Source organism: Accipiter gentilis, chromosome 16 (genome assembly GCF_929443795.1).
Source record: "Accipiter gentilis chromosome 16, bAccGen1.1, whole genome shotgun sequence".
Lineage (NCBI taxonomy): Eukaryota > Metazoa > Chordata > Aves > Accipitriformes > Accipitridae > Astur > Astur gentilis.
Genome location: NC_064895.1, coordinates 20438920 through 20564733, shown reverse-complemented (window position 1 = coordinate 20564733; position 125814 = coordinate 20438920). Strand labels below are relative to the sequence as shown.

The window sequence follows — 125814 nt, the reverse complement described above, 5'->3', positions numbered from 1 at the left end:
GCAATTCAGAAAGAAGGGGATACAGCCCAGTAGTCCGAATATTAGCCTAAGACACATGTATCTGGGGTTGTTTCTCTATTTCACTGCAAGCTACGGTCTGCATGATCAAACAGAAGAGACTGCGCACATCTGCACTGCAAAGTGGCTGGAAGGAAGCAGTCCCCCCATAGCAGCATGGAGCTCGACGGGTGCTAGTCCATCCTTCCCGTTTAAGATTGTGTCTTCAAGGAGCCTCTGCAGCCCGCAGGGCACATACACCCTCTAGCTGATGTTAGGCTTTCCATCCCCGGCCGGCCGGGATGGTGGTTGTACTCATGCACATAAAGAGCGCAGATATTAGCCGTGGGAGAGCTAGAAAGTCTGTATGAGACTGCTGCTGGGAAAGTGATACATGCCCGTATCTTAAACCTGGAACAAAAATCAATAGTGATGAATCCACATAGAAGCAAACTGCCAGCAGTCAATATCCAGGCTAGACTTGAGCCAGAAGTACCATCCTCTAATGCAAGTCTTTCTTCCAGTGTTAGAGGGGAGAGGACGGGAGGGGAGGGGAGAAGAAGGAGAGGGAGAGGAAAAGAAAATCACAAACTGTTTTATTAACCTTTTTTTTTTTTTAACTTTTGTGAATTTAAATATTGAATATGACTTTTTATTAAGGAAAATAAAAAGCAAAGGAAAGAAGTACTGTGGAAAAGAAGATGGAAATTAATTGAACATTCATGTATCATTCAACAGGACCATTTCTAAGATGAAATACGCTGTTTACTCCCTACCGCAACAGTTTAAGACAGATGTCCAATTGAAACAGCAGGGGAATTTATACTATATTAGGTGAATATGATGATATGCATTGCAATTAAATAAGAGCTTCTTTGCAAATGAAGTAAATAAATGATGTTGATGTCTTTCAGTAGAAATAAAGAGAAAGAAAGAAAGAAAATCAGTACATAACAATAATAAGGCAATATGTGAGAGCAATTTTTCCACTTTCAGTGCAAAGATAGTTTATGTATTTCATGTAGTAGCGTTGTAGTAGCCTGCCTGCCTAAGAACGTCATCAAGACAAGGTTTTTAGACAAGCTGACTTTGCTGGGAAAAAACCAGACAAGCTGCTGGACACTCATGTCTTCAAACACCTCTTCCAGATCTCATCTGATAAAGGACCCGACTTCTTCCTATAAAGTTCTACATATTGTGATAAGCCATGAAAGCCATGACAATCTAGAATGGGTGTTGTACAGACATTTAGACAGAACCTATAAGCTTCAGTAACATCTACAAAGTGACATATCAGTAGTGCTTTAGCAAAAACATACCCACCCAGCACACAGTACAGGGGTTTGGAAAGAAGAGAAGTTTGAAACTAAAAAAAAGCCCTATGTGTCATTTCCTTTTCATTGCCTGTTTTGTGGATGGAGTGGAGAGAGGGTAATATGTCTTGCTTAGCAAGACCATTCTCCATTTTATATTAGTTTCCTGTGTAAATATGTCTTCCTAGTGGACAATCTATCAGTCTACCTACTAATTCGTCTGTTTTCTCAAAATTATCATCAGACAGGAAGCATGCTGTATTTTATGAAAATAGATTCTCTTAGGCTTTTGTCTCAGTTTTCTTCATAATATCTTGTCACTTAATCAAATTCATTTTCTGAAATGTACTGCATCTGTTTTAAATAATTCATCAGCTTAGAGTGTAACTCTGCAATCACTTGGAGAATGACAAACTGATACAAGAGCCTCTAATTTGTTATTATGTTTTGATGGAAGTACGGGGCTGGATCATGGTATTCCTCCACAGCAGCTCAGAGTAGCATGTGAAAAGGCAGGAAGACTGCAACTTTATTTGTCAAAACTAAATTTTAGGTGTCCCTAAGGCCTTGAAAGCCTCATTGTTCAGCTTCATCTCTGCTAGTGGACTTGTCTATCATTGAAAGTACCTCCACCCTGTTGATGTGTTCACATATCAGTCTGCTCAGTTCCCTGTGCTTTTTGCCAGCTACCTCCTGTGTCAGGGCTAGACAGCTTTGGGGGGGACTTGTCTCAGCACATCCCTTGGGCTGTGCCTGTTGAAAAGACAGACTGATGGAGGAACATCTGGTTCATGAATCACACCAGTGACTGGTTTCCAAGTGGTTTGATGCCGTTGTGAGCAACTTTGTCAGCTCAGGTGTGTCTGAACCAGGCAGTGTTGCAAGGTGGATGTGCCTAGGTGCTGGGAGTGGGGGATTTAGCTGCCTGTCGTCACCCAATGTTGTTTGAGAGGGAGTTTGCAAGCTTGAAGACATTAAAAAGAGCAATCTTCTCCCTTTCAATCCTTCTTCTCAGGCAGTAGGATGGTCTTTGCAGAGGCTATCCTTGGCTCAAACCCAACGGCTAGCCCAAGTGAACAGGTCACTGTCACAAGCCGCTGAATCCAGTGGCCCAGTAGAGGCAAGGCTGCCGCAGCTCCCTGCCTCCAGGTCCAGCTGGCAGTGGGGCTAAGCATGTATTTCCCGTAGGCACATGAGCACAAACACACATATTCAACACTTATCTACGTATATCAACACAGAAACGCTCAACAGACACAAACAGCACCAAGGGCCTCATCCTGTTCTGCTCTCTGTTTGATCAGGATGAAAGCCCATTAAGAGAATATATATATATATATATATATATATATATATAAAAGTGTGGATCCCTCTAGCCACTGGCCTGAGACAGTCAGTCTATACAGTAGCTGGCCCCTGGATCCTCTCACTTCCAGTTGGCTCTTGCACAAACACACACTAACAGGTCTCTCAATTGACTTCCAGACCCCACAATCTCCCCAGTAGCTGGCCAGGACCTCCTGGTCCTTCCAATAGCCAATGCACAGACCTCTGGTACCTTCAGTATCCAGCCCACACTTATGGTTGCTTTGATACCTTCCTCCCAAAGCCTCTTATCCTACTCACAGCTAGTCCAGCTTGACATTCACCAGTGATTCACCTAGACCCCCAAACACACATGTGCACACAGAGTAGAGAGTCCCTCACCCAGGAAAAACATCTGAAATGGAGTTCAATGAGAAGACAGGCCCTGCTGACCAGGTGCAGGGCATGGCCAGGCAGACATACTGACCAGCCAACTCTTTACATGCAGCTGGCCCCTTTTATCCCCTCATTGCTCTGTTTTCCCACACTTGTTCCTTCCCAAACCACCCAGATCCCTTTCCCCACCCTTGGTTCCTCCCCTAAACAACCCATAGTAAGTCCTGTGCAATCCCAAAAAGCTCCTCTGCTGCATCCCATAACGTGTCCCGTACCCCTGAGGGTATGGGACTTGATTTACCCCCTTGGTCCGTAAGAGCCTTTCCCCTTAGCTCAGGGTGCTGGGTGTCCCCCTGAACCCTGGGCTGAGGCTCCCCTGGGACAACCCTGGGGGGCTGCATCGGGGGCTCATGTTCCTGACCAGGTTATTGGGATTGCTGACCCCTGCCCTGCCTTTGACCTCCTCCATGTCCATGTGTCGAGGCTTTCATCACACTCCCCAGCCACCATGGGAAGACACTTTGGGGTTTGCCCACTGCTGCCTGGCCCACAGGCTCTGCCCATCGTTGACCGCTGTTTGCCACCACTTACTCCTGGAAGGAAGAGAAATGTGGCTGTGTTTAAAGCCTTTGGCAGGGTAAGTGTAAATAAATATTTATCAGCAGCCAAATGTAGAGGAGAGAGCTAATAAAAATGCATCTTTCGGAAGGCTCGCTGTCCACCAGTTTTCTGCAGGAAGGTAAATTTAAATTAATGTTGCACTAAAGTACTGCTTTGCTATTAAAAACGATGAATGGGACCAGGTATATTTCCAGTGACCTGCTGTAAATATGGTATATGCTGCATTAGTAGTAAATTGCCAACAGATGACGGTGCTCTGAAATACAATGGAGGCAGCTCAGACTTTTGCTTCTCTTCATCCCAGTCTCGTTGGAAAGGACACACTTGCTTCTTCCCCAGGAACTGGACCTCAAAGCCCACAGGACTCGGTCAGCCCCTGCCGTGGTTGTCGGAGCATCACCATGGTCCCCTTCACTAAGCCAATGCTTCAGCCTCGAGCAGGGGCCACAGAGGGAAAGCTGAGGGCTCGGGAACAAGCAGCATCCAACACCTTGAAACCAAATTTGTTATTTTTCTCTGCTATTACCCAGACAGCTGGACTGCCATTAGAAAACAAACTTGGCTTTATTATTATATGGATATGGAAGAGTCTCATGGTAACACCCATCAGGCTCTTTTGAGACACTTCTGTGACGTTAGCCGTACGGATCAAGAGATGAGATGACTGCAAACTCAGCACCATCTTTTTGTTCCCTGTTTGTACAGTGCCTAACACAAGGGGCTGAACCACCCCAGAGGAGAGGACGGAGTTCCCGCAGTGGCAGGGTCTCATGAGGCCCTTTGCTGCTGCCTGGCCACAACCCAAATGCTTTAAGACAGGAGCAAACAATCATGTCTGGTAAACTCTGTTAACGGGAGATCTTCCCAGATTCTCAATCTGTCAAGAAAAGAGGTTAATACGGTGACAGCACCACAGTCGCTTCTCTGCGCGGTCATACACCCAATCCCAAAGACCCCTGGGGAGAGGAAGAGCCCAGGGTCAATCCTTACTCACCATGACTCAGTGGGAAGCTGTCCACCCAGCGCAGGACCAGATCCTGGCAGTCAGCCTGCCACCCTAACTCAGCTACGAATTAGTGTTAAACATGAGTGTTATTTATCTCTAATTAATTATTAAGGCAGTATTTAACAGCACTCAGGAAAGATCATATTGGTATGCGTCTGGACGCAACACAGCCCTCCCTAAATCACACTGAAAGCTGATTTCCCTCCTGCTATATACCAGATTACTTCAGGCTTGGTGCTGCTACATAAGGAGAAAATTTGTTACCCTTCTGGAAAATCAATAGGCTCTTGGCAAACCGGGTTCAGTGCTGTTAATCATCTTGATGGCACCATCTGCCTATGTACCAAAGTACAGCAGGAGAACCACCCCACCGCCCATCCGAGGGTCCTGCCGCTGGCAGCGCCACAAGGACCCCCTCAGCGGCTGCAGAGCCCCGGCACAGCCGGGTTTGTGCCGCTCACTGCAGCTGAAATGCTTCCAAGCCCAGCTGAAGTTGCGAGGAGGATCAGGGGACTGCGAGTTCAGAGCTCGCCAGTGACTCTGCCACGTCCCTACCGGGACTTCTGCTCCACGGGCAGGGGCAGTGCCTCTGCCTGGTGCCCAGAAAGCAGCTGAGGAAAAGTGGAGGAGTCAAAAATGCTGAAAAAACCAATCCAGCTGCCTGAGGCATCGCCGCCGGTGCGTGCAGCTCCTCCACGCCTCACCAGCGTGCAGAGGACGTGAGAAATCCCGCAGCGGAGCTCGCTGGCTATGGACCATCACTTGTTGCCAGATGAGGCTCTGGTCTGAGGCGTCCCCAGCTGTCCTGCGAGGCAGCGTCTCCTCTCTCCTGATGGAGCTCACTATTTCTCCAGCGGACAAAAGCAAAAAGCTGTGGGAGGACCTTCCCCGAAGGGCCAGGGTGGGCTGGAGGGGCTGGAGCTGAACCCCAGGGAGGGATGAAGCTGGTGACACCCTGTAGCATGAGCAAAGGAGCACTGGCCGGGCTTACAGGGGACGTCGCTGCAGCAGAAGTCCTGGCTGCTGCCTCTGGAGATGTGTTCGGGAGCAGCTGCTGCCGGCTGCTGGGATGGGGAAAGGACCCTCACGCCAACGCACGAGCCTTCCCCGTCCCGTCTGCCGGGTCTCTGCCTTCCCCCAGCGCCGGCCGGCATCGCACGGACCTGCAGAAAGCCAGGCTGACTCCAGCGGGCTGGGGGGAAACGGGCAGGAGCAAACGGCAGTGCCTGGCTTCCTCCTGCTCGGTATTAATCAGCGGTTTTCTGAATCACAGACGTGGCTTTGTCTGTGGGACATCAACTATGAGAGTCAGAAATTAATTCAGCTTGGGAGCTTTGGATGACTCAGACTGCTATGAAAACACCCTAGGGCAGAAATGAGATGTAGGGCAAATTCACCCTAGGGGTATCTCTCAATGGACTTTAACTGAGGATAAATTTAATTTGCAGAACTGAAGCATATTTTATTTACTCTTTCTAAGTATCATTTTAAATTGTAATATTCAAATAGACAATCAAGAGGCTCTTAATGGGTTGCATTTATTGAAAGAGAGTTTGATTTAAATTCCTCAACCTTGGAGTCCCAGGCATATTTTTTTTTTCCCCAAGTGAATTCTCTGCTGAATTTCTCTATTGCACTAACGTATGAACATCTGAAATCACCAAATAAACAGGCAAGATGACACAGCGCTGATAGTAGGTTGCCCGCAACCCACCCAGTGATTCTGCTGGAAGACGTCTGGAAGTCTCAATGGAAAAGCAGGATGCAGCAGTCATTTGTGCTTTTAGGAATTTGTTAAAACAGAGCTCTTTCTCATGCATCACTGGGCTCCCAAAGATGAGTCTGAGTTATAACAGCCTTTAGGGTTCATTTAAGTCTGCTGCCAAATGTCTGCCTGGGAGAAAAAAAAATACATTTTGGTAGTTGGAAAAATATTGAAGCAGAGGATTTGAAATGCTGAGCCACGTGGACTCCTGCCTTAGCTCTCTCAGTGCAGCAATACTTCATTGCAATCAATAAATGTTTCATCATCATTTCTGGCACAGGGCAGGGAAGCTGCAAGGAGCCCAGGCTCAATTCTTGGCTCCACTCTCCACTCTCTGTGTGCTTGGAAGCATCATTTCAGGGCAATACAGCAGGACTTCAGTGCCCTGTTTGTTCACGACAGGCAGGCTGTGTGCTGGGGACTCCCAAGGAAGAATCATAGAATAGTTTGGGTTGGAAGGGACCTTTAAAGATCATCTGGTCCAACCCCCCTGCAGCGAACAGGGACATCTTCAACTGCTCAGAGCCCTGTCCAACCTGACCTTGAATGTTTGAGGGATGGGGCATCTGCCACCTCTCTGGGCAACCTGTTCCAGAATTTCACCACCCTCATCGTAGAACATTTCTTCCTTATACCTAGTCTCAATCTACCCGCTTTTAGTTTAAAACCATTACCCCTTGTCCTATTGCAACAGGCCCTAGTAAAAAGTTTGTCCCCACCTTTTTTATAAGCCCCCTTTAAGTACTGAAAGGCCGCAGCAAAGTGTCCCCAGAGCCTTCTCTCCCCGGGCTGAACAACCCCAACTGTTTCAGCCTTTCTCTGTAGGAGAGGTGCTCCATCCCTCTGATCATTTTTGTGGCCCTCCTCTGGACCCACTCCAACAGGTCCCTGTCCTTCCTGTGCTGAGGACCCCAAAGCTAAACACAGGACTCCAGGTGGGGTCTCACCAGAGCAGAGTAGAGGGGGAGAATCCCCTCCCTCGACCTGCTGGTCACGCTGCTTTTGATGCAGCCCAGGATACGGTTGGCTTTCTGAAGTGGGGTGAGGGTCTCCCAGGGGGTCCGGGGACCCTCAGGGTGCCTGAGAGGATCAGCCTTCCTCTCCCTGGACATGGGGGATGGACCGGCAGCAGGCTGTGCTGACAGAGGGGAGCAGGCAGTATTTCGGTCATACCTTCTCTGCCTGGGAAGCTGATGCTGATATCCAGGATCTGGAGGGAAGCCAGGCGGCTCTACATCATAAGAGAAACCCGACAGCAAAATCTGGGGAAGGATCTGGGAAAATTCCTTCTGAAAGAAAAGCCTCGTGCTGGAGGACACATCTGGATCCCATTTGCTCTCCATCGTCTCTGGCAATGCATCGGACTGTTCAAAAGGTCCCCCCAACCCACCCAGCCTGTGAGAGACGGGGAGCTGGATCTAGCTGTGTTTTCATAAAGTCTGGGATAGGACCAGGGGCTGAAACTCGCTTGGGGGAAGAAGTTCAGACAGACTTGTGTCTCCCTCAGAGGGAGCTGCACTGGCCTTCAGGAGAAGCTCAGCAGAAAGTGAGGGGCAGTTTGGCCACATCTGCCCCCCAAATGGCACTGCTGCAACAGAGGGGGTGTTTTAAGGCTTTGTGATTACAATGATGCAGGGTTTACATCCGTTTGATTTTCTTGCATTACTGGTGTTTGTGCCAGTTCCTCCCCTACACCCCCCCAGCCCGGGATAACGCAGCGCGTGGCTGTGCCGGGGGAACCAGACCGGGTGGCAGAGAGGACAACGCAAACCTTCAGGTCAGGCTTGTGCGGGAAACCAAGGGACGTGCGGCGTTCCCGCTGCTCGGCGGAGAAGCACTTGCTGAGCGTGTGCCGGGTCCGTGGCAGTGCCCAGAGGGCTGTGTGGCTCGGCAGGGGCACAGGGAGCACTCGAGGGACAGTGACATCCTCCCGCTGGGAAGCGACAGAGCGGCTCAGGTCACCTAAGCACAGCACCCATCCCTGGGAGACTCCATCACCCACCTGGGGAGCTCAGTAGCAAACAACAGGGCTATAGGGTTGGGGGAAGAGGAAGGGCCAGGAGGTCCACGTGGACCTCCCCAGGGGACCTCTTCAGCGTCACGGTGGAGAGAAGAAGTGAAATTTCCACCCCTGAAGCAGCAGATCACTCCAGCGCTGGTCCAGGACGGTCTGCTCCCTGTCTCATCGCTTTGGAGACTGCAGGCACTTCGGGACACAACTCCCACCACGGTGCCTGACTTCACACAGGGGCTCCAGCCTCACGTACCATCTCTAGCTTCTTCTCACCAAGCACATAAGAAATCATACTAAATACTCAATGCCAAGTGGGAAAATGTCTGTTTTCTTCGGTTCATAATATGAACATGCAAAAAACTACATCTCATTTGTATACTGAGTTAATCTTCTCCCTTTCCTCCACTCCTTTACCTTGGTTTCCACCAAATACTTTTTCTCCTCCTATCTGGTAGCTCCAAAACTGAGCCCTCCCCAGCTAATGGCATTGTAGGCTGTGGAGTTGTCCCTCCAAAGTCTGACAAACTTCTGGCTCTTCCATCTCTTGTTCTGTCTCTCCCAGTGACTCCAAAAAGCCATCCAGGTTTACCCCTCTGCTCTGTTCTCATTTCTTCCTTCTTCTCCTGACTGTTTCTTTGGGCCATGCATTCACCACCAGGCAAAATCTCCACGGTTTTTTCAATAAACCTCAAGACAGAATCCAAGCCTAAGCCAAAGCCGCCCACAAAAAATGCTGGGATAGTGTCCTGGACAGCTCAGATCCTCCCATGGAAAGGATGCTTCAACATCCCAGGGGCAACATGGGTCCCAGGGCAGTGGCTTGAGAAAAGCCAGATAATGCATTATAACCCTGGGGAATTCACTGCCTGGAGTAGTAACAAAGAAACAGTGTCATTCCCAGGTCGAAGTAACCTGCTAATACTCAAAGTGCTTTTGGCAAATTAATTAGCTATAGCTAACACCTTTCATGGCTGGCTCATTACATCTGCCCAGGACATTTTCAGAGCAGCCAGCCAAAGTTTTTGCTCTTTCTGCACTTTCTTTTCTATGTCCTCTTACAAAAGAAAGCAGGTATATTGTTTTTACATGTATTCTTTGCTTTGCAAGCTTTATGATACAGGCTACATATCTCCATTTCTGCTTGCAGCTGTACCAATACAAGACATCTCTGTGGCTGCTGACATGTCATGATCCAGGTATTCCCTACAGGAGAGGCAGAGGAGGGAGATACATCCTTGCAAACAAGCTGAGCTAGTGGACTGATAACTCGGGTTTTCTTCTGCCCCAGGATTGCATTCCCCCACTGTCCTACCTGAGGGAATGCTGTAAAGGGAAAAATGAGCATGTTTGCCAGTCTCACCTCTGCTAAGAAAATACTTCTGGAGGAAATACTGTCCCACAAAGCATTTCCCTGGGTCACATTTTGCATATGTGATCCAAAGCGCATTGAATTGCACAGTAATTGGGGCTCCAGGACATAAACTGTATCCACTGAAAAAATAAGTGTGTTTCTTCTGCACAGTTCAGGCATTGTATGGTGCAGCTATGCTGAGACGGCGTCTGGCAAAAGGTTTCATTCTTGAGGGGGCTTCTGCACATGTACAGCACCTAGCAAAATGCAGGTCCTAATTCACAGCTACAGCTTCTCAGTGTTATGGACCAACCCATCATACATAAATGCTAACTGTCTTCACCAAAGCACCGAGCTATGGAAAAACTACATCTAATTGACCCTTTACCACTGTCCCATGTGTTTATCTGTTTGCGCTCACCTTGGATAGTGAAATGAAAAAGTCAGATTCACTTTGTGCTCAGTTACACAACTTGAGTCTTGAGCTTTACCCTGTGGGTTTCAAGCAAGCCCTGAGCTCGGCTGGGCAAGGTCCTGCACGCTCCGGGAGGCGGCTCCTGCTTCCCAAACAGCTTTGATCTCAAGACAAGACAAAGAGCCGAGCTTTTAAAGCGAGCTATGAAAGTACCTCTGGGGGTATCCAGCTCCAGCACAAAAGCATTTCATCTGGATTTCCAACATGGCAGGGGAACGGTTATGTTTCAAATACAGCTATGAATAATTCAGTTTTTATGAATTTGCCTGCCTTCATAAGGGCTCATGCTGATTTAAGCCTGATAAGTTGTCTTCTGTTCTAACCAGCACTGCTTTAAGCAAAAAAAGCCATGGCCCTTAGGAGAATTCCCTGTCCCGGGGCAGGGAGAGGTTGCTGCAGGGCAATGGTTGCAGCCCAGGAGAAGTCTCCGATGCTGTTCCCTGGGCGGCTCAGGTGGGTGCTCAGTCACGGCTGCCTTGGGGGGGCAGAGGGGGTGCAGGGACCAGGAGGCCACTGCTGAGGCGGGCAGGTCTTGTTCCCTCTCCCCATCTCCCCTCCAGCCACAGGATCGCCCCTCTCCCTGCCACCAGAGCTGGCACTCATCTGACCACCAGCAAAGCTGATCCAACTCGTTCAACTGACCCCCCCTAACGAGCTGTTCTGCTCTTTCAGGGAATTGAACCGTACCGCGGTACCACAGGGTGGGCTCTGGGTAAGCGGGGGGCTCCTACGGCTGCACCGTGAGACGCCTCCCTTGGCATGAGAGCGAAACCCTTCCTCAGCCTCTTCTGCACCCCCGAGTGCAGCTTTGCCCTTGGTCCCACCTCGCTGCCTGAGGCCGATGCTGCCCAGCATCTTCATCAGGCGGCTGCCACTGCCGTCTGCCGGCACCTCCGACCTCCGCAAACCCACCTCCGGCGCCCGGAGCTGCCGGATGGACGCCCTCGGCTCCGGCGGCTGCCACCGGGGCAGAGAAGGGGTCTTTGCCCACCTGCTGGGGACCGCGGGGCCGGGGACATGCCCACCCACGCGGCTGAGCGCACGAAGCCGAGGTCCGAGCCGAGGCCGCAGCCCGAGGCGGTGCGATGCCCACCCTGCCCGCCTCACCCGTACCGAGGGTATTCCCGACCGCCTGAGCCCTGCCCTTAGCCCACCTTCACGTCTCCCGAGAGAAAGCATTTTGGTGTCGGCCAGGGCGCCTTTTGCCTTGCAAATCCGAGGAATGGTGGGGTTTGCACAAAGTAAACTTAATGAGGGTGGAAAAATAGGCAGGGGGGTGCTGGGCAGGTTGGCAGTGCAGCCCTTGGGGTGTGAGGAGCAGGTGCTGGGGGAGACTGGGGTGAGACAACCCATTGGGAAGTTGGTGAAGGCTGGGGGGGGACTTTTTAGGGACCATGTCTGACCCCACAGTGGCTTGGAGTCCAGGCAGCACCGAGGGGATGAAAAGTCACCGTATGCTTCTTCATCCCCACTCATGCTTGTGCCTGGTACGTGGGGAGCCTGATACAAACCCCCAGCAGGATCGGGTGCAAATTTTCAGCTCACTCCAAGGGGCACAGGTCTCTACTTCTCCACGGGCATCAGGGATCCCAGGGACCCCGATCCTTGGGGTATTTTGCAGCATCACTTGGGCATGTTCAAATGCATGCTTCACATCCAACCTCCTCCGCACCTTCTTGCTGTGCATGAGGCATGGCTTCTGCCTGCAAGGTGCCCACGTGGCCCTGGTGGACTGGCAGCTATCCAAGGACACCAGAGCGGTGGCTCAGCTGGTATGACTTACAGAGTGGCCCTTCAGCCAGAATGAAGCCCTGCATATTTTCTGCAGGCTCTACACGCTTAATATAGATTCTAGGTAAAAGGGGCTGCTTGGTCTTGGGAGAAAGAAGACTACTGGCATCGTTCAACCCTTCTGCTTCCTCTTCAGTAACACGATTTCCTTTTATTTACAAACATGAATGAACTAAGCTTCACAACAGCTCAGCAAAGCTTAAGTCTCATTAGCCTTCTTTTAAACAGGGTGGGATGTGCGTGGAAAGCTGAGCTTGCAGAGCCCTGGAGTAAGGCCGCAGCAAAGGGAGAAGGACAGCAAGACCTATACGCTGAGAGATCCCCGGGGCAGCTCGGAATCTCTAATTTAGGAACTGGGAGCAATGGGGCTGTGGTGATGCCCCTTGTGCCAGGGCTCATACCTTCTGCTGAAAATCTGTGTTCATTCTGGAGCCGTCCCTTCGGAGGAATCGTGACCTGTTGATGAAGTATGGCAACCACAGACTGAGCAATGGGAAAAGGCAAAATACTGAACTGTTGCTTTACTTTGCCCGTTAATGACACAGATGTGCTGTGGAAAAAATGGATTATGCACTAAAAGATAGGCCCAGAACATAAAAACAGAAAGAAAAGGAATCCTGGGGAACAAACAACTTTTATTCTGGCATTTCTGAACTTCTGGGCATGTGTCTTTGCTGCTTAAGTGTTATACATGTCTGGATTTTACATAGGTAAAGCAGACATACAACCCAAGACGTGCACATATAGGAATTCTCTTTCAATTTACTTCTCATTTTCCCTTTTATTGGCTCCCCCATTGCCTGTCATCTCACTGCATGAAAACCAGGGCATAGTCCATGAAATTAAACAATAAGAATTAATGACCAACCTTTAGAAGAAAAAGATGATCATTTATCTGCCAGACACTCAAGCCATAGGGTTCACCGCCTCCGAGGACAAACCTGACATGGTAGCTCGATTCTAAAAACAAATGGGCTATTTCATTACGCGTTAGTCTCACCACTAGTTCACAAACCTAGGACCACCCATTTATTGTATGACCCTGGGTCTGCATTCTTTTTTAGCAAAAATCATTTCTTCATGAGGAATGAGTCACGTACACGAAGACCCTGATGATATTCAACTAACTAGTCAATAAATGATAAAGTGCAAGATACAGATCCCTCTAAACTGCTAGACTGAGTCATCCTGATGGGTAGATTTATCAGAGCCTATCCAAAGTTCCTAATACTAGTACCAACTGTATAAAATAAGGGCTTGCAATTGCCTTCCACTGAGTCAGCTGTAGCTCTTAGAATTGCGTGCCTTACATAGCAAGCTAATGCTACATCAGTGACTTGACATCTGGTCAGCAGCTGGTAACAAGTACCACAAGAGTTGAACCTGGGGCCAATGTTGTTCAGTATCTTCATGGGCAACCTGGATGATGTGACAAAATGTGCTCTCAGCAAATTTGCAGGTGGTACTAGATTAGGGGGAGTGGCTGACCTGCCAAGTGGTGGAGCTTCGATCCAGAGGCACACAGAGGAACCTGAGGATTAGGCCAGCAGATGAATCCTGCAGTTCAGCAATGAGAAGCGCAAGTCCTGCATCTGGGGTGGAATTACCCCACGTGTCAGCACAGCCTGGGAACTGACTGGCTGAAAGGGGCCGGGGTTACTCATAGTGGCCTACATTAGGAGAAGTAGGGTCAGCAGATCAAGGGACATCAGTGTCCCTGTAGACTCAACACCTGTGAGGGCACACTTGGAATGTTGCATCCAATTTTCCGACCCCTCCCAAGTTCAAAAGGGAAGCGGAGGAACTGAGGAGGGTCCAGCAGAGAGCTTCCAAGGTGGTTAGAGGCCTAGAGAACATCACTTGCATGAAGAAGCTGAGGGAGTTGGGTTTGTTGAGTCTAGCAAAAGGAAGGATAAGAGGTAATCTAATAGCAGCCTACAACTCCATGAAGAAGAGTTACAAAAATGATGGAGCCAACCTCTTTGGTGGTAGCAGATGATACAGTGAAGGGCAACAGCCACAGGCTGTGGCTTGAGAGGTTCAGACTAGACTTCGGGAAAATTTCTTTATCAGGAGGGCAGTGCAGAGAGACGGTGGGCTCTCCATCCTTGGTGTTTTCCAAGACATGGCGAGGCAGAGTCACAGGTGACCTAATCTAGTTTGGGGAATAGTCCTGTTCCAAGCAGGGACTTGGGCTACAGGCCTCCAGAGGTCAGTTCCAACCCACACTTAAATGGTCTTTGATTCCCAGAGTTGGCTGTATTTATTTCTGAAAACAGAAGCTCTACCACCCCCTCAGTGTGATGACCTGGAGAGCAAGTTAGCACTGCTGAGAGGCTCCAGTGAGGCCTTGATTACCCGCTATGTCCCAGGAAAGAGCAGGAGAGACTGAACACCAAAGCCTCTGCAGTGGCAGTGAACTGATATGATAAACCCAGCCGGTCCAAGCAGGTGAACTATGTTTCTGCAACAGAGGAAAACTGAAATCAGTATAGACTCTGTTCTGTCTCACTCAAGGGGAAATTTCTCCTCAACCACAAATTACGACAATCACTTCAACTTGGGCATACGAGCAAGGCTTATCAGAAAATCACCAAAGGAGGACTTTCTGCACCCTCTCACACACTGGACCACCCTGGGCTGTCCCCAGGTGTAGCCCATCTCTGATGCCTCCGAGGAAGTCAGGAAAAGACCCAGAACACATTCAGCTTTGTGCACCAAGGTAAAACTCCCAACTGGTGGTTGCAGGTTTCCAGCTTTGAAGCATGGGATTCAATTATACGCTGGGTCCTGAGGTGAATTATAGATCTTACGATTACCTTGAGGGCAATGCTAACAGTCCAGTTTTTCTCAGAGCCCATGAAGGAAAGGGCTAAGCACAGGTCACAGGGCTCTGGATCTTCAGTGACAGACAGGACCAACATGTTCTTACAGTGTGACCTGTACACACAACGGCAGCTATAGACCTCTGCCCGCCATCACGTTTGTCACTGTGCTGTAGTAATGAACAGTAAGAACACACTGCCTCTTCCTGGCACTTCTATTGCAAATGTCTGATAAAGGAAAGAAAGATTCTGATTTGCATATGCTGCGGTTGAAATAGATAAGCAATCATTTTGAAAAATGAGTGTACACACATATAAGCACCCACGCATGTAGTTAAACCTTCCATCCAAGGAGAGATGAGCTTGATGCTGATTGTTTATGTTCATGCAGTAAAATTCCTATGGAATTGTTTTTCTTGGATGAAAAACAGAAACAACCACGTCAACTCACTTCATTTTAATGTCCATTTTATTGTAATTATCTTGGCATTCTCTGAGCTTTCAGCATCTTGTTTTGGCATTATAAACACCTGTGCTTGCAAACCCAAAAAAAACATCTTGTTACAATAATTTCTATAGAAAATGGGATTGGTGCGAAATACGGTACTTGCAGCTTTTCAGCTTCCCTACATCTGTACACAAATGAGCAACACAGAAAGGCTATTTATCCAAAGTGTTAAGTCTTTTTGTGTTCATTATTACTGTTCATATGTCACAGGTGCACAGAGGGAAAGGATCGGCTACATGATAAGATGCTTGACTGGACCTTGGGACAAACAGTCACATTTTCCATACATTTCCTGTGTGACTTCCAGCAAGCCACTTAAGCCTTTCATCTTTTCATCTTCTATAGTATAGTACACCTGTGATATAAAACAGTGGCAATACCTCCTGTTCCACAAGAATTATGTGCAGACAATACCAACCCTGATTGTACTTAGGTACGCAAGGATAGGTGGCTAAAGCCACAAATATTGTGCATGTCTAACCTTTAAATAAGCCTTTAAATTCCCATTTTTTTTTTTTTTTTATATGGGCTGTAGATCTTCAAAAAAGCACAGTACCATGTGGAAAGCTCCATAAATATGTGTAGGAAACAGAGATTGTTTCAAAAAAATTATAATCAGAGAAATAATATTATCCTTATTTTTAGACACGTAGCTGAGATGCAGCTCCTTTAAGAAGCTTGCCTGACATCAGATGAAGAGCCCAGGGCAGTGGTGGGAAGTTAACCTAGACCTCCTGAGCTCATCAGTCCTTTGAGTACACACCCTTCATCAGGGTATACAGGGAGGGAAGACAAAGTGGCATCCCAATAATTTTGCACTGTCATAAGATTCAGGAGGGAAAACTACTCCTTCCTTAGCCTTTGTTGACAACTCCAGTAAAAAGCAGTGGAAGGAAATCCTCCTAAACACTGCTTAAGCTAAGGATTTAGAAGGTGAGCAGCAACTGGCTGATCCCATTATCATACCTAACACTTGGAAAACCAGACTGTTGTTACATCTCTGTAGCTGCTGGTATCACCACTCAGAGGAACAGAAGGGCTGGCATTGCAGAATGAGATTGTAATCAGATACACAGCTCTGAGATGGGCTGGAAAAGGCCTGGAGGATCAAGTGACCCTGTTCCAGGAACAAAGTGTTAGGTACAGATCTGCAGAAGAAATGCTGACAGAAAGTTGACCTGAGTAACATTCATTACTTTGAGACGCAACAAGACATTATAGGGACTAACTCCTAGACCTTTTTAGCCTATGACAGGACAGTTCCCATCCAGGAACAATCTGGACAAATAGAAAGAAAACAGCATATAATGTCTTTCCCCTAGAACAAGAGAAAAAGGGTTGAGCCTCAGGGTAATGGAAAACAACAGCGACTGCAGTGTGCTAGCTGTGAGTGAGAGCACAGCCCGTGACTTTTTTGTGCTCTGTCTTTAGAATCATGGAAATTGGTGGAAATAACTGTGGTGGAAAATGTACAAGAACTGAGATCTCACCACCGTCCTGCACACTGCTCCAAGGTTGCACTGCCCTCATGGTGAAGAAATTTTCCTGAAGTCCAGCCTGAACATCTCAAACCACAACTTGTGGATGTTGCTTCTAGTTGCCACTACCAAGAAGAGCCTGGCTCTGTTGTCTTCACAACTCTCCCTTGAACAGCAAGGCCCAATATTGGATGCAGTATTTCAGGTGTGTCCTCACCAGTGTTGTGTCCAAAGGGACAGAGTATTTCCTTGATCTGCTGGCCACACTTCTCCTAATGTAGCCCAGTATGTGGCTTCTTTAATTCACTGTGAGAGTATCTATCTTGCTGGCACATATGATGTAGGGGGTTTTTTTCTCACTTTGTCACAAAAGAAATTATTTGTCTTTGGGGGAATTATGGTGTGGTGAGTTGCCCACCAAAGCTGTTCTATCACTCCCCTCCTCAGCTGGACAGGGGAGAGAAAATATAACAAAGGGCTTGTGGGTAGAGATAAGGACAGGAGAGATCACTTGCTAATTACCGTCACGGGCAAAACAGACTCAGCTTGGGGAAAATTAACTCACTTTATTACAAATCAACCAGAGTAGGGTAATGAGAAATAAAACCAAATCTCAGAACACCTTCCCTCCACCCCTCCCTTCTTCCCGGGCACAACTTCACTCCCGGATTCTCTACTTACCCGCCCCAGCGGCACAGGGGGACGGGGAATGGGGTTTACGGTCAGTTCATCACACGCTATTTTCTGCCACTTCATCCTCCTCAGGGGCAGGACTCATCACACTCTTCCCCTGCTCCAGCGTGGGGTCCCTCCCACAGGAGACAGTCCTCCACAAACTCCTCCAACATGGGTCCTTCCCATGGGCTGCAGTTCTTCATGAACTGCTCCAGTGAGGGTCCCTCACATGGGCTGCAGTCCTTCAGGCACAGACTGCTCCAGCGTGGGTCCCCCGTGGGGTCACCAGTCCTGCCAGAAAACCTGCTCCGTGGGCTCCTCTCTCCACAGGGCCACAGGTCCTGCCAGGAGCCTGCTCCAGCGCGGGCTTCCCATGGGGTCACAGCCTCTGTCGGGCATCCCCCTGCTCTGGCGTGGGGTCCTCCCTGGGCTGCAGGTGGAGATCTGCTCCACCGTGGACCTCCCTGGGCTGCAGGGGGACAGCCTGCCTCACCAGGGTCTTCATCCCCACGGGCTGCAGGGGAATCTCTGCTCCGGCGCCTGGAGCATCTCCTCCCCTCCTTCTGAACTGACCTGGGGTCTGCAGGGCTGGGGCTCTCACATGTTCTCACTCCTCTCTCCGGCTGCCATTTTCCATCCGTCCCAACTTTTTTTCCCTTCTTAAAAATGTTATCACAGAGGCATTACCACTATCACTGATTGGCTCGGCCTTGGCCGGCAGCGGGTCCGTCTCAGAGCCGGCTGGTATGGGCTCTCTCGAACACAGGGGAAGCTTCCAGCAGCTTCTTACAGAAGCCACCCCCTGTAACCTCCCCGCTACCAAAGCCTTGCCCACACAAAGCCAATACATACGGGAAAGATATTGGGTGACTGTCACTACTTAAGTGATGTTGCCTGTGTCCTCACCACGAATGGATGGATCCCAGATGACAAGTGCATTCTCAACTGAGTAAACTAACAGAGCTTTAAAGCACTTATGTTCATGTCAGAGGTTCTTCTGTGGGAGATGTAGGACCATTTGGGCTGAAAAGTGGTGGAACCATGTACTGAGACAGAGAAAGGACTGTTGTGACTGACCACCTGGGACTGGAAGGAGCAAGACAAAAGCATGTTCCCAGAGTGAATACCTGAGTGGAAAAGGGTTTTTGTTGTTAACATGGTGTGCCCATGCTTTATTTATTTGAGAAGCTCTGTGGTCACCGTGGGCAGAACTAGGTGGAAATAATTAAAGGCATTGCCAGGAATGGCTTAGGGTCACAGCCTTCTATAGGAATAATATTTCATTGTCAGTCTTTTATTGCCTATTGCCTCGAAATATAAGTGCTAAGATTTTGATGAACAGGTCTTCTTGGGATGGAAAATTCAAAAGCACACATTCCTTTGGAATCTGTATGTAATCTGCCAAGGCAAAGCTGAAAATGAGAAAAAAATGTCCCCAAAATTTTAACGAAATGTGAGGACTAATGGCTTTAGTCCATCTCAGCTAGACATTTTAGTGACTCTATCATTCTATTCATTCTCCCTTACAGAAAAATATTTTCTGAGCCTTGAAAACCAAGGTGTTGGGATAAACCATGAAGGGCAGGCAGCCATATGCCAGGAGGATGTCATCTTAGTTTGCATCCTTGGTGGTCGGAGCAACTTCCAGGAGCAACTGGAGATGTAAAGTGACTGTCTGTAAAAAGCGAGGGTGGCGCTTGAAGTGAACCAGTGGGAAATACAGAATGATGCCACTGAAAATGAACAGGACGATGTAGAGGATCTCAGTTTGGGGTTGATCAATGATGGGAGCTACCACCAGGTACACAGCTGCCATCAGCACAATTATGGGGATGATAATTGGGACCTGTGAAAGCAAAACATCAGCATAAAGACTCATGCCATCCTGGGCCGCTGTGGGCCTGAACAACCCTGAAGCTTCTGAAGAAGGCTTTTTAGATTAAACCCTGCTGCAGCCTGAGGCATTACCTAGAAATCTCAATTAATCCAGACATCCTGTTTCCCAGCCCAGTCCTACTCCAAGGTTGAACATCTCTGCAAGAGCTACACCACTGCCACACACCCTAAACCCTGGTCTTCCCTGCCCTCCTAGACCTGAAGATGCAAACTACCGGTTTTAGTGCCAGGTCTGTTCTTGATCTCCCTATTACCTTGCATCCAAAAGCTGAGCCGTAGACAAAATACACAGCAATGTGTCCAAGTCACATAACTGAACTTTAGCACCTTTGGGCAAAAAGGTTTATTCATGTGTTGACAGATAGGTGGACAGGCAATCTCAGAGGCTATTTCTGCGAGTCTGGTCAGAAAGCATTTAAATTTAAATACGAAGCCATCCTCCCACAATGGCTAGTGAACGCACAAGAAAAAATGATTTCACAACAAGGTGAAAACCTGAACATTCAAGCTGGAATTTTCCATTTTTTTACTTTTGTGCCTTTTATCCAACACAAGGGCACTGGTATAGACCAAAGGAAAAGTTGATCATGGTTACCTGTGAGAGCATGGAGAAGACCTGCTCTTGGCTTCATCTATGTTAGTGGGATGCTCTACTCTGCTCCCTGTCCACTGTGTTCTAACACTTTTGGCAAAATGCTAATAAAAATGATTATTTTCAAACTAAAGGAAATCTTTCCCTTAAATATAAACCTGCAACTCACACACAGATTCTGCAGAACATCAGCCATACATTGTGAGTTGACCTGGAACCTTCAGACATGGGCTGCTTCTAGTTAAGGAGTTAGGCCATCAAGCCAAAGGCTGCAGCAGGCTGACATCTCACAGGACTGGCCTGGAGGACTGTGGGAGTTCTGTACAGTGTATGAAACACTATTGCAGAAACAGAACTTCTTTTCCTTAAAGCCCATTCAGCCAACAAATTGGACGAACGTCCTCATCCAGCATCCTAATTTCAGGACAGAGCCACAGAAGCCAGTGACTGGAAGACTTAATAGAGCACCGCCCTTCTTCATGCTAAGCCCCACAGGACACTCGACATTGCTCCGCACAGCCTGGCAGTGTCCGCCTGTCGTCTATCTCCTGGAGGAACCCCATAAAACCCAGGATGTTCATTCAGTTTGTCTCAAGGAAAAGCCACTGTCCTGCATTCACAGTCTCACAGGTCCCCTGTTCCTGGGATCTTTTCTGTAAAAATATTTCCCTCAGTCACTGAGGAAGCGCTGCAGCTCAACTCATTCATGGCACCAGGGGGAAGAACAGGTAACTCCTGATTTCCTCCCACTTAGCTGTTTTGTGGGGAACAAACCTGTCCCCTGGCCATCTCAAAGGACATGGGGCATTCTGGCTGAGTTTTTTGTCCTCTGTAAGGGTCTTACACCTGGGCTACCTTCTGAGGAGTGCGACTAAGCTCTGAGAACATAAACAGGTGATTGCATTGTTGATCAGAATCATCCTTCGTTTTCCTCTTAAATCTCTTAGAAAAAAAGAGGATATGGTAGATATATTTTCCACAGTGAGGGGAGAGTGCATTATTAGCTTATCAAGACAGAGAATTCAACCTTGACTTATGCTGTATATTCACACTATCTTGCCTCTTGTTGACTCTACTGAGATAAAACATTAAATTCAAAAAGGAAGGGCAACCATACTAAACCTGTAAGCAACCAGCCTTAGTGCTCTTTCTTTCCTCATAATGCTCTCTTAGTCATTTGGGCAATATAGGAAAAGGGTTTGAAGGTTTTATGTTATTACTTCACCTTGTAAGATCTTGGTAGTTCTGGCTTCTTGATTTTTAAATACAGGAGACCAGAAATAGTCATGCCATAGAAAAGCCATGCTATAAAACTGCAAGAAAAAAAAAAAGGCAGCATTACATTTGGGGTGAGATCATCCAGGAATGTCAGGCCTGCCTTGCAGATCCCAGATGTTCATATCTCCAATTAAAAAGTAGAATATTGATATAAATTCAGTAGTTCTTCCATTCATTTCCTTTCCAGCACAAACAATGAGAACTTTAGAATGATCTGAATATTATAGATGCATTGCAATATGGGGATGAATCACATTCAGTTAAGTATATAGTGACAGAAGTGTTCATGCATTGCAAAGATGCTTGTTCCTAATAGGTTCCATCCTATTTTCTTTCTCCCCCTCTCCCCTCCACAATATTGGTTAGAAAGCAATAGCCCAGGGTCAGAAAAATATTGGAAGAAAATACTTCTAAAACAATGCCAAAAACCAGGAGCACAGGGGATGCAAACAGAAACACTACACATACATACCTGAAAAAGTTCACGATACTGGTGAAGCTTCCTGACATTATCATTATTAAAGACATAGCAGATGTAAACAGCAGAGCAGGGGAGGGCGTGAGGCATCGCACATGAGCCATAGACAGAATGTCTGGCTGAAAGCCAAAGCAAAACAATATACCATCATATCATGTACTCGGAGATAGTTACTCATCCCCCTCAGCTGCTGGTGGGAGCTCTGCCTGCAGCAAAGCCACTCTTAATCATCAAATAAGCATAATACAAAAGCAGTTCAGCTCCAAGGAGTGTAAACATGGAAACCTCCCTCAAGGATATTTTTATTGTGTCTCACTGATTTTGTACCAAATATGCTCAGTTTAGACAGGCAAGATGAGGTTTTCCAACTACTAGTGTGACAGACCAAGGCTGAGTAAAATCAGAGCTTTCCTGATCATCATCAGGATTTTGTGCATGGTCCCACTCCTCTACCCTCTGTCACGTCTCTCTGGGACTTGAATTCTCTTGGGCTGGCTGGAAAATGAAACAAGGACTACTCCTGAAATATTTATGCAATTAACCACAAAGCAAACCAGGATTTGATCCAGAACACGGAGAGAATCATTAGCCTCTTTATTGCTTGGTTCATTGGGAAAGTTTAATGAGAAAGGCTTCTTTTTTTTTTTGTTTCCAGCTTCTGCTAGAGCTGAGTGTCTGAGAAATGGCACAAGCGTTCAGCTCTTAGTCTGATGTGGTCAAATTCAGACCATCTGTGAGCTGCTTAGCACAGAACTTGCCATGATACAGCAGACACTGTCATCAGTAAGAGAAGCTGTGGAACCAGTAACCACCAAAACCAATAACCACCAACCCAGTCATCTCCACCAACCTGGTCATTTATATACATAAAAGATTCCCTCCTATTTACAAGGAGCAGAGCTTGTGCAGAGTGGTATCCTTCACACCTGAGAGCAGAAATGCCAGATGGCACGGGGAGGAAGGACCAGAGAAGCAGAAAGGTCCAGGAGGAACACAACAAGCCTGCTCAAAAGAGAGGAGGACAAATGGAGCTCAGCCCAAGCACTGAGAGGGAGAAGAAGTGTGGGTAGGTGTGGGGGGCTGTGCCTGTGAGCGAGGGGGTCCGCACCAGCAGCTGGAGCGGAGCAGCGGCCTCGGGGGGTTGTATGCACAGGTACCAGCAACTGGGGACACTGGGATCCAGGGGCAGCTACTGGGCAGACTGAATGTCTGAGCCCAGCTCCTGGAGGGACCCACATTGTACATATGTTTATATTTCACACTAACAGACCCCAATCAGCCAGAGAGGGGAACAAGATGAGGCCCCTGGTGCTGTTTGTGCTAGTGTTTGTGTGAGCGCTGAGTGTGTCTCAATATGTAGATCTGTGTGGCCTGCTGACTGTATATGTATATATGCATATATATGTATGTGCATATATATGTGTTGTATACTTGTGTTTGTGTGTGTGTGTGCCTATTGGGAATACATGCTGAACTTACCGGTTGGACCAGGGAGCGCGGAGCTGAGCAGCCTGACCTCTGCTGGGCTATCAGATTTGGCCCCACCTAACAAAACCAATTAAAAACCCTAGCTAGGGGACATGTAAGGATCAGTGTCACCTTGTAATTGTTATGAAGCTTGAAGAGCAGAGATATCCTATGCTGTTTCTGAACTGGACTACCCCATGGGACGGCCGGAACACCCCTGAGACCAGCTTGGGTAGTCAGTATTGCATACAAAGGCAGCTTGCCAGTGCTGGGCTACCTTCCCAGTGCAAGCAAGGGTGCCTTACAACACGCAAGCATGGCCAGGTTTCCCCTTCCTGGCAGGTATATTGGCTAGGTCCCCCCGAACCTGTGCCAGGTGCTCCAATACAGCAGTATTTCAGTTGTTCATTTCAAAGCTGTTCTTAAAATTCAGGGTAGATGTAATTATGTGTATTTCTGAAATTACATGGCTGAAGAAGAAAGTCAGGAGACAACATATACATTACATTTGAAAAAGATGGGGAAGAAAGTCTTTGAGCAAGACACAAACCACTGAAGAACTATCACTCTACCAGTTTACCATACACAGTGTTTTCCTCTCTGCTTTAGTATCACAAGAAGGTAAAGTTGCTCAAAGAAAGCCAGACCCCCTTTTTTTTGTCCTTACCATATGGCCTTCCCTTGCGGCAATGTAGCACACGCGGCCTCCGCTAAAGAACGTGCCATTCGATGAACCAAACGTAGAGAGTGCCACCGACAGGGAGATGAGCCATGCCCAACTGCCCAGGACTTTGTCCCTGAGGTGGGAAAGAGTTCACAGCATAACATCCAGCTCGTAGATGTATCAAATACTCATTGCAGAACCAGACAGGATTCTTCCCTCCATTATTCTCACTGAAATTTTTTCCAAAGCCTTTCTTATGATTTAAAGCCTTCTTCCAGTGCCCATAATATTTAGTCACTAGTACCTTTTGTCTTTTCCAGAAAAGGCAACTTTTCTTCCTGCCTGTGTATATATATCTACATCCGTCTACATTGCAATGGTGTACAAAGCTGTCACAACAGGCAAAATCCCCTTTTTTGTGTACAGATGCTATGGTGCGAATCCTGGAGATATTGCTATTGCAGCCAACAGCATTAGCTTGGAAATTGCAGAAAAACTGTTCCAACCAGACCTGAAGAAATATCCTGCAATATAACCTCTTTCCCAATATGCCTAAGAATTTAACCCTTCAATCCCATATGCACGTATTTCTGCTACTCTGTGAGTCAGGCCTAAGCCAAAGCAATTGTTTGAATTCCAGAAGTCCAATCCTGCAACATGTTCAGACATTTATGGTTTGCTTTCTCCATAATAGAAGAAGTAGCAGGGTTACAAATAGAGTTCAAGATAAATATTTGGAAGATATGATAATCTTCTCACCTAAAAGTGAAGCTTGTTTTCTGGAATGAAGCAGCATGAGGAATATTGATTGAGTAACAAATGCTGGTGTTTGGGGTAATTATCACATACATGTACACACACACACACAAACAAACACACTGTTCATCTAATTGGCAAAAACCCCAAATTCAAAAGTTTTTTACAACACTTTATATTTCCATCTGAATTGTATGCCTTTAAGCTATGTGTACTCTTTTTTAGTATCACCTATCCCAAACATTCAAAAATCAAGAGTTGGGCTTTCCAAAATCATAGCAGGAGTTTATCTACAACAATAATTCCAGAAATGCAGTTTAGAAGCTCAATAACTGGGTTATGGTCCTTCAGGCTTCAAGTTATTAAGCTACTTGCAATAACCAGAACTAAAATTTTTCCCTTTTTCAGAATAATGGAATCTGGGCATCTCCTATGATCTTGCAACTCCAAAACCACAAGATCTCAAGGGAAAACAACATATATCACAAAATTAATAATAAAATCTTTAGCAATGGTGTCTTTTGCATTTATGAGATTGGTGCTTTGCTGTTTGGACCCTGAAAGTGAACTACAGGGGCTACTGTGAGTAACTTCTTACAAGCAAACTGAGATCTGCTGTTGCTGTTAAATAACTGGCATCAAAGAAACACTGGGGAGAGTTTCACAAGCTCCTTTTGTGGCTGAACGTCTCACCACTGAACAATGTTTCTCTCTGGCAGTTTTCTTCTTATATGGAGAACAAATGTATTTAAATGTGATATGTCCTCCTCTGGCTTCTTTATCATCCTCCCATCCTTTCTTAATGACCTGAATAGCTGCATCACTTGCTCATGAACCACAGCCATTACACTCTCCTCAGCTTGTGGCTATCTACCGGTCCTCAAGGCTTTTGAGTGCCCAGCTTTCTGGTTGCTAGTTCAACGTTTCTTCCTGAATTGCACTCTCAGGGTGAAAAGGTTAATTAGGCAGGAAAAGGAGATGTGTTAAAAAGGAGGAAGCTCACAAATAACTTGTTAATCACGAATGATGGGAAAGGAAGTGCAGAGAAAGTTCATGACACTGCAGCTTAGTGAGGCTTTGTAACCTGTTCAAACAAAGCACTAGACCTTTAAATGCTCCTACTTATAGTGACATGAAAGGCTATTAGAGAACACATCTAGCAAGAGCTCAGTCAGATCTTCAAACTGGAGATCTTGTGAAATGCACACAGAAGCAAAGCCACTGCTGACTTTTTAGGAAGAGGATGAGCAGCAACATAATCTCTGGGTATACTGTGTCATCGTTTCTGCCAGACAACTCATTTAGGGCTATCACAGAGTCTGTGCCTTTGGAAATATTTAGACTAAGGCTGGATGTTCTGGTGGAAGTTCATCTGGTTAGAAGTCAATGGTGCCTACATCTCTCATGACAGTCCCTTCCTTCTCTTCCTAAAATCCTTGTCTTGCACGGAGCCTGTTTAATATCACCAAACACTTCAGGTTGATGGAAGGTACAAAGAATTTCTGTGCAACTCTGGAAAAGCACAAGCCAACTTAAAGATACGATTACCAAAGGCTACCCAACCTGCATATAAAACTTCTGCTTCTCAAAGGTGTTGCAGACATCAGTGTCATTTTCCATTTCCCCACAGATGGAGAAAATGAACCAAAAGACTCTGGTCCGGTCTAACTTCCAGGTGCCAAGTGGACAGGATTCACCCAGTTGGCTGCTGTCTCTCTCCCAAACCACTGCCTCTGCATTAGTGGGGCAGCACATTGTCCTCTCCATTTTTCTGGAAATATCTGAAATGTGGGGCATCTCCCAGTCCCCAGGTCTGGATATGCACCCTCGCTGCCTCCTCACCATCTGTGGGGAGATGCTCCTGGTGTGCACTTCACCTCCTCTTTAAGGCTATTTTCCACTGGTAAAAACATGAGCTGGAGGGGAGCCACAGGTTCCCAGTGGGAATGAATGGGAATGGGGAGTAAGGGGTGTGCTGCAGAGCACCCCATCTTGGCAGCCTAGGTGCACCTTGGAGACCATGAGCCAGATGAGGCTGGTCAGCCTTGGCCTTTGGTGGGGGAAGGCTATACACTGCCCTGAGGTGACAGAGCAGGGACTGGCAGAATGCTTCCCTGTAACGTGGTCTGACAGGTCTTCCTGGCCTGACCAACGCAGTGCTGTCATTCCCACTGGGAATAGCACCTACATCTCCTGAAACTCGGGAGGGAACCCATGTGTCACTGGACTGCATTGGCTGTGCTGCCACATGCAGAGCTCACCCCCAAGTGACGGCCACAGCTCTTGAAGACAGCAGTTCAGATGGAGTCATGGCTGCTAAGTAGCTCACGTTTACCAGCAAATACAGGCATGTAACCAAAGGAATGGCAATCATCACAGCTCTGGGAAGGGACACCTGGAAAAGGGATGACAAGGGTGTTAGGTGCAGCATGTTCATGCCTGCATTGGGCTTTTTTTGTTTGTTTTGTCTTTGCCACTACCCATGTCCCTTATTCAAACTCCTTCGCTCACTAAGCTTTTCCGCAGAACAAGACTTAGATCCAGATTGACACGGCAGTTTTTACACCAGTCTCCCAATGATGTCAGGCAAACAGTAAGGTTGCACATTTCAAAAGTTAGTCTTTAAAAAAACAAACAAACAACAAAAAAAGCCCCAAATCTTATTCAAAAATATTTTGGTTCATAGCTGCCCAAGATGTCTGTTGCATACTTCTTGATTACTCTAATATTGATTTATTTGTTACTAGTGTGTTACTGGTGTGATGCACCTTCCCATGAACATCCCACTGATATGGATGAAGTGCCAGTGTGTGTTGCATCACGTGTAATTCCTCTACAGGCTAAATCAAAGCAGGGCAGCACAAAGGAGATTTGCTCTAGGAAGGAATTTTTATTTTTTTTTTTTCCAGTGACAGGATGCTATCTTGGAAGACCACAGGTCATTTTAAGGCTCAATAAAATCAACAAACACCACCCTATGCAGCTGAAAGCACTGGAAAAAAGCAACTAGTAGGGTGATCATAGAGCAACTGTACACATCTAAAAACCTGAAATAGCAATTTTTGCATTCCCAGTGTAGGACAAGATATAGCAATTCCTTATGTTGTTGCCTTCACTCTGCAAGGGTCTGAATATCAGTGCTTACAGTCCTGTGGGAGAGACTGCCACATGACCCTAGGACCTCTGCTGCCATTTAGGTTAATATTTAACTGTGCTTTCTCATTTAATCTGTAAAATCTTGTGTGCTGTACTGATAGAAAGCAAACTCTATACACTCTGCACTCACACAGCTCTTTCTAGTTCACTGGTCTAGTGTCTGATCTGTGAAAAGAGGTAATATGGCACAGAGAGGGCTGATGTAACATGCAAGTGAGCTACTTCAGTGCCCATACCATGGACAGAACAGTGCCTAAAAAGTAGATGTTTAAAGACAAGGGTCATTCAGAGAGTTACATTCCCTCTCCACTGAGGCTTGGCTTGCTCAGAAGTTCCCCCTCCATGCAATGAGGAGAGATAAGTGGGTTTGTGATGCATACATTATGGATCAAGTCTTTCAGGGAATATGTGGTGTTAAGGAACCTTTATGGATTATAGCAGTGAGTGCTTTTCTGCTTAAATCTAGGTGTCTACACTGAGATCCCCTAACCACTAAGACAAAACTTCATCTCCAAAGCACGCAAGTGCTGCCTAACAGCTTTCTTCAAGTCAATGGAGTATTTTAGTGCTTTCTTGTAGGTAGGCTGTTATTTTGCTTAGAGACTCATTATTATCCTTTCTGGACACAACCATAGGTGTCTTGCCCCAGAAGACAGAACAAACCAGGTGGAAAGCTCGGTAGTCTTTCCTCAATGCTCTAATCCCTTGATTACCCCTCTTAACACAATCATAGATAGAATCACACATATTAGCAGCAGGATTAAGTAAGTAAAACCCAGCTCCCTCACTCACCTCAGGCTTCTTCAGTTCCTCAGTTACATAGTTCAGGTTGTTCCACCCATCGTAGGACCAGAGTCCCTGGTAAAATGCCACTCCAACTGCCCCGATACCTGAAGTTGTGTTTTGAAAAGCATTTTGAAAACTCTGAGTTTGTCCGTTGGCAAGCAGCACCAATCCACCCACCACAATCACCAACAAAGCCAAGAGTTTGGCAGCTGTAAAAATGTTCATAATAGACGTCGCCAGCCTCACATTGAGACAGTTGACGATAGCTAAAAGCAGGATGCAGGCAGCAGCTGTACATTTGATGACAACCTGCGGAGATGAGCATCCTGGGTAGAACGGCGCAACAGCATATTCAGCAAAGCTCAGACAGACAGCTGCCAAACCAGCTGGTCTCACCAGGATAACAGAAGTGTAGGCGAAAAGAAAAGCAGGAAAAGAACCAAAAATCCTCAAGATGTAAATATATTCTCCTCCAGACTCTTTAATTATGGTTCCAAGCTCAGCGTATGACAAGGCTCCAAACGTGGCCAGGAGACCACACGCTGCCCAGATAAGCAGGCTGCTGGCAGGGCTCCCCATACGATGTAGTACCCACTCAGGGGACATAAAGATCCCCGAGCCTATCATGGTGCCTGCAATTAATGACACTCCGCTAATCAGGCCAACCTCTTGCTTCAGTCTTAATTTCTCCTTCCCTTCACTCAGATCTGTGGATGAATGAGGTGAATCTGTTGTCTTCCTTTTCCTCATTGTGGAAATGTTAGGAGACGTTGTTAGAAGGTAATATGGAATAAGACTGAGTCATTTGAATAACGACTATCTCAGGCTTTTAGGGTTAAGTTAATAATTACAAAAGCTATGCTGAACACTGTCAAGAAATTCAAACCTACCTTCCACATTTTGCATTCTTCCATTAGCCATCTTATCTTCATAATTTATTATGGTTCAAATCCTGCCAAGATTGATTATCTTTGAATCTCACTGCAAGCAATGGTAACGGGTAGCATTCAGCACCACCTCAGAATCACTCAGCACCTTACTGGACTGTGTCCCTGATTACCTCTCCTTTAAATTATGCTTCAAATGGCATCTGAAATAAGGATCAGGTAAGCAAAATCCCCCTGCAAATCTGTACTTTATTGTTTTATTAAAAGTCAATGCTCAAGCACCTGCTTTGGTGCTCATTCACATTTTCATTCCCCACTATAAAGTGATCAAACAAACAAGCCCATCACCCGACATGCTATGGCTTTGCTCAACGAGGAAACTTTCCAGTGTCTTAATCAAAGACAGAGAAATGTTCTGCTAAAAACAGTCCAGAGACTGTTTTTCTGCACAATAGTAGGGGGCAATTCTGGGTTTTTCAAATTTTAGAACGTGCAGGAGGAGAAGAGTGAAAAGCTATGGTTACGTTTTTATGGGCCCTTCTTGCCAATGTACACGAGGTAGGCACATTCTTACCAGGCCATGATCTTCAGAGAACTTTGTCACTGCTCATTATATACACATTTCAGTGCACACCCAAAAGAAACTTAGCACAAGCTTTTGGAAATGCCACTGACCCCTACTTAGATATCTAACACATAAAAATCTTAGACTTCAGGGAGGGTTCTGCTATAAAACTGAACATTGTTCACAGTGCATGAGGGTGTATTTTGTGATCTGTGATACATAGGAAGTATTGAGCAGAAGGGAATTTCCATATGGATTCCTTTGAACTTAAACTAAACTTTACTGGCTCCAATAGTAAAGAAGGAGAGTTACTGTCCTTGGTGGTCTCTTGCAGACTTCTGTGGTGATAAGTACCAGAAAACAGGAGTGAGACCTTCCTCAGCCCTTCATTTAAAACTATCTGTCCTCCTCAACCATTTGAGCTAAAAAAAGCATGAATATAAACAGAGAAGTACTTTTATTGTTTGTCTAAAAATTCCTTCTCTTCTAAATCATTTAGATTTCTCTTTCCTTGCTTTTTTTTTTTTTTTTTTTTTTTTTTTTTTAAATCATCTCACTAGCTTTGCAGTTTTCTGCAAGAAGAGTCCAAGATAACTCTTGGACTCTTAGCAAAACTCATGGGCTCATAAGAAAAGCAACATATACGAGTCACATAATTTCTCATGCTAAAGCAAATAAAGTTACACAAATTTCAGCATTGGGTTGGAGGCCTTTAATTACTTCAGAGAAATTCAGCTGTGAATTCTCTGAATTTTACAGTATAAATCTTATTATTAGATGAAGGAAATAATGAGAAAAGTTTGGGGGGAGTGTAAGGGATATTAGAAGCCATTCCTAATACCAACTCAGTAGTATTCACTAGGAAATGGATCGCAGCTGGATTTCTCCTAATTTCAAAGTCACTTATAAAAACTCACAGCTGATCAAGCTGTAGCTTTAACAAAAGGAAAAAGTTACTGTATCTGTATCAAGGAGGTTTTATAAGTCTTCCTAGAAAAGATGTGAGTTCTGAGAATAAACTTAAACACCTCGTACCGCAAGGGTACAAATTAATGCATTTCAAGTTAATGGTTTACAAAGTGCTTGAGAACTTGGAGGGAGGCATCCCAGTAAAGTATTTTGTTTTACTTCTACTAAGTGACAGTGCTCTTCTTGTTAGCTGGTTTAGCTATTTGTAGCGTATTCTTTTTAAAATTGCTAATCACATTGTTAGGTGATGCTGGAATTCTTCAGAGGTCAAAAGGTCTGGTTTCTTCTGCACTATAAACACTCTACTTCTGTGTGCATCCATACATGTATTATGTATACCAATCCTCATTGAAAATGTATTCACAAAATATGGTTAAATCAATGCTAAAGGAAAACTTAATATGACTACAGGTAGTTAAGTATCCTTCTAGTAAGGTTACAGATATATTTCCATAACTGTTCTCCTGTTTTAATGAAGGAGCTTCTTTTCTAAAGTGAAAATGCAAGGTTCTTGGAGGGCCTGAGAGGATCATTTCAAACCTTTACAGTTCTTGCTCCTAGAAATGAAGAACTTCTAATCTAATGTTGTAGAAAGAATCAGAATTTCTTCAAACTTGATCATGTCAAAAAAATTTCTGTAAGACCACTCAGATAACCAGGATTAATTAACTGGTATATCAACAGCCTCAGTCAGTTCCTAAAAGGAGGTCTATTTCCAGTCCTAGGATCATTGTTACTCAGTTCTAACTGCTTCTACCTCAAGTAATAATGAATCTAATTAATCATGATAAGAACTTGAGGCTATTCCTGTGGAAGCTAAGACAGTCTGATTGCTTTGGATCTTTTTTTCGACAGACTTGTTCTTTTTTTTCACTGATATCAGCAGTAAGGAGCAGCCATAAGATATTTTAGTCAAATGGACTGTCACAATTATAATTTGTCAAAACTGGCTATGTAAAAGGGCATCTCACTGCTCCCCTTCAAAAGACGTGCATAAGAAGGAGTAAAAATAAAAGTACTGCTTTTCCTTATGTGGAGTAGCAGAGCTTTGTTGCTCAAGCTGTCACATAATAAATCCACTGCCTAAACAACGCTCACTTTTCATTTACCTTTGACATTGCAATGGGCGGTTGCCATCTACTGGTCTCTAAACAATAAGGCAGCTTTGTCCAGTGAAACATGGCTCAGTCTACATTTGGTTTTGATATTTTGCATTACTGATTAAAAAGAAACCCTACAATAAGTATCAGCTCTTCACTATTAAGGTAACACAAATAGAGTATACTCGAGGAGTGAATGAAAATTCTCCTTAATGTCCTTAGGGCTATTTTTATCTCAGCATTAGCTACAAGGACTAGAGAAAGCTAATTGAAGGTAAAGGCCAACGTCAGTGGTAAGAACTAGACAAAACGTGGGCAAATATTTTGCAATATTTAATTTTAGGTCCCAGGAGTGGTATTTGGAACACAGTTATGGGCTTGGCTTCCCTGTCCCGTGCTTGGGAAAGAGTTACAAATCTCAGAATGGGGATTAAAAATAACCCACAATCTAAGGATGGAGTGGCCAAACATTGCCCGTAACTTATATTGGAGGTAGACACCAATATTATACTTACAAAATTGTGTAGGGATGAAGATTTTCTTTTTTTAAATAACAAAAAAACCACATCAATTTGTATGAGAGGTACTAAAGGTTAGAGAACTCTTCCAGGATATAAGATGTGTGTTTGATAGCCTTCTCTACTTCAGAACATGGAAACCCACAAATCCAGATCGAACAGCATCACCTCCAAAATGCAGGCTTTGAACTGCAATTGCAGGCCAATTTTGGTGCCTGCACTTGCAATATAAGTAGAGATGCGGGCTTGAAAAGAGGAAAGTGGAGCTCTGAAATAAGTCTTGAGCCCGGAAGAAAAGCTGGGGTAGAGAGAAAACATACCACAGGTGCCCTGTGTGAGAACAGGAGAAGGAAAGAGGGCTCATTGAGAGGTATCTGCCTGGGGAAGGGGTGCCCTGTAGTGTTTGACTCTAAGCCTCTACCTCCTCAGTGCATCCTGGCTCTTCGCACACCTGAGCCCTGAAACAGCGCAGCTTTGGGCCTCCAACCCGCTGGAGATGACCTGGAGCCACCAGCTCCATTCGTGGTGCTGCCAGCCCCTCTGCGCCCAGGGGCCAGCAGTGCTTGGTTGTCCCCAAGGGACCAGGGCCCCTGGCATGCCTTCCAGCAGAAGAAGCTCTGGCTGGGATTGTAAAAATGACGACGTGAGCTGCAGCTAGCATAAAACCCAGCTTGGGCTACTGGGAGTAGGAGGGGGAGGAAAAAAGGCATTTCTGAGGATGCATGACAGCCCTAGGCTTCACAACAAGAATAATCACTGAAACGGAGCTTGTTTAAGTTTGGACAGTAACTGCCTTTCCCTGCCATGTTACAATAGCAGATATGAGCCCAGGGGATTAAGAGGGAATCTAAAAACCAAGAATTTACCGTAAACTGAGTTAGTGCTTCCTGTCTGGGTCTGCAGACAGCCTGCAGCGGGGCCGCGGAAAGGTGAGCTCGAGGCTCCCTGGTCTCGCTCAGTAAGGGCTCAGCATATTCTGGTTCTGCAACTATTAAACTTTGAAAGATTTGCTTTTGTTTTACAGATATTCTGCATGAAAATGTATTTGGTATCCTACATGTTGCCAGTCGGATACTGAATATCTTGTGTAGTTATCTTACTGTATTCAGGAGGAAGCTACTCGTCTCGTACTGCATGTTCTGTGGGCTGCTCTGTTGAGCTGGGCATAGGGCAGTAACAGTCCCACTCTCACATGTTGCATGGGTGTACTCTTAAATAAAAGAACTGTTAGAGAAGATAGTGATGGAACAACACAAAATAAGACCACAGCTGAAAAGAAAATAATTACAACTTTCATGAGTACTGATCCCACCGCTGCTTGCAAAGGTCGAGAGTTGGGACTTAAAGGTCAGTTTACAAACATTTTATTTTTATTAGAAATATAAAATAGTTATTAGAAGGTTTATAATAAAACTAGAAAAGATAATGCTGCTTCTGATATGATTAGAATAGCATTCTAAAGCTAAACAAGCAAATAAGGATTGCATTTTTACCACTAGACACTGCAAACATTAGAAATCAATACAACCAGAGAAGATTCTAAGTGACCCATTGAGAGCAACAGCAGAGTATCTGTGTAAGGGTTCATTCCCCAGGCTGCTGGAGCAGTGACTTCATTAAAAAAAAAAAATGAACAAAACACAACAAAACAACAACAACAACAAAACCCAAACCTACAAAAAAAATCAACAGACTTAGACTGATGCTGGCTCCAGGATTCCACAAATTAGCACTGCAGGCAGTTATTGTATCAAGTGCCATTGCTACATTTTCTTTCACCCACTGAGGGAATATCATAAAAATTTCTTCCTTCATTCCTGTTTACATCCATATTTCCTGATTTTATAGCTATATATATACACGGTGTATATATATGTGTATATACACAGCATTCCAAACCTGTCCTGGTTTCTTTTTTCTTTTCCTAGCAGTACTTTAAATTAGCCTCCTCAATTTCTTTTCATTTGTTTGTAAGCTTAAGAAATCCTTTTAAATTTTGGAATTAATTTTTCATTTATTTCAGTGTAATTCAAGATTAGATTATCTTGTCCTACATGAGGTCTGTTTTGCAGACTCATTATCAAATGAATGCTGTCATTTTAAATACCAGAATACAAATAAACATTTTCATTAAAACTTTCTACCAAGCAAGTTTAAAAATAGAATTAAAGCATGGCTATATTTTCAACTCCAAAATTCTGTTTAATCAGTGAAATGCATTCCTACATTTATTAGTAGATGTAGTAATACTTTCACTAACACTAAATGGTTTTATTATTTTTAAAACAAACTTTTATAACACATGCTTAGAGCTTAACCTATAACTTTACATTCACTGTGTTAGATTTAATTCTATAATAAAATGGTGTCCTCTGTACAATTCTTGCCAAAAACATCATAATAATACTGGCCCAAATCATTCCAGTTTTTCTTAGGTGAAAAGGGGACATAGTAACTGAAGGTACTAAACTCAATGCCTTAAAGATTTCACCAAAACTGATACCTATCTTTTAATGAAACCCTGGGCCAGAAGGGATGTTTAAGGCTCACAGAAGGCAGCTACCTTGCCCAGCCTGCCCCACTGCTGCCGCAACAGCATCTTCCCCCTAATAACCCCAAAGACTGAAGGGCTTTTTATCTGCCTGCCTCTTTTCTTCTTCTTAATCACAAAAGGGAGGGAGCTTCCAGCTTTGGTATTGTAGCAGAGCAGAGGACCTGCTCTACAACTAGAGGACTCGGAAAAGCACTCAGAGAACAACAGTCAGGAAGAAAAATAGGGTAACATTGCTTGCAGCAGCTCCTGAAAGTTCTGTGGGATGCCTCTGCCTGTTTGCTTTCTCTGGGTCACGGTATGAAGTGCAGGGTGGAGCTGGGTAGGCTTATCCCTGCATCGCACCGACTGCTGTCAACACGTGTGGGGCAGATCGCCCTTCTGCTGCTCTTCCCTCCTGCTGGGGTGGGATGTACTTCAGCACACAGTCAGGGCCAGCGTGAGGTCAGGCTTTGCCCCTACGTGCCCAAAATATTTTGTTTGTGGAGTATAGGCTAACAGCATAGGCTGTACGATGGGCTCTGGGCCATACTTGGAGGACTGTGAAGTTGATCTCCTGGGGGAAGCTTAGACAGGGACAAGGCGGGGGGGTCAGCCTGTCTCCATGCCAGTTACTGCCTAGCTGCTCAAAAAGCTAGGACAAGGGATTAATTTTAACACTCTGTTTAATTATATCCTCACTTTGACTCTGCCAAATATCAAGGAAAAAAAAGTTTGCCTGGAAAATTCAAATAGGTTTATATCTCCAGCTGGTGCTTTATGAAGTTGTAAAAAACATGTATTTTGCAGCTAATGCTTCATCTTGTACAATTTTACCAATAGAAAAACTAATCATCTCAGGAAGATAGTGATGTGTGGAGACTGTAATTACTCCCACCTGTATGCTTTGGTTAAAGTTACAAATAGATATGAATAAAAGGAAGGATGAAATGGATTACACATCTTTTCTTGGCCTTCCAGGGGAAGTATGTGTGGGAGATGGGGACCAGGTTTTAATTCCGTTTGGTGAAGAAAAGAACTGTGCTTAAAGGCTTGGAAGACTTCTTCTGGTCCTAGATCATAGCTTCCTAATTGCCCTTGTCCATGATGCAGTCAGGTGATAAATTCATGATGTAATGGGGATGTCCAAGAATCACTCTGAAGTAGTATTGTTCTCTTGAATGCAAATTGGATGAATCTACAGATGTTGTCTCCTAATTTTTAGCCCTTAGCCAAAATGAGTGGAAAGGCACTCTTATTTACACATACAAACTTCCTGTTTTGCAGTCCACTAACAGGATGTATTACGAGGGAAGAAGTTTTCCAGCTGAACTGGATTTCCGTCTGGAGCCAGCTCAAGCCAGTAGGCAAAGCAAGCTGCAGACTGCGGGGTGTGGGCTGGTGCCTACTTTTCCTGTGCCAGGAAAATGGGAATGGATTATTCCCGTTTGAACAGCCAGTCTCTGCTTCCCACTTGCAAAGCTCTTTGCTCCCAGTGTTACAGGAACAGCAAAGGTATAGCTGGGTGGGTGGTATAGATTCCTCCCCCAGCAGCTCCCACAGAAAAACAAAGTGCTGCTCTTCCTTCTCGCCCTGCCTTTTCCATTTTCTGCTACAGACACAGGCTCACCCTTGGGCCCCACCCCAGCCTGGGGGGTGCGGATGCATAAACGGCTGTTGGGCCCCGATAGGAGATTGGCTGAAGACAGGGGTCCTGTACTGCAGGAGAGGGAGAGCTGACTCAGAAAAAGAACTTGAATTTTGCAGTATGAAAAAATACATTATTTCAGCATGATGATTATTTTTTTTTGTTCTGTTTGACTAACTGCCTAGGAAAACGGATGCATTGGAAACAGACGAGGTATTTTAGAAGTCTGTAAAACCTGCAGATATAATTAAAGGTAAGCCCACATATGTATGAATACACTGTCGCTATTTATGTAATACTTTACGCAATACATGCATAACATTGACACCTACTTTTCAGTATTACAGTGCTCAACCATTTTGTTTATGCTCAGGAAGCAAGCTAGGATTTCCCCTCCTGCATACATCTCTGGCATTGTACATTCACTGTGCTATGCCCTGTTGCTCTGAAGGCATGTTTGGCATAGAATAAGTTTTGGGTTCTCTCTGTGGAAATGGGGCCCAGTGAGTGTTTCTTCATGCTATAATGGTGAGTTAGAATGGGGGTCTTAACTAGCTCTGAGCTGATACGGCTGTGCTGTGGTTTTGTATTCAAATGATATGTCCAGTCACGTAGACATATCTTGTTGCTTGTGGTCAGCGCCCTTGACACTGTGTAAGAACAGGAAATTCTGGGGAGCTTCAGGTATGGTTAAGCTAGAAGAAAAACATATAGTCTAGTGATTACACAATAAGAGCAGAGATGACCTGACATGTCCAATGTTACCCTAAGCAAAGTCCACTTGGTGTTGGGCTGCTTGTTCAGAAGAACCTACTGCAGTTGGGAGGATCAGTATCTGATACGGCAATAGGTAGAAGGGTGTTGATGAACCTAAGACAAGAGAAATTATATAAGCCAAAGTACTGCTGCAGATGTTTCTTCTAGTTTATCCTCTGTACTATGGCTTCTCATTTTTGAAGATACAGAGAATTTCTAGTTCATGCAAGTTAAGTTGGTGAGACTTTATGCAACAAAATTAAAGCCTATGGATATGCTTTTAGGATTCTTAGAATCTTTTTCCTTGGGAAGGAAAAAAAAAAAGTATTCTTCCCGCTCTTCCTTGTTGTGATATCACTGAACTATCTTATTCTAAGTGCACAAAAAAAAATACTGCCTTTTATTAAGATCTCTTGTTATCACTTCCATTGCCTGGGATATTTCTTTGAACTTTTTTCCCTTTTTAGAAATTAGAGTGTTTACTCATTACTACTTAATATATGAAATGAGTGAGAATCAAATTGATGCTCATCTTTGAGGTTTCACTATTTGTACTGAGTATAATATGCAATCTTCAGTTCTAAGAGCCACAGTCTGCGTTCAGCATGAAGAGTTCCTGGAACTTAATCCTCCACTGGAAAGAAAAATATGTTTCTATTGAGAGAAGCAAGCTTTTTTCTTAAGATAAGCATTGATAGCCACTCTGTTGTGAACGAAGTGAATGTGAATCTAAAAAACAACTGACATTATCTCTGGCTTTGCCACTCCAAAGCTATTCACATTCATGTACATGAAGTGATGCCATTAGTTACTCTTGTTGTGTTACAATGATTGTCTCTGGTGGTTGTGACTCTGAGGTATGTTTATGAAGCTTGTTTATACCTCAGCCAATTATGAGGGGTGAATGACTCAGAGACAAAAGCCGTCTTGCCGGTGAAACAAGACTTCAGCTGACAGCTTCTCAGCCATTCTAGCTTAGACTTACTTAGCAAAGTACTTCCACCAGAGACACTTCTTTCTTAGGACAAGTTCATGAAGATCTGTGCTGCAGGGCTGCACATTCCATTCGCTGACACCTCCTCTCATGCATTTCCTTTAAACCTCTTGCAGAACAGCTTCTTTGCAAAAGCTGATCCTGTCTACAGGAGCAATGACCATGTAACTGAATGGCAAGTCAGCATCCCCCACATTTTAGAACAGTAGTATAGCAGTGAGTAAGTCCAAAAATGGGATTAGTGACAAAATTCATTATAATTCAGCTGTGAATTCTCTGTTGGTCCCAAACTGAAGTGTTCTCGTTTGCACTAGCTCAGTATGTTATGCCAGTTGCCAGCTAGTCACAAAAACCCCAAAGAATAGATGGTCTTTCTTGAAGACACTTACAGTTGCACAGACAGGTAGGGAAAACAGATGGAAATACTACCAGTTTTTTGAGCAACAGAGCAGACTGGGCTTTTCAGCACACTGAGAGCCTGGCTGTTGTCAAATGGGTTTACAGGAATCATACTAAAGGAAGGCCTTTTTGTACCAGTTTTTGCGTTAAATGGGAAATTTGAAGGATGCTAAGGTAACTCAGAAGAGTTCTTCCCACACATGGGAAAAAAGCTTAAGGATGTGTAGTTTTAAACATTAAAATTGGACAATGGATGCAGTTGCATATAGTGGGCCCAATCTTTCTGTATCAGAAGAGAGAGGGTTGAGATAGGAGTAGGCTGTGAAGCTTGAGATACAGCAGGAGCTGAGTTAACGAACAGGTTACATGGTCAAAAGCAACAGAAGAGAAGAGCCAACCCAGAGTTAGCATGGTGAATAGTTATGGCAGGGAAAGGCTGTGTTTGTGAAACAATGGTGGGGCAAAAGGATGCGTGGACAGGAAAGTCACTCTGTACAAAGAGTCTGCGGCTTGTAAGCACATTTCTCTGAGGCCCGGGGCAGAGGCTAGCCAAAGGGGACACTTGGCCCACTGGGCCAGAGTTCTTATCTCAGTAAACCCTCCTAGGTATTATGGTCCCTGCTGGCCTAAAACATGAAATACCGACAGATTCCTATAGCAATGCGTTTAGCAGCAAGTCTTGTGAATGTAGTATTTCAGACTCATTGATTTTTTTAATTAATTAATTGTATGTCTGTTGACAAAGTGGAATCCAGAATTGTGCATTGGGTGCCTAGATTTGCTACACAGTATGCGGGAAAATTAATAACTTTGGAACGGGATCTGCTCCTGTAAATGCACGAAACATACATCCAGATCAGCATATCTTAGAGATGTAGTTAACAAGGGACATGCTAAGGATATGAGCCACCATTCCGGGGCCCTACTCTGGAACATGGACAGATAGCTCTAATTGCTTCCGAGCTGCAGTGCTGTCCTTCTGTGAAGGTGGTAGGTAGTTAACTGCAGCTGGTATTTCAGAGAACTGAGCAAGGCTCACCGATTTATGACTGCTCCTCTTAGAGCAGTAAGATGGTAGTTAGACTGGGGATTAGACTGGGGGGAGTTAGACTTGGGGGTTGGACTAGAGCATCATTAAAGGTCCTCTCTAACCCAAACCATTCTATGATGGTATGACTGCAAGGACAGCAAGGCCATTAAGATCTGAGACAAAGATCTAATTCTTCCCTGCAGAACAGCCCAGCTGCAGCAGGGGGCAGCCAAAGTAGCCTGGTGATTTTTGGGACTCCCTCTGAGGAAGTCGGACCTGTGAATCTTGAACGAGGGAATAAAATCTGGGTGCTCCCCAGTCCTGGGAGTGAAAGGTGTTGCACACTTTGTTTTAAAAGAGTGCAAGCTTTTGTAGGGACCTGCGTCTTTTCTGGAGATGCTTTGAGAAGGTCTACCACATCTAGCTGTTTCATTTTCATGGAACAATACCTTGGTTTTAATTAATATGGGGTACTTATTTGCTATCCTACTAGATCTTACAGCACTGTCTGTCAAAACTCCTGGGCAACATGGATATGGTGGCACAGCAGGACAAATTTTGTTCATGTGCGGAGTTTTAGGTCCTGAAGATTGTGGCTTCAGAAAATGTAGACATCTTCAGGATTAGACACTAGCTGAGTGGGCGCGGTTAGGACTGCAGCTTTCAATTTCTGTTAGTGCTCTTCAATTAAGTACCTTGCCCAAGGTCTCACAGGAAGACTGTGGAGGAAGGCAACAGCATCCAGGCTTTCCATATCCCTGGCTACTTTCTAGGCTTGCAGACTGTATATTTGTTTAGTATTTTTCATTGAGGATGCTTATTCAGGAAAAAAACCAAGGCATAACTGTGTTAATGGAGTTTATCTGAAATGTTTGGAGTGTAAGCAGAGCCCAATCAGCTGTTAACACCCCCTTAAAAACAGGAATAGCTAGGAAAAGCATTTTGTAATGGAGTGATAACAAGTTAAACTAGCTAAAGTATTAAGTACTTTTAAAGTTTCCACTCAGAACAAAGGTAAGAGAGAAAGACTTTTCTTGAACTATTTTAGCGTAAGCCAAAAACTTTAGTGCCATTATTAAATTGTGAGGTGTGTGCTGGTAGAATTTTTTTGGTTTCTTTTTTTAGAAAAATATTTTAGAAAATAACCAAGTAATTGTATTTCTCAGATCAAATCCCAAAGTGATTGCACTTAAACATTTTTCTGTTTCGTGATGAGGTTGGGTTTTTCAGTACTGAGAAGCAGACCGATGTAGACGTTGTTCAAGCTTATGCTTATGAAAGGTATGTTGAGTTCTTCCTGAACATTTAATGCTTTACACAAACACTGATTAGAATTATCCAGCACAAATAGGGTCCCCAAAAGGGTCCGAGGTGGAAGCTGGTGTAACAGAGACCAGCTGCTGTAGGTGTTCGGGATGCCAAAAGCGTAACAGCATTTTCTTCAGTCCCAAAGGCTGTGACTTAGAGGCCTTCTCTCGCCGACTAAGCAAAGGAATTGGCTTTTCAGCCCTGCAGCCCCCCTGGAGACAGCCCAAAGGTGGCAGTGGGACAGGACAATGGGGATCGTAGGGATTAGCCACACGAGCAGCAGCAGACTGCAGACATCTGGGTACTTAGCTGACTAGTACTAAGCTGAAGAAGTCATTTTCATTTCTTGGGAAAATGTTTCTATCTTTATCAGGAGCTGGGAACTTTCGTGTTTTTAACCATGTCTATAAATACTGAAAACAGTGAGGGTTTTTTCCTTCGAGTCACCTCTATTTTTAAGAACGCAGTTGGTAGTCACAGACACCTCATCCCCACAACTGCTGCTGCAGCAGTAGCACCAGTACCCGTAGTATTCCTGCGCCCCAACTCACCTGCTCTCACCCTGCCGTATGCACAGTGAGTCACAGGGACTGCCAGGGCCTGCCTCCTTTCTGCCTACAGAAAAAACGGCCGGTAGCAGTGTTTTGAACAGCCGCCGCAGGACTGATAACCGGGTTTCCTTCGAAGGTTTGATCTGTAGATCACATCCGCGTGCCGCTTCCTGAAATGGAGTACTCGCTAACCAGACTCCTTTAAGAACTTGTAAAACGGCAAAATAGCCGGTTTTCTTGTGAAATCTCTGTTTTAAAACATCAGTGACAGGCAGAGCTCCCTCTCTTTTTCAGGGTCTGCTAAATAAGTAGCATTTATGCCCGCATTGAGTCAGACTATTAAGACCCATCACTAGCCGTGTTTACTAGCATCCAGTACCCTATTTACCAACAGCAACCACCCAGCTGTGTCAAGAGATCGTACGTTTAGCTCTCTCGAGGGAAGGCAACAACTGACTTTTCCCAAGACCGTCACGCAGCTACTACCGGCACGGCAGCTAATTAATAACTACGGTGATGCGTTTCTGTTTACCGTAAGCCCAAGGTACCCCCCCCGCCCCCCGCGGGCGGTGCTGGGAGCGAGGCCCTCAGGAGCCACCGGGCACCCCTGAAGGCGGGCCTCGCCTTCCCCTTTGTCTCCTAACCCCAGGCCTTCGGGCAGGCACCGCCTCCCGCCGCCGCCACCACCCCTCCCCGAAGGCTAAAAACGAAAACGAGGAAAGAGGAGAAAGGGGGGGAGGGAAGCAAAGCGTAAAAGCCCTGTTTTGCCCGTTTTGTGTGGCGGGAGGGAAGGGGACGGCCCGTTCCCTCAGTGCCCGCCCGGCGCGGCGGCGCTGAAGGGCGGGCGGGGAGGAGGGAGGGGGGGGAGGAGGAGGAGGAGGAGGAGGAGGAGGAGGAGGAGGGCTCGCGCGCCGGCCGGCGGCGCATGCGCGGTGCGCGGCGGAAGAGGCTGGTGGCCACCGCCTCCCTCTCCCTCGCTGCCTCCCTCCCGGGCTGGGGCGCGCATGCGCTGTGGCGGCAGTCGGGGCGAGCGGCGGCGGCGGCGGCGGCGGCGGCGGCGGGGGGAGGTTTGCCGCGCTCTCGCTGTCCCTCTCCCTCCGTGCGCGCCGGGCTCGCTCTCCCGCCATGTTGTTGTGAGCCCCTGGCGGCCGAAGGGGGGGAGGGGAGGCAGGAAGGAGAGGCGCCGAGAGGAGGAGGAGGAGGAGGAGGAGGAGGAGGGGGGCGGCGGCGGGCGGGTAGGGGTGTCCCAGGGCCCGCTCCGGCTCCATCGCAGCAGCGAGCAGCGCCGCCAGCCAGCCCGCCCGTGAGTATCCTGGGGGGGCCGGGGCCGCGCCGGGTAGGCCGCGGGCGGGCGGAGCGGGCGGGCGGGCGGGCCCCCCCTTCCTCCAGCCCCCTTTTGTCTCCGGCCTCGGCTGCGCGCCGAGGGAGGGGAGAGGGAGGGGAGAAGGAGGGCGGGAGGGGGCCATGTTGTGGCAGGTCACCGGGCGGCGCGGGGCCTGCTCGGCGGCCGCCCGCGCCTCGCCGCCTTTGTGTCCTCCCGGCTCGCCGGGGAGCGGCGCCGAGGTGGGGAGGGAGCGCCGGGAGGGGGGGCGGCGGCGGCGGCGGCGGGAGGGGGGCGGGCGGCGGCGATGCTGAGGGGAGGGCGGCATTGTGCTCTCGGCGAGCCGAGGGGAGCGGCGGCGACTTGGGGAGCAGTTTCCATCCCGGCGGGGGGCGAAGTTGTTGTCTGAGAGGAGTCCGAGGCGGGGGGGGACACACGGGGGACGGGGACACACGGGGGACGGGCAGGGCCCTCGCAGGCGGGGGGGGGTGGGGTGGGGGAGAGGCAGCGGGGGGCGTACACGCGTGAGGGTGAGGGGAGTTCGGGGCAGGCCCGGGGGGGGGGCGGACACGGCGCCGGGTGTTACAATAGGCTTCGGTAGGAAGCGCCGTGAGGCACCGAGGGAGCCGGGGACGTGGGGGCGTCGTTCCGGCAGCCCCTCGGACAATTGCGTGCGTGCGGAATTTGGATAAAATGGGCTTTGTCTACACGGACCGAAAGCGTGAAAACTTGTATTATTTTTCTTCAGTGGTCTTAAGGATAACGACTGCTTTCTGAGGGTGGAGCGAGAAGGCCAAATGCTCTTGGTAGTTGATGCCACACAATGAAGTGTTAGGTTTTAATTTTTCTTCAAACGTGTCCGCGCAGACTACAATAACAAAAAGTTGAGAAAAATGCCAGCTGCCCTGAGTGGATCGTGCTTACAACTAACAGTTTGGGCTTTAATCTCCTTGGCAGTCATTGTGCAAAGATTTTTTTTGGCATTGTTCTCTTTCGTGTATTTCATAACCTCAGACTCTAATTCCTTGAGAGAAAATTAATATACTCGGGACGCTTTATATTTTTCTGGCTTGCTGTTTGAAGCAAGATGGCTTAATACCAAAATGCGTAGCATGCTTTATATGTGATGTGATAAAGAGGTTCTATCAGCTGATTTTTGGGATGCTTTTTTCTGAGCGATGTAGGCGTCTATGAGCTATATAGGTCATTGCAAATTATAATCGGTAAAACTTCTTATGTCGCCTAATCGTTTGACGCTTATATGCTACATGTTAACAAAATGCTTTCAGATTTATTTTAGTTTCTCTTTTACGGAAGTCTTTGTTGCACCTCAACTGAGAGATCAGGCCCTTTCAGTTACCATAAGTTGATGCTATAGTTCTTCAGGTGTGTGAGAGATGAATGCATTTGAAATATAATTACTACCCCATGATACCTTTTTTATGTATAAAACGTAGTATTTTGTTATATTTAGTCATGTCTAGGTTTAAAAGCAAATGTTAACAACAGTCGCAGTTTTGTTGAGAAGCTGAGAGAATTATGGTCTACCTCTCTCCAGTCTACAACTCAATTTGTGTCAATGCGAATATAAATATGTTAGGTGGGAGAAGGAAACTGGAATAAAAAGGGAAATGATAATTTAGTGGTGATGTAGTTTCGGTTATATGTGTAGAAATGACACTACATCACCTGCCAGTTTTCTGAAGTGTTCAGAGAGTTGAAAATTTGGAATTTGTCCCAGCAGAATGGTTAGTAGGCAAATGCATGTGAGAAACTGCTTGATAATGCAGATTCTGCAGTTTATTATGTGGATATTGCACGTAGGGAAGTTCATGTTATTTGAATAATATTTTTTCTGCGTTAATAGGGCATGGTACTTTTTTTCCGTAGCATCACTCTATAGCACTTAACATTTTTCTTCTATGTTAGGGATACTGGCACAGTGCTGAGGCAATTATAATTGTACCTGGTATTGTGACTGAGCTAATAGTGCAAGAAGCAGTTGGCTGAAAAAGTTGGACTCGCCTGTCTTTTGATGAGAAGATACCTTTTATTATGACAGTGTATATTAAATCTTATGTAGGATTGCAGTGCACATTGAAAACTTTATGTACATGTTTTCCTCAAGACTTGCTCTCTCAACGCTGTTTCTTTGCAGTGTTCTCATTGGGCCAGATAACTGCAGATGTTTGGGGCAAGTATGTTAACAGGACATCAGCTTGTTGAACACTGTGAACTAGATCTGATTTTCAACAGCACTTTCTAGTTCACTTTTAGATACTTTTTTTCCCCGCTTGATTTAGTAATACATGGGTGTGCACTGAAGAATCAGCACATGTAGAATTTTCTAAAAGCATTCTCCTTGATAACTTCATGGGTTTTTTTTTTTCCTTTGTACATTGGTTTCTAAAACCCCAAAATGATTACACCAAGTTTTTATACACAGAGGCAAGTAATCCAGTAGATGGTTTGAATTCCTGCTTGTTCGTCTTCATGCTTCTTTTTGAATGTGAAATTATATAAAAATTCACTGTCACTTCAGTAAAAAGAAACCTAAATTCTCTTGAATGTTAAATTCTTTCTGTGTTGGGAAACTCCTGTGAAACAAGTATTAATACATTGTATTTTCTTTAAAGTTTCTGATAAACAGAAGCTCTACAAAGGAAACAATGCAAAACTGTAGAGTAGACGTGCTTTACGAATACTTTTCATTGTGTGTATTATATGTATAGGTATGTGAGAGAGTTACCGATCTTTCTCTTCTTCTCTTCAGTAAATTTAGTTGAAAATGCTTACCTCATTAAATGTGAACTTCCCCACCCATAACATAGCTGTTGTCTTGATTATTCTGCACAATGCAACCATTCCAGTGTTGTCAGAAAGCCAGTGCCCAGGCTCTTGTCTCAGAAATGGGACAAGAAGTCTTTCGTTTAAAAGGTCGCTTTCTCCTATAACAACAAATACCAGTTATATAGTGCTTCTAATAATGAAGTTGGAGGTACTTCACAGTCTTTTAGTGGAAGAGAGTTTTAAATTACATCAGAACATGTAAAAATATTCAGTTCTAGCTGCTTGGGTGTAATTTCAAACAAGTTGTATAAAATTTGTTTTATAGTAATGGCTTGCATACCAAAACTTTATAGCAAGACTTAGTTCAAAACCTACTCAGAATACCTGCTGTGGCTTTTAGAATAGTAGGCAGGAGCTTTTCAAGCTGGTATGTGAAATGTTTAGCTTACAAATAAAGACCAGATGCCATCTCTAGTGATATCTTTAAAGATTATATTTCATTATTGGTTAACAGAGTATTTCTCTAAACATGGCTATTTAAGAACAGTTGTAAACATGTAGAAGAAATATGTCTGAAGAGGTTATGGCAACCATCTTAGGAGTTGAGAAAGAAATGTAAACCTCTGAAATGTAGCAAAAGAATCTCTGTAACAATCCACGTTTGGCTTTTTTGCTAGCTGTTCTATATATGCAACTGTTTCCACCAAACTTTAAAGTGGTGATATGATCCTCTGTCCTCTACTGGCTGTGCTAAATATCATATCTGCAGCCTTTCTAACAGGCAGATTTTTACCATATGTATTTGTGTACATTGGACGATATAATCTGGTGTACATTTTGCAATTTTGATTATTTTCAGTTTTAATTTTTCATACAATTCTCAGATGGGTTACCTCTTCATCAGTGCTATTGAGGTATTGGCAAAACTCTGTTACAGGTCATAGGTCTGGCTGTCTTTCCATTATAAAGTTCTTGGCATGTAAATCCTAATGGAAGTAAGGTTGTGTCAGACCTATGTTCATAACTTTGCTCTTAGATTTCATCCATGTTATTTTGAGGGAGAATTTTGAGTGATGTATTGAACTAGTTGTATACATTTATTTCATTGTGTGGCTGGTCTGAAGTTTCATATAGAATTTGTTCACAAATCTCTTCAAAGGGGAAATGAATTTTTAAAAGCTGGGTTGGTATGTTTGGTTCCATAAGTCTTTACGTTTATATTGAATAAATAAAAAGCTCGACTTGCTGGAGATGACTTTGTGTAGTTGAGCTAAAAATGATGAGTCTGTTTTGACTCATATTTTTGAAGTATCTTGTTGTTTATCTCCATTATGATATATATTGCTTAAACTTTAGTTCTGGGCACTACAACGATGAGTGAGTCATGTCGTCGGAAGAAGTTGCAGAACTGATGGTAATAGGGTATTTTGACAGTAAGCAAATATCTACTGTAACAGTACTACTAAGACAAAGTAGCTTTAGATCTTGTGTTACAAAACCAAGATTGTTTAAGATTATATAAAAAAAAAACATCCTCCTATCGTATATCCATATATTATATATCTCCCTAAAGGCTGGACATTCAGTAGTCGATAAGGCTAGATGAAAAATGTAGAATTGTGTAGGGGGATTAGAGGACTGTGGTTTCTTTTGTCTACATCTTCAGACCTAAGTGTTTGATTCTGATAAAATATCTTTCCATAGATGTCAGTTTTTATTGTTTGGATTTAACACTCTTCTTTCGTATGAGAAGCAAGACATTTCTTGGACTTGAAAATTAAATCCCCCCTTCCAAGTACTTAGTTAACATTGTAGGGGGTATTTGGGGTTTTATATATGTCCATTTGCATACTAAAAGAAGAGTAATACATCAGTTATGGTGGATTGAGAACGTGCGGAGATCATTAAGTATATGTGTTCAGGAGCAGGTCTTTTTTTCCTGCAGAAGATTTTGTCAATATCAGAGATTTTTGCTGTTGTCATTTATACTTGTTTCAAGCCAAGACTTAAATACTTCAAAAATGAGTTGGCAAACTTCTTTTTAATCTGAGCCTGAAATCTTTATTTTGTGAAAACCCCAAAATGTACTATCATGTGGGTTAGAGAAGTTTAATGTCAATTACTGTGTTAAAACCTTCAATAGCTTAACACATTTGAAAGAAAAACTGAGGCTGGCATGTAAAAATGAGATGTAGTTCAGATCGAGAAGTTACTTTTCTGTGTTACTTCGTTACCTAGTCTACAAACTTATAAAATCAGACATAGTATGACAGAATTAATGGTCTTCACACCATGCTGAGTAATAATGTGAAAGAAACTGCTGCTATTATGATTGAAAATCATATTTTGATTTTTTTTTAGCAAGGAAGTATGTCGTCAAACATTTGTAACATATGGAACTCTACCGTATTAATATATTGTCTTACAAAAAAATATGTGGTACTTTGTTTCTCTTAGAGGCCTAGTTTGGTAATGGTATTTAAAATTTAAAGTTTAAATCAATAAACATTCTGACAATGAATATTGTTCTTGTATAGCTTGGACTTTTTTTTAATCCTAAATGTAAGAGCTGCATATTTGAAGATATGTGGGAAAGCCTTCCATGTTAGCAAGACTTTTTCTTTTTAGGTTTCTATGTGGAATGAGCATTCTGTGTGTCCTCCTAGGCAAGAATGAAGTGGCTTGGCAGGAGACCAGAGGAATGATGCATGTGAACATTGGTCAGGAAGCAAGTAGGGTTGGAGTAGGGGTTGCCCCAGCTGGAACGGTAGTTGGAGCAACATCATGGCCCAGTTCAAGTGGAAACACTCCTCTTGCCATGCCTGCAACTGCAGTGTCAGGTGCTTCCAATGTCCAGGTACCCCTCAGTTGATGTTCTTAGGATGATGCCACAGCTGGTTATTTCTTCCAGAGGCAGGCTGGAGAGCAGTTCAGTGGCTACTCCAGCAAACACAGCTGGCCCACAGGAGATAGCATTTATATAGATCATTCAGCAGGTAGTTTATTTGTTTTTTGTTTTAACAGTTCCTGTGGTTTTTTTGTTGAATCCACATCTTTAAGAAAGATATGTGTGAATTAAGCTAGTTTTCCAAAGCTTGTAGTAACCCAAACTCCAGTTAATTTTGTTAAAGCAGTTAAATAAATGAAACCACATAAAATAATTTTGAAATGTTCGGCTTGAACCATTCACTTAACTTATATAAGCATTTCCTATTTCTGTGAATACCTACTTTTTATCAGAATACCATCAAATCATTAGGTTTGAATTTATGCAAAACAGTTGGTTTAGTTTGAAAAGGCACTAGTTTCTGGTAGGCTTTAAAAGAAGTAATATGGATTTAGCACACAATCTTACTTGTTACACTTGCAGGTAAAAAAAAACTTGTCCCGGTAAAACAGGAGAATTAAGTGTAGATCAAAACTTAACTTTCTCCTTTTGCAGGTAGTAACCTAGAAGAAAAAAAAAATTTAAAAAATCCGCTTTTAAGCTTTTACCCCCAAATGTTTAATTGATACAGCTTCCTAAATTATCTTTAAAAACTTCATTCTAAATTTCAGATAGGAATGGCTTTTTTCCCCAGGGTTTTTGTAATGTGCCACACTTAAGTCCATGAGGAACTTTTTGCACCTTCCCTAGCCCAAGGACTTATGGAATGTGTTCAAATGTGTAGTAAATATAGGAGCAAATGTGAATAAACAAAATTTGCTGACCTTAAAAGCAGGAATATTTTGTGTCTGTTTTTCTCATTCCTTAATTTCTTTTGGCATTTTTTTCCTGGTTTTACTCTTTTACTTTTTTCTTCCTCTTAAATTCATCTACATAGCAAAATAAAAAAATCTTTTCCCCTGACATCCTGCTTCATGCTGTATCACATTCTGTATTACACTTATACAGAGATTGTAAAGCAGTTCTGTAAATATAAAATTCTACAATATTCTACTTGTCCACTTCAACACACTTCCTGAGTATGAAAATGTTGGGTTTTTCCTTGCCAGTGTTCAGCCTGTTATACAGGCAACGGTGCCGATTTTCACTAGCATTTCCCAAGGCTGATATGTTGTGTAGATAAAATTATTCACAGATAATTAAATGCTGGGTAACAGTTGCATCTCTCTTCTGCCACCTGCTTTCCATCCCCACTGGGAATCAGAGCTATGTCTCAATCACCAGCTTTGTTTAATAGTTGGGTCCATCAAAATATTTCTCCATTCCTCCAGTGGGTAAATGTCATGAACCTCATGTGTGTTTTCTGGTAACTTGAATGGGGGATGCAGGGGAACTACTCTTACTTTTTAACGTGCTTCTATGGTGTTACACACGATGAAGATTTAGCAAAGGGGAAACTACTCTTACTTTGCTGTGCATTATAACCTGTGTGAAAATAGTGTTTTCCAACTTAATGTGATCAGTACTGCCTTTATGTTCTGCCATTTTTCACTGCTCCCATTCTTCCTTAGTAAATATGAACTAACAAATCAAGTACAGATGAGGAGACTTCTCCATTTCAGTTCTTTGATTTGAGTGTTGTTTGTGTACCAGTGTTTTGGGGGATTTTGTTAAGACAGAAGTTACTGTTTTGGTTTTGTTTTTTTTTTTTTAAAGAACAGAAAACTCTTGAGTTGGAAGTACTAAAGAAATGGGTTTTCTAAAATTAAATTTATGCAAACTGCGGATGGAATTTAGTTGCGATTGTGTTCTGTGAGTACTGGGTAGACAGAATCTTTGTGTAGGTTAATATATGAAAGATAGAAATTTTTATACATGTGGAAAAAATTGGAAAGAAAATTAGTAGAAGCAAGTATAGTAGATAAGTATCACAGAATGATTGAGGTTGGAAGGGTCCTCTGGAGGTCATCTGGTCCAACCCCACTGTTCAAACAGGACCATCTAGAGCCAGTTGCCTAGATTGTTACATAGATACATATAAAAGAAGTAGAAATGGAGGTACTGAAATCTTAATTCAACATAAATTATCTAAGCTTATCTTAAAACTGTGGATTTTACATAGATTTTAGCATGTCATAGTGCAGTCAAAGCATGTGAGACAATGCCAAAGGAATAAAAAGGCATTTTAGATACAGCAAAACTGAACCCCTTTTGTTTTTGTGAAGACAACAGAGCTCTAGCCCCACTGATTCAGTAGGAACTTGATATGTATAGAAAGTTAAATACAAAAATGGAAAATTGTAAATTCAGCAGGGATTTTCCAAGCAAAAATAGTAACAAAAAGTAAGAAATTTTCATGTATTGAAAATAAGGATTGCTTAAATTATCTTGGGAAACCTTACTAGTCTTCTGGCAAGAAACTCGCATAAGCCTGAGACCTTAACAGGTGGATTCAAGTAAATACAGAACATGGAAAAACCTCATATTCACTTCCGGACCAAAAGAAACCTGATACTTTTGACTAACTCTTGAGTAGCACATAGAAGTGAGTTGAAAGAGGAGTTGTGAGCAATTTGGTTTTAAGAGGAACAGTTCAACTTGGCTGGAATCAGTGATGGATTTTGAAGAATCTTCAAATTAGTTGAAGTGCTAAAGAAGTTGAGTAACAACAAGAAATTAATAAATATACTTGATTAATTCCAAGAAATGAATTCCTGGGAAGACTAAGGAAACATCTTGGTCTTCTGAAAGCTATCTGAAATGTTTTCAAAAGAACTGAACATCTTACTAAGCATAAGGCAAGACAATGTCTTTATTAAAGATGATTATTTGTCTAGTAGGATATTTAATTTTTACTCTCGTTAAAAAGACTGAAGAATTGCTTGTCAGTGTCCCCCATAAGGGATTACTGAGAAATGAACTATGGGAATTGTCAATAGTTGGAAAGCAGTTCATGCCATTAATAACATGCTTCTAACTTTTGGCCAGCCCTGAAGTGGTCAGGCAGTTGGACTAGAAGGTCCCTTTCAACTGAAATATTCTATTCTATATTAATACACAGTAGCATTAGAGGCCATTTCTAGCACAGGGAAAGATCCAGTGGGTTATCCTGGGCTTCCATGGTAGTACTGAGGGCTAGTGTATGCTGATTTGGAAATTACCAAGACTGCAATGGAAAAATTTCAGATGCCACGCATGTTTAAGAGAAGAGCAGGAAGTTCAAACGTGCCACAGTTGAATGGAATTCAACAGTTAGTTGAGATGGAAAAAGCTTTTTGATAAGTGTACACTTGACACAGTGTCTAAATAAACTAGCCACTCTGACTCAAAACTAAGATCCTTGGCTCATAGAACATTTCAGAATAAGAGGCACAGAAATGTGTGATATTGTTAACATTCATGTCTGTGTTCTTCTATGGCTGTTTCAGCTGTAGCAACAGAAAACTAAAGTGATGGACAACAGTTACTCATATGGCAAAAACTTTGGAAAGTTGAACTATTATGCTGGCAGAGTGGGAGGCTATAGAGAATAATTGGCAGCATAAGGGAGGGCACAGGATAGAGGAGCACTCATTTGCATGAGAGGTGATACCCAAAAATCTTTCTCAGCTGAAAGGTAATGCATGTGCAACTCCTCCATACAAGATGTCAAAGCCAGAAGAGTTAATTTGAGTCAGGAGATGACCATTGTCACCTTTCGTATTAAAACAGCAGTGAACATCCAGTCACTGACTGACAGGTTTAAGTGTAAACTTCTTAATATAGAAATAACCAACACTGGGTTTCATTCATCTTCCTTTTAAAATACTGAATACTGAAAAGAGTTAAAAAAAGATGATGAACTAAGCATAAAAACTTATCTCACTTGGGTTTTTGACATTTTTTTTCTTTCCCTCAAGAATAAAAAAGCACTTCAGGCTCTTTGATAGAACAGCATCTGAGGAAGACCAATGTCCACTGTGGCATCATCCTTTTGTTAACATCCCCGTGGGGCTGCAGATAGGTTAGTGATCTGTTTGTCACTAATTCACTTCTGCAATGAAGAATTGTCTGGGTTACAAAGATTTAGTGATCAGCAGTCAGTCTGTAATATTTGGTGTTACAGAGATGAGGTTTTTGGGAAGCACAGGGGTATATTTTCTTAGATGTCAAAAGTCCTTGCAAATGTTCTTCGTGCTGAAGCGAAGAGCTACAGCAGTGTGATATTGGCTAAGGTATTTGTTCTGACTTTTCCCCTATCTGCCCTATCTACTTCCCTCCCTCATAGCGAAGGTACTTAAGCACTTCAGCAGTTTCATCTAAATACATCGGGTTATGAATTTTAACATGTTGTTTGCTGCTTCTGCTCTCTCTGCCTCCATTGGAGGGGGAAAAAGGTGGGAACTCGTGGTGAAAACATTGGAGTCCTGTAGCTAGGTCTACCAGAGCCTTTGTCAGATCCTGAAGAAGCAAGAGTTGATAAGCAAAAGAATGCCAGAGAAATGCTCTGATTGTAGCAGCCTTTTCAAAAGCATCCAAAGGATAGCGGTGGTATAAACAAAAGAATATAAATTGTGTCTTTGCACAAAGCTTTGGTTGAGCTGCAGTTGCTGTAAGTAATTCGTGTTAGAACTTACAAACTTCTGGAGAAGTTTTGTGAATAGCTGTTCTGACAAAGAAAAATCCTTTTTTGGGGGTATGGAGAGAACAAAAGAAAGAGTCTTACTGAGTTCAAGAGCTTTTTAGCACTTCTGTGGTATGGAGGGGAAGCTCTATATGTCAGTTTTTGCAAGTATGCAGCATGGCTTCCATGGGGATCTATTAGAATTAATGTAGCCATGAGAAAATGCATGGATGTTATTAAACTATTAAAATTTGCAAATGTTAACTTTGTTGCCTCCAGGATAAAATGGACAATTTCTAGTGAAAATTTTGCCTTGATTTTAAACAGTAAGATTGTTTTGTTTATTGTTCAAATAAGATATGCTAATATGTTTGTGCAGTGGAAATTTGGAAATAATTTTCCCATATGAGACCTCACAGTCATGTAGCCATCCCTTGGAACAATGAACATAATCTCAGCATTCAAATTGGGAACAACATAATCTGTTTCCTGACCTTACAGTGGGAGTCGTGTTTCCTGAATCGTTAGTTCTTCCTTTTATAGGTTCTACTTAAAACTGTCCCTAGAAATCTAAGTGAGCTTGTAGTCCATATTTTTTGATTTCCTAATTTTGTTTGCAGCTTTTACTTGAATTTTAAAATAAAGCATAATTGTGAAATGAGCTATTTTAAAGTGCTTTCAAAATAACTTCAATAAACATATACTTCTAAGACTTTTTCAAGTGCTGAGCAACTATGCAGCATATAAATACTTTTATTGCTAGTCTGTCATAGTAAAAGCTCAAGTTTTATCTTGGCTGATAGATGGCTCCTTCTCCCTGTAAAGTTAATGTCCATCTGAAGCTATTCTGAAGATCGTTTGTTTCTGTTTCTGCAATTAACAGGTTCTATAACAACTTTTTTGTAAGTGTTGTCTTTCTGTGTTTTAAGTTTGCAGTGGTTTTAATTTTCTATTTTACTATTTTCTTCAATTAATTCCAGTAGCATTTAGCACCACTTAACTAGAAACCCAGATTATGAATGTCAAATTTGTGATTTAAGCAGCTGCTCAAACTTGCAAATTAGTAAAACTTCAAGCCTCACGAACTAGGAAAAGAAATCTTAGACTGGAAGGATTTTCCATTGTGGTTAGGAGAGAGCTGGGAGGGGGGCATTTAATTCCTGTTTTTGAAAATGTTGTATGCCCTGTTGAGACAACCTTGTTTAATAAGTTCTTGGTGAGATTTTTCCATCATACTAGTGCTGTGTAATTTGGAACAAGTATTGTAAGTTTTTCAGATGAATTTTAAGGTCATGGCTTTTTGTGTGTTTAAAAAATCTAAATGTCTTGCAACCTATGTACTTGAGAAATCACCTATTACCCTCTTGTGACTCTCGCAGTTCTGGCAGCAGACATAGCTGGAAAGACGCAACTTGTCTGTCTTTCCCCTCTTTGATTTGAAATAGCTAAAAAGGAATATTTTGCAACATACTACACGGTGTTTTCATGTAATTCAGCTGAAAGAAAAGCATAGAGAAACTTTCTGTGATATACATTAAATCGTTTCCCTAGCTAGAATGAAGAAAATTACAGTGATGAATTTTGCAGATACTTGATTTGTATTTTTAGTTTGAAGCACGTAGTACATGGAATAGTCATCTTAACTGTTGTCAGGACAAGGAAAGTAATTGCAGTCACCTGACTTGTACAAACAAGTTTATTCCATGTAACTTCTGTTCTTCAGAGGAGACTCTTAATCACCCCTTCCAATCACATTAGCTGTTTTGATGCATCTGCATAGTTTCTGATGTTTTCACCAACAATTTCGAACTGCAGCTGATAGTTTTAGCTTGTGAGGTACTTGACCAATTCCCACCCACTGCATGTTGTCTCATATGCTATCAAGCTGTGAACTGCTACCCCCGCCTTTATGGATTGTAGTATTAGTTGTGTTTTTATTAAGTATATTGACAAGTGTGCTTGTGCTTTCTTCGGCTTTTTTGTGCTTTCTGACATACTCTTTGTGTTAGTCTTTACGTTTTCACCTGCCTTGATGTCTTCAAATACCTGGCCTTTGTGCATTGTTGACTGTCTTAATATGAATACTTTATTCTTATTTTACCAATTCAGCTTCTCATTGTATCAGTCTTTGTAATTTGTCTTATGCTTAGGCTGAGAGGTCTTTGAAGCAGAGTCCTTCGTACTTTAGTGCTTATTCAGTAATTAGCGTAGGGAGACCGGTTTGATACTGCAGCAAAACAAATAGCATGTGGTCAACTGTGCATTATCTTTGATTTACATATAGAGAAATTACCCTGTATACTTGTGCAGCAGTAGCTCGGTGCAGAACTGGTTCAAGTCTGCAAGGAATTATTGACAGTAGCATAAATCTGAATGGTAGCACTGCTTCTGGTGGTAATGTGGGCTGGAAGCAGCCAACGCACATTCATGCACCTTGGAGCCTGACATAATGAGAACCAGAGACCTGAGCTGGCTGCTTACTTGAGCCAGTTGAAGTTTCTTTGCATTTTATTCACATGTGTTCCAGGTTCTTCATGGGATTATGAGCGAGGCCTCATTCCAAACATGATTATTACGTGGTTGTGGAGTTTTGTCCCAAAGCTAAAACTTGGTTTAGGCATTCTAGGAGAGTTTTGCACAGACATCCAGGATGAGGTGTTGGGAGCCAGTAAGCTTGCGAAAAAATGGCTGTATATAGTCATTCAGGCATATTGCATTTGCAGTATATTTCTTCATATTTTTTTATTCACTTTCTTGTTATTCAAGGTGTCAAGAAAATAAAAATATTTTAAATTTGGGTCAGTGTTATTTTGCTTAATCAAAGTTCTTATCTGCAGGTTTAGAATGTAGTTGGCTTTCTTTTTTTCATGTGATTAAAATTGGGGCTTATGAAAATGTATGACACTGCTTTATTGCATGGAGGAGCTACGTTTAGTTTTCTGAACTACCCTGGTTTGGTACAGTTTACATGAAAGGGTGATAAGGGCCCTTGCATATCTGTGAAGGTAATGGAAGAGTTATGTGAAAGCTTTTTCTCTTTAGTGAAAACAAGGGAGGTTGGAATTCATGGGGAGCAAAGCACAGTGGTGAAGGGAGGCAGGGGGGCAGCACATAGTCAGGTAAATGATTTGAGGGAACACTTTATTTTGGATGAGAATGAATAACCTGGAATTTAGACATCTAATCAGAAATTTTGCTTGTAAGATCACCTCCTTATATTTTGTTAGATGGTAATTCAAACATGGGGGTTTTTTGTCCACAATCACTGCTTCTGTCTACCCTAAGTTCTGCTGTTTATGTGCTAATAGCTGCTTTTACATACAAGTGCTCTTGAATTTTTGGCTTCTTAAGTGAAAAGGTTGAAAAATTTGGCTTTAAATCCACCATAACACAGATAGATGTATTAATGCAAATCTTTGAACTAATTTTTGTTACAAAGCTTTTATTACTTCCATTTGAATTGTAAATAACCTCCTTTATTTCCAGTAGCTTAACTGTCATCAGTATAAAGTCTTGGGTGTTATTTTAGACTTTTTTTTTTTACTTCCTTTGAAGGACTATGCTAGTCAACATTTAATGAGATATTAATGTCCAAGGCTAAGCTGCTGCTCTTACTGAATTAGAAATGAGGCTTATTGAATTAGAAGTATTCTTTAGGTTTTTTTAGTTGGCTGGTTTTTTCAGCTTTTAGGCAATTGTAGAAATCTATGGTTAGTTTAAATACAGATATTGTCCAAAGAGAACGTCCTTAGAAAATGGCTGAAAACATTGATAACAGCAATTTCTTTGTGTCCGTTCCTCTGCTGTAGGCAGATAAAGTAGAAAACACATATGCTTCCCTATAGTAATTCTTTTAAAATACATTAAAAGAAACATATTTACTGTTCTGTGGCTGTTCTTGAGGTTATGAAGAGTTTAAAGGCTTGAAGAATCAAGGTAGATTTTGAAGCAGATCGGCATATATTTGGAACTTCTGGGTTTTTTCACTGGCATTTTATGATGGTATTACAGAGTTGTGTGTTGATAAAACAAAGCAGCTTGCTTTAGGACAACTAGTTATTCATAGTGGAGTGAGAAGTCTAGAAATTCTGAATTTCTTTTTTGTACTACTCGCAGTTCAATTCATTGCCTAAAGGCTAGGTAGTTCCATTTCTTCACCTCATGTTTTAGCAGACACTTTGAGAAGATCAGACTGTGTTGGTATTCCGTGGTTGCTTCTTGCTTGCTGGAGGAGTAAAAAAAAACAACAGAGCTCGTTCAAAGGGTACTGGACTGCAAGGGAGAAGTAAGTATGATGCTAGAAACTTCTGGGCAGGAGAATTGCTGGCAGAACTTCAGTTTTTGCATCTAGTGTTCTTAAAAACTAAATCCTTGAAAAATGAATATTGTAGTAAATGCATCTGCCGTATTCAGGAGTAAAGGAAATGAAAGTAAATGCTCTGAAGAAGTGGATTGCTATATATCCAGTATTGCTGGGGCTGGGAGGATCTTTCCTGATATCAGTGCTACAATAACACAGAACTGTTTCCTGGAAATTCTGTCAGAGTGACTTCTGTCATGTCATCAGCCCTACTTTTAATGGGGGGGTAGGTGTGTGGGTGGGTGTGCATATATGTATGTACAAAATATTTTTCTTGGTATAAATTATATTGTTTATAAATCAGTTATTTTCCATGGGATTCCTTAAAATCAAATTCTTTTTAAGATGGTACTAAAAATACATAATTTTTGAAACAAAAATTTAAAGCTTGTTTTTTACTTTTCGGGCGGGGGGAGATGTTCTATTTCGTATTCTCTGGTAGCAAATAGAAAAGTGAAAATAATTTAGTTATCTAAAGAAAACACATCAGCAAAAAAAGTCTTGATTGTAATGTAGAAAGTTAATTTATGGAAATTTTTACTTGATTCTGGGCCTGTACATTCTGATTGTTTTGATTCTTGTTAATATATTTGAGAAAAGCTTATTGACTTTCTATTAGAAAGTAAGTTACATGCTTCATTAATCATGACAATATAGATTGAGAAAAGTTGTCCCTAGTTACTGGTTGTGTGTAGTTAAATTTTGGGTTGATACAGTTTTCATCTTCAGAAAAGGCAAAGGTTTTTTTTAAGCCTTTTTTTAATAGCATATTGCCTAGAGAGCACTTGAGGTTTTTGTTAAGTTTAACTTACTAAACAAGGTTTCTGAATAAGAGCTAATGATACAGTAATGAAGTCTGATGTCTCAAAACAGCAATGCAGTAAATTAATGTCATAATTCCTTATAGAAGTAGCTGTATGGTGTTATTACTCACTGACAAAGCCTTTTAGTGTAGAATGGAAAAACAAGGTTAGAAATTTGTCTCATGAATTCCTCTAAACTTCTGTTACAATACTGGTGGCATTTATTATTCTGTTCTAGGAAGGTGATGCTAACTTACTAGCTTAACGAGAAAAGTGTAGAATTTTAAAATTAGGGGGAAAAAAAGACTTGTACATACATTAAGTAGTCGGCACCGATTAAATAATAAGCATGCTTAGACAAGAACTGCAATTCAAATTTCATTTCACAGCTTTGTTTTCAAACTGCTGAATATATTTAGTGTTTTCCTTTTTTGTTTGTGGTATATTTATGCAGGAACATTGGAGTTAGAGGTGCAGAATAATATACACATCTGAGAGTGCAGTAGGGGGAAGGTTAAGAGACTCGCCAAACTAGATGGGATTACACCTAAACTATTTCACGTTGAAGATTAAACCTGTACATTTTCTTGTGTGAAAGACAGTTCTTCCATTTGATTTACAAGTAGTAAAGGACCAGTCAGCCCCTTTTTTGAAGAGTTACCTTTTCTTGTAGCTCATTTAAATAATAAGCTAAAAAATGTATGGATAAATATTATTTTAATCAATTGTTTTCATTAAAATTTTAAAAATAATTTCCTGTTTACAAAAATTCTCATTGGATAATTTTTTAATGTTTTTTTTCTTGTATTTTGTAAAATTATATATAAACTTTTTATCACCTGTCCCTTCTCTAGACTTTTATTTTACAAACATGTGCAACTTCTGTCACCCTGACTTCCTGTTCTGTACATTTCTTAGAAAATCTTTTGAGTGGATAATTTCTTACATGATTAAAAGACTTTGAGAAACTTGCTAAGTTAGTACAAACTATATGCCCTGCTTACATTGTAATATATCACTTCAGCTCTTCAAATGGAGCAAACAGTGTAACTAAAATCTGCTTTCGGTACAGACACATTGTTATTAATTTATGTGAGGCTGGTAGTTACATCAGTATTTGACTGTAGGGATTAAAATCCTGAGCTTGAGGACAGCTGACAGTAGTTAGACAAACTTGTGCTAACAGTTCTGCCACTCTTAGGGCAAAATTTGAACTTGTTGGGTGGGAAGACTGGCATGAAAGCCTGTGCTAGGAAGAGATAAATTTCTTATGTGATGGAAGAGTTCATGTTCAGGCGGAATGAGTGCAATTACCTATTTCTTAGAGCATGTTTAATTCCATAGCTGGGAACAGAACCCAAGGTTCCTGAATCTTGCTAGGCCAATGAACCATGACACAGCTCTGCAACAGGTGTCGGTGCTTCCTTTTCCTGTTTTGCTTGCTCTCTGTGGTCTGTTGCAAGTAGATCTGTAATTTGCAGACTTGGCAGTAACTTTGTGAGATGCTATCCAGCATAATTTTGTATATATTTATATATATATATGCTGTTGATAAAAACCTAGAAAATTCCTTTCTCCTGTGTGCATGTCAGTAATCTGGAGATTACTGATATTCCTATGGAAACGAAAGCAAGCAAAACATTTGGTCAGTGTTGCGTATACAAGTGTCAGCTTTATGATCACCTTCTCCCTTTGTGACTTAGCTTTTTCAGCAGACTGGACAGTGCTTTTGCTGAGTGTGCGTGTGTATATTTATTTTTTTTTCCCTCCCTTGCTACATGCTGCAGAAACCCTAACTTGAAATCTCCTAGTTTCATTTTTTTCATTGTTGGTGTCCTCAGCACTGGTAGGATTGCTTCTTAAACTTAGAATACAAAGTTTGCAAGGAAATAAAGCAGAAGAACATTAAGATCCAGAGTGGTTGCTGAGCCAGGCCAACTACATTGACAAATTAAATTTGTCTTTGTTAGAGTATTTCAATGTATTAAGGGTTATTTAGTGCAGAAGTATAGCTTGATCTCGGAATGAGTTAAGAAGCCTAAAATACAGGGATTGAAGAATTACTCACTTGCCTGCAAAAAGTTTGAGTTTTAGAACACTGTATTTTAATGCAATGAAAACTGTTAAATACTTACTGGGGGAAGATGTTATGCTTTTGAGATTATAACCATGGAAATGTGTGTTAGGATTTATTGGTTGTTTAAATGTTTTGTCAGAAATGCCTAACATCTTGTTTATTCAGACTGCTTAAGGAGCTTGGACTGCTCCATTTTGGAGTATTTAGTTAAGTCTGCAGTTGCAGTACTGTTATATATGGTGCTCAAAAAATGTTCTCTTTTTTCAAAATACAACATACCTGTAGACTTTGAATTACTCAGGAGCAGCAACTTTTATTAACCAGTTTGGCAGTTGGTTCGTTGATGCCTGAAAGAGGTATGGGAAGATGCATCTAGCCAAAGGCAGCTTTAGTCAAACAAATGCCCTGTTTTCTTAAAATGTTATAGAAAATATTTAGTACTTTGTAACTAACCTGTGTACAAAACATAGTTCAGTTGTGACACTAGTGGTTGCCCCTTCAGCTGCTGAGCATTTTTTTTATCTGGATGCACTATCTTCTAAGCCAAAATAAGGCTATTTTAGGTAATTTGGCAAAATATTCTAGAGGAGAAATCTCTATATACAGCCCTGAACTACAATATTTGATAATAGAGATTTGAGGATTTGCAGTTTAGGCTTATTGTATAGTTTTCTGTCATTGTCCTTTGTTATAAACCTCTACTAGATTTGTGTCTAATGTTGTAATTTGTATTAAAATATTATTTTTATTTAGTACTTTATTGCTGGCTACCCCTCTGAAATGTTAAATGAGCTATTTGTATATGTAGTCAAGTGTCTGGCATGGCTTTACAAGACAGTATTTAACTATGTATTTTTAAAATATAGTCATTTTAGTGTTCTTGAATTAGTTTTAAACTTGCTAGTAATTCTAAGTCTCTGCCATAAGCATATATCATACACAAGAAGATAAAAGTTGCAGAAGAGCCACCCCTGTAGGAAACATTAAATAAAGCATTCAGCAAAATAAAGAAAAAAGCTCAAGTATTTGCAATGTGGACAGAAGCTTCCTTTTATTTCCAGTCACAGTACTGTCATTGCCAGGTGTTTTGTGTTGAATTTATGGCCTAGTACCACAACTTCAACTTCAAAATATGTTGCTGTTCTTTTCTTTGTCAGGGTGGTTCAGATATTCACCCGGGAGGGGTGGGATGAGATTTGAAATTTCTTCATGCAGGAGAAGTGTCTTTACCTCTTTCTGGTTAGCTGGTTTAACCACTTCTGATTTTAAAAATGAAATCTTCGTGTATCTTTTTGTTGTTGTTGTGGTTTTATTATTATTATTTTCAACTCTTTTTTCAAAGAAGGGGCTGATCTTTGCTTTTGCAAGGAAATGGTTAGAAGCTTATTTCTGGCAGGATTCGGGGTTATTGAAGAGAGGACTTCTCCATAGGTCTGGATCTAGGTGCCTGGCTTCCAGAAATGGGATATTATTTTAAGCAGTGTTTCTTGTGGTAATCCTAGACGACTATCCGGTCAAGAGTCTGCTTCCTGAACTCTGTCCTGAGTTATGCCAGGACGTGGTTTCATGTTACTGGTTTATCATCTATCTGCTACTAAGCAGGTATTCCTATTCCACCTTGCTCCAGACCAATTTCTCCTTGTTGCTTTCCCCATGTCAAATCTAGTGGTCTTACTGCTGGGGTGTTTTAGCAAAGTGGAAGGTGTCCCTGCCCATGGCAGGGGGCTTGGAACTAGATGATCTTTAAGGTCCCTTCCAACCCAAACCATTGATGACTCTATTCTGGTGAAATTCTCATGCACAGAAAAAGAAGGAAGAAAATTCTGAATCAAACCTGTTACTTGATGATTACCGAGTTCATTGCAAGGGGAGTGGTAAAAGCTATTAGGGGAAGAATGGAAGGACTGTCATATTTGTCAGTAGCTGGCTAGATGTGCTCAGCTCTGTCATGAACTCAATTTATTTGTTGAACATTCCAGCATTCAGTATTGAGGATTATCTTGTGGGCATCGCATGAGGTAGTGAAATACAGAAAGAAGTGAGATAACTACTCTTACTAGGAGTTTTGACAGAGTAAAGGAAGGTTTTTGTGTAGGACTCTATCTAGATTTAAAATAAATTATTTTGAGAATTTCAGGGGGAGAGTGTAAACTTTAGGAAGAAAGAGTCTACTAAAAAATTATAATTTTGTTTTTACTCTGTGTTAAAATATAATTCCTAATGCTGTGATGAAAAATGAACTAATACATACTGGTATGTTGTATCCAGTTTCTGTGGAATGGGGAAAAGATCAGAATTTTCTATCAGGATGTCAAAGCGGAAAAGTTCATGGGTATGCTTAACAGTTCTATCTGTTTAACAGCAGCGTGTGAGGAATTCTTATACCTAAAGACTGCTTTGGTGTGTAGTATCCATTTGTGTATAATTTGGGGGCCCTGCGGAATGATCTGATGTGTATCAGAAGTGTGGAACCATTGCTACCTTCCCTTAGTTGGAAAGGCTTATTAGCAGTCAACTCATGAAAACTGAGGTTAGATCTAGCAGCTAATCCCAAAAGCAGGTAGGTGGTAAGTGGAGAAAGAGGAGTCTTCAGAGTGATTGTGGGGCGAGGGGAAAAAAAAACCAACAACAACAACAAAAAAAACCAACAGAAAAAAAGATGTAATCAGGCAAAACTGGGAAAAAATTGTAAATATTGAGCAGTATGTTTCATAGGCCTCTTTTTTTGATTTATGAATTATTCCAGATGGCAGGAAATGAATAAAAATAGATACATTCTTTTTTGAATGTTCTGAATTTGAGGTAAAAAAAGTATATATTAAAAATGTTTATTTCTGGAGCATATGAATTGGGTGAATGTTGGCATTGAATTAGAGAAAATAAAACTTCCTGGTAATACGTATAATCCTAACCAAAGTTTCTCCTTCAAGGAGAGGGTATGTCTTTATATGTAGTAGATGTAGCTTGGTTATCATTATTGTGGATGTTTTCTTCTGTTGTAGTGATAGGGCTAGCATTGAAAAAAGCAGATCTTCAGAAGATATTAGTGCTGCCTGTATTTTCTCCAATCTGTAAACTGATCTGTGAAACATGCATTCATGATACAGGACAGGATTTTCTGGGCTGCTGTTCTTGATGGAAACAGAAATGGAGACCCTCTTTGTTACAGTAAAAGGACTGTATTGTTTCTCTTGCTGCTGATAGCAATAGATAACACTAACTTAAATTTCATGTTTCTAAGAAAGGGGCCAGTGGGCAAAATCAATGTTCAGTGTACTAAAGTTTATTTGCAGTTTCAGAAAATTTCAGTTTCTTAGAGTTGACTCTGAACTGGTCAGTGGGGGGGGGGTCAGCTGTGCTATTACCCTGATTCTTGGATTGTCTTTTCTTAGAGACTTGGAAGTGTGTGTGGCTATGTTTTTGAACTTTGCTGAATTGGGAAAAACAAGCATTTGGTATTAGGTCTTGCAGCATACACACACCCACCAAAAAAACCCCAAACCAGACACCACAACCCAACCCCACCCGGGGGGACACACACTAACAAAACAAACAAAAAAAAACCCACAACCAAAAAACTTGAACATCTTAAAAGCTTGGCTGTTTCTGTCTAACAGTGATTTGGGTAGTGTTTATGGCAAATATAGTTGGCAAGCATTAGCTACAAATTTTCTTTAGAGATACTGTTAGATCAAAACCACCTTTTGAGACAGAAGTATCTAATTTACTATTTGATTGTAATTGAAACTGAAGTACATGACTTCATCATGGGGAGTGGCTTATGGTAAGATAAACAACTCTCTCAAACATCTATAGAAGAAATTCTGTTTTCAGCAGCTGTGATATCCAAAATCGGAAGTCTTCAAAATTTGAATTTCTGATTTTTCTTTTTAAATAATTCCTATTCCACAGTTAATTTTTCTGTGTGCATGCACAAAGATTTTATTATCCTTCAGAGGTAATAAAAAAGAGCTTCTTTCACATATATTATAAATAGTCTATCTTTTTAATTAATTTGAAAAAAGTCTTTAGCTTTTTTAAGGATACATGAAAATCTGCTTTCACTTTTTGAAAGAATAAAATCAACCTGATTAACTTAAATGTCAGCATCACTGGAAAAAAGGTCAAGGTGCAATTTTTTTTAAGATCCACCGCTCCCCTAATTCACTGAATTTGAAAACATGAAACTAAATTTGCTCTGCAATAGCTCACTGAAATTCTTGGGGATTGGTTTCAGAATCCATCTTAACTAAAATATTGTTCTTTCTGAGGGAATATTTCTTTGAGCTGTGAACTTTCTTCCTCAAAACTACAGAGACACTCAACCTCAGAAGTTAATGGCTTATAATGATTATGGGGTAATAACAATATATTGAGAGTAGAATTTTGAGAATAGAACATCTATTGACAGGTAATTAACACTTTACAAAGGCTAAGAAAAAATTGGAATTTTGGGCCAGAATACTAAAAGCACAAGACTGTTTCTTTGCCTGGTGTTTGAGTCTTTTTTGGAAAGTGATTGTAATGTGTTATCAGCTGTATGGAGTAACTTAATTTTGTTTTATTTGTTAATAAAAGTATGTGTTTGCTTGGTGAAATTAACTCCTCAGGAGAGACTAGTATTGGGAGGGAAACTTTAATATTACTTTGAACTTGAATAACTTTACTATTTTGCCATGCTGCGTCTCACTGTTGAGAAAGAAAGGAAGGGGAGAAACAACTCTGAATTTCCCCTTTTTATTTGTTTTTCTAAGCTTGTCATGGCTTTGAAAATTCCTTGTGGAAACCATTTTTGCAGGAAAGAGTGCACATGGTGCATTGTGCCTGCACGCTGTGGAAAAGGAGGTGGTTTGTTGCAGCAGCAGCTCTTGCTTTAGTAATATACCTTTCATAATTATGACAAAAAAAGACAACGCACAGAGAAGGAAGAGTGCTATTTCCTGGAAGAAAGCACAAGAAATTGTGATAATGCACTCAATTACAAGATTTCAAAAGCAATGCGTTGCTAATAGCTTTTGTGACCTGTCTTGTGAGCTTTTCTTTGTTTGCTGCTAAGTGTGCTCAGTAACATTGTGTACAACAGATCATCTCCTTTCCAAAGGATATTTTGTCTCCAAATCTCTAATTTCACTTTTTTCTGCATTTGTTGAAATGTAATATTGATCATTGTTTCCGTAGTGATTGATATCCATCTGGATATATGAAGATTAAAATTTTAAAGTGTCTCGGGATTTATTGCATGTTACTATATTAGCATGGTTCATTAAATTGGTCACTAACTGTATCTGTTCACGAAATATAAACTCATGTTCAGCCTAGATTGAGTAGCAAATTTTCTGTGTGCTTTCAGTTGTCAGAAATCTTGTGGAGTATTACAAACTCAACTTTTGAAAATATATTTGACTAATGGATCGCTCTTTTGTTTCCCCCCCACTACAGGTTCGATCTGTGGATGAGATGAATCATGAGTTTCAAGCTCTTGCCCTAGAATCTCGGGGAATGGGAGAGGTAATTATTGAGAGCTGAAAATCCAGTTGGTGGTTTGGAAATGTTGATACAATTTAATAAGGCTTAAATAATATGACATGAAGCAAAGAGCTTCTCTTAAGACTAAATTGACTTTTCAGACAACCAAAGATTTCTGTTCTATGGTGAAGATAAACTAAGTGCTTTGCAGGGACACTGGGGTGGTTGTTGACTGGATCTACTGTGTTACCATGTCAGTCTTATTAGATGACTGATACTCTTGGGGAGGTGACGGTGTAATTTGTTTGAAAGTTTGTGCAAGTCTATGAAATGAGGCATGTTTTCGGTGTCACTGCATCTAAGCTAGTGAAACAATTGCTTAGTAACTCTGGGAAACCAAGGAGACTGGGATCTGAAAAATGTTTGGCTCCAGAAAAAGTGAAACTGGCATACCCTAGCAGAAATGTGTGGCAATTTACTATTTTTTTTTTTATTGGTAATTACTCCTTAAAAGAAGATTTTAACCAGGGTGAAGAGTGCTATTATATAATTTAGGTAGCGGGATGAAGGACTTTTTTGGTTGATTTGGTTTGTTTGGTTTTTTTTAAGTCGGTGTATTTTGTGGGGGGTGGAATTGAAGATCATGGAGGATGATTTAGCTCCTTCAAAAGCAGTTCCCTGAACTGTTTAGAAAGTAATCAACATGCATTAAGGTTACTGACAGGACATGGTAATGAAATAAATTCACTGATCCTTTTGTCTTGCTGGATATTTACCTAATTCAGTTGATAATTAAACCAGTGACAATATTTCAGCTTAACTTTCTTAAAATGGTGATAGGACTGTGATCTCTACAGAAACCATAAATTACTGATGAAAAACAAATGCCATGTTCTAGTTGCTGAATGTTTCTGGGCTGACACATGGCTGTTCTTACTTGATTATTTTTTTTACTTTAATGAAGCATTTAACCAATCAGTTGGCTTTTCAGCAATTTTTGCTTCATCCAGGGTTCTATGTTGACTTTCTTGAACCATGTTCTATTTGAAAAAGCAGTAAGTGATGAAGCCCTGTTCTTTAGTAAGCTGAGTAGCCACATTGGATATGCTTGCTTCCCCCTACCACTCCCCAGCTCTTAAAACTCCTTTTGAAAGGTAAAGGTGTTGGTGAGGTATCTGTGATAGTACCAACAGTGTGATAGAGTGGGTGGGTAAAATTCCTATTGGTGTTTGTTCTTTTGCCACCCATGAAGTACTCTGAAAGATTGGAAGAAGTGAAAGTGAAGGATGATACAAATGCCCTGGAATTAAATTGATATATATATATGACTGCTTGTACAGATCTTCGTTTTAGGTTGTCTCAGGTTGAGGGAGATCTTTCTGCATGACTATGATTTTGTTTTCATGGTATTCTGTGGATCTGTGAAGATGTTTTTAAAAAAAAAAAGGCAACAAAAAAACCACACACAAAAAGTCAAGAGTTCTGGAACAGTTATATAGTATCAGAAATTCATACTATATTGTGACCCTGCACTTACTAGGTTATTGCATCTTTCATTTCAATGGAGTCTTTCAGGTATCTTGAGGTAATACAGGTTCATATAGCTAGGTTGATTTACTCAGTAATTTTTTTAATGTATTGGACAACAATAAAGTAGTTCTGGAATAGGTTCCATAGCTGTTTTAACCTTGGTTTTGTTTATAACCTTCCAAAATATTAAAGGATATCTCCTCATAAATACCCTTGTAAGCTACAACCAGTAGTCATATGTTCTCACGTGCTGCCCTCTGTCTACTTTGAAAGGTGTGAATCAGAATTGTAGAATGGTTTGGGTTGGAAGGGATCTTAAAGATCATCTCGTTCCAACCCCCTGCCATGGGCAGGGACACCTTCCACTAGACCAGGTTGCTCAAAGCCCCATACAACCTGGCCTTGAACACTGCCAGGGATGGGGCAGCCACAACTTCTCTGGGCAACGTGTTCCAGTGCCTCACTACCCTCACAGTGAAGAACTTCATCTTTACATCTACTCTAAATATACCCTCTTTCAGGGTAGAAAGGGAGGTCATGTCACGTGATCTGCTTCTAGCTATTGGGAAGTTGTTCTCTTCCTCATTTTCTCTGTCTGGATAGATTTTTCTCAGAAGTGAAATTAATTTCTCGTTCATAATTGTAATCCTTCTTGGTCTTTTTTTCCTGACTGACAATCAATACTTGGCATTAGGAGGCTGTTAAGGCTTACTTTTCACATCATTACTAAAATCAAGACTGTCTGTGAATCCTCAAGCAAGTATCTCTTCCATGTGCTAATGTAAAGGAATATAGTACGAAATCTGTTTTCATTGTACTATAACACATTTTGGAAATAGTACGTACTGGAAATCCTTCTGTTGAGCTATCCATCTGAGCTGCATTCAGATGGAGCATGGTATCAGTATCCAGAATAGGGCAGCATAACATGAGCCAGATGTACTGTTTCCTTGATACGTTTCTGTCTTGCAATTCTTTGTTAATTTATTCTGTAAAGAAACAGACTAGTTTTATTAGCAAGAGATCTGCTGCATTGCAGGCATCATTCTCTAAATGTCTCCTAAAATTTTAGCTGTTAGATTGGTTAAACGCAGAAAATGCTTCTAGCTCCAGTTCCCAAAAGCTATCATGACCCTTAAGGTCATGATAATATTCTGAAGAAATACTGACACATGGTGCTATTTCTCTTCTCTAGGCATCTGTTGTTTGCTATTTCAGGGCCAGCATAGTGGGCTTCAGGACCTTTAGTGTCACCTACTACAGGCATACATAAAATTAATTGCCAAACAGAATATAAAACTAAATCCTTTTTTTATAATTTCTATTCTTATAGAAACTTACAAGGTCAAAGCGCACACAAATTTCATTTCTGGGGACAGTATATCCATTTCTGGGGTCAAAACTTCATTCAGAGAAATTGTAGAATGCTCTGTAGGAACGACTTCTGATCTTAAAAATAAATTAATAATTAAAAAATCCTTAACTCAAGAGCCAGTAATTAAGATTGCAGTTACTTATCAGAGAGCTGGTTAAGAGGCAGCTTTAGCATAATTGGTTATTATCTATGCGTAGAAAAGGGCTTTGTTTGTCTGGCAGATAACAGGGATCAGTGCGGATACTGAAAAAGACACTTTTTAGCATGCTGTTGGAAGAGCTTAGTAAGAAATACGGCAACCTTTTCCATTATTTTGAATTAGGATTGGATGTATCTTTGTAAAGTTTCTTTTTTGTTGGATTAAATGCAGGAAATACTGAGCAAAATGCATGTTATCATGATAATTTTTAGCTACTTGTAATAATTTGTGATAACTTCTTGATTAACTTTTTCTGTAGAACTAATCAAGTGGGGGTTTTCCTTGTCTGTTCAAGAGGAACATGCTTGTTTTTCTGAAAAGTGCTTTTTTTTTTTTGGTAGTTCTACAGTGAAATAGTTGACAGCTGCTAGGGCTGCTCATTTATATGGCAATCTAATAGCTAAAGCATCTCTTTAAAAAGAGCACAATGTATGTCATATCCATCATCTGTCAAGAATAAGTAAATAAGAAACTAAATCACTGGCCCTCAGGGAGGTGCAAAATTGTAAACTTTAAAAAGTTTCATTTATTTAAATATTTGAGGGACTACTTTGTTGTGTAGAAATTTTAATGACATTTTTTCTGTAAATCTGTTTGATCTCCAATAGGATACAGTTTAAGTTTAGCTTCTTGAGGTATAGATGATGCATTATGTTTTGTGTTAAAGATATTCTATCTTCTTTGTGTACCAGAGTACATGAAGGCCTCAAGCAGTTGTATATATCTGTTTGGAATTTGAGAGTATTTACTTTAAAGAAAACAAACCAGCAAACCTAAAGAAAACCCCAGATAACAACAACAAAGAACCCGAAACAACAACAACAAAATCCTTCCCGAAGAACCTGTACTTTTGCAGTGAGCATTATTGCTGCTTTCTACCGGTGGACAGTTTTTTTTCCTCTGATAGAAATCCTGCAAATGAGTTTTGAAACAAAAACCGGTATTGCAGCGTGTTCTGCTCTAAATTTGCATGTTGTTCTTAACATTGTGTTGTCTGAACACCTGTCTGATAGTGGAATTTACTAATTTCAGGGTAAGCATATTTTAAGGTGATGCTTATTTTATGACACCCAAGATACTGCTTGATCTGTTTTATTCTGACAAGGTTGTGTTAGGTTGTGACACCTTCACTTCTGTATTGCTTATAGCTCTCATCTCAGCTGGACTCATATTTGAACTTGTCTTAGACTGTATTTAAAATAAAATACGATTCTCTTTCTCAAAACCTAGGTTTCATAGACATCATGAAATGCTTGCTTTCTGTTCTACCATTATCCTACAAAATGAAAAATAAGTAGTATTGCAAACTCGTTACAACATAAAGCTAAAAAGGATTAATAGATTGCATAGGCTGATCTGAATTTTATAATCTTTTGCTTTTAGTTGAACCACAGTTAGAAGATTCCATTAATCTATTTCTCTGTCCTCTGATGGCTAATGTCATACCTTAAATTTGGGGTAAACTTAATATCCTGGTGCTTCCCAAAGTATGTTTGGTTGACATCAGGTGATGATTCTCCCATGCATTGAGAAAGTGGGCATCTTTGTCAGGGCAGAGTATAACACTCTTGCAAGCATAATACTCTCCTGTAGTTTTGTTGAGGTTTGGCTATTTATCATCATCCACCCTGAGCCCTTCTGTGTTAATGAATTTATGTAAGGAACCCAGGGATTTCAGTAGGTTTGCTAGTCAAAATACTTTGTTTCTGGTAAGAGCTTTGGACAGCACAGAAAAATGGCAATCAGCAATCCTTAGGTTACTCCAGAGGAGCTCTCCTCACCTCTGTTTCAGTGTTAATACTGTGGCCTGTTAATTGCAATCTTAACCTCTTCTCTAAGCTGTTTTCATGAGCTCTTTCAATACTACATGAAGAAATACCTAGAAAAATACTCTTTTTAGTAGTTTCATCAAGGCTCATACTAAGCGGCTGTGAAGTTCAGAAGGATTTTTTAGTTGCTTACCAGGAGAATCAAAGCTCTAGAACATACTTGTTTGTTGTAAACAAAGCTTTATCAGATTACATTTGTTTTTTTCTAAATTCACAAAATCTAAAATTTTAAAGTGAAAGTTGTATTTTGCAAAATTTGATGGATTACAATGCTGTCTTCAGAGCTCTTCCCAATTTGTTTTGCAAGTTGTTTTCCTTGCAGTTTCAGCTGATGGACCTTGTAAAGGATGTAATACATAATCTGAAAATACAAGTTTTTAATTGCATATTCAAGAGAAAATGTCATATGCAGAGTTTGGCAGTTTTACTGCTACCGATCGGAGAAGTTAGAGAAATAAAGTAACAGGAGTAAAATGTAAAAAGAATGCTGACATTTGAGGTAGTTTTGTGCGGTGCTTCTCTCATGTCATAGTCAGTCTTCTGTCATTGAAGCAGTACAAGAAGTGATATTGATCTGACTTGAAACTTTCTGCTTTAGAAGTAGTAATGAAAAAAAATCATATAGCTAAATGAAATCATTGGTACGTGGAACTTCAAATTTGAATGTCACAGATTTGTAATCAGCAGATCCCTATGGTCTAAAGGAGCTGACTTGCCCCATGTGTGTTAGTCACTTTCTAAAATTTGCAATGTGATTCGTTTCTGAGTGAACATAACTTTACAATGAACTGCTGCTGTTTCTGGTTATCATGATAGTATTAATTAAGGGCCAAGCTTCTGAGTGAACACAGAAAGAAGGCAGTGTTTAAGTTTCTGAGAAGATGAACTCGGTTTAACACAGGGATTAATTTGATTAGCTTTTTTCACAGCTGTTTCTATATTCTGTATATCTCCCTCAACTTCAGAATCTCAGTCTGGTTGGGGTCATTTGAGCAATTTCTTTATACAGCATCAGCTTCAGTAACAACATAACTTTTAAGTGTTTATAATTATTCCTTGGCAATGAGTGCTTCCTTATGTAACGCTGACTTTAGTATCTAAAATGAATTACTTGCATATCCTTTTAATAGTATTGCTAATTTTTGCCCATTTATAAGCCTGTATTAAATAAAACCGTTTTCTCTTTTGGAACAGCTTTTACCTGCCAAAAAGTTTTGGGAACCTGATGATTCAGCAAAAGATGGACAAAAAGGGATATTCCTTGGTGATGAGTGGAGAGAGACTGCATGGGGAACTCCTCGTGAGTGATTCATGTATATGTATTGAAAAATCAGTCGTGTTTACTAAATGTTCTTTCAAAGTAAATTAGTATTATGAATTTTAATTGTTTATTAAATTTCATTTTCCTTCAATTTTAATTGTGAAAATGTATCCTGCTCTGGTGGTTGTGTGCCAATAACATTTTTTGAAACCGGGATTTGGATTTTTTTTTATTGAATTTAATTTTGGTCCTGTTTAATATCGCCTCTGTAATGAAATGCAAAAACATTACAAGTTATATTTTTTTAAAAAAAACAATAGTTTTATTTGTTTGTTTGTTTTTAACAGACCATTCTATGTCCCAACCTATTATGGTACAGAGAAAGCCTGGACAGGGTTTTCATGGAAACAGTGAAGTAAATGCTGTATTGTCTCCACGATCAGAAAGTGGTGGCCTTGGAGTGAGCATGGTAGAATATGTGTTAAGTTCCTCTCCAGCTGATAAATTGGATTCCCGTTTTAGGAAAGGAGCTTTTGTAAGTAATGCAGTGTGTTAAGCTTGCCTAGTCACCTACTATGGTCTTACTGTCTTATATGGTTGTATTTTCTACTCTATTTGTCCATTTTCCTTTTTTAACTCTTCTCTTTAGAAAGAAGTGTGTAGTTGCTATCTGTCTGTCTGTCTTGGTTGGAGTGGGCAGAAGAGGGAAGTGGTTTGGGAATCTTGACTGAATAGCTGTCTTAAAGTACTTTCCTAACACCTTTAAATAAAGATAGGAAAAAGATTGCAAATAACTTAATTTAAAATGTGTGTTGGGCTTTATTCTAGATCTTCCTATTCTATGTTTCCATATGGGTTTGTTTTCTACTAGATGTTTTAACCTTATAAAATAAACTTTATCTAATTTGAAGTGTTACTGCTTTAACAGCACCGCTATAGTTAAGGTTGAGTTAGCTCTTCCATTATAAATCTTGGCATTCCTTTTCACATTTTGGCAGTTATTAATTGCATTTGGTTGAAACTTGATGACCAAGTTACCCACCAAATGCAATTTCATTGAAAACAAACTGTTTGTATTGTTTACGTGCGCTGTAGTGTAGAATTAGGTCACCTTGTGGTGCTCCTATTGTGTTCTGTTCAATATTCAGAATCAAACAGATTCTTTTTCCTCAGGGCACTAGAGATGCTGAAACAGATGGACCTGAGAAAGGAGATCAGAAAGGCAAGGCTTCTCCATTTGAGGAGGACAAAAACAGAGATCTTAAACAAGGAGATGATGAGGATGTTACTAAAATAAATGGCAGAGGTTTGCCAAATGGAATGGATGCCGATTGCAAAGATTTTAAGTAAGCTTTTAACTGTTTCTCAAGAAGACGAGCATGTCTCTTAAGGGCATTATTACAGTTCCGGTTTGTGTGTCAGCTTTAAACATTACCCAGCTGCAGACTGATTCTTCCTACCTCACGTCCTCCCTTTCCCACTGTGCCACATGTTTCTTAGGATGTCATTAATGTGTATGTCACTTCTCATGAGACAAATTCATCTTAATATAGTAATTATTCAAAGTAAATGGGTACCTTCAAAATGTGGTGAATTAGAGGGATGAAAACTTTAACCCTTTTAATTTCAAACTAAATTCCTTTCTCTCTCTGCTTCTTTTTAATACTCTATAACTTTTGCATCTGATTGTTGTTGTAGAGATTAAGTCCTACAGAATTTTAATCTTCCTTCTAATTTTGCTAGTGGATACCACAGCTTAACACAATTATTTCCCCCCAAAAGTCTTGATAGAAACCATTTATTTGACTGAGGAGAAACAATGTATTTCCCTATTCACATAGTTAAATGTCATCTATTCACAATATGGAATGGTGGTGTGGTTTGGTTGTTTACTTAGGGGGGGGATAAAAAATGAACCAAGCTTGAGCTTTTGAACTGTGAACTCCTATATGACAGAACAGCCAAACGTTTTTTTTCCTAATACTAAGCTGCATTTTAAATTGGGTATTTTTAAAGGACTAATCTTTGTTTTTTAAATGACTGTGATGCATTTGTAACTGTCATACAGAAGAATTAACAAGATCAGAAAACTAGATTGCTGCTCATAAATTTGTATTAATGTGATGAACATGATCGAATAGTTGTGGTTTCATTAGTTCATAATTGAACAAGTATATTAAAATGCATGTTTGAATCCCATACGTAAGTATTTCCTACCCTTTAAAAAATGTATTTACCTGAGGCTTAGGAGGGATTCTTCAAATCTATTTTTCAAGACATATTATTGAAAAGAATATAATACCAAGCACATTTGAGAGCTCAAATTAGCTCCTTTCGGATGCATGCTGCCATACGCACAATAAACAAAGTTACTTTCAATATTATATGTGGGAAATGCAGATTAAATTTTGTCCTGCTTTTCTTTACCAGTATCCTCTTCAATTTTGAAATAGTTGCTTGTGTAGTACCTTTTGTGTTATTTAAAGAGAAATTTTTAAAAAATACACAAGTGCAAAAAAGCATCCAAAGCCAGTAACTGTCTGTGTAAAGTGGTGGTATAAAGCCCTCCAAACAGAGGTTTATAATTGAAGTATTGACACAACTTTAACTATAGCAACAGAACAGCACCAATATAAGGAGCAACTTATATTAGGTAAACATAAGTATTAACAAAAAACCTTTGTCCTGTCCTCCTCCTTGTATTTTTATTGTACTTGCAGCTTTTTTTAAACTAAAATATGTACTGAAATAACTGCCTTTTTTCCTTCTGTTCTTCACTTTGTTGATACTGTATGTCACTTGGGAAGAATAAGGAATATTAAATGGCTTCAAACTCAAGTTTTGTACATTGAGCAAGACATGTTTGCTAGCTATGATACTTAGATGGTAGCCAGTATGTTATAGATGATTGTCATGAGGTTGGTTGTTACATTAAAATAAATCCAGTGTAACTGTTTTATCTTTGAAGTATTTTGTCCAAAGTAATAGATCATACAGTATTGTTGAATAAACTCACTAAAAGATTGCTTTCTAGCTACACAGTCTTTAGGGTTGGAATCAGTGAGTACCAAAGTTCTAGCAGATTTTTTTGCATTAATCTTGTGTTTCAGTGAGGAACAGATATATTTCAACTTTGGAGCCCTGAAGAGGGAGGAGAACAGGTAGTACTAAGGCTGGGTCTCTGTCCTAGAATTAGCAGTGTACCATACTGGTCTGGCAGTGTACTGCTCAACTAAGTGTAGTTTCATCCTGCAAGATGGCATTTTGTATCTGAGCCCAGTTTTCACAAATAAAGCAAACTTAACTGGAAGTTGTCTGTTTCCTGAGAAACAATACATAATTATCAAGTTCTGCCAATACAATAATGCTGTTAAGGGATCATAGATTCTGTCACACAACTCCTTCCTAGTAGTTGTCTTAAATTTTTGCCAGTAAAAATTGATAGTCCAAACAATGTGGCCTGACACAGAAGGTGAAGTACTGCTCCAAATTAAGGTACCCTGAATCTAACCAAATACAGGGTTGAGAATCTGTTTAGGATTTGAATCTGTTGACATCTCTCTTTAGGTGTTTGCCTGTAGGCATAGTGGGGGATTTAGTCAATATGGCTGGTGGAGATGAGAACAATTCATGTTTCACCCTGAAGTAAATACCTAGTGACTGGTCAGTTGAGTTGCTGTCTAGGCTCTGTCAATGGTATTGACTAGCTTTTCACTGCCTCTGATGGGAATTTAAACACTAGTGCACCTAGAGATATGTAAGTGTAGCTATCTACATCTCAGTCACCACCAGCCCTTCATATTTAGAAATTGAACTTTCAGGGGTTTGGCATAGTAAACAATTTCCAGCTCAGTATCTGTCTTACTGTCAACAGAAATAAAACACATATGTTTTCCTCCATCCTAAAGATTTTCTTCTGGAAGAACAGGCTATATTTATTCTTGGAAATAAATAATTCTTGGAAACTGGGACAGAATCAATGCGATTATATTAGGAACACTTTTTTCTCCTGACCAATCATCTGGTACAGTGTAGTCTATTAAATGAGTTGTGAAGGAAATGAAGTGTTTTAGTCAAATGCTAAATGAGGCAGTTGTCCATTTTACTTAAGGTAAAAAATGTATCGTTTGCTTTTGAGATGTAAAAGATAGTTGCTATATTGTATGTTTGTCTTTGCCAGTTGAAGTTTTATTGTCTCTTTCTCTCCTTTGGTGTGAGGTGCAGTTAGCCATTTCCTTTTTTTCTTTTTCTCTTTCTTTTTTTTTAATTTCTCTTCAGTAAGTTTTCTAATAATTCTTGTTGTTCCCAAAATGCAATAAAGAGCCATCCCAAAAGTTACAGGTGACCACAGTTCACTCCATTTCACTCAAAACAGCCTCAAAGATGAGTTTGTTTTTCTCAGTGATTTGAAGAGCTGTATAATCTTAAAGTTTAAAAAAATAAATAAAATTATGCCTATCTTGAATTTCTTCTAAACAGTCGTACCCCTGGAAGTCGACAAGCCTCCCCAACAGAAGTAGCTGAACGCTTGGGCCCCAATCCCAGCACCACAGAAGGATTAGGTCCACTTCCCAATCCTACAGCCCACAAGCCTCTGGTAGAAGAATTCTCAAATCCAGAAAATCAGAATCTAGATGCCATGGAACAAGTCGGTCTTGATTCTCTACAGTTTGACTATCCTGGCAATCAGGTACAAATGGACTCTTCAGGAGCTACTGTAGGACTCTTTGACTACAATTCTCAGCAGCAGGTTAGTACTGGACTTGAAAACACGGCAAATTGGTCCTTTAAGTTGTGTGTCATCCTCTTCGATAATCCATCATTTAAGCATATGATACATTTGATTTTGTTTTGTCTGTGACTTAGTCAAAGGCAAATAAATGTATACTTAATCTAGAAGAATATTGGTGCATAATTTTCTAGTTTAGTAACTTATTAAGATAGAATCTTGGTTTAAAATCTTTTTCTGTAAGTAAATCCCAGTATGTTATAGCCCTGACTTTTGAAAACTGAAATACATCTTTTTTTATCTTTTCCAATAGCTTTTCCAGAGGACTAATGCTCTGACTGTTCAACAGTTAACAGCAGCCCAGCAGCAGCAATACGCACTGGCTGCAGCTCAGCAGCCACACATAGGTGAGGTTTTTGTAAAGTATAGCAGGCATCCCTGGCAAAAGTGGGTGTGTTGCTTTGATATAATCCTTCCAGTTTTACCTATGGTATTCTAATTCAAATAGATAGTGATCAGTTGGCCCATTTTAGCAGTTCTCCTGAAAACTGCTCAGAATGACTGCATAAGGCTGTCCTCTCCTTAGAGAAAGTTTTCTGTTGTGTAAATTTTTGCCTGCTTTGAACTGTTGTTCACAAAGAAATAAAAATTATTTTTGCATGTGTAGCACAATAGTTGAATTTCGATGGGAGAAAAAGTAAAAGCTTTCCTGCTATAAGTAGTGATAGAAACACTAGCTTTATTTACTAAAATAACAAAAATAGACAGTTCTGTTATTCTGTTGCAGTTTTTGATAATCCAGTTAAAATCCACTGTATAGTAGGATTTTAAAATCAGACTTTTGTGTTAATTCATTCTTCCTTGTTAATGGGACCTTTTAAGCAGATAGCTCTTTATTCTTGTTGGGTACCTTTCTCTGTGATGGAATTAATTCTTTAGCAAGTACTTTTTTCTGTCTCTTTAAAGTAATCCAGTGAATTAAAGACAAAGTTCTTTGTGTGCTGGCAACTCAACAAGGAGGCTATAATTCAGTGACAACAGTTTTATCTGCCTCTGGGGAAGCTGTGTGTTTAGGGTGAGGGAGGTTGGAACTCACGTGGAGGCGATTCGTTATTTAAGGAAGGAGCTCCTCCGATTATGACACTGTAGGGCAGATTTAAAGATTCCTATCCTTCCCACTCTCCAACACTAGGTTGTTGAGGTGTGTGCACCTATCTCCTTCCTCTTAGTCAGGAGAAGAGTTCTCAGGATCAGAAGGGCAGACAGAAATAGAAAGCAGCATCTCCAAAGGGATGTGTCCATATTCTCCTGCAACATGGTGACAGTTGTGTTTTCCCACCAGCCTGTTTAGCTAGATTCTGAGGTCTGTTCAGAGAGGGATCAGCACCCTGTAGCTGGGGTTTAAAAGTGGCAGCTCTTTAGTGTTTATGTGGCTGATAAATACAGCCTTAGAGCTGGGAACATGGCAGATTGAGATGTTTGTGCGAATCCACAAGTCCTGTCTTTGGCTTCTACAGTGCGGAGAAGCCCTTACTTTGTATAAAGTGCTGACTAAGCAGTCAGCTGTATCTTGCCCCTTTGAAATGCAGCCTCTTCTGATATGCATATTAACAGAAATTTAGCAAGAAGCTATTTGGAAGGAGGAACATAGCTTGATGTGCTATGCTTGCTGGACCAATTGCCGCTGGGTAGCGATGCTTTGTTTGAGTTTCTTCAGTTGTCTCCTTCCATTATGATCCTTTATATCAAATTTGGATTCTTGAAAGTAAGATTAGCATCCCATAACTGGCTGTTTAAAACCTAGGTATCCAATTCAAACTACCTGGTTAGATTTCCCCCCCCCCCCCCCCCCCCTCCTTGTCAGTGAAAAGAGATTTGTATCTCTAGCAGGTGATTCATTCTATCTGGCAGATTCACTTAAGACACTAGATGATTTGTCTGATACAGATGTAGTTGTAAGACTAGTGTAACTTTTAGATAGTTAAAACTGGACAAGGTAAATTCCACTTAGAATAATCTCTTCTATATAAGGGTGGGTAGATACATATGAGAGATATTTCCTTGAGTCTGTAAATCCATCAAAACAAAGCTGTTGGGCCTTGCGATTAGTAAGAAAAGACTGGTGAGAAGACATAGAAGTGATGATTTTTGTAATGGTGTACCTGCTCTTAGAAACTTCAAAAGTACAAGCAGTTCTGATTTTAACAGATATAGTTTGAATATGACAATGCTTGCTAAGTATGTTAGCTATAATTAAACTCTGTTTATTACTGTAGCAGGCGTATTCTCAGCAGGCTTGGCTCCAGCTGCTTTTGTGCCAAACCCATACATTATCAGTGCTGCTCCTCCAGGTACTGACCCATACACTGCAGCTGGATTAGCTGCAGCAGCTACCCTAGCAGGTAACTGAACACTTTCTAGTGTCTATCTTGATAATTTTACTGAACAAAATTAGAAAAAAGCTGAAATCCATTCTGTTTATTCTCCATAAATGTATTTCTAGTAAGGAGGGACTTGTAGGAAAATTAATATTGTGGTTTTGAAAATTTTCACTAAAATGTAAAGAGATTCAGTTTCTGTTATATATGGATTCTGAGTATTTCTTTCCACTGGACTTTTGTATACAACAGTTAGGTTTCTTCTGTTCTAAAAATGTTTATCCTTAATAAGGTTTCATCTGACATTAGTAGTATGTATTGTTTTCAAAAGATGAGATAGCTAGCCTTTCCTTGTATGTTTTTACTTGGTGCATTAATTTTCTAATTCCAGGTTTTCTCATTCCCAGTGGGCATGAGAATAAAGATGACCTCCAGCACGCTAAAAGGCCCAGACAACAGATAAACCCCAAGCCCAGGAAAATTTCTTAAAAAGTTAATAGGTATCACTGTGAAACAACACTACTGAGTATTTAAGTCCCAGCTAGAGCTCAGACCTGAGCATAGCATTTTGAAAAAAACCCTCTTATCTCCAGTTAGTGGTTTCACAGGAAAGGCAGTAGAAAGAACTAAAATATATGTATACGTAATGCATTATGTGTACAATACAATGACATAGAGGGCTCACTTCTCTACAGATTCTTTATCAATAGACTGGAAGAGGTAAATGTGCTCACTCTGAAGAGCGTGATACGGTAGGCAGGGGAGGGAAAGGCAATAGTTATGTTTATGAGCGAAGGAAGCATGCAGAAAGGAGGAATAATAGATGATCAAAGTCTCGGTGTATCACTATCAGGAGAATGAACTTGGTTCATTCTGTGGTGTTCTGAAGTGATCTTTTTTCCAACTATGGAAGCTTTTGAGTGTTCTTTGGTATACAAGCTTTGATTACTTTTAAGTTTTTTCTTTGTCACCTGAGTCTCACAAGGGTGTTTATTTTTTTCATAGAGAAGGTATGGTTTGATGTGAATCCTTTAACCCGTATGTGTGCATTTATCATTTTGGCTAATATGGGAATTAATTTCTTTTTAATACTGATTCCTGTTTTGACGTATAGAAGATAGACTAATGAGGGATGCTACAAACAATATAAACAATTATTTTAACGAGCTGAAACAGATGGAATAATCATGTTTTCTGGTTTTAGGTCCTGCTGTGGTTCCGCCTCAGTATTATGGTGTTCCATGGGGGGTGTATCCAGCCAATTTATTTCAGCAGCAAGCTGCAGCAGCAAATACCACAGCAAATCAGCAAGCGGCTTCACAGGCACAACAGGGACAGCAACCGGTATGTCCTTCATAAAAAAGAGATGCACATTTAAAGCCTTACCTTAATATTCTCAGTATATAAGGATCAGCTTCTAGAAAATTTTACATAATTCAGATGTGCTGTATCAAATAATTGAATATTAAAAATTCTCAATTTCCTTATATTACTGATTGTCTTTAAAAATTAACTTACTGAAATACTTAATCTTCAGCTTATTTTGCATTCCCAATTTTTAAAATAGAAACCATGAAATATAGTTCCTTTAATCCAGGTCACTGTGCTGTTATGTTTATGTCTAGGTAATGCTATCTGCACAGTTACTCAAAAATTAATGTAAAGTTAAAAACTAATCTAGAAAGCTAACAGAAGTGGATGAAAAGGAATGTTTTAGGAGGATATTTTTTCTTTTAAGCTTGGGAAAAAAATTATTGGTGTTTTTATTAATTAGCTGGGAAATGGAATGTTACAGGTTTTTCTTTGTCTCTTTAAAAAGTAGGGAAATAAAGGTGTTATCTGTAGGTTTTTTGCTTCATGGGGAAGAAGGATTGCCCTGCATATTTTTCTGTGACAGGATAATTGTATTACAACGCCATCATGTGCCATATGTTATTTTTGCCTTGTTAAATCAAGAATAAGCAATTGTTACAAGAACTTGTTGAAAATTCCATTCCTTTAAGTAACTTTTAAAAAAATAAGCTAACTTGCTATTGTTACTCTGGATCCATTTTAAAAACCATTATATGATCTTTCAGTATAAACAAATAGCCTTTTTCCACAAAAGGAAAAGCCAAATCTTATGATGATCTTATGCTTGAATGAATGTAAATTGTGGGGGGGGTTGTTTTGGTTTTTGGGGTTTTGTTTTGGTTTGGTTTTTTTTTTTTACTGGCAATATGGTTAAGTTCCATGCCATTCTTGACATTTGAGAAGTGACTTTGAGTTACCATGAAGTTCCAGAGTACCTTCATCACTGCCTTAATATTCAGGTGGATCTTTCTTCCTACTGATTATTATCAGTGAACTGCTTTCATAACTGAATGTGTATCATCCCTCCAGTGTGTTTGTGGGGTTTTTTGTTTGGGTTTTTTTTGCTTTCTCCATAAAATTAATATCCAATTTCTGCAAAGCACATGTGAGATACTTTGTGGGGATATATTGTAAATTGTACTTCTCTTTTATTTTGGACCTGGAAAAGATTATTTTAACCAAAAGGAATAGAGTAGTTGCAAGAATTTAGATTGCTTTTCAATCGGATTCCCAGAGATACGCTGTCAGAACATAATAAAATAAGCCTGTGTTGCGTGGTGATGGAGTGTTATATGAATTCTTAAAGTTTAGTGGGTGCATTTTTTACAGCGCTGTTGGCAGTGTAGTGTTATTTAGATGAGTTACTACAAGCTCTGAAGTATTCAGACTTACATCATTAATTGCCTGAAAATAATGTAAACAAATGCATTTATCAGGGAAGGACATGTGTTCAGTTAATAAATAATGTGATCATAAACGTATCACTCTTACAGATTTTCTTCCTTGCTTTATACTCATTACCATCAATGGAACATACATGATTCTGCTGTCCAGAGCAGGGCAGATACTTTATTGTCACATTTGTCAGCAAACTAGTTTATGCCTTTTATTCTTTGTATATATCCTTGAAAACAATAAGGTGGAGTATTCCCAAAATGAAACTGAGCTAAGTGGCATGAAATATGCAAAGCAACTGTTCTAGACCTCTTTCAGAATATAATGGGCTTGCTTGCTTAGCTTTTTAAGGAAAGGGTGTTGTTTTGGTCTTTTCCAGGTTCTGCGAGCTGGAGCAACTCAGCGCCCCCTTACTCCCAATCAGGGTCAGCAAGGGCAGCAGGCAGAGTCACTGGCAGCAGCTGCAGCAGCAAATCCAGCTTTGGCTTTTGGTCAGGGTCTTGCTACAGGCATGCCAGGTATGTATGTTATCAGTGGATTAAGAGAATCACTGAAAGTTAAAATATTGGTGTTACTAAATTACAGATTAATATCAAAGTCCTGTTATGTTTATGATAAGCTGCTTAAAATTGTGGTTTATGTAGTTTTATGTTGTTCAGTTGGATTAAAATACTGGCACGGGATTCTTGGAGCACAAGAAATTCCTCTAGCGGTTTTTTTAGAGCATGTTCTCTGTTGTTACAAATGTATGCACAAGGAGTATTGTAGATTTTTTGCAGGGTAATTTCATACACATGCTGTCTTAAAAGGTCATGAGTTGTCTCATTACTCTGCAACAGGGAGTATTAATTTGTCTTTCTGAAGTTATTTTTTACTTGTGGCATATAATAATAACAACAATAATAAATCTAAAATTCAGAATCCAAAATTAGGAATTTTAAAAGAAAGTGACTGCTTAATCATCCCTGAAGATCACAACATGCTTGAAGTGGAAGCACTCCAAAGCTTGGAGCCTCAGATCCTTTTAGCATGCATGGCTTCTGACTTATTCGGGGGATGATTATTCTCAGTCTCAGTACATGTGTCATAAATGCACAATGTGTTAGCGTGAAGTTCAGCATCACTTAAGTGTTTGGTACAATTACCTGAGCAAGAAAACTTAAGTATACTTGGCTGTTCTTCAGTATGAAAGTTAAGACTTTACATAGTTAAGTTAGGAAATGTTGATGGTGGCTGCAAATGCTTTTGACTTGTGCAGGTTCTCTCCTCTGTCAGCAGTACTGTGAAATGCCTCACAACCTATAGAAGTCAGTTGCTGGATGCTCCAGGACTGCATTGTGCACTTTGCTTCACACGATCAGATTTTACACTTCTAGCTGCAGAACAGACTGGCTCTTGTGTTTTTCTTGTCTGTTTTGTTTTAAACTGCTTTTTTTATTTCTTCTCATGCAATAGTATCTTCAGCTTTTAGCATATTTCACCTGAGAATCAGCAAAGTGTGCTGTCACAGCACCTGTCAAGTGGTATCTCTGTACTCACCAAAGCAGTGGAGAAGGCCTGCAAACACTGAGGCATATCAGAGATGCTATAAGCATCTTTGCAAAAGCCTCAAAGGCTTAGCTATACTGGGTTTTGTATGTTTTGGTGTGTGTGGGGGGGGGGTGTTTGTTTATAGTTAGTTATTAGGTCTTGCTTTGGACATGGAGCTCTAAGACTATGAAGTGGTCCATGCCTTGTAAAAAGCCTGTGACATGTAGCTAGCCTCATGTAGCTTGAGTCAGATCAACATCTAAGACCTTGACCCAGCCCAAATTTGTGACTTCATTATAGGAAGATGTAAAAAGAGCATTATTTTCAGAAAGAAAAGTATCTATCTTAGTTCAAGGGTAGTTCTTAAAACACACAATAAGGCCCTCTCCCCAGATGGGTGATTGAAAGTAACACTGAGTGGTCACATACATAAACTCAGTAGTGCAAGAGCCTGTCCTGTGAAGACTGGACCTGAAGACTTTTTTCCTCCTCCATGAGCCCCCAAGAGGTTTTTCCATGAGGGCAGGAACCTTTTTGTTCAATTTCCATTGGAGGCAGCTTCTTTGTCCCATCTGCTGCATGCCTGAATGGCTAGAGAAAAACTTTCTTCATGTGAACGTATTCGAGACTGTTCTGTAATAAGAATTGTGTGCAACTGGCTTTCAGCCTTACTGACCACACTGTTACAGGGAATGGGGCTCAAAATATAAACAAAAAGGATGTTTGTCTTCTCAATCATCGTAAGCTGGTTTCATAGTGAGTTATGGGGAGCGCTGGTGATTTCTCTTTCTAGGTGAAAAAGGAGGATATGGGATGATGAAATGAATACAAGCCATTTTAGATGGGAATCATGATACTGTTTTAGATGTCTGTATTTGAGCTAGATACTTAAGGCTCCTTTTATAGCTACTGAAGAGAAATAGGAACTTTTAGTCTTGGTTCATCTGACTATTTTAGTTACGTGATTTATTCTAAACTGGGTTTTGCTCCAGAGGTGCCTTATTCTATTCACTTACTATAAAATTGAGTCAAGATCACTAAATAACATCTGGATACCAAAATGTGATTAAGTGAATCCCAGGTAGTAACTAACCACTGAACAACATATACAACATAATAAACAAGCAGAAAGTGTATGGAATTCTTGTTTCAATGGACTTAGATGTTTTACAGGAAAGTGTAGGTCCAAATTGAATTTCAAGCTTTTGAATATTCTTTGCAGAGAGGACATTTGTAGTTTGGCTTCACTGTGGGCTAATAAATGAGAGTATATTAGTCAGCTCATCCATACTGCTGTCTTTAAATTGTTTCAGCTGCTTGCTTCTTGCCACAGCCTTCATGTTGGATGAAATTAATGAGCTATCCCAACTGTGGGATTGTTTTATTTTTCAAATTTGATATTTCCAGTATTTCCCTATTAATTTAGGGAGGTGTATTCATGTAACATGTAAGGCACATATTTCATTCTAAGTGCAAAGAGAAATTGTCTGAAATCCAGGTTACTTTTCATGTAATGTTTTTAAGTCTCTTTTCAGAAAAATTCAGGTTCTTTTTTAAAACCATCAAAAGTGAAATATATGTTGCATTGGAGTTACACAATTATATTTTAAATTCTTCCAGTCCTAATTTAGCAAGTCTTTCACTAACAAGGATTCTTAAAAACCAGACAGTTTCTGATTGAATAAATGTGTAAGACGAAGTCAGAGGGTACTCCCAATTTCATAATAATATGATGAGTATACATTCTTTTCTATGAATAAAACCAGCCCTCATCACAGACAACGGCTGGACATGCTGTACAGAGGCTGCAGAGCTGCTCAGCTTACCCTAAAATAGATGTCTAACAGCCCGTCAGCTGAATCCCTCCGGAGGCTTCATTGACTGCATTGGCTAGATCAGATGCAACTTAGTTTTATTGAATTCATGCAAGTGAAGCTGTTAGCACTGACTGTAATGGTGCATCTAGCATGCAGGTGGGCACGTAAATTGCATTGTCCGAAAAACATGTATAAAACAATAAATTCAACCATTTATGTCTATTGGCATTGCATTTTTTTATTACCTAGAGGAATTTGAAGTGTGACATTGCAGTGGGTCATGCATTCCAGGTAGTATGAAATAGAAGTCAAATTTAATTGTGGCAGACATACAGGGAGTTACAGTATTGGCAAAGTTATAATGGTTATAGAAAGTATAAATTATTTACTGGGAGGATAGTAAGCTCTGAATTTGATTTTTGAGAGGACAAGTGCAGAGATAAGGCTGTGCATATCTTCATCAGAACAAATGAAAAGTTACAGTGGTTCAGGTTTTGGTGAGCTTGGGAGACTGAAGTGAAGACTGCAGCATTTAAGGAAAGATGGAAAATTAAGAGCTGAATGAATTTTCAAATCTGTATGCGGAGGAGAATAATGGGATCTTGGGAATGTTGAAAATGAAGAAGCTGTAAATTTGTTATATAGGGAGAGAGGACTCTACAGTGACTTGCAGGTTATGCTCCTGAGTGGAGAGAGAGAGGTGTCAGGATGGTGGTGTTAAAAGGGGCAGATAATTCAGTTGGCAGTAAGAAGCGTCACATCTGTTACATTGAATAGAGAGAAGTGACAAACTCTGACATACGTTTGGATGTCATCAGGGAGGGAAGTTACATAGAGGGGAGTAGGAGATCTGGGCAAAGCTTTGTGGTATTACATACAAAAATGTGAGAAGAGAGTGTGAAGTATCTGGTGAAAGACACTGAAGAAATTACTGGATGGATAAGAGCAACACTAAGAATGGGCTGCACAAGCCAAGAGAACAGATTTCCTCTCATTCTTTAAGAACATTTAAGGTTTGTGTGAAAAGAATACAGAAAGTTTTCAGAGTCTGTGGTTTTGGAGACATTTAGAAATCATTTCAGCAAAGCACAGTATTGGTAAACCAGATTGTTTACTTTCATATTCCCCGCTGATCTGGAGACAGTAAGTGTAGACAGAGCAGTTGAGTTCTAAAATAAAAGGTGTGATATGAACTGATTAGGAAGTAAAGAGTATGTTTTAGGTTTTTGGTTGCAGTGGAAGACCACAGTAAGCTTGAATGTGAAGGCACTGAAATGAGCTTTGGTAGTTGTTAATTTGGAGGGGAAATTGCACAGCCACACGGAGATGATGATGTGATGGAGAAGTAATAAAAACTGAAACAGGAGGAAAGAGGGAATTAGAGATCATCTGGCAAGTCACATCTTATCTTTGATGAGAGAAGGCTGGGAAATAGTTTTTATCTTTGTGCTCATCTTTCTGGGGTGGAGTGCAGAGTTTGTAGAATACTATGAAAGAAGGGAAAGTAGAAGACTTAAGTTTTGCTATGAGAGGTGTTCTTCAAGTACTTAATCTGATCTAAAACGGTCTCTGAAATAGTATTTTTGATGTCAAAGCAAGTAATTTCATACCTTTGAGGCTGCAGATGCACTTAGCAAGCTCTCAGCAATTTCACGAATAGTCCTACGTTGCTTTTGGTGTAGTAGATTTGAGTAGAAAGCTGGAAGACTTCCTATTCTAGGTCAGAAAGTATTCATTTCAGAGATGAGGAACATAGAAGCATCCACCAGTTCTGATGCAAAGCCTGAACCTTCTGCTATGTATGGTATCTTGATGCTAATGACCTAGTTTATTATTATTAACTTTAAATGACCTGTTTGTGGGTGGCATCACAGATAAGATAGTGGCAAGCAAGTATCAAGAGTAATTGGGCATTTTGTAATGCAAAGAGCAAGTGCAGGTTGCTTCCTTTTTTTTAATTCAGCAGTCACACTAGTCAATTATTTTAGAAAATCTAAAATTAATTTATTAAACTGCTTTAGTATTAATCCCAGTAAATGTAATTTATGCAATAAGTTAACTTTTTTGGTTTGGCTCCCAGTCCTTTATACAGCTATAGCATTATCTATGGGTTTGAACATTTGAAGAGGGTAGGTGGACAGAGTAAATACTGTTAAGTATTAGCCAATTCTGAGTTCTGAAACAGTGGTGTTATATGATAGAGCAGTAACAAATGGCAGGACCAACATGGTATTATCAATTGAATGTGCTATGAGTAAAAGTAGAAATTATGTAGGTACTAGTAAATAAACATTGCTAATGTATGCAGGAACATATGTGGTTTTATAAAGAGCTTTCCTACTGTGTCACAGATCTTCTAATGTGCTGTGCTGTGTTCTTTACAGAACTACAGTAAAACAGACAGCAGTCATTCTTGCCTTTCCCTGCCTTGGTAGTGTAGCGACCTTTCTTAGTGGTGAAGGTAGTAGAGGAGCACAGCACAGTTTTGTAGGTGGAAGAGGCAGTGGTACCTATAGTGAAGGTTTCCTAACCAATTCAATTCTATGAACCTGTTCTGGCTGTTTATAAGTAGCCAAACTTTCAGACAAACTCTGTGGAGGACAACTGTCTTCTCTTTCCCACCAACAGCACAGGAAGGTAGATGCACCTGGAATCCAAAACAAGTAGTGAGCAGTTGGAACAAATAGGTTTGGAATGATAGTAATGACAAGTTTTCATAACCAGTATAGTGCATTCATCTTCAGAACCATGACTTGAACCTAAAGATCTGGGGTCTCTTTACTCTTCTCCTGTTCAGTTACTATCTGAGTCTCCTTCATACCTTCAGATTTTCTTAGTGTGAGAGAATTTGGACCTGACTCCAGCTTCCCTGTGGTACCGTAACCACCAGGCCAGTAGGAAGATGGTGTTTCCAGCTCTGTTTTTGGAGCAAGGCAGCTAGGCAGAAGAGATTACACAGGTGTTCTAGAAATTGAGGAGGAGAAAATATGACTTGGAAGCCTGGCGATTGAGGTACTCACCTGGAATTAGAGGCCCAGGTCTTTATGTTAAGGTCCATGCGTATTTTGGAGAGAACTCTGCTAGACCTAGTTCTGAACATACGTGGAAACTGACTTAGTATGCAAAGTCTTGGTTCTTACACATACAAAAATAGATGTGTGATTTTTGCAATCTTAACTTTTTTCTTAATAGCATTAGTATATATCTGAACATGGGAGGAATATTGAAATTCTCTTGGGTTTTGTTTTATTGCTTTATAAGTATAGTCAACCTAAAAATTACATGGTGTTATCTTTTCGTTGTCAGCACCCTTTCTTAGATTATCCTAGCTCTTGTCTTCCATTTTTTTAGGGATTCTTACTCCAATTCTTCTACTTCATTATAAAGCATCAGAGCTTTAAAATTAACTCTCTTGCTCTTGTCCTAAATGTTTTTTTGTTTTGCTCTCTTTTGCTTTCCTTCATTCATATCTTGTGTCCTGTTTTCTTACTGCTGCTTTTCTCCTTTTTCAATTCCTCCTTTTTCTCCCCCAGTTCCAACTCTTAACTGTCAACTGAATTAAATTATACTTGGATTACAGTCATTCTTTTTCTGTGAAACTGACTGGTTCAAGGTATTCCTGCACATACAGCATTCCTTTCCTAATGTGTTTTTTGTAGATGGACGTGTAAGTGTGGCTAGGTAAGGTATGGAATTGCCAACTTTGCATTTAGTTCAGCCCTTTAATTGTACAGATTTCGATACCTTTTCCATGTGCAAAGGGAGTACAATAGAAATGTAGACTATTTTAAATTGGTGAAAGAAGCTGATTCAATAATGATCCAAATACGGCCAGTTTTGTTGTTCCTGTACCTTTTCACTATGGTGTTAACCTTGAAAATAAAATTCAACTTTAGACTGCTAAATTTAGCTGTTATTCTAGTTTCAAAAAAAATATGTAGAGCATTTCTAAATTAAGATGTTTGTCACACTGTTTTGTGATGTTCACTGTTTCTAATTTCAATGTCCAGTTGATGTTCTAAGGCAATATGGCAGAATTGCTGTTTATGCCCATGTAGTTTGTTGTCAGAATATTTCAAGGAGGGAAGGAATGCTGACTATATGAGACTATCTGTACTACTAATTCTTGTATTCTGTGTTGTGTAGGCTATCAAGTACTAGCTCCCACTGCCTATTACGATCAGACTGGTGCCTTAGTAGTAGGCCCTGGAGCGAGAACTGGCCTTGGAGCACCAGTCAGATTGGTGGCCTCAACTCCTGTTATAATCAGTTCTGCAGCAGCACAAGCAGGCAAGTATTGATCCTGCATGGAGGTTTCTTCCACTTCTGTACTGAATCTTAATAGTAATGTTAGTTCATTAGTATTTGATATTTTTGATGTGTTTTGTATCCATCTGTGAAGTTTTCTAGTTGTGAAGGATATGCCATATATGCTCTCTTTCTTATTCTGTTGCCTCCCTTTCTCTCAGAGAGGCTGCTTTGTCTCAGAGATGTAGTTTTCCTTTTTTTAATTCAAATTTACAGTCCTCTCCCCATACCTATACAGGCATGTTTCTGCAAATGTTGTTGCTTGTCAGATAAGAACATTTTCCCCCTTTCCCTCTCCCCAGGCATATAACATGCACTTCTCATCAGTCCCTAAATGGTGTCCTCTAGGAAGCATCATTTCATTGCTTCAGCCTGGCAGAAGATGATGGAGTGCTCTGGGGCCTTGCTATGCTTTTCTCCTGAAAGTATTTTCTCCAGTAAAGTGTGGCAAGGAAGAAAACTATAGAATGGACAGCAGAAGAGGAGAATTAGTTATATCAAAAGTCTCTACTTTTCTTTTTCTCTTTTTATCAGGGATAGCTTTACTGAACCATTGTATTTATTACATTTGTTAAATTAAAATCCAAAATACACCAGATTAAATTAATTTGTTCAGAAAATTAGATTTTAAGTTAATCTATAAGCTTCTTTGTGCAGAACTCGCTTTTGACATTAGTAGCTGAAAATGTCTTTGACTCTTAGCTGCAACTCTGCTATTGCAACTTTGGATAAAAAAGTACAGTTCAGTAAACAGTAATGTCTTGCATGTTTACACTGAAAATTCCCTCAGTTACATTAACAATTCTGCAACCTTGACTAGCCTACAACATCTGCTGTCTTCATTTTTTTCCCCTCAGGTAATTAAGACTGTGTAATACTATATAAAGTCTCTTTTAGTCCTTTAATATGTGAATTTCTGCTTGTTTAAGAGGGCTTCAGGAAAATATGATTTAGATCTGAATAGTCTATTTTCAGTCAGAAATGTTTGAGAGAGTAATTATGATTGAAAACATGTGTTTTACAGCTGCAGCTGCTTCAGCTGGAGGAACAGCAAACAATCTCGCAGGAGCCACGAACGGTCTATTTCGGCCGCTTGGTGCCCAGCCGCAGCAACAGCAACAGCAAACAAATAGTAGCCTACAATCCAATTCATTTTATGGCAGTAACTCTTTGACCAATAACTCCCAGAGCAGTTCCCTTTTTTCACATGGTCCTGGCCAACCAGGAAGCACATCTCTTGGCTTTGGAAGTAGTAGCTCTTTAGGAGCAGCTATCGGCTCTGCACTTGGTGGATTTGGCTCATCAGGTAGGTTGTTAACATAGTGAGGAAATTCTTTGAGACTTTTGTGTTAAGCAAAAAGCCATATCTGTATCCAGACATATTATATACACATACATTTCTAAAAATAATGCAAAAATAGGTTATTCAAGTGTAAAACAAATTATAGGGGAAGAAAAAGGTGTTTTTAAAATTCACTTGGGCTCTGTATACAAGATGCATTTTTGAAGAATATCCTGTAGTCATAGATTATCTCCAGAATACTTCTACGTATTGAGCACTGTACTCTGCCCCCAAAGTTTGTTACTGTTTTTAGTAAGCTTTTTTATTTTCAAGGAAGTCTTCATTCTGTGCTTAAAATAACAATTGATGATGTTTGAGATATTCATTCTTTTGTTGTAATTTTCATGTCAGGAAAATTCATAATTTTTTAAAAAATTAAATAGCATGTAACTTTCAAAATTTGATCTAAGTCCTGTGTTTCCATAACACTTTTTTTATAGGATTTATAAAACAGAAAGACTTAATACTCAAGAATAGTCCTTGTTAACTCTAGTAGGCTTAGTCTTAGAAATAGTTAAGTTAAATAGTTCTGTGCAAGTTCGAGGCCTTAAATTATTTCAACAGATGCTCCTAAATATTGTCAACCTGATTGTATTTAAAAAAAAAAAAATAAAAAAAATTAACACTGCCATCATTTTTCTGCTCTATAGCAGAAATTTCTTACTTGCAGTTTTTAAACATGCAAAGTAGGTTCTCTTATATTTCAGATTCGGTACTAGTGAGGGAAGCAAAATATCTTTTCTAAAGAATATTTCCTTTGGCTATTAATCTCTTAAGTTACAGCACTGAATTATTAGTAGTGGTATTAGTATTTCTTCAGCAGAGCATGTTTATAATCTTATGTACCTTGCAGATGGGTAGAAATTGGGGGAGATTTATGTACTCTTAACAATATTCCTTTCAACCAAATTAAATGCCTGAAGGGAAATAATAAAAAAAAATATAAATTAAATGTTGCAAGAAATGTAAAAAGTGAAGATTATTACAAGTTAGCTTAATATATGGAAAAACAGACGGAAAAACACACCCTGCAGTGTTAAAACATGATACCTGTTATTTGGTAACTAAGTGGAGGTGAATAATGACATCAAATATACTGTATACCAACACAGATTTTTCAGTGTTGTTTTTCGTAAAGTAATCTGGAGAATTATTTATCTTAACAAAACTAACTGCTGGGAAATCCAGAATCAAGTTTTACATTGATCCTCTCTAGTATCTGATATTAAAGAGTGGAGTAGGAGACTCTAAACATACCATCTTTAATTTTAAAAAAAAATTTAAAACCCAAAATGTAGAGGCTACTGAGTTGTGTAGGGTTTCTTAATTTTCCATAATACCACAGCAGGTTAAACTTATTTACAAAGTAATTGGGCTATCCAAGTGCTGTATTTTGTAATATAATTTGTCCTGAGCTACTTGCAGGATTTCAGTGAATTTTTGGCAGCTGTGTTTCACTCTAGGTACAGTTCCATTTCATTGATAGATAGTCATGATAAGTATGTTTGCATATTTAATGCAGTGCACCTATTTTAATTCTCTAGATAGAGTAGTTTTAAGTCATAAAAGTCTATCCAGCATTATCACAAGGACCTCCTCCATAGAATACAAATTTTAGTTGTGTATCTACTTAAGAAGAATCAGCATAGTTCTTTCTGGCACAGGAGATTAAGCATTTTTCTTGTAGTAAAGGTCAGTTCCAGAGCTTTGTCCAAAGCCTTCAGCATAGACAGCATATGCTGAAATCTTGCAGCAGTATTCTAGGTGATTTAATTAGTGTGGTAGTTTCCAGAGGGAAGCAGCAAGCCCATGCTTTTGCAGTTTGAGAAGTGCTGATGAAAGGTGCTATCTAAACCTGAAACATTTTTAGTAGTATCATTGGAATAAAAGTATATTGAAAGTGCCCTTCTGCCAAGTATAAATGGTACTTTCCATAATAGCCACTTAAAAAATGCTTCCTAATTTTTCTTATTTTTTTCAAGAGTTCCTGAGCTGTATGTATATTTGAATTGAATTACACAGATGAATACTTATACAAATGGTGTTAATGCATGTTGAGGCAAATTAAAAACAAGTTTAATTTTTTATCTGCCAAAGTTTCAGCTTCTTTGTAACTCCCCTCAGTGTGTTGTAAAGGTTGAATTTCAGTTAAAATATAGCCATGATGCAATACACATCTTGCCCTTATGTTTTCAGTTGTTGCAGGGGAAAAAAAAAAAAGGCTCTGCAAAAAATGCAAAGGTGAGCATGTTCTAGCTGAATGACTGAATAACAAAGTAAAAAACAGGAAGAAGCAAGCATATGATATAAATGGCTGTATATACTTTACAGTCTCTGCTCTTTTAATATAAAGTTATTCGTACTCCATTTTAAAAGTTTAGGTACATGATAAGTTACTGCAGCTTAACAGGTAGCTAAGAATTAGATCAACTACAGCAGCTTTCCAGATGCCTACTTCTGGCTCGTAACAAGTGTAAGTAATTGGATTAGCTTAAACAGTGGTGAAGAGGGGTAAACTAATTCAAATTATCTTCTAGGTTTTGTGAGCTTTGCTTGTGTGTGTGTGAAAATGCAGCTCAGCTGGTTCATGGTAACTTGTTAAGCTGCAGTAATTTAGCTGAGTAAGAAACCCTGAAAGAAAGCTGAAGTTTGCTTAGCTCTTTTTCATAGTTGGAAAAATAACAATCCATCATGTAGCATTGTATTAACATTCACATGGTCAACTAGCTGAGCCAGAACCTGTAGAGCAAGTCTCAAATCTTGAGATTTCTTTCAACTGTTGCCTTAATTTGCTCTTCTGATTTCTTATTCTCAAACTCCTTGTCTAGGTAGTCCAGTATCTTTTCCTTCTGGCTTCTCCTCTAGTCTTCCTTCCCAGTTTCCAGGCAACATTTATCTCCTGCTTCCCCTCCCCCTCCCAAATATGTTTCTGTTTCTGCTTGTACTGTGTGATGTTCCCATCATCAGCTTACTATTCCAGTCTTTTTGCCCCACAGTCACATACACCTTCTACAGCCTAACGTTTCTTCAGATCTGCTTTCTTTTCATCCTCAGTCCCACTGGTTTTGAAAGTGCTTGCCAGTTTTTCTTGCAGTCTCCTTGTTGGCTCCTTTGTCTGACCTTTCTCTCCTCCTGGTTCTGGTTTCTTCTTGGTTTTTTAGTTTTCTTTTTTTTTTTTTTTCCCCTGGTCTGTTTCTTTTGTTTGGCTTTTGTCTCCTCTGCATTTGAAGTAGAAAACTTCCTTTCCACACTGCCTGATGGCCCTTCCGAACACAAGGTGGAATCTTGGACAGCGATTTCAGAGTCCATTTTTGGCAAGGCACACAGAAGCCTAGAAGTTCAATTGCAGGGAAAACCTTTATCAGCCATCTCAGATGTGCCATATATGGACAGGAGTTTTAAGTTTTCAGCTATGAGTCTGTAGCAGATCTGTGCTGAACTTGTGTGAAGTGTGATTTTGCTAAGACTTTTAGCTCAAAAAGAGCATGAAAATAAAGGTCTCCTGTTGCTAGTATATTGGACTGAGTCCGTGAAAGCATTAACTTCTCAAATAATAGGTAGCTGGATTATTTTGGCAAGGATAAAGCATCTTTCCTTGCCTGTTTTTCTGAAATGGCAGTGTTTGGGCAGAATTTCTTTGAAAAATTTGGTCCAAGCAGGTACATGCCATGATAAGTATTAGCCAAGTTGATAATGTTATGAGAAAACAAATTAGTGTCTTAAAATGGGAAGTATCAGGTGACCTTTATATTGGGCCATGCTGCCAGCTTTAGGAGGAAGGTACCTGACATGGGTAAAGATTATGGAAGTATAAATTCTGACCTTTTCCTTTTTAAGTTGAAGAAGAAATCAGTGTTCCAAATTCAGCTTAAAAGTATCTTTGTTATCAAAAATACCCATAATCTTGGTTTTGTTTATGAGTATAATAATGTTCCAGTGTTTAAAATAAGCACTCTAGCTTAATATTTCACTAGTATGCAACAGATACTAGAATTTAACATTTCTAAAAACTTTTTATTGTTCTCCTAATTTATCCTAGACTGTTCATCGCCCTGCTGAATGATGCTGTGCAGGATAACCAGTCCTTCACTAATACACTGTTATCCAAAGCTTCTAGTCTAATTTGTCTTTCAGAAATACTGGTAGCAGTAGTATTACATTTTTATTTCTCACCCTAATTTTCCTATCTCTGCTCTGCTTTTCGTCTTCTTCTTAGCCTATTCCCTCTTTACAATATCTTTTCAAAACACTTCTTTGAGAACTATAATTCTTGTAGGGCATTTTAAGTAGTCATTTTTTTCCTACAGGTGAGGGGTTCACAAACAAGAGGAAGTTCAGAAACAGCTGAACAGCAACATAGATTATTTTCTGAAGCCTTAAACAACAGCAACAACAACAACCAATTGTCTCTAGCCTTTTTCCTAAAATCAAGTATCACTGTCTGACTTACAATTTATGGTGGAGAAAATTGTATCAAAGAGTTTAGTGGAAATATTTTTAGAATTATTTATTCTATAAAGTGACAGTGTAATCTAATCTCATAAATTCCATATTTGTCCCAAAGCCTGAAGCCAGGCAGTTAAAATAGACTACTGCAATATTACTGTGAGAAGTCTAGAATGAAATGTTGAAAGACACGGGCATTGGTGAAATTACTTATCAGTGGTATGTTTATACCCACTTAGATTTACTTAAAAGTATGTGTGGTTATCACAGTAATTGTCTTTGTCATAACGATTGCTGTAATTATTGTGATCGCATCTGTTATTGCCCAGCTGTAGTTGGGGATAGGTTTTATTCAGTTGACACTGTGTAATTAGGGTCTTTTTATTTCTTCTTCAGTTGGCAGTTCTGCAAGTAGTAGTGCCACAAGGAGAGATTCTCTATCTACTAGCTCTGACTTGTACAAAAGATCTAGTAGCAGCCTAGCACCCATAGGGCAGCCATTTTACAATAGTCTGGGATTTTCCTCCTCTCCAAGTCCAATAGGCATGCCTCTGCCAAGCCAAACGCCAGGACATTCACTTACGCCACCGCCATCACTTTCATCACATGGATCCTCATCCAGTTTGCATTTAGGTAAAAAAAACAAAAACAAAAAACCAAAAAAACACTTTTTGTTTGTATGTGTGTATGTATTTCTATGTGTAAAATATATGTTGCATAAGAGATGTCACATTACCTTTGCTGTTAAACAGTTTTGTAACGAAGAGGGGCCATTCCTGAAAGGGGAAGAGCATGCCTAAATGCTCATTGATTTGACAGTGGAGGGCACTCAACTTTTTGCAGTATCGGGCCAACAACTGATTTTTCTTCCCTTGCAGAAGCCCGATAGAGAGCCCAGTAAGACTTACTGATCCTTTTTTTATTATGTTTCTACAGTATGACAAGCAAAGGTGCATTATTTTTGTTTCTACTTCAGTGTATTACCACTTCAAGGACGTTTTAAGATGATACAGTGTTTAACAGTGAAGTGACTTTCACTACTGCCCCTTACTATGTTCAAGTACAAAAGTGAGCAAAGCTCTCCATGTAAAATGTATTGAAAGGTGATTTTTGATCAGTAAGCCTACTACCTCATGGCCCAGGTGCTTTGCCAGGAAGACAGTATCACCAGGTGGTGGAAAAAAAAGAAAACACATTTGTGAAAGAAGTAGCAAAGGCTTTGTCAGTGATGGCTCTCTGTTATCGGATGTATTTTTTAAGGAATTATGATAGTAATCTTTTAGAAAAATTTTGAGCTACTTAGATGACATGGGAGCGCAACCTTTTTACAAAAAATTAAAAATAAAATAAAATAAAAAAAAACTAAAGCAACCCCACCACAGCCTACGGTATATTTAGAAGATAATGCCTCTACCCTGAGGTTACTTGATAAACTTTCCCTTTTTTTGCTGCAAATATTTGTAGTCATTTAATTTGGATGCTAAAATCATACAATGAAACTGGATGTATTTTCAAGATTGCGTTGCCTGTTGCTCCAGTAACTATTCAGTGCACAGTTTTGTGCATGCAGTAGGCAACCTAATCCCCTGTACTTCTGTTAGTGCAAATAAAACAGGAAAAAATTTAAAAGTGCCTACCAAAATACACTTTAAGTGAGAAATGTGTGAGTGATATGTATTAGAAGGTTAAAAGTAATTTAAATATATTACATCTACAGTTCAGTATCCCCTTCACGGTTAAGTGCTGAATACCCGAAGTAAAACTGGGCAAGGGGATGTTTCAGCACGTTTTATTTTTTTTTACTTACCTTTTTTCCTTTTTCAGGTCTACAAAGTGCACCTTTGGGCTGAGACCAAGCATGGAAAGTTTCAGCCCAAATGGAGGCTTTTGAGAAAGTTCTGAACATCTGACAATGGGGTTATGATGGAAATCTTTTTCTTTCTTTCTTTTCGAAGTACTCTCACAATAGTTTTCATATTACTGAAAACTATACTTAAACCAAATTTTGGAAGGCATTATCTAAAATTCAAAACATTTGAAGTTTTGTGTTGTTTCACATTTGATAAATGTTAAAAGACTTTTTTCAGTTCTGACAAAATAAGCTGCGATCGGTATAGAGGATTACCTCTATCACCAGAAATTGTTAAATACTGATTTTAATCCATTTTGGACTGTTTGGCAGTGTGAACTAAGCATAATAGTTTGTTAAAATCATGTACTAGATCAGTGTGTAAAGGCCAGAACGTACAGTTGTACTCTGAAAATTGACACAACCTTGTTGGCTTCCATGTGTACTGCCTCTTCATCTTCCAAATGAAGTGGACCTTGATTACGGGTAAATTTTTGCTACCTTACCAAATCAATCTGAAATTTGGAAATTTTAGTCTTTTGGATTTTTGCTTTCACAAAAATGCAGTGATTTTTTTTTTTTTAGCATTTCCTGCACTCTTCCCCATGTCATATCTTTGTGCAGTTACATCCAAGGTACGCAATCGCAAAAAGTTGAAGACTACTTCTGCAGTTAATTGTTTGTCCTGTTAAATTTATTCCGGTGTGTTCATCAACCACTCTTGGAAGCATTTGTTTTGTTCTCACATATAAAAAATACAAATAAAAAGGCAAAGCTTTCTCACCAAAAGAAGTTACACCTGAAATCAAACAGGGAGTATGTTTTAAGAAGGGTATGATTATCACAGTCACTTTTCAGAGTAGAACAACATTGTAAGTTCATGTCTGCATGCAGTTTTCATTGGTATTCTGATAATGCCTGTCAAATGCAGCTCGCCCTCCACCTTCAAAACTTGTTCTGCCTGCTTATATCAACAGGTTCAGCTAAGTTTAACTCCTGTTTTAAAATGGGCATCAAGCTCGGTTGCTCCTGTTTCAGCCACCAGAATACTAGAGCACAATACTGGGAAAGGGTGCATGGTTTTATAACCCCTTTGTCAGACACTGCTGCAATTCGTAACTTAAAAGACCAGTTTCCCTTTTACAAGAAATGAATGATATTTTACTGTTTTTATCTTTTCTCACAAACTCTTATTCAACACCCTAAAATAGGAATGTGCTAATTACTTTGTTCTAGTGTCAGTTTTCCTGGATTTGTCAAGCTGTCTGTAACTGCTTCTTTGCTGTAATCAGTTGGAGCAGTAAGGTCATGAATTTGAACTACCCTTTCACTCCCAGGGACAAAAAAAACTGCAAGAGGAGGTATTTTTTCCTATGTTATAAAAAATCCTTTTAGATTGGTAGTGCTTACTCTGTTTGGTACATTGCAGCATTTTAATGGTTTGGCGTAGAGTAAGATCTGGGCTTTTGGAGGAATTACTTTCTATGCGTTGCTAGCCAAGCTTGTTAGTAGTTTAGACTGATATTTTATCTTTGGAAGTGGTCATTCTGGGTAAGGGTAAAGGCCCCTTGGCAAGACAGTATGGGGAACTCGCATTGCCTCTGCTGTGTACCTACTCTGTAGGGCTTTGGTAAACCAGGCATAATAAGCACTTACATTGATTAATAAAATATACATATATATGCATAAACGTGTACATATATATGTGTAATTCTGTTTTCCGTGTGAAGATTAAATTTTTAGCTGAGGATGAGATGGAAGCTACTTTTTTACAGATGAACAAGTACTTTGTAGAAGTCAAGTTTAAAGTGTTTATATACTCATGTATTTTACTAGAAAATAATACTGCTGACTGGTTTAAACAACAGTTACTGTGCAGTAAATCTGGTTTATGTCTTGGTTGGAAACAATCGAAGAAATACTTTGGTAGTAAGTACTAACAGACTAATGCTCTCAAATGTGCCTAGACCTAGTTTTTAATATTTTTTTCATGTTCTCCTTTACATTAAATATGCTATCCATGTTAAGGAGTTAGTAATTTAACATGCTTTGTGTCCTTGAAGCTTAGTAAGGCTCTGTTTTAGATGGTCTATATCCCCTTTATACCTCTGTGCCTCTTCTTCCCTATACACTAGTCACAGGGATTTAGGTTCAATTAAACTGTAAAACAACTTAATATTATTCATTGCATTGGAGATCTTTTACGAGATCAGAAGTGATAGCGAAGTGATTATCTGAAGAATGAGCTGCACACTTTATTCCCCAACGGTTTGTAATTGTGCGGCTATACTGATGCCTGATAACAGTCTTTTAAAACTTCAGTGTTTGCACTGAAACTTCAGTTTAGACTAGGTGCTTTATTCAGTTGAGTATGTTCCCCAAATAATTTATAAGACCTAGGCTGTTACCTTTCTAGTTTGGAATCGGATCTGTAAAGCAAAGTGTCCTGAGTTCTTGAAGACCGTGCGAGTATGGTAGGCTAACCAGGAGGATTTGGATAACTAGAATTCAGTCTTCATTTTTAAGCTGTTCACACTCAAAGTTTTCAGGAAGAAGATCAGGTGTCCTTGATGTCCACACTAATGCTTTGGTGGTTTTGGACTGAGAAAATGATCAGTACAATATTTAAGAAAATAGTCTATTGTATACAAGATCATATCTGCATATAATAAGTACCTATGACAATATGCTTTTATTTGGGGGTTTTTACTATTTTTCAGATTTGCAGAGTTGCCACTGAGCTGTAACACTGCTGCTGTAATAAAAGGTTCCGTGAGAAGAGAAGCTAATTATCTATTAAATTACTGGTTTTTATAATAATATCCAGGGGTTTACAAGGTTAAGCTTTCTGTGTGCTTTTGAAGTTTGCCGGGTTCTTGTAGGCACAATGGATATGTTTTCAGCCTTCCTGTATTACGATCCTGCTTAACGTGATTGTCTGAAGTAGTTTCACAGGCTAGACAGGAGTTCTCCCAGTTGTAGCATAGTCATCTTACAAGTCTTAAAAAGGGATGGTTCCCAAATTAGACTGAAAAAAGCCTTGATAATCCTGAGTGTGAAATGTATACATGCAGTTCTACTACACATATGTAGCAGAGTTGTTGAAACCTACCAAGTTTCTTAATTTCGGTTTTAATTGCTGGATAAGTTGTCGCATTTAATTTACACTTACATGAAGGCTTAGTTTAAAAAAAACCTAAACAACAAAAAACCACCAAAAAACCCCTACCTGAAACTGCAGTTTGTGAGCATGTAATCAAAACTACCCTATTAGTTTGTGGCACAGAATTGAGCATGTGATCAGTGGAGCAATAGAGATGCTAAAAGAGGAAAGTAGCCTAGAAGACTTCCTTTTAAACGGGCTTTGCTGCCCTCTCGTGGCATTAAATAGTATTAGTACACGGCATTTACAGGGAAGCTAGGATTTCATTCATATATTTAAATAATCTAGATGAGAAATACTATAATTACAGATGCATAACTTTTTGTTATTTAGAAGGCCATTCCTGGAAGAGAAATTACTGTAGAGCATCACTCTACATACTGCTTCACCTGCAGAATGTTGGGTTCCTTTTTTCTTTTTGTCTGTCAGTATCATGTCACTGTCGGCTCTTTTCTGGAAATGGTGATTGTCAACGGAAACTAAAAATGATAGGTAAAAAGAACCTGATTTTTCTGGCTGTAAAGAATTAAGAGGCTTTAATTTAAAAGAAAACCTAGTAGTTTTTAAAAGGTGTTGTGGGGCATAAAGTATTTACTGATCCTTTACTGATTCCTACCACTGAATTTTGAAAACTAATTGTAAAATAAATACTAATTATTTCTATTTCAGGGCATAATCCTATACAGTGCAATAAATGTGATGCTTGATGTGTCTTGCAGAGCACTAACATCTCAGATTCTGGTATTGCAGTTTGACCTTTCAAAAAGATACTTTACCATTAGTACACTATCAGCCCACTGTAACACTGTTGTTGCCTAGCCTTATAAATACTTGGAACTAAAAGAAGGCTTGGCTGGGGCACTGTCAGCTGATTCTTCTTTTTTTCTTTTTCTTTTTTTTAAAAAAAATGATTAATTTTGTAATAGAGCACCATTCAAACAGCACATACTGCAATTTGTTTTAAATTCAAGTGTAGATATTTCTTCTGTTGACTTTGAAAGGGCTTTCAGTTACTGTGTTACTTTCTGGATAGGGAAACTGAAAATGCTTTCCTTTTCCAATTCATACTCAATAACTTTAGGGAGTTTTTGAGGGTTTTGTTTTGTTGGTTTTTTTAAGTAGTAGAGTTGAAGTTTCTAGGTTGGAATTGTCTTTTGAATATTTCTGCTTGTATTATAGTAGCAGTATCCCTTTAAAAATCATACTGTAGTTGAGAAAGTCGCTTTGTTTGCATGCCGCTTATGATAATCGCTGCCTGTTGTAAAGTGGAGGGGGAGGCCTGCTGGAGGAGTTCAGAGTGGCATAAACTGATTAGAGAGCAATATATGAGGAGAAATTCACAGGACTGTGAGATGGTGATAGCTGTAGTTGGAATCACTAGCAAAAATGAATAGGACCTAAACACAGGAAGGCAATTCAGTTCTTGGAAAATAAGGAAAAACAAAGTGTAGTGAGAGTGATGAATGTTTTTGCAGCAAGGGAAGGAGTTCATGTTTCTAAAAGGAACTTGAGTTTGATGTATGTTTGTTTGTTTTAGAATTAGAGTAGTGCATTCTTAGTTCCCTGGTTTGAAATTTGACATACTTAATGCTTACAAGAGGTACCAGCTTGAAAGCCTGGGATGCTGAAGTCATCAAATATCCTGCAGAACAGGTACAGCATGACAAGAAGGCATCATGTGTGCCTCCCCAAAAATGCCCTTTCACACTATTAAGTTGGAAAGGTGCCTCAGTAGGGACTGAAGGGTAGTTCAGATTTCATGGTCTATTTTGAAACAATTGGCTAACTTTGAGACTACTAATGGCTATAACTCAGTATTACTTGTGAAGTGGAAATCTGCCCACTAAGCTAAGGCCCACCCAATTCTAAAGTTTCTGTAAGTCTGAGCAGGTGCTTACTTTACCTGCTTTGTTATATTCTTCTAATAACATTTCTTTTCCTGGTGCCCTTCACAAAAAAAATTAAAATGAGGAGGAGAATGGTTTTTTATTTATTGGAAGATAAAGCTGTGTAACTCCTCCAGACATAATGAGGTAAATATAAATAACAAGATCACACTGTTGTTTTCTTTGGCTCCAGGGTGTATCTGTAGTTCTAGTACACTTACTGTTTTGCTGTTGCCTGTTTTCCTTATGGCTTTTACTGACAGAACTGCTTCCTTGTAGGAGGACTGACAAATGGTAGTGGTCGCTATATTTCTGCAGCACCTGGAGCCGAAGCAAAGTATCGCAGTGCGGCAAGTACCTCCAGTCTTTTTAGCTCCACCAGTCAGCTCTTCCCTCCTTCACGCCTTCGTTACAGTAGGTCTGATATTATGCCTTCTGGACGTAGTCGATTGCTGGAAGATTTCAGAAACAATCGTTTCCCTAATCTTCAACTAAGAGACCTTGTTGGACATATTGTTGAATTTTCCCAAGACCAGCATGGTTCTAGGTAATTATTATAGTAAAGTTAATGACTTAATAATATTTTACTGCTTTGATATTGTTACATTAACATCAAACATTTGAATGAGCTGCTAGTCATCTTAATACAAAGCATGCCATTAATTGGAGCACATGCTCTTACACCAACCTTTTTCTTCTCTAGGAAATTTCATTATAAAAGTAGGATAAATTTAGCTGCTTGTAGAAGTTCTCAGTGTAGAAATAGCCTCATAACTAGACTTGTAAACTCTAGTATTTAAGTATCAAAAAGGCGTTGATTAAGAAAACAAAATACCTAGCATCTGGAATCTAAAACCATTTTTCAGCAATACATCATCAGGTACTTAGATAATGTTATTCTTTTCATCTTTAATGCTTTTCAAATGAAAGTTTTAAAGTATAATTTTGCTAAAATGTATCCTTTTATATGCAAAGGCACTACTTTCATTTTAATAAGTTCTATAAATGTTGAATACTTGCTTTAGAGTTTTGAGGTGTCTCATTGAAACAGCATTTGAGAGGTTTTCCTGTTGTTTATGTAAAGCATATTATACCTTTTTTTTTTTTGCACTTAGATTTATACAGCAAAAGCTGGAGCGAGCTACTCCAGCTGAGCGCCAGATGGTATTTAATGAGATCCTGCAAGCAGCATATCAATTGATGACTGATGTGTTTGGAAACTATGTAATACAGAAGTTCTTTGAGGTAAGCATAACACTAAGTGTATGAACAGAAATGCAAATGAAATGCTGTAAAATCTGATTAAATTTAACTGTTTTTTTTCTTAACATCATAGCAGAATTCTACTGGACTTCTACCACAGAACCCAAACATATAACACTGCACATGTGTGTTCTGTTCTGTATTCCGTTTTTTTTTTCGTAACAGGCACAGTTTTTCTTTACGCTGGTGGTGCATATGTCAGTGAATATTAGTGAATGTACAGGCTGCACGCTCAGGCTTTGCGTAATTTTAGCGTAATTTACAGAGACTTTCAGCAGATGATGGGAGACACAAAGATTTGAAGGATACTTTATGCTGGTTACTGTATCTTGATAAAGAGTGGGTCTGGAAAATGCTCTTGCACTCAAGTAAATAGCTGTGTGAACTTCATCCAGTACTGTATATGAAGAAACTCACATAAAATTTATTGAGGTGGAATAAGTTTGAGGAAGGGATGTCATAAGATACACTCAATATTACTAAAAATAGTGTTTAAAATACCTTTTTTTTTTGTTAACAACTATGGGGTTTGAAAAAAAAAAAAAAGCCTTATTAGAGAGTGACAAAATTTAACTTACAGAGAGAAGAAGAACCAATACCTGTGTCCTGGAAAAAGTTATGTGTAGGAAAGGTATCTAGCATGGTGTACTTTAAATCAAGGATCATATCAAAGTATCTGGGTGGATAGAAGGTGAAGCCGGAAAATGTCCAGTAAGAAATCAGATGGTTGCTGTAAACAGGAATGTAGTTTTTAACGAGTAATCTACAAAACAATGTGCTCACTTTTTTTTACTTGATATTCTTTTTTACAAATAAAAAAAATCTTCTGAAAAGCATGGCTGATATATGGTGTGTAAAATCTTGATCTTGGTCAGTTATCATCAATTGCTAGGTTTTTTCCATAATGTTAGGTTGGATGGATACATAGATAATCATTGTCAGTTGAGTGTTTTCATCTTAATTCTGCAGAAGAGTTCTCATGAAAAAAGTGCACTAGGCCTTAGGTGTAGTAAAGGATTTAGTTCATTATTTTAGTAGGAAGGTGAAGTTGTTTGAGCTTTCTTCAGAGCCTTAGGTGACTACAGGTGTGGGGTTTGACAGTTCTCAGCAGTGCTGCATGAATGTTGCTGGTGCCACCCAGCTGATTGTTCAGGGTCATCACTTCTTTGTGGTCTCTTGTACTGTACCAACTCAGGAGCTTGTGTGTGGGATCTGGGAACAGGGTTATGTGTATTATTATGAAGCTTGACTGGCTTCTACTCTGCTCAACGTGGAGCAGCACAGAAGGTTGTAGTAGCCCTGTGGTGGGAATAATATGGGCAGGAAGTAGTTACTGCTGAAAACCATTGGTTGAATTATACTTTAATACAGCCAGTGTACAAAATAGTTTTGATTTTGCTCTGCAAAGCGCAAGTATTTTTAGATTTCCCAGAGTGCCCATGGTAAGAATGATTAAGTCACGTGAAGTTACCAAGAAGCTACTTCAGGGATTGAAATCTTTCCCCTCCTCACTTCCTGTTACAGCTTGCTTACTGTATACAAGATGTAAGATAACGCTGATCCATACAAATTTGAGATATCGGGGAAAATCTGGTTTGAATTAATACATTACAGTGATCTGTAGTTAATTTGCCTGGTATAATTTGTCTAAATAAGTGGGTTATTGCATTTACATATTCCTGCAGACAGTCAAGTATAAGCTACTTCAATCTTTTCTGTTGTCTTTCAAGGTCATGCATTTGATAGCAGGTGTGTGATTAGAATGTGGAACATTACAAAATGTTGCATTTAGAATATAAAAACTTCTGGTAAATATACCCACCAAAAATACAAAGGGGAAAAATCGTTCAAGGTGCTCAGTAAACCTGTAATAGATGATGAAGGTACTTAAACTCTATCGTGTAAATTCCGGGATGGTGCAATATGTCTTCATTTGTTAACAGTATAATATTATTTTCTTTTAGTTTGGAAGCCTGGATCAAAAGTTAGCCCTAGCAACACGCATACGTGGTCATGTTCTGCCGTTAGCCCTACAGATGTATGGTTGTCGTGTTATTCAGAAAGCACTTGAGTCAATCTCACCTGACCAGCAGGTAATTGTAAGTTAGAGCAATATTTTTTTTTTAATTTTATTTCTTTTTATTGCATCCATCTTTTTACTTGCTTAAATTGTTGATTGTTCCTTTCATTATGAAATGCCCTAGGGACTAAAATAGTTGTTTAAATTAAATTGCTGAGGTACATAAGTAAAACAGCAGTGAATATAAAGATTGGATGGTTAGGATGAAATGGAATATTCCTGGGGGGGTGGGGGGAGAGAAGAAAAAAAACCTATTGTAAAGACAAGGATAATCTTTTTTTTCAGAATGAAATGGTGAAAGAGTTGGATGGTCATGTTCTGAAATGTGTGAAAGACCAAAATGGAAACCACGTTGTACAAAAATGTATTGAGTGTGTTCAACCCCAGTCACTCCAGTTCATCATTGACGCATTCAAAGGACAGGTAGTGTCAACAGTTCATTTCCTCTTCTGTGGGGTTTGATCTGCTGATTTTTTTCCATCATTTGCATATACAAGATAGGGTTTGACACATTGCAGTCAGCTTGTTTTAAGTAGGATAAAAAAGGGATGATAAAATGGAAAAGCTGTTGAAGAGACAGTTAACATGCTGTAAAAAGATGAATCCGTTGGAGGTGAGGCTCTAGAAAGACCTGTTTGGATGCATTATAAATACCAATAGAGGTATTTGGCTTAAGGCCAGACTTTCTGAGTTTCGTGATATGCCATTTCAGACTTCCTTTATAACTCTTAACTTTGCCATTTTTTATGTAATAATAAAGTATCTGCTCTCTAGCTTATATTTTCATTAAAATTTCCATTTTCTTCAGTTGCTTATGTTGCAAGCCTCTTGTTCATGTTTCCCAATTAATGTCTATCATTAAGGAAATACCTTAAAGAAATATACTAATCTGTTCCCTACATATGGGCTAGTGTTAAGTAAAGGGGGGTGGTATTTGTTTATTTAAAGTTGGGGATTTGGTTTTGTTTCCAAAAAAGTTATTAATATAAGATTGATATTGTGCTGCAGGCTAGAGAATATGCTGCAGCTAAATAAAATTTTAATACTCTGAGACAAACGTGTACTTTTATAGTCTTGAGAAGAATTGTAAAAATCATACTAACTTGGCTGTGTTACTAAATTTTACTTTAGTGGAGGGCCACATGTATTTCTTAACAAAATCTACAATATCCTTCTCTCACATTTTACACAACAACAACGTCTGAATTCTTATTGTACATAGTAAATGGCATACCAGGGTTTCTAGAGTCAGGTCTTTTACATCAAAAAGTGTGTATGGGGTAGGTGCGATGCAGTTTCTAAACTGTAAATAGAGCCCCTTGACTAAAATGTCACTATTTACTGGAAATCCCTCCTCAGCTCCAAGCAATTTTATATAAAAAATATTAGTTAATCTGAAATGGCAAATGAAAAATACCACACTTCAGTTATGTCATGTAACAATATGTCTCTTTCACCTGCCTGCATCATTTGGATCAATGTCTAATCAGACGAGGTTCTGTGTTCAGTTCTGATGAATGCTGACTCTTAGATCCTCTAAATTAATTCCTGAAACACAAACCTGGCTTCTGGAGAAGCAAACAAATGGAATGAGCAAGATTTTGACTGTTTTGAATCCTTATTTACAAACTTTATATCTGTAACAGGGAGCCTGTTCTATATGCTGGAATGTGAAATCAGTGAAAATCAGCCAGAAAAATTGAACTCCTTTTTATAAGTGTCAACATCCTAAGATTTGAAAATGAAATACAAAGTTAAAGGGAAAGCTTGAAAGGTGAACAGTGCTTAACTAAGGGTCATACTTCCAGGCTTTCCTTTGTAGCTAAGTAGGCTAGAAACATTGTAATGAAAACTTGGCTTCTTAGTTGTATAATTACTGGAGTCCTTGACATGCAAAAAACTGCATTTTCATCTTTTCCCAATTTCTGCTGGAGATGGAATTCTGATATTAGCAGGCAAGACTGTTTTTTTTTTATAGAAGTAGTTGGCATGTTCAATTCCATTTCAAACATGGTAATATTACTATATCTGTAAACTTCAGTTGGTTTAACTTCAGTTTGCAATCCTATTTTAAGGTATTTGTACTTTCAACTCATCCATATGGTTGTAGAGTAATTCAGCGTATTCTGGAACACTGTACTGCTGAGCAGACTTTGCCAATCTTAGAAGAACTGCATCAACACACGGAACAGCTAGTGCAGGTTAGTGCATATATTCACTTTTTAATGTATTTTAGAGCGCTTTTTTTGTTATAATTTATTCCTATTTCTTAGTTTAAGAAATTGTTTAAATTCATTTGCCTCTTTTTAGTTTTGTAGACATTGATTTTTTTTTTTCTTTCCTTCTATAGTTTTAATGAAAATGAATTTGGAAGTTGGGAGGCAAAGAAGATATAAAACCCCTTTTTCTTATACTTTTGACTGTAGCTTCAAATATACATTGTAAATGCACAGAACTAGTATATTTTTCATTTCAAAGATTGCCTTTTTGTAGTTTATCTTGATTGACTCAGGTGTCCCTTCAGATAACTTCTATAATGTCTAAACACAAATACATTGTCAAAAATATAAATGTTGCATATTCTTACACAAAAAGGGCATCTTTTCTAAAAGAAGGCAAAAGACCATATACAACATGATTTCCTGTCTTGGTATCAGATGAACAAAATGAGTGCTACAGATGGCTTTGAAATTGAATCCGTTTAAAATACTGGAAGGGACTCAGTGTTCAGTAGGAATTTCCACACATAAAAAGGCAAGAATTGCCTTTTGCTACATATTCACAGTCTCATTTATTTCTCAGAGGTTTCTTGTATATACGAGTCTCCAGTTAAAACATAACTGTCTTGGGGTACCAAAGTTCAGGGAGATACTATGGCTGTTAAAGAATGATGATCTTAATTTTGAGGACTTCTTTCTTTAAGAGGATAAAAGGTACTCCAGCAAAATGCTGGTTTTACAGATTATTTGCATTTTGCATGTAAATTTTGTGGTCCGTTAAGTAATTCTTGATGGACTATTTCTTGCATCACTTTGTTTCTATAATGTTGCCATTATTGTATTTTTCCTTGTATCTGTGCAAATAGTAATTTGAAAGTTTATGCAAATATACAAAAGCTGTATGGATTCCTTGGTATGAACACAAAAGAAAATTGAAGTCATCTCATTTTCAGGATCAATACGGAAATTATGTCATTCAACACGTACTGGAGCACGGTCGTCCTGAAGACAAGAGTAAAATAGTTTCAGAAATAAGAGGAAAAGTTCTAGCTCTGAGTCAGCACAAATTTGCCAGGTATTGCACGGCCTTCATATATTAAAGATTCACTAACCTTTTGAAGTTGTAATATTGGATTTATTTATTGTATTACAAAAAAGGATATGATAGGGGTTTTTCTGTTATGTAACTTGCCTCCCGAAATTTCATATTTTTATAGAGATGAATGGTAGTGGTATTTCTATACTAGATTTGGGGAAGGGAAAGGGGAAATGCCATTCCGTAGCAAAAAAAAGAAGATTCCATGGGTTTATGGGATGGTTTATGTTCACCTTGGAACCCATTCTCTGCACTTACTTGTAGAAGTATTCATGTGAGGATCCCTAGAGCCAGGTGAAGAGCTCTCCTAGAACGTGCTTGATACACTGATGATGATAAGCTAGGACTTCCTGACTGTTGTTTATCAGTCCAGCTAAGCAATTTACAAGTATAAAAAGGCTAGCCTTAGAAAGTGGTGGTTCAGCCTGACAAGGATTTTATGCATTAGGAAATCTCAAAGACCATTGTAGAAGTCCTGAACTACTCTAAAATTAGAACTTAAAACTCATCCTTTGGTGCTTTTTGCTGAAATATGGATTATGTGCCTTTTGCTAAGGAAAACACACCTCGGAATTCATCCTGGATAGTTTAGTGAGACTAACCTTGTCATCAACATTAAGTAGAAATGCACTGTGACATTATGGGGGCATTTGTTTTAAAAATTGATTGTATGCAAACTAGCAAGTTTGTCTGGATTTTATTTTTCTTTGCCTAAATAGAACTGTTCACAATCATCTCCTTGGAACTTGCTTAATTTCTAAAGCACAAACTTAGGACCAGAATCATTTTGCTGTCTTGTAAGCATTGATAGCCTTTCCAGCTTCTGTGGTATCTGGAAGGTCAGAGACTTCCTCTACAAAAGAAATATTTGACAATATCCCTGATCTAGGCGTGCTCCTGATAAGCGCCTTTATTCAGAAAGCAAGAAAGCCTTGTATCTGGCTTTCTCTGTTGACTGTTAGAAGGGCCCACAACCAGAATAGATGTACTAGAATACCTCTGCAACCTGAGGTCCAGTATATCTACTGTAGGTCCAGTGGAAAATCTCTCCTACAAGATAGTAAGTATCAGAAAACTACTTTTTTACATGAGTAGGAGTGTATAATGCTTTCACTTAATCATTATAGACTGAAAAATTGGAAATCAGAACTTGATGTGTTTACAGTGTGCTCTTTAGTGGTGTTAAGACAGTTGAACTGTTCAGATAAATTTAGAATTGCTACTTAAAAGAATGTTACATCTTAAGTCACAGAATGCATTTATCTTATTTTTCAGCAATGTGGTAGAAAAATGTGTAACTCATGCTTCTCGTGCTGAAAGAGCTTTACTTATTGATGAGGTCTGTTGCCAGAATGATGGTCCTCACAGTGCCTTATACACCATGATGAAGGACCAGTATGCCAACTATGTTGTTCAGAAGATGATTGATATGGCTGAACCTGCTCAGCGGAAAATAATAATGCACAAGGTACATGAAGTATCTGTCATCTTTATTAATATGACAGAAGAAATACAGGTTTCTCGTTTTATTTGCTGGTACAAATCCATTCTGAAGTTCCCCCAAAAGAGATTCCTAGGCTTCCTAACATACGGGCACACTTTCTACTTACAAATATCCAGACGTGGACAAAAGTGCTATTGCCATAATTGCCCTAGGCTTTGTAATGCAGAGCCCAGTATATTCCTGCAGGAGCTCTGCTTCCCCCACTCACCAACAGGGCACTCCCACAAAAGGGCTACCTCCCTTTTCCTCTGACAGGTTCATCAATTGTTTGGTGAGTCAAGTCACCAATTGTACATATTTCCAGAAACTTCCAAAATTTTGAAATGCAAGCGTCTGACTTCTTTTTTTACATAATATTTTTAAAGTGTAGTAACCTCTACTTAAAATTTTTGAGGGGGGGGGGGGAAATAACATGTTTCTTCTTACAGATTCGACCCCACATCACAACTCTGCGCAAATATACCTATGGCAAACACATTCTGGCCAAGTTGGAAAAGTATTACCTGAAGAACAGCGCTGATCTGGGGCCAATTGGTGGACCACCAAATGGGATGCTGTAAAAGATGGAAAGAAATGGAAGAAAAACTGAATTGTGAATGATCAAAACATACAACTTAACTATAAATGTTCTGATTTTTTTAAATCTATTTATTGACTTTGTTCATCCATTTGTAAAATTTTTATTCTTATGTATATTTTTGGGGAGTGAATTATTAAAAAAAAAAAGAAAAAAAATATCTCCAGCCCTGATCCAGAGACCTATCAGATTGGATGGCTGGCAAAGCACAGAATGCCTGTATATGATGTAATTGTATCAAAATAGCTGTCACATATTTTGTAAATTTTTACCTTGTAAAGTCACTGAAATAGTTTTTAAAGGGAAAAAGTACAGTATTCTTTTAATACACTGGCTTGCAATCTGGTAGGTCTACCCAGCATCATAGCACAACAGGTTTATAGAGTTGTATATAGAATTAATCCTTATTTTTCCCTTTTGTGTGAAGTCTTTTATACCAGATTAAAATTGATCAGCTGCATAAACATTATTTAACATGTTGAAAAGTTAAGTTGTATTTTGGTGGTTCACAACACACTATCCAAATAATAAACAGGGCACAGTAAATTAAAGTAGGGAATAACAAAACAATGGAAACTTTAAAAGACTAGCTTTCATCACCTGCTGTGGATACAGTTTTTTTAAAATGATGCCCTAAGGTTTTCTCTAGCGATGTATTAAAAATAAAAGTCCTGTATATACTTATATATTTAATTGTTGTACAAGGTAGAGGGATTACAATGATGGTGGTACTTCCACTCAGTAAAGTACACTGTTGGAAAAAGAGTGAACCCTGTATTAACTTTACAGTCAGTTTTACAACGCAGGAAGAGTAGAGATTTGTATTTTTTTATTTTGCATATAGAATTGTAAGGATTTGAAAGTGTTGAGCATTTATTTTGCTTTCTCACTGTAGATGCAAAAAATAGGTATTGATGAAAAGGGGCCACTGAAAAGTAAACTTGATAGCTCAACATTTAAGCATGATTGATTAAATATTCAGATAGCTTTTTTGCTTCCTATAAATATATGCATTGTATACGTGTAGTTAATAGGTGTAAGTTTACAGTTTGAAAACAAATCTCTCGTTTCGATGTTTATTACAAGCCTTGCTAATTTAGTAGTGATGCTTACCTTGGTTGTACAGATGTACATTTGTAAACCTTCATGCTGTAAATGTAATTTGTTTTACCCCTTTTTGGGACAAAAATTTGCATTTTAGTGTATATTCATATCCCCATTCCCTTTTCTCCCCCTGGCATATAGTGTTGTATAATGTAAATTTATTTCAGCAAATCAAGAGTGATTTTTTTAAATTCTATCTTTATATGGTTTCAGAAATATGAACCGGCTTTCTTTTTATCTATTGTGAGAAACATTATGTTCTGTTTATAACATAGCTGTTGATTCTGTTAATATGGACACTTTGGGAAATCAATCTGTTCAAATTTTAAGTCGGGATAATAAGCATAGTAAGAAATGGACTGAAATATTTGGTTATCACAGAAACCAATGCTTCTTCCATCTTAATAAATGTGGCATGATTTTTTTGTACAGAAGAGTACTGTATTTTTGAATAGCCTTCTCCCAGCGTAAAGCAAATATGTATGATACTGTCAATTTTTTTCTCTGGACATATGACATTGTAACAGTAACATAAAGATGATGTACATTTACAAGCGGCCTTATGTACATTTCCCAATGATCTTTTTAAGGCAGAATTGTGACCATATGTGTATAATTAAAATCCTTTTTAATCCTTTGCCTATGGAAATATTTTGGAAAAAGCTTACTTTGTATATTCAGTTTCTGAAAGATAAAGAAAGTGCTTTGTATGTTGTTGAAGTAAGTATTTTGTGTAAAACATTCATTTGGATGGCTTAACCTAAAGTTTTGATCAACAAGATAGTTTGAAAACAATGTCTTGAGTGTTGATCAAATAAAAGGTTGTTATGGTAGGAGTCTGATCATGAGGAAAGAAAATAGCAGTGGTATAAACTTGTATAAGGAATTCTGTCGTATTACTGTTTATATCAGTTTACATAAATCTTATGAAAGCATACATCTGAGGCGCTACTTTTTTCTAATGGTAGCGTTAAGTCATTAATAGGCAAATAGGAAACTTTGTTCTGGCCTACTTCCAGTTTCTGAAGCTGTCATTTAGTGCCTGCATTAAGTGATGTAGTAGGCCTAATTATTTTTAATAAGTACAGTCTTCATTGCCAAGTAGTTTTTGCGTGGCAGTTCACAGAATTCCTCTCGGGAGGTACAAGCCCTGTCATTGGAGCCAGAGCTTTCCCGTAGTCACACAAAGGATGAGTTTTGAGCCACTTCCTTGGACATGTTAATTCTCTTCAGTGACTATCTTTACCCTGTGTACAAATGCTGTGTGTTATAATCCACAGAGCTGATGTTCTTGCCAACATATAGGACAGTAAGTTAGGCTTTCAGGGATGTCCAGGCAGAAACTGATCATGTCCCAGTACTTTGTCCCTGTAGCATTCATGCCATGGCTGAATTTAAACAGTCCTAGAATTATCATCCTTAGTGCTTTCAGTATCGTGAACATAATCTTCCACTTGCTCTCCTAAAATCATTTTGCACAAATTCTATCCAGGAACTTGAAAGTCACTGGTTTTCCTTTCAACTGTTCTAGGCTTTGGGTAAAACCACTAGACTTTTTGCTCAAGTATTGCTTTTTGATATAGATTGTTTATGGACCAGTTTGATTAGGTTTGACTCCAGGTGGCTCATATTGAATAATGTAATGTTCACATGTATATACTGTAAAAATCCAAATGAAAATGTGTGAATAACACTGTGTGAAATACATGTGGTCTTGTGTTTTTTCCTGTAGGAAACCAGCCATTCTTTATATTCGCAGTTACACAACTTGTCTGCTATCTGTGGAGCCCAGCTTTGAAAAGGTACTCATTTCTAGTGATCTGATAGGAATCGGTCAATTATTGAAAAACCCTTTGTAAGATCATTAAGTTTCCAGAGGCTAGTTCTGAGCAGCTAAGCCTTCATATTGTCTTAAAAAAAAAAATCTTTACCAATGTATAGTTACAGCTACAACCTGACAACAGTTTCTTCATACACCACTGGATCCAGGATGAGTTCTTGAGCATTTGAGGGGGCTAAGACTGCTAGCTGTCTATGGCAGCATTGGATCCACACTCGTTTCTGTAACAGCCTCGGATTTTTTTCAAAGGACTGTTTTTAGCTTAAGGTGTGGGAGCGAAGTGGTCTGTCTTAACTGCAGGGGAAGCGTTCCCACTTTTTGGTGTTAAAATAACTCCTCGAAGTAGCCCCTTATGGACAGAGCAACCATAATAGTATCGCCTCCATCGCTGACTGCTAGATCCACTGATACTTTTTCATTAGAGTGTGGGGAAGATTAAGGTTTCAGGGGTCATAATGTCTAGGTGTTTTAGAGTGATGAAGGAAATTCAGAGACTGATTTAGTCACTCTTCTTCCCTCTGCTCTAAGGAACAGGCATTTGAAGAGATGCTCATGACTCACTGTGTAGTACCGTGGTAATTAAGTTGATCAGTCAGTTTTGTTCCATGAGAATGTTTGATGTTTAACATAGGGTAACTAGGAAAATGGGTAAACAGTGGGGTGACAGCAGCTCCCACCATGTCATTCTGGGAATTAAAGCTGAAAGAACAATTGCAAAAGCATTTTAAGATCTAGTGACTGGTCATTAAAATTGCAGATTGCATCCAAGTCATGCGCCCGGGGAGAAAACCCAGTGCTAACTCTACAGGAAAGCAATTTGCTACTGAATGGTTGCAGTCAGGTCAGCGGCAGTGTTCTAATTCTGAATTTTATGGAGAGCATGGTGGCTGGTCATAGTCTGTCCTGAGAGTGGCAGATTGTTTTGTAGCTTTGCTCAGTGATGATGTAGTTCGTGTTGCTGCTTGAGGAAGGAAAGGGAAAAACCACATGCTGTATCTGATCTCAGCTGTCCCACTCCTGGTCCCCAGCCCACAACAGGGTCGGAACATCAGTCTGTTGACACCGGTTCACGTCGTACCAAGCTACTGGTAGCACTGAAGGGATCCCAAAGTCTCGTTAGCCTACGGGCAGCACTGGTGTTTCAATGAGTGTGTGCTACAGGCAGTGCTTCGCTCTGCCTGAGGTTTCAATTTGAAGTATTTCCTGTGATTGTAAACAATGTCAGAAACACTCGCAGGCGCTATCTGTGCCCAAAGATGCTGATTCAAGCATCTCTTGGCTTGGGGATGACGCAACTTGGTTGCTGTCAGGGATAGCATATATCCCTCTCAGGGCTCTGCTTGGTTCTTCAAGGGCTGGTGTGCAGAGCTGGGCTAGAGAGGTTTGGGACAACTTAGCAAGTGTAGATCCTGCCACCCTGGAAGAGGCAGCGTGAGCGATGCTGCAGAATGAGCCTGGGGTGTCAGCGCTCCTGTGTGGCAGAGCAGCCCAGGCCTCCCTCAGTCCGTCGTTGGAGGGGGTTAGAAACCAGCGTCGTTATCATGGAAAGACCAGTCACAGCTCACTTTCACCTCCTCCCACACGGGAAGGATGGAAGGATGTCCCCCAAGTGTTGACAGCACTCCAGAGCCAATACAGCCCATAGGCTTTTCCCTGCTTGTGCGGAGCCCCTGTTAAAGAAAGGAGGCAGCTGCTTTATCCAAGAGAGTAAACCAAAACCCAATGTTACCTGTTAAGTTGCAGAACATAGAGGCTATCGGAAGCTACCACCCTGCACCGGGGGCAGAGAGCCCATAGGGAAGACCAAGCTTAGGGGTTTAACCAAACTGCTGGTATTCCTCAGTGAGGTGGTGCAGGAGTGTTTCCTGCATCAGCCCTTTGGCCGGAGCCTGCTGCTTTTGCATGCTAGCTCCGTGGTTAGGGAACTCACCCAGCAAATGAGATGCTTGAATTAGTTCCCTGTATCAGCCTCAGGGGTTTGAACCCACCTCCCTCACTTCACAGGAGTATGTCCTAACCACAAGGAGCTGGGCGGGTTAACTTTCTACTTCTGAATTTGGGCTGGGCTTTTAGCACAGCTTGAACCATTCGTTGCATCACAAACAGCACAAGATGGAGCATGACTCCTAAAGCATGCAGGTGGGAGTGGGTAAGTTCTGCTCTTGAGATTCTTGTCTCAACCTCAATTCTCCCAGACTCAATGCAAAATATATCTTGGGAGCAGCGTTCCCCCATCATTAACAAATTGGAAACGCTCCAGAGGCTTTTTATATAGCAGCTGGAATGTAGGAAGACCTATTCTAAAGACCCTCTTCTTTTCATTAGTAAGAACGGACATGGGAATAAAATGTTCACCTTCTCACCAGCATTAGTTCTCTGGGCATGAGAGGCTTTCCACCTCTTCTTCCTCTGCTTGCGCAGTACCTCCTCAGCCTGAAAGCATCTAGATCTGCAAACAAGAGTCAGGGGCACGCTGCAGGTGACGCAGCTGATGTACTAGACCATCAGACAGGGAGAAACCCCTTGCTAAGCTGAGCTGAGCAGCCCTCATGAGCTTCGTTTGAGCTTAAGACCTGCCTGGAGGGTTCAGATTTCCTGGCAGCCGCACAGCACCGCAGCCCTTCCCCAGCTCGGCTGCCGGCTCTTTTCCCAGCCAAGCCTAAGGGAGGCAGGGAGGGAGACAGCCCTTCTCCAGCACAACCGTGCTCGGGTGGTGGAGGCTGTTTAGGGAACGCAGCCTGCTTCTCTGCTCATCGCAAGGCAGGTTCACATGCTACGGTTTCACAAACGCTCGCTTCGGTTGCTGGCTACGAATTGTATCCACAGCAGCAAGGAGCTGCCAGGGTACTCGACCACTGCAGGGGGATGTCACCAGCAGGGACTGGTAAGGAATTGGCCAAGCCTGCTGAGGTCCTTCTCCTTACAGGTCAAGTTTGCTGTGTCCTCCCAGGCTGCAAGACCACACAGTCTGTTCCTGTCAAAGGGCTTTTCACAGTGGTACGGAAGCAGAGCCGTTTCAGGCGTCACTTAGAGTAGGTCCCATAATAAAGTAAGATCCCCAGAGGTACACAAGTTCTTACTGAGGGCCAATGGAAACTGCAAGAAGGGGATGTGTGATGGCAAGGGCAACACACGGGAAGGTGGTGGCAGAAAGCACCAGCCGGCCTTGCCAGCGAGAGAGATGATGACAGAAAGCACGTTCACAGCTATATTCTCTTCTCCCATGACTGCAAATACAGGCACCCTATTCCTTGCCTACCTCAGGAGAACCAGAAGTTAGAGGTTCCCTGGTGGGAATGAAGACCTCTCTTTCCTCCCCTATATAATCCTTATCTCCCTTTCTCTAAAAGAACTGAAATACAGGATCGGAAAGCATTTGCAGTTTTCCCCCACCCCCAGATCAATCCAGAACAAGAGGTTTTGGGAGACCATCTGCTCATACAAGCTAGGATCTTGGGGAAGGATTCAGCTCAGTTGCTTCCCCGTTGGCTCAAGACTGGTGGGTCTGCCTCAGTGCTGTTCCCTGCTCCACACCTTTGTATATAAACCGGTTTCCAGAGGCTGGTAAAACAATCAGAGCAAGCGCTCTTGAACCAAGGATTACAGAGGTCTGAAGCTGGGCTGAAGAGCTGAGCATGGACAAACTCAATGCAAGCGGCAGAGTCAATTCCAACCCCCTGCAAGGAAGGATGGGATGAATGGAGCAGAGTTCACCCCCGTCAGAGCTCCAGGCTATACACTGATCTCATTCAGCTGGGCCATTTGGCTCTTAAAAAGCCTTTTTGTTTGAAAACTGACTATCTTAAGTACTCCAAAATTCACATGATGTCTCCTATTTCCTTGAAATGTCATGTGTCTCCTGAGAACCAAGGGTTTGATTATTCTCCCCAGTTTGGGAGTCATACGAGTTTGCATGCTGCTGGGAAAGGGTCTCCCATCCAGCCCTACACCGTGTGCCACCCCCTCCACGCGTGGGGAACCAAAAGCCCAGAGATCTGGTCAGGGCGTTAAAGGTCACCCACTCCACACTTCTGTGAAGTGCTGCATGGCTCCCACTACCCACTTCAAGAAGGGATACTCCCACCAGGGTCACGCAGCTACACTCCATCAGAAAGGCTATGGAGGAGACACCATCCCAGTTTAAAACCACTTCTGTTTAGGTGTAGACACTTCCATTCAGACACATCCACTGGGAACAGATCCCATTGCCTGTGTCGGTAACTGGTGCCATTGGAGACACCCTTGAGCATCCAAGACACCTGGACAGGGCAGGTGGACATCCCCTAGGAGCTTGCCTCAGCCCAGCCTCTACCTTCTACTCCAGAAGGGCATCTAAGATGGCACTGGACACCTTCATATAGACAATGGGTCTCTTCACCTAGAAGGTGCCAGAAACCGATAAGCAACTTTTTATAAATCAGTGGTTGAAAGTTGGGGAGGGAATAGAAGGCAGGAATAGGCCCAAAGGGTTTGTTGAGGGTGGGAGGGAGAACAGCTTTATATTGCAGAATAGGACGGGATGAGAGATGGAGAAACAAAGCATATACATCCACAGACACACACTCAAAGCTACGGTAACCACCATGGAATAAACAACCATAAAGACCCTTTGGATTATAAATACTGGGAGAGGGAAGGGAGAAGGAGCACCTTGGGAACCCAATGGTATCTTTAAAAAATAATAATAATAAAAAGACACCATTATGCGCAGCAAAACCTTCATTCCAGGCCTCCCGGTAAAGCCCAGCTAATTTCACAATCACCTAAAAAGAAACCGAACTGCAAAAAGGAAACAAAAAGGCGGAAAAAATTAAGCAATTAAAATGTCTGTGTTCACTGTGGCAGAGTTAGTGCTGCTCAGAGCGGGGCAGGCAGCATGCACGCATGCCACACGCAAAGCTTAAACCCAGGGTAAAACCCCAGCTCTCTCTTCCCCATAGACGCGTAGGTCAGCACTGCAGAAACCCACCCCACTGCCCAACGGGGGTTACAGCCCTTGCTCCCCTCCTTTCTTCCCATTCCTCATCCGAGTTATGTCCCCTCCCATGCCTCCCAGCTCTCGTCCCTGTGGCCGTGCACCCTGCTCCCACCGGGGCAGATGTTCCCGTGGTGGTGGTTAATCGCGGTAACACGTGCTGAGGGGCAGACACCTCAAGCACAGCTTTGCTCTCTGCTCCAGCCTTGCACCAGCTCCATCCCTGGGGCACCGGAGCACAAACCTACCTGGGGTGGTGGTTACACCAACCCCACTCCCAGGTGGGGTGACAACGGGAGCTGGGCAAAGGCGTCTTCCTAATGAAAGCGTGAGAAGGTCGGGGATGAAGGATGAGGCAGGATGGGTGGGGAATCAATGGGTGAATCAACGCTATGACAGCAAGGGCTGAGAGACACTCGTACCGCCTGGAGGGATACGGCAGTGGAGTGACTGCACACAGCCCTGAGACAGCCAGTATCTGCGGAAATGGGTAAGTGGCCTCAAAATGTTCAATGAAGGATGATAATTACAGCAAGATGCATCCCTTTGGTTAATCAGGAAGAAAACCTGTATGTTATATCATATCAAATTCACGGCACAGTCACGATTGGTAAGCAAGAGTAAATGATAAAACCTGAAGCCAGCCCAAGAGCAGCATTACTCAGAGATGCTCAGTGAATCTGGAGTCCAGATCACACCAGCTTGACGAAAAGGAAAAAAACCAACAGTATTTTTCACAACGTTACAAATCTCTGTTCTAACTGGCAGTTACTGAAATTGAACTAAAACCTCTGATGCAGCCTAACCCTGCTCTCATGATTACTCTGCTACAGCATCTGCTTCTTCCAAGACCACAGCTTTTTTGCATACGTAGGAGTAGTAAACCTGCTTTGGCAGAATTCTGGAGCTATACGTGCTTACTCAAATTCTCCATGTAGCAGAAACACCTAAACCCAAGTCATCTGGCTGTTTAAAAGTGACAGGTTTGAAGCATACAGGTAACATGTCTCATGTGGAGTGATATTTCTATATTTTGGTTAAAAGTCTTTAGTTTTCTCCTTCATTTGGAACTTTTTAACCAGCCGTACAGCACTGGTTTATGCACAAACTGATAGCAGATTTCAAGAGTTTCATTGTAAGAGTACAGGCACCACATCCCACAAGGAGAATTTTTATTAAGGTTTTATGCGAGTTATTCGAGCACCCAGGAGCCTCTATCACAAACCAGGACAGTAAAGGAATACACAGAGAAAATACAGGAGTCCTTTGATAAGAGATTATGCCTCATTTGACCTGGAGTCCCCACCTCTCCCAGGCAAATAATGGGTCTCTGTGGCACTGCCAGCGCCAGCTGTAGGACTAAAACTATACATATTTTTATTCTCGTGGCAGTCATCAAGGCACTACAAAGACGCTAAGTATCACAGCCCCTGTTTTGCAGGATGGCAGGCAGCTATGAGAAGTCCAACTTCTCATCCACGGTCAGAGGGTTTGCAGCTCAGGCGTCCAACCTGCAAGTCTTGGTCTCAGCATTTCCCCAGCGAACGCACTGAAGAAAGCTCCTGTCCCTCGTGGGACCACAGGATCGATGGAACACAGCCCCCCCCCCCCCCCCCCCCGAAGGGGCTGTGTCCTCCCTGTGCTTCTTCCCTTTTCTCCGAAGCTCCCAGTAGCAGCAGCCGCCTGGGAATCATGATACCCTTCTCTCCGTGCTCATTTTCATGCCAGAGCAAACCCCATTCTGTGCTCAAATTATTTAGGGTCACAGAGGTTGAGGGATCACACACTGCAAACCAGTGTTAGTCACCGCAAGTGAGTTGTCTTGAGTTAACCACATGGGTAAGTGAATCACAGAAATGCAGGAGAGTCTCTCCCTGGGCAAGGAAAAAAACAACAAAAAAAAAGTGGTTATTCAGGTAAGTGCCCTGAGAAATACCTGCGTAGTCCACAAGCCCTGAGACTGGTGGGCCAATATTGTTGAACAGTGGAAGCACCAGCCAGTATTACAGCAAAAGACCTCATTAAGAGAGAGCGAGTCAGTCTTTTCTTGTGGGCAACATCCATGTAACTTCAGCCAAACCCCATGGAGGCTAATGGGAAACCCCTCCATAGATTTTGATCCACCAGCCCCCAAAATCCAGTTCTGAGGCTCTCTGTAATGAGCATGCAGGATCCTACAAGGCCCTCACACGCAGCATCAAAGAAATGCAGCCGGTTTTATTACAGCTGTTTATGAAAACTATCACAAAAGTGACATGCCACTGCCAGCTGGCCTTTTGCCAAAGGAAGCTCTACTAAATTAGGTCAAGAAATATTTGGTTAGTGGCACACACTCATTTATCTATAGTTTTCAGTGTCCACCCAGAAGTTCTCATTAGCAGGGCACGGGGAAAGGGGATGGAGGAGAAGAAAAAAAGCCACCAAATTTTTGGGAGAGGCAGCCAAGTTGATTCAGTTGGTGTCTATAAAGCCAACACTGCAGCTACACTGACACTTGGACCATTAAACATTGCATTGTTTGAGCTGAAAAAAAAAAACACCCTTGGAGTTTTTGCAAGAAGGCTTATTCTTGTCCAAATAAGCAAGGTCATCCCTTCCATCAGAGCATTACATGGGGGAGAAGAAAGGAGATCAGAGCAGACATCCCCGCAGGCTAACTTCACACTCCACGCCTCGGTGTGGGCCGGGGGAGCCTCCTTTGGTCCCTCACTTCCTGGGAGTGAAAGCCAGGAGGCAGATGGAGTTGCTCAGGGATGGCTGACTCACTGCAAGGGCGGCTGGACAGAACAAGCTAAATCAGATCTCACGGTGCAAGCGTGCTGGGTGGGTTCAGGTGATCCTCCTATAAATCACAGTCGGCATTTGAAAGGGTCAGAATCAATTATTTCTACGCCAGCGCAAAAGGACATCCAAAACAAACCGCATGGGATTCGCCAAGGCATGGGAGGAGGCGGGAAGAGAGTTAAGTGTATTCGGTGCCACCACCCTGAACAAAAGAGTGACGGTCTTGGGAATCAGGGACCGCAGTGTCTGGGCTCCCAGATGAGCCAGCGCGATGACTGGATGCCAAATGTTGCACGCTGGCAGACAAGCTTTGGTAAAGCAAGGTTCAAGGTCCAGGCTGCTTCCTCTGCAGACTTGTTCTTACACTCGGTACTGATTTAAGGGATAGGCAGATTGTTCTTTTGTTACTGCATGGAGTTAGAAAGAGGAGGATGTGGTGTGAGCCATGGGTAACAGAGGCACTGGCCAGAGGGACTCTCAAGGGGAAGGAAGCTCCAGGCTGGCAGGGGGTGAAACTTTGCAAACCTTCCTGGTCCCCGCAGTCTCCAAATAGACCACCAGCCACATTGTCCTAACCTCCTCCTGGCCCTCTCAGGACTAACAATCCATCCTCTTCCATCCCCATGTTTGGGGCCACTGATCAAGACCTCTCGTTGCCAGCTCACCGTTCTGAGGCACCATCCATGGGAAAACCCCAGACGCCAAAGGGAATGTCAGTGATGGTATTTCAAGCCCTTACCAGAGACCATCACTTGTTTTGGGTGCATCTCCCAGCTCACTCCACGCAGTTTCTGGGGCAGACTCAATCTGAATGCATTTAACTAAAGGTATTTAACATCCTGTAACTGCCCCATGCGTCTGAAGGCACCCTCTTTCCTCTCTGTCCTGTTCAGCAATCGCCCCACTGATTCAGGGCTTTCACTCAAAGCTTTGCCTACACATTATAGCTGACAAGTGAAACGCACGAGGAGCTGTGGGTTTCCTCTTCTTGTAAGCTCCCTTTAGATAACTGAGCTACCAAACAGGGCAAAAAGAAGAGTTTTCTCTCCGGCACAAAAGCATCAATTGCGAAAACGCCAGTCATCAGCAGGGAAGCCAACTACCCGAAGCCAACCGGAGACAGCACCCATTAGCAGTGAGCTGTCAACTCCACGACCCCAGCAGGCAGGTAACTAACTGCCTGTACACTTAAAGCATTCTCAGTATTTGCCTATACTCTAACGTCCCACCGCGTATTAGGGAACATACTCCCCTTCTCCATCCCAAGGCGCCGGGCTGTAACATCCTCCAGCAAGTTTGTCAACAGGTGAAGTCACCGAGTTGTGATGTGTGAACCTATCCAGCTTGATGCCACAGGAAGATCCAACCCTTGGTTAAGGAACTTGGAACAGAATCAGCTTTCTCTAACCCCACCCCATCTGTCACAGTCCATTAATAAACCATCCAAGGACTCATGGCACCAGACTTCAGGAGAAGATGCAGTCATCTGCTCTGCAGGCCCCACGGCTGCTGGTGGGCAAATGCGAGGTGAGGACACACGGTGACAGTGGCCGCATCCTCACACACTCCTGTGGGTAGGTCCGACACCTGGAAAGCCAGGCCGGCAGCTCCTGCTGCTGCGTGATGCTCACATTCATTAGGGGATAAGGAACGATGGCTTCTGCTGCAGAACGCAGTGAAGAATGGTGGCGGCTGCCCAAAAGCACCAGTTGCCATCCCTGCTCCCCCCTTGCCTCTGGTGGTGGCGGAAGCAGCGGGCTGGATTCCTCCCCCGGCTGTGCTTCCCCTCTTCCCATGGCAGGACACAGTTCAAACCAGCCCCTTATCCCCAGGGAGTCCGAGTTCAATTGGGCTACGCTGCTGGAAGCCCTTGATCCAGTTCTGGGAAATCCCCGCAGCTCCACTGTACTGGGCAGAGGCAACCAACTCCTATCATCCCCTGAGCTCTGGGCTGCCAAGAAACTCCTTTCCATACAAGTCTCATCTGGCTTTTCAGCATGGAGCTCTTTTGACTGAAACCACAATACTTCGCATGCTTCAATGATCAAGCAGAGGGCACGGGAATGTCACTGAAAACACTTGGCTTCCAAGCGCAGCATTGTTCTTCCCTTACCCCATTCACAGATCCTGACCAGAACATCCCGATCAAGCTCTAAATGTTTTCTAGCAACTCCAGCGAGAAGTCCCACAGCGCTATTTGATCTACCGTCTCCCCGAACACACACGTGCCCACGCTTGTACGAAACCCACACGTCGTGCAACCCCACCGGGGCCTCGCCGCTGTTCCCAGGAGCAGCCTTTGCGGAAGCGTTTCCCCCCTCCTCCGTGGCTCCAAGGGTCCCTCAGACGCAGCCGTGGCCAAACCGGCCTCCGCCACACCGACACCACCCGAGAAGGCCGACCGTGCCCGGTGCGCGTTTCCCCGTTCCCAGCGATGCCGTCGCAGCTGGATGTCACAACCAAGCCCAGGCGACGGTTTCGGCCTCACGCTTGGCAGGCCCCACCACCGAGCATCTCTGTCCCAAGCCCCATCCCAAAAGCCTCATCTCCGACGCTCTGGGTCGCGTCAGGCTCGAGACGTGGCTCGGAACGGCCGCTCTCCCCCGTCCCTCAGCAGCAGTCTGCTCTCCCACCCGGGAGCCGCCACTCCGGCACAGCCACCCGCCGGGCACCCACGTGCTCCCACGACTTTTATTTTGCATCTTTTCCCCACCCGGCCATTCCGCCTGGCCGCCTCGTGGGCCAGCGGCCATCTTGGCTGCGGGGTGCCATCTTCTCCCTATCGTGGGGAGAGGAACAGGGTGGCCACGGCTCACCTGAAGGAAAGGCATCATGGCGGGAGCCGTTCCTAGGAAGGATGCATGAGTAATTTAAGAGAGAGGGAAAGAAAGCAAGCTAATTAAAGGCATCTGATAAAATCACAACAGTTTTAGCCACATTGACTATCCAATTAGGTCTATGAAGCCTTTGGGCCACAGCTGTAGGAAGGGAGCCTGGGTCTGGCAGAGATGGACCAACACCCACCTAAAGCCTCCTGAGCAATCAGGAAGCACCGGTTACGGCTCTTTTTTGGGTAACCCCCCCCCCCCCCCCCCCCAGCAGTCCTGGGGCAGCACGGTCCCATGCCCATAGGCTTGGCCACATCCCTCATCCATTTAGCTGTTCTGCGCGCATGCGGTGCGCATCGGCCAGAGTGCACTCCTGCAGCTCCCAGCAGCAACATTAATTCTTAAAAACTGCCTTTTTTTTATTTAATAATGTTTGCGCACACATTCAGTTGCATTGTTTATAGCAAACACTTCAACATGCACTGGCACACACACGCGAGGAAGAAAAAAAAAAAAGGCAACTGAATTGACTGGAAGCAAACAGGAACTCCAGCCCTGACCCTGTAGGCAGGGTAATAAAATTCAGCCCGTGGTCTATTTTTTGCGGGATGGTTGCCTGCCTCATTTTTGCTATCTAGGGTGAGATGTGCGAACGACCCACCCGCAGCAGCGCTGAAGTTGCTTCGAACTCGAGGGGTAATTTATTACAGGAGGGCGCTTCTTTTAAAGCAGCACTTTTTTTGCCGCAAACCTCTCGCAGCGTTTCACGCTACCAGAAAAACCCGAGCAGCAGAAAATCGGGTGCAACGAAGGCGCGTACGGGCAGAGGGTGCGGGGCCAGCCCCGGGGATCCGCGGGCAGGAGGGAGGACCCCCCCCCCCCCCCCCCCAAAAAAAAAAGAAAAAAACAAGCAAAAAACTTATTTTTTCGGGGAGAACACCCCTGGGGAGGGGATCGGGATCTTCGGCGCAGACGGGCTGTCCCGGGAGCGGTGCCGGG

The 125814-nt window shown here is 40.9% G+C and overlaps 2 protein-coding genes across 11 annotated transcripts; one reads left to right on the top strand and one right to left on the bottom strand.

Moving 5' to 3' along the window:
• Positions 1-19132: 19132 nt before the first annotated feature.
• Positions 19133-29349, bottom strand: LOC126046628 (b(0,+)-type amino acid transporter 1-like). The gene is made up of 6 exons (XM_049819299.1): positions 28600-29349; positions 26913-27046; positions 23899-24028; positions 21759-21883; positions 21234-21321; positions 19133-19366 (listed from the first exon to the last, which is right to left on the bottom strand). Exons 1-6 carry the CDS (start codon positions 29341-29343, stop codon positions 19133-19135), a joined length of 1455 nt encoding a protein of 484 aa, XP_049675256.1. The 5' UTR covers positions 29344-29349.
• Positions 29350-36856: 7507 nt separating this feature from the next.
• PUM2 (pumilio RNA binding family member 2) lies at positions 36857-114095 on the top strand. Of its 10 annotated transcripts, none has more exons than XM_049819292.1 (21): positions 36857-37063; positions 66129-66197; positions 72283-72388; positions 72697-72884; positions 73523-73695; positions 76829-77099; positions 77392-77485; positions 79355-79480; positions 80661-80800; positions 82584-82722; positions 89698-89841; positions 90884-91165; positions 96044-96280; positions 102825-103092; positions 103661-103790; positions 105773-105907; positions 106174-106311; positions 107964-108089; positions 109061-109182; positions 110479-110671; positions 111136-114095. In XM_049819292.1, the coding sequence occupies exons 2-21, from the start codon at positions 66147-66149 to the stop codon at positions 111265-111267; spliced, it is 3195 nt and encodes a 1064-aa protein (XP_049675249.1). In that variant the 5' UTR covers positions 36857-37063; positions 66129-66146; the 3' UTR covers positions 111268-114095. The 10 variants fall into 10 exon arrangements, with proteins under 10 accessions (XP_049675249.1, XP_049675248.1, XP_049675247.1 ...); XM_049819291.1 differs by lacking the exon at positions 36857-37063 and adding an exon at positions 43066-43147; XM_049819290.1 differs by lacking the exon at positions 36857-37063 and adding an exon at positions 43072-43151.
• The last annotated feature ends 11719 nt before the right edge of the window (positions 114096-125814 follow it).

What these genes read in the sequence shown, in the direction of transcription:
- PUM2 (XM_049819292.1), top strand. Translation starts at nt 66,147, where the DNA reads ATGAATCATGAGTTTCAAGCTCTTGCCCTAGAATCTCGGGGAATGGGA. An exon ending in AATCTCGGGGAATGGGAGAG is followed by an intron (nt 66,198 to 72,282) that starts GTAATTATTGAG and finishes CTTTTGGAACAG; the next exon opens with CTTTTACCTGCCAAAAAGTT. An exon ending in TTGACGCATTCAAAGGACAG is followed by an intron (nt 106,312 to 107,963) that starts GTAGTGTCAACA and finishes TCCTATTTTAAG; the next exon opens with GTATTTGTACTTTCAACTCA.
- LOC126046628 (XM_049819299.1), bottom strand. Translation starts at nt 29,343, where the DNA reads ATGAGGAAAAGGAAGACAACAGATTCACCTCATTCATCCACAGATCTG. An exon ending in AGGAACTGAAGAAGCCTGAG is followed by an intron (nt 27,047 to 28,599) that starts GTGAGTGAGGGA and finishes TCCCTTTTCCAG; the next exon opens with GTGTCCCTTCCCAGAGCTGT. An exon ending in GCTGTGGCCGTCACTTGGGG is followed by an intron (nt 24,029 to 26,912) that starts GTGAGCTCTGCA and finishes TTCCCACCTCAG; the next exon opens with GGACAAAGTCCTGGGCAGTT.